Below are 123764 nucleotides of genomic sequence, written 5' to 3' on the forward strand. Positions count from 1 at the left end.
CACATGAAAAAAGTATCCTATCAGTGCCCGCCACATTATGGAGTAAAATTTAGGGAGTATGATTTCGGAGTCTATGTAGTATAACTCATTTTGGCATGACCATTTTTGGTCATCCATCAACAAAATCATTGAAATATCGTTAAATACAAGACCATTTCGATCATTTTTATACAAAGTGGGTTAACCCGTTATATTTTTATTTTTATTATTTGAAAAAAATTCATAATTAAAGACCTAAATGCTCTTGTATTTTACGAAATTTAAATGGTTTTATTAATGGAGGACCAAAAATGATCATGCCACAATAATACTAACACAAAAGAAGGATGATTTGACAAAAAAAAAAAAAAAAAAAAAAAAAAAAAAAAAGAAGAAGAACTAAGAGTGAAATATCAACTATAAATTTAGGACAAAATTAAAATAATAGGCTTATATCAATGTCACAAAAGTAAAATTTCCTCAAAATTAAATTAAAGCATCTACAGACGTACTATTTGTGTATGTACATCATTTAATAATATGCTTTTATAATTAAGGGAAGGGAAAAGTGTAAAAGGAGTAACTTTGTGAATCCTAATTAATTCACTGAAATGTGTATGGTCTACACTGACAAAAGCTACTCCAGAACTTTGTTACATTTACTAGGAAATTACCAATTCTATTCTCACATAATTTCAAAGGTAAGTAAATTTCTTCGTTTGATTGGAGAGAATTTCAATTTCGCAAAATTAAAATTCTGTCATTTTAATGGAATTATAACCCCATGCCCCCCTTGGTATTTTAATTCCATGTATTTTAGGAAAAAGAAAATAATAACTTTGAGATAAGATTAACCCTCTTTTAAAAAAAAAAAAAAAAAACCTAAAATTGATATTTGACATCTCTCTTTCAATTATATTGTGTCTTCTTCTTATACTCTTTACCCAAAACGTCAATCAGTAGGCCAACCTCAACTATATATGTTTTCTCCAAACTTCCTTATCTATTTTATTGCTTTCATTATGCAATTTTAGAGTTTATTTACACGTGTTACATAAATTTTAAAAAGTAAAATTTGAATTTGGTCATTTAGGATTTATAATAATAATAATAATAATAATAATAATAATAATAATAATAATAATAATAATAATAATAATAATAAAGTATGAGCATTTTAGACTTTGGCTCTGTTTGGTAGAGCTTATTTAGGAGCTTAAAGCTTATTTTAAACTAATAATAAGCTATACGCTCTGTTTGGTAATGTTCCCAAAGAGCTTATTTAGGAACGCTACCTTCGGTAGAGTTTCAAAATAAGTTCCTAGCTTCCTAACTTTTTTTCATCTTTACCCTTATTATTTTAAAGAAATAACATAATTTACCCTTCCCAATTAAACTCTTTTCTCTTCTCCTTTATCCGTAACTTTCATCGCAAATATTATTATTATTATTATTATTATTATTATTATTATTATTATTATTATTATTATTATTATTATTATTATTATTATTATTATTATTATTATTATTTTTATTTTTATTATTTTTATTATTTTTATTATTATTATTTTTATTATTAGATTTGCAACAATATTGCTACTTCATTATGAGATGCTAGATCATGATTATGCTAATAGTTTTATTTCAAAATGTTAAATTTTAATATGTAAACAAACTAATTTAAATTTTATTAAGATGTCATTTTTAGTCTTTTTACATTTATCAGCTTATCAAAAAGTTAATTTTACCAAACACTTTCAATCATAACAAGCTAGCTTAACAGTTTTTCAGTTTTCAGCTCCGAGCTTTTATCTTTTCAGCTTTCAACTCTTTTTCAGCTTTCAGCTCCTAGCTTATAGCTTTTCAGCTAGGTTTGCCAAGCAGAGCCTTTATACTACTTATTCCCTTTCAATTCCCATGTATACCAAACATTGGAATTGAAATTCCCAGTAATTCTAATCCTGCAAACCAAACACTGGAAATTAAATTACCACTTTATTCCCACATTATTCATCCCCCATGGAATTATAATTCTTTTCCCACGTAATTCCCTCCCTCCAACCAAATGCCCTGTTATTTATAAGTGATGGGGATATGGGACCCCGGGGGTCCATTTTGTTGGATGAGTCTTGGCCCAAGAAGGGTGGTGAAGGAAAGAGGTTGGCCCAAATCTTGTTGGGTTAGGGAAGGAAGGCATGCGATGGGGGTGCAAGGTAGAAGACAAGGCGGTGCAAGCCAAGGCATAGAAGGAGGGTAGTAAGATAAGGTAGGGAAGGAAAAGTGCAAGCAACCAGGGTTGTGCAAGGCAGGCTTGGTGGACACCAGTGCAACATGGATAATCCGACAGTGCAATAAGGGAGGCGACGACATGAGGTGAAGGGGAGGGAAGCCAGGGCACAGCCTGCGTGTTGGCTGCCCAAGGCCGAGGCGCCGGTCGCGCCCCAGCGGTGCGCCAAGTCACCCTGGGTGGCGACTGGTCATGCCGCCACCTGGGCGGCCTGAGCATGTGGGCGCGATAGTATACGCCCGCCTGGCGTGCGCGGGATGCGCCAGTGTGCTCCCGCCTAGCGCGACAGGCGCACCCGTCGCCCCATGTGTGCGTCCGTCTCGCGTCCGTGGGTGTGTTCTCCGTGTTCCTCTGGCGTGAGGCGTGATGGTAACTGGTTGGGTGGTTGAGGCAGTTGACAGAAAAAGAGTACATTAGACGCGTGTCTGGTTGGATTTGACAGGGCCTAGATGCCGTACACGTGGAGGGTGTAGGAGGATCCACTAGCAGTATAAAAGGGGGTGGTCTGGTCCATGTAAGGCATCTCTTAAACATGATCTGCACTCTTGGTCTAGTGGTTTGATCTTCTCCCTTCCTGTTAGTGTGCATGGGTTTAACTCCTGGTGGTAACATTATTAGGTTGTTTTATTCTGTTTATTTGTTAGTCCTTCAGTTATTTATTTATTAGTCCCTCATCTCTTTACATTATTATATTTATCCCTTAGTCCTTTGATTATTTAGTTATTTATTCTTTGGGCTCCCATTTTGGTCCGATGTTCTTGGGCTTTGTACATATTCCAATTGGGCCTCACGCCCCCAGTAATAAAAGTATCGTCCTTTTATTCCATTATATATTTCTTATACCCGGTTTATAGTGGACCCGGTCCTGATAAAACCATCAATGAGTTAATACCCAAAATGGTCCTCTACTATAGTGATTTTTCTCAATTTCATCCTAAACAACTTTGGTGACCTAATATAGTCCTAGACTTTTGTGATTTTGCTCAATGTATTTCTCCGTTTGTTATTCCGTCAAATTGGTGTTAAATAGATGGCCAATTCAGTAATTTCAATATTAGCATATATTTTAATTTATTTATAATGAATAAATTAACAAATCATCCCTCTTTTACGAATTGTCCCAGTAATCAATAAATATTGAAATTACTGGGCCAATCCATAATACGTAAAAGAGTTCTATTGAAATTACTGGGACAATTCATAAAAGATATTTTTTTTATCTGAAAAGGAGGGGGATACCCGAAAGGACAGATCAAACCACCCTATGGGCGTAAGTAGCCTGATGAACCCTACGTGTAGAGGTCGCCCCTATCTTGTCAAGATTTACTAGCTCCATGAGCTGAGGCGGAGGTATCTCAAAAAAACGCAGCCCAGCGTCACCCAAATCTCCCATCGCCGCAAGTTTATCGGCAACATGGTTTTGCTCTCTGAAGACATGCGTGTACCTTACTTCCAACAAGTTTGATGCTTCCCGCACAAAAAGCCTGCCAATATTGTGATTTTGGCTTCTCCACCCCTCCTCTGAACGTAGGCTTTCCATCAAAGATTTCGAGTCGCATTCGACTATAACCCGCATGGAACCGTAAGCTTTGGCCATCCGAAGTCCTTGCACCATGCCCCATGCCTCCGCAGCTTCAACCGAGCAACTACCGATCTTGAAAGAGAATCCCCGGCACCAATCTCCATGTGCATCGCGTAGAACCCCGCCACAGGTCGCTGAACCCGATCGTTTGCAGCTGCCGTCAACATTTAGTTTGAACCAACCTGCCGCCAGCTTCTTCCAAGAGATACAAGCATCAATAAAATTATTTCGGCCCTGCTGTGTCGCCTTCTTCTTTTCAAACGCCCCAAGAACTTCATGATCATATTGATGCAGCCAAGCTACCTTTTGGTCGACCCCAGTGTTGATCCCGCTGAAGACCTCTTCGTTTCGCCACCTCCAGATCCCCCAGAGTCTGATCCCAAACTTTTCAGGCCATCCATCCAGAAATCTGTCCTTCACGCTTCCTCGTATATTAGCTGCGAACCACTCCTCCCAGTGCAAGCTTCGAAGGCTCTCCCGTACACGCCAATGCAAAGAGCTTTCCCATATTGGTCGAGCAGCACCACAGTCTCTGAACAGGTGGCTCATGTTCTCCTTCTTTCCTGCACAACGAAAACAAACGTCATTAGTTGTAAGGTGGCATCTCGCCCGTTCAACATTTGTTAGAATCTTTCCGTGGCGCACAAGCCAGACGAACACGGTAATTTTGGCCGGCACCCGCATAATCCAAATGGTTTTCCACATTCGGTCAGTACCCTCAGTATGAGAGGGGTCAATCAACGCATAAGCTGATCTCACCGAAAACTGACCCCGAGGATCCGGTCCCCAGCCCCATTCATCCCAGGCGCCGGCTTCTGCTTGCTCAAAACCAGTGAGGTGGTTCAGTTCTTCCCGTGGCAGTAGCTGATCAAGCATCTCCCATTTCCAGCCTTTGGCTTGGTCCCAGTAACTCTCAACATTGGCGTACAACTCCGGGAGGCTCAAAGGGTGGAGCATTTTCTCATATAAAGTATATGTGGTCAACCACTTATCCATCCAGAATCTCGTCGAACTTCCATCTCTAACAATTCGCATGACACCTTTCTCCAGGATGTCGTTGGCGCCACACATACCACGCCAAACGTTTGAGATCTTGCGTCGACTCTTGATGTCCATTGTCGCGCCTACCCTGTGCTTGTACTTGGCAGCCAGAGTTTTAGCCCACAAGGCAGTAGGTTCCGATCGGTATCGCCAACAAAGCTTAACCATGCAAGCTGCGTTCATTTCATGCAATTTCCTCAGACCAAGCCCTCCATTAGTTTTCCCTGTAGTAGCCAATTCCCAGTTAACCAGGCTCATTTTACTTCCCCCTGTTTGATCATTGCAACCCCAGATGAACCGCCTGGTTCTTTTCTCAATTTCCGTGCAGACACCTTTCGGGAGTGCTGCCGTCTGCATGGTGTAAACCGGGATTGCATTTAAAACGGATTTCGCCAAAGTGATTCTCCCGGCTAGAGTCAGCGTTTTAGCTTTCCACCCTTCCAATCTGTTAGCAATCCGTTCCAAGAGGCCTGCATACGTGTTGCAAGTGATCCGCCCATGAAGGGAAGGTACACCTAAGTAGCGCCCCAAGTCCTTCGTTTCCTTAATACCTAGCTTGCTCGCAATCCTGGTTGCCAAATCAGTCGGTGTGTTTTTGGAAAAATGAACTTGCGATTTATTAAGGCTAATTTTCTGTCCTGACATTCTGCAAAAGGATTGCAGGCAGTTTTGTACAACCTCAACTTGTTCTTCAGAAGCCTCGGTAAAAAGTACCATATCGTCAGCGAAGCAAAGGTGTGATAAGATTGGTCCGTCTGGGGCCAGCTGGATTCCCTTCCAATTACGTTTGTCCACTTCTGCTAGGATTAGATGGCTCAGTCGTTCCATGCAAAGAACAAAAAGTGCTGGGGATATAGCGTCACCTTGCCTAATACCTCTCTCAGGTGTGAACTGGTCGAGGCATTCACCATTCCATAATACTGCAAGCTTAGAAGTAGAAACACATGTCATTATAATATTTAACCAACTGGAATTGAAACCTGCGTGTACCAGAGTATTCCGAATAAAGTCCCACGATAATCTGTCATAGGCTTTCTCCAAGTCTAATTTTATAGCCATGAACCCCTTTTTGCCCCGGGCTTCCCGCATTGAGTGCATAATTTCCTGGTACACAATAATGTTGTCTGAAATTTGCCTCCCTGGGACAAACGGAGGACTAAATTAAGTAAAAATACAAAAGTCTGAGACTATATTAAATCACCACTGTTGTTTAGGACAAAATTGAGAAAAACCACTATAGTCGATAATCATTTTGAGTATTAACTCCTTTATTTATCTTTTATGGAGTATTTTGAATTATTTTTCCCCTTTTTATGCATGCGCTTTTAAACATACCGTAACAAATTAAATTGTGTTTTGTTAACAACTTTCATATATTTTATGATGAATGAAAAGTAAAATATATCAAAATTAATAAGTGAAACTATATTAATTAAATTGTGTTTTATCAGGACTATGTGGTCCAATGGTATCCGGGTTGGACTTCTATTTAGAAGGTTGTGAGTTCGAGCCTCAGTGGAGGCATTATTAGCTCTTTGTGTTTCAGTAGGTTGATTAAGTATATGAACAGATACTACAATGTAATAGTAGAGCTAGTAACATTCAAAAAAAAAATAAGTGAAACTATATTAGTCAGATACATATTAGATTATAACTTTCCAACAAGTAGAAGTAAATTATTAATCAACAAAAAAAAAATTCAACAATATTTTTTCTAAAGTGACTAATAATTAATGTGTCAATGTTGATTTCATTGACACATTATATAGGGTACTTTTTTAGTTGGAGGGTGTAAAACTTATATTAAATGATTGAAACATGACGCATTGGTACTAATTAACCTCTGGAACGTTATACTATGGAAGCGTGCCCGGCATATTTTCAGATTCATAATTTCTATGTTGTAGATTTGTAATTTTTAAACTGTGGATTCATAATTTCTATATTGTAGATTTATAATTTAAATACAGTAGATTCATAATTTCTATACAGTAGATTCATAATTTTTATACTGCATATTCATAATATTTGTACTGTAGATTCATAATTTCTAAACTGTATAGTTATCAAATTATGAACATATGGTTCTGTGATTTGTGAATACAGAGTTCAACAATTGGGAATATCAAAAATTATGAACATATAGCTCTATAACTATGAATATATATTGATAAAATTATGAATATATAGCTCTATCACATGTTCACAAACCTAATACTATAGATTCATAATTTCTACACTATAGATTCATACTGAAGACAAAATAATGCGATTGCGAAGATAAAAACGCCGTTAATGACAAATGAAAAACAATTTTTTTTAATTAGAAAAATTATGAATCTACACTATATAAATTATGAATCTGGAATTGTACCCACCTTACAAGGTGTTCACGTTTCTACGTCATAATTTGCCTTAACCTCTTATTGTAATGAGGCATACAAATTTAGCATGAGTCACTGAGTCAGGTTATATTCATCTACTAACACTTTTACTTAACATGTATGCTATTATTAGGACTATATTATTCACATTAGACTAGGACTGTATTATTCGTGTTAGACTAGGATTCTATCTAGCATCTCTATATATTCGCTCCTTGTACTCTCAGACATTATTAATTGAATAAAACACAATTATATTCTCATCTAGTATCAGTTAGCTAGGGTTATTATGAGGGCTAAAATAACGTGAAGCACAGACCAAACTAATTTCTTGTAAAGACACGGCGTCACCTCGCTTCGTAGCAGTAGCCGATGGCATCGAACCAAGATACACTGTATGAGAAGCGGTCCAGTCAACGACGTGGCATTGATGATCCGTGTCAAATTTGTAAACGTTTTGGTCACACGGGAGCCAATTGTTTTTGGCGCTATGATGATCCTTGTCAAATTTGTAAACGTTTTGGTCACACGGGAGCCAACTGTTTCCGGCGTTATTCAGGGGCTCCAGGTTTTCAGGCTAATGTGGCCATCTCTGGTGATAATGGTGATTCCAACGTTCCTCATCAGTGGTTCCCTAACACTGGTGCTACAAATCATGCTACGCCTGATTTTTCTTTGATGACTTCTGTGACACGTTATGATGGCCCGGAGACTCTGCGAGTCGGCAGTGGTACAGGTTTGCCTATTGTTAATGTTGGTTCCGCTTCGTTAGCTACTGATTCTAGGTCTTTTAAGTTACACGATGTTTTACATGTCCTTGGTCTCTCTTCTTCTCTATTGTTTGTCCAGCATTTTGCAAAAGACAATAATGTTTTCTTTGAATTTTGCCCTCTTTGTTTCTATGTGAAGGACATTTTAATTTGACCAGGAAGGTTCTTTTTAAGGGACATGCGTCTGAGTGTCTCTACACATGGCCTGCGTCCTCCTCAGCTCCTGCTGCGTTTGTTGCTGCGCGATCCTCTTACGTTTGGCACATGCGGTTGGGGCATCCTCATTCTCGAGTCTTACGTAAAATTTTAACATCTTCGTCTATTGGTACATTTAATTCTAGTGATCTTCCCAATGTCTGTTCCTCTTGTCAATTGGGAAAATCCTCTCGTTTTCCTTTGACTCGTGTGTAAACTATTAGTACGCATCCTTTGGAATTAATTTATTCAGATATTTGGGGCCCGACGCCATTACTTTCTGCGTCTGGCTATAAATAGTTTGTGTTGTTTGTGGATGATTACACTCGTTATATATGGTATTATCCCATGCGTGCTAAATCTAATTTGTATGCTATACTTGATAAGTTTCGGTCACTCGTTGAACGTTCTTTTTCTCGCAAGATTATTTCCTTTCAATATGATTTAGGGGGAGAATATAAAAAGCTTGGTTCCACTCTTGCTTCGCTGGGTATTCACCACAGGCAATCCTGTGCGTATACTCACGAGCAAAATGGTCGAGTGGAACGCAGACATCGTCATGTTGTTGAGACATGGCTGTCTTTAATGGCTCAAGCATCTGTCCCGTCTCGTTTTTGGGACTATGCTTTTGAAACTGCTGTGTATCTAATTAATAAAATGCCTACTCGTGTTCTGTCTGATGAGTCCCCTCACTTCCGTTTACATCGATCTCCCCTGTCCTACTCTTACTTGCGAGTGTTTGGATATTTGTGCTTTCCTGTCCTACCCGTCCTTATAATCGCAATAAACTCTAGTTTCGTTCATTTCCTTGTGTCTTTCTAGGCTATCCTCCATCTTATCGTGGCTATCGTTGTTTAGACACTAACACTAATAAGGTTTTTATCTGTCACTACGTGCGATTTGATGAGACTGTGTTTCCCTTTGTTTCTCCTATTGCCTCGCAGGTTGCTACACCGCGTTCCGAACCGTGGGCTACTGCACCAATTATGACGGGCCAAGGAAGTGATGTCTCGACCATGGTTACTGATGGCGCTCGGCAGATTCACGAGCTCGTGGCGGCTTCTGGCGGTGATGTCGGTCACGGTCACGAGCAGTCTGCATCAAGTGAGCGGACTGTCTCGGACCAGCAGGTTGAGCAGCGCGGCATGCCGCACGGACGTCCTCGACGTGCTACTCCGCCTCCTTGGTCGCATAGCATGAACACTCGTAGCTCCGGCCCGCATCAACATGTTGCCTTAACCACTATTTCCACTATATTGCCTGAGCCTACCTGCTACTCTCAAGCGGTCAAGTTTCCTGAGTGGCGTGATGCAATGGACGCGGAGTTCAATGCCTTGGTCCCTAATCATACGTGGCGTCTCGTTCCATCTCAACTAGGTATGAACGTTGTTGGTTGCAAGTGGGTTTTCAAAACCAAACCGAAGGCCGATGGTTCAATAGACCGTCATAAAGCAAGGTTAGTAGCCAAGAGTTTTAATTAGGTTGCTGGAGAGGACTTTTTTGCGACCTTTAGTCCTGTGGTTAAACCCACTATGGTTCATCTTCTCTTATCTTTAGCTGTATCTCGTGGGTGGTCTATTCGCCAGTTGGATATTCACAACGCCTTTTTAAATGGCGAGCTAGCTGAAACTGTTTACATGCGACAATCACCTGGTTATGAGGACAAGTCGTTATCTAATCATGTATGTTTGCTTAAAAAATCTCTATACGTCTCAAACAGGCTCCACGTGCATGGTTCACAAGGCTACATGATTTTCTTGTCTATGTGGGCTTCTCGCTTTCTAAGACGGATGTGTCTCTTTTTATCTATTCTCGTGACAATATTCGTCTTTATTTCTTGGTGTATGTTGATGATATTTTAATTATGGGTTCTGACTCAGATCGTGTTACCGCTCTTATTGATAAATTAGCACTTGAATTTAAGGTTTGTGATATGGGTGTGCCTTCTTTCTTCTTGGGAATAGAAACAGTCCCATTATCTGGCAGTATGCTTTTATCCCAACAACGGTACATGAATGATATTCTCAAACGTGTTGACATGGTGGACTGCAAGCCAGTAATCACGTCTGTCTCTTCTGCGAAAATAACAAACGACGTGGCAGTTCCCTATGCCGATCCAACACAATACAGGAGTCTTGCTGGTGCTCTCCAGTATCTTACAGTAACTTGTCCGGATTTATCTTATGCTGTTAATCTATTGTGTCAACATATGCATGCTCCCACTACTACATACTAGGATTCTCTAAAGAGAGTCCTGCGGTATATCAAAGGCACCCTGAATCTTGGCCTGCGTATTTCTCGGTCTACATCTATGGATATTCACGCCTATTCTGACTCAGATTGGGCTGGCGATCCGACTGACCGCAAATCTACTAGTGGCTTTGCTGTGTTCTTGGGCAATAATCTTATATCTTGGGTTTGTCGAAAGAAACGGACTGTGGCACGTTCTTCAACTGAAGCAGAATACAAGGGACTCGCTGATGTATCTGTAGAAGTTACATGGCTCGTTTCTCTGTTACATGAAATCGGCATCCCGCCTGCGTCTCCTCCTCGACTATGGTGTGATAATTTGGGAGCTACTTATTTATGTGTTAATCCAGTGTTTCATGCCCGCACGAAGCACATTGAGATTGACTATCATTTTGTTCGCGATAAAGTAGCCAAAAAAGAGTTAGCTAGAAGTACACTTTATTTCAACCAAGGATCAACTAGCAGATATTTTCACAAAGTCTCTGTCGTCTCTTCGTTTTAACTCTCTCCATGACAAGCTCAATGTTTTGGCTAGCCAACCTTGTGCTTGAGGGGGAGTATTAGGACTATATTATTCATATTAGACTAGGACTATATTATTCGTGTTAGACTAGGATTCTATCTAGCATCTCTATATATTCGCTCCCTGTACTCTGAGACATTATTAATTGTGTACAACACAATTATATTCTCATCGCTATCACATAATTTTATCTTGTATTTAAATATTATGTAAGCTTTTTTTTTTTTTTTACAAATTATGGTAGAGTTAACGAATTCACGAACAATCAATGAAAATAAATTAATTTTTTTTTTTTAAATTTTCGAAACAAATTGATTTTTTTAAAAAAAAAAAAAACTCGTAATTATATTAAAAATGATTTTAATTAATAATGAAGAATAATGTTTTCCTTAGATAGTTAAAGGATGTAATACTTTGTCCATATCTAGAATTCTAGATAGACATTTTAGACTGCAAACCGGTTGGTATGCACTCACTAATCTTAATTCTGTTTTGGTACGTCACAATTTTTATTTTTATTTATTTATTTATTTATTTATTATTATTATTATTATTATTATTATTATTATTATTTACAATTTATTTGAATTTGATGTCTTCTCTAAGTATGATAAGCCTGCACGGATTTGTCAATGCATGTGAAATCTGAGTTTGTTGGGCAATCTCAACTATGTTGATTATATTAGGTAGTTAACTTGGTAATTATAAGATTTTAAATTTTGATTCTTTGCGGAAGTTGTTTATCGGTCTTCTGATTTTGAATTGATTATCTATGAGCAACTTATGTGAGTTTACCTCTTTGTAGTTATTTGTTGGTTAATTAGGGTTACAAGAAAAGCTTCAAGCAAAGGGCATCATCGAGTAGCGATTATGAACTTTCTCATAAATCAAAGAAATCTGAGTTTGTTTTAGTAGTTACCTAAAGAAGAAGAATAAAACTCTTTTAATTCATTAGTTATCGTGAATGGGTTAAAAAATGAGTACTCTACATTTTAATCCAATACAAAAAAGATAAATCAGAAGGAGAATGTAGCATCATTATATTCTAATCAAATATAAAAACATCTAATCTAATAGTGGCATACTTGAAAGTGTATATTTAGATATACTAGTTATAAATTTGGAAAGAAAATGTATTATTTCTCAATTAAATAATGGTGTCCAATAATATTAAACGAATTATTGAAATGGTTTGGGGTAGAGGTTAACATGAGTACATATTGAATTATAACGCCAAAGAACTCAAACAGCCCCAATGCATATATTGATATAAAACTTGCTATTAATTGAAAAATCCAACTACGACATTTCTTCTCCTCATATAATGCATGCCATCACATACAATAATATTTAATCAATGAATCTTACACATTACGTAATTAACTAATTAGTCTGATCTACACCATTATATCAAGCAAATTATTGTGTAGACCGTGATCTACATAGCTATGTGGACCATAGTAAAAAACAATGTCGTTTTGATTATAAAAACTATTTCTTGCTCCGTGCGCTTGTTAAAATAATGAACATTCTGTCGTATGATAACATATTTTATGAGTTAGAATAATGTACTTTATGTGTTAGAATAATGTACTATATATGTGTTAGAATAATGTACTATATATATATATATATATATATATATATATATATATATATATATATATATATATATATATATATATAGAATCGCATTCAGGTGAGAACGCCTCACCCAGGAGAGAAATCAGAACACATGACATCCGTCCATGTGTCCAGATCTAACGGATCAGAAACACTGATTTTAAAAAAAAAATGCAGTGGCATTTTCATAATAATTGAACATCGAAGTACAAGTAAATTGTGTTAACAATGCATGTAACAGTTTCATAGAGTGCACCTAAGTGCAAGTAAAATGTACACTGAGCATCAATATGAAGTGCACCTAACGTTATTATTAAGTGCACCTACGCGAAATACTTTATCATTAGGTGCACGAATGTTAACAATGTAAATTACTTGCACATGTAAGTGAAAATAGTTACACTTGTAAATGATTTTATTTGCACTCTTTACTTGCAAACTTGCACCAGTTACTTACACTTGTAACACATTTTACTTGCACCAAAGGTCGAGTTATTTAAGAAAATATCACTGTGTTATTTTTTTTAAAATTACATATGATTCGTTAATCTGGATACGTGGACAGTTGTGAGTGGTTCTTAATTATTTCTCTCTTCGGCGCCGTTCTCACCTGATCGTGCCACTATCCCTATATATATATATATATATATATATATATATATATATATATATATATATATATATATATATATATATATATATATATATATATATATATATATATATATATATATAGGGTTGAGTTCAAATGAGGACAACAATATATAGAGGACTGTGAGGACAAACAATGAGCACACAACAAATTACTATCAGGCACACAATTTAATACATAATGGCACACAAGAATATATGTAAGCATCAGGTTTCGAACCCAGGCTTTATTAATTAACAAATGTATGCACGCGACATACAAACTGTGGCACACGACTACATTCGGCCATACACACAACATACATGCTAATGGCACACACTACATCTGTCCTCACAGTCCTTTATAATATACTTGTCCTCATTTGAACGCAAGTCTATATATATATATATATATATGTTTAAGTTTTAGTGCTGGTGAATGCTTCCCGTGTGGTTGATTAATGTGCGTGAGTTTTGTACTTAATGTGCGTGAGTCTTGTGCCTAAGGTGCGTGAGTTGTGTGCTTAATGTGCATGAGTGTGTACTTAATGTGAGTTGTTGTTGAAACTTTAAAGTGCATGAGTTTTGTGTTTAAGGTGCGTGAGTCTTGTGCTTAAGGTGCGTGAGTTTTGTACTTAATGTGCGTGAGTGTGTACTTAACGAGAGTTGTTGTTAAAACTTAAGGTGCGTGTGTTTTTGTGCTTAAGGTGCGTGAGATTTGTGCTTAAAGTGCGTGCGGGTTGTGCTTAAGATGCGTGAGTTTTGTACTTAAAGTGGGTGAGTTTGTGTTCTGAATGTATTTTGTCTGTGTTTAATGTGTATTTGTTGTGTACTTAAAGTGCGCCAGTGTAATGCTTTATGTGAGTCCACTCGCAATACCGCACAGGAAGCACCACCCGCATCTGATCCCTTCCCACCCCCCCCCCCCCCACACACACACACACACACACACACACTCACACACACACACACACACACACACACACACACACACTCATATATATATATATATATATATATATATATATATATATATATATATATATATATATATATATATATAGGTTCCGGATCAGGTGATGACCTATCCTTAGGTGAGGACGTGAGGACAAATTCAGACCATCCATTTTGAGTGATCTAAAGGCTACGACAAAACAAAAACGCGCTGCCCAAAAAAGTGGGAATGCACAACAAACTAGGACAGAATGCACAACAAACTGGGACAGAATGCACAACAAACAAACACAGAATGCACTACAAACTGAGCATGAATGCACAACAAACTGATTACGAATGCACAACAAAATGAGTATGAAAAATTAAATTCATTGCATATAATTAAATCACAGCCGTTGGCTTAATTAAATGAAAGGATCAGATTAGTCCTCACGTCCTCACCTAAGGATAGACCATGATCCGGTATCATATATATATATATATATATATATATATATATATATATATATATATATATATATATATATATATATATATATATATCTGTGTGTGTGTGTTCGTTTTACGGCTTTGGGCAGCCAGATGGCTAGCCAACACTATCGTAAAGTACTAATAAAATATTAAGTAGAAAGTGAGAAAGAACTTTGGGAGAATAACGATGCTTTATTGATACGGGAACCCTTTACAATGTGAACCAAATGGGTATTTATACAAGAGATATGAGTCTTGAAAAAGTCAAGAAAGAAGAAATTAACTAATTTACACTTAAGAAAGCTTCTACAACTGCTGGAGTATCTTCATAATATGAAAAAGGAAAATAGTTTGTCACCCAAGGAAAGAATCTCTGCAAAATCTTAGTCTGCTCGCCCGACTAGGCCGACTGGCAGGCTGGACAAGGATCAAATGAGAGTTAATTCGCTGAGGTCCTTTCTCTTTATGCTTCTAAGTGTTTACACCACCTTCATCCGACTGCCTAGAGGCACACCTGACTAGGTACCAAACTAGGGGTATACATTCAACAGTCCCTCACTTTCTTGAGATCCAGCCAGGCGGCATCTCAAGAAAGTATAATTCGTTAAGTGTGGTACTCGGGGATCTTAGGGTTGACTGCAAACTGGATCCTACTTCGGCTGTCGATCTTGCAGTGTAGCTGAGTGTAAGGCCACAGTCATTCGGGCCAACGCCGAGTCCGTTCACATCACTATCCTCCCCCTTGTCCTGACTAGTTCTGTTTTTCCTAACCGGTTCCCCGAACGGTATGGTTACTGAGATGTAATAATTGCGTCTCCTCATTTTCTGCCGGTTATGTTCTTGATAAGGCGTCTCCTCGTAACCACGTCCGCCTGGCCGTCGTCCGATGACCGACACGTGTTGCAATCTCGGTAGACGACATTCCTTATAAATAGCCCACATGTTCCCTCCTCTTCTCCTCACTTTCACCTCCTCTCTTCTTCAATCCTCCTGGTGAACTTCCCTCATTCTCTCTTCCTGGCAACCCAGCGTCTCCCTCCTGCTGACATATCCATCCCAAGTCAGCTCCGTTCAGTTCTTCGGACATCTCCTCCACTTCTTTTAATGTTAACTATCATTTCTTCTCTCTCCCTTGCAATGTCGTCTTCCCAAACTGCAACTTCCTCTTCTTCTCGTCGTCAAGGCGTTACATCCAACTCGCCGGCCACCACATCCCGCTCGGCGAGGGCGTCATGCCCCACCTTGGTCGCCCTCACCGATCCGCCAGTCCAATGAGAACCAGGTCACTTTGAGGACTTGGACTAGTCGGTGGGCCGTTGTTCCACCATCTCTAGGAGCCGGGCGAAAGATTGGTAATCGACCTCCCGGAGGGCGATTTCGTTGGCCTGCACTACCAGTCGGTGCGCTGTGGCTTCTGCGTGCCAGTCTACCCCATTCTTTCTCTCCCTTGTGCTATTATGGCTTAGTGCCTGGTCAGCTCGTCACTAACTCTTTTCGCCTTCTTGTCTCCTTCCTCACTTATTGCCACAGCCTCGAGGTGAAGACCCCCCTCACTCTTTTTCACCAGTTTTTCCGACTGACCACGGTCGACTCTGCTGCCCCAGGCTATGTATAGATTCGAGCTCGGGATGGCCACCAATTCCAGGATAAGCTCGAGTCCTCCCACAAGGGCTGGAAGGAAGAATATTTTTCGTCCGGCTGGCCGTGCCTCATGCACATTTTGACTTTCCGATTGCCTGGCAGTCGTCATATTACCGCTTAGAGAAGAGGCCGTCATGCCCGAGCGACTTGGTAGATCTAGTCAAGAGGATCGTCGAGGGGGGCCTCATCTCGGCTAGGAGATTGTCCCGACGGCGCGCTATGCTAATGAGTAACGACCGACCTTTTGCCTGCTGGCGTGGCCAATATAGGTTCACATCCAACCTCCTTCCCGACTGACTGTTTTCGATCCTAGTGTGTTCATCTCTTCCAATTTTTTCAGGGAATGACGACATTGAGAAGTCATCCAAGGAGTCGGGTGAGGATGATGCAAAAATGATGACCTGTAGAATTAAATGCCCTTGCTACCGCAATCTTCATAGTTAGATGTTCATCCGTAATAATATAGTTCGAAGCATGTCCTATTGCCTTCTTGAAATCTTTCATCAACCAAACGTTAGAGTCTATAACTTCCTTTGTTAGCATGCCAGCAACAAATGTAACACATCTCGTGTGATTATCAACCCAGTGAACGAAACAAAAACCAAGTCATACATGCATACACTAATACAAATGGACACATTACACAGTACCGCATAAATGCACAAAACGGGTAGAAAGAAATGCACAAAATCGACAAAAACCATTCACATACCTATTTGTGCAATACGTAACATCAAAAGAGACAACATCTCCCAAAAAGTGAAATTTCTACGCTTCACAAGGTCAGCCCAAAAAATGGGACATAACTGGCCGTGCTCATCAACATCATATTCAAAAAAGAAAAAAAAAAAAAAAAAAAAAAAAAAGAGACAAACAAACCTCTTGTTTCTTAAAGGATTTATCCATAACCACCGCCGGCAATATACACTTGGAGATCGACGTTTGAAGTTTCAAAAATCAACACAGTTGATCTTATATTTGAATACCAACTTACCATCTCTTTGAACAACCTATATGACCTAATCGGTCCAATATTTTCTTTCACACAATAAGCCACGAATGTCTGATGCCTAATTTCAAGTTTACAGTTGACTTTTAAGAATTACCTAGACATCTCGAAACACAAACTATGGTTGGAGTAAATCTTGTTAAACTATAATTATTTCTTCCATGAAAATTAATTAAATAAACAAATAAGTGGAAGCATATTTAATTTATGACAGCCAATTGCTACTTCAGGCCACAACCACAATTGGCCTTTCAGATCAACACACAATCTTAAAAAAGGAAGTCCTTTAACGTTTTGTTAGCTTTCTTTCCAGTGATAAGATGCAAGGAGAATGTGGATAAAATATCGAATAACAATCATGTGTTTAGACCACAGATACACAATAAATCCTATCAAATATAGACCTTCCTACGTGTTATAAAAGTCATCTTGGCCACACCCAACATATTCAATTCTTATTGTGTGGATCACTAGTCTACTACATGCTATTTTTTGAAAAATCATTTTTTAATTTATTACCTAAATATAAATTTTTAATATATTAAAAATAAATTATCACTATGCTAAAAATGAACATTTATTAATATTTCATCTTAGAATGTAGACCATTGTGGCGTTGTCCACGGTATAATGTGCCCAACATGTTGCTTTAATTAACTCATTTATACGTACCAATTTTGATTTAAAATTGCACGCCCCCAAAATTAATTAGAAAATAACAAATTTGACAATCCATTGGACCCAGCCTTATAAGACTAAGTTTTAATAAGCTATTAGGCAATAGTTTCAGAATACGAAAAAAGTAAAAAACACATAATATCATTTGTAAAGACGTGTACCTTAATGTACCAAAAGTTTTGGTATGTTTCCACTCCATCTTATGGGACCATTAATTTTGAGAAAAGACAAAATCCCACTTGTAGTCTTTTAATTATTGCTTATTACAAAATTTAGTTCTTAATTGTTAATTTTAAGAAATTTTATTATTCAACTGTTTTAAAGGTTATCAATTCAGTCCTTTTGTGACGTTAATTTAATCCTTTAATTGTTTAACACTAAAATTAAAGAAAAATTGAGTTTACACCTTTAAAATAATTGAATGATTAAATTTCTTAAAATTAATAATTAAAGACAAAATTACATAACAAACTAACAATAATTGGTGGGCAGCAAAGTTTTTAGTTTTGAGTGGGTATCTTGGCCTCTCATTTTGCATATACAAATGGCAACAATTAATGCAACTTTGTGCAATTCAAGCCGGATGTTGCTTTCCTTAAGTATAGCAGACAGATAATCAATTGCATGTATGACCTGCAATACTATTAATTTTTAGTTAATTTTTACTAAAATAGCGCAATAATAGGACAGTACAGTTGGGGTGAAATTAGATCCATGTACAAGTTATTTGTAGTAGTGTTAGTATTTACACCAAAACGCTTCCAAAGTTCAAAGAATCTAGCTAGATACAATCATCAAGTATTCAAGTAACAGCTCCAAGTTGAAACGTTTCGTAACACTCATGCTTTTAGATTTGGACTTAAAGATTTTGAAATTGAAAGGGAATATATCCCGGATCTACCGACCCTTGCGTATTGAGCACTAGGCCGGATTTGACTCCGGGCGTATAGAGAGTCGTTTTCCGACCGGGGCTGACCTAATTGGATGAATCGCCCCACCCAATCCAGAGATAGAACTTCTTCTTAACTTAATGGGTCTATGCTCGAAGACTCTTAGGTTCAGTCCCGGCACGACCGCTCGGCTTGGACACCGCGGAAAGGTGCGTCATCCGCGACCGTTCTCCACTGAGAGCGGTCGCGGATTGTATTTTTTATTTTTTAAATATAAGAGTGATGATTATTGAGAAGTGATGAAATTGGACATTGGAATTGGTTAAACAATGCTTGGAAAGTTTGAAACTGATAACTTTTTTTTTTTTTTTGGAGTATTGTTGACCCTGTTACATATAGTATATGTTTATATAGATACTTTCTCAACCAACTGAAGCCCAACGAGTTAATACCGTTTTCACTGAGGTCCGAATCCATGACCTCCCACTTGGGAGAGACAAATTATGCCGTGGAAACGTGTCCACTATGCATGGTGGACACATTCCCAAAACGGCGTCGTTTTCGGGGAAAACAACTCCACTATGCATGGTGGACACATATATTTTTTGTTCGATGACCCAATTGTAATGTGGTGTGCAGTTGAGTAGCCTATTTAATCCTTATTCATATAAAATATAAAATGCAAATGTAAAATAATTAACATATTAAAACAGATACAAAATTGAAACTTAATATAAGGTATAAACAAAATATAACAAAGTAATTCTTTTTTTGAATGCTGCTGGCTTCTATTACAATGTAGTATCTGTTCATATAACACCTCCACTGAGGCTCAAACTCACAACCTTTCAAATGAAAGTCCAACCCGAGTACCATTAGTAATTCAAAATAAACATAAAACATTTTTTTTAAAACAATAAAAAAAATAGTTAAATAGAATAACAAATTTAAACATAGTAAAAATTATAAACAATATAACAAAATTAGAAAAAAATGGAAACATTTTCATCACCCCTAATACAATGATAGTTGGTAAGGATCAATAATATTATGGCTGGTCACTTTGAAAGTTGAGATACCATATATAAGTGATCTTGGATCGATTACAATTTGAAAATTAAAAGACCAAATCAATTTAAAAATTTAGAACTAAAAATGACAAAATCACTATACAATCCATATGGCATAAAAATCTCATGTCCTTCCTACCGCAGCTGCCAATGTTGCGATCAGGGACAAAGTAATCCTCGTCCATATGCTCTAAGAAGCATCCTCGTCTTCGACTTTGAGAGCTTTTTATTTTTATTTTTTTTTATATTAATTTTTTTTTTCACAACAACAACAGTAGGCATCCAAATTACCAAAATTCATTTACATTTCATGAAATAAATTAATTTGAACAATAAAGGACATTTTGACAACACCCAACATGTTGCTTCAATTAATTTATCCATACACACACCAATCTTGATTTAAAATTGCACCCGAAAATTACTTTAGAAAATTAAAAAAAGTAAGATCAAGCTTTTAATAACCTACTATGCAATAGTTTCAAATCAGAAAAAAAAAAAGTTATATCATTTGTAAACATTTGTACCTTAAACTAGCGACAGTGATGTGACTTCAAAAGTTTAAGAGTAAATATCTAAAATAATTCATCGACTATGTCATAATTTACAAATTAATCTCCGACTATCAATTTTACCAATTTCGACTATCGATTTTACCAATTAAGTCTTCAACTATTTAATTTTTACTCAATAATTCACAAATCAATTATTCGTTGAGAACCATGAGTAAGAATTGAATAGTTTAGAACTTTATTAAGTAAGAATTGAATAGTTGAGGATCATATTGAGTAAAATTGAATAGTTGAGGATTTAATTTGCTAAACTTAATAATCGAATATCAATTTGTAAATTTCGTTATAATCGAGGGACCACTTTCGGCATTAACTCAAATTTTAATTCCATTAAATTGAAATTGTAGCATTGGGATTATGATTGTGACTGTGCCAAAAGTTTTGGTACGTTTTCTTAGCATCTTATGGGGCCATCGATTTTGAGAAAATTAATATCCCACAACGTAACCAAGGACGAACATGTAAGATAATTTCTTGGCAGCAAACTTATGGCGGTGTTGAGTTTGTTTACGTGGCTATCTTCTCCTCTCATTTTGCGTATACAAATGGCAACAATTAATGCAACTTTATGCAATGCATTTTGCTTTCCTTGAGGATAGCAGACATATAATCATCAGCAATTATACTGACGAGTGCGGTCATCATAATCCAAATCAGCAGATATTATATTGTGTTTAAACTGACACTGTTTTACGCATTATTTTTATTATATTATCAAATAAAATTGCAATTGAATTGAAATGAAATTGTAGTTGTGTTGAAATTAAACTACAGCGTATACAAAATGAAAATGAAAATGAAAACAATTTCATATATTTGAGTATATATTTTCCAGCGAAATTATAGTTATATCAAAATAATATTGTAATTATAATTTAAACTGGAGCTAAGATTTGAAGATGACGATGATGAAGCAAATTTTAGCTTCAATTTTGAAGATTAACACTTTTTTGTCAACTCTAAAGTACTACATGAACATAATATTTTAGGTAAATAAAATAATATATGACCATGTAGGTGTTGAATAATATTAGCAATGTACTTTATATGTTAGAATAATGTACATTATACTTTAGAATAATATACGTTATGTTTTAGAATAATGTACATTATGAATTATATAAATGTATGTTTCAGTGGATCGCTTGAAAAAAAAAAAAAATTACACGAAACATTGTTTTTGAACCGTGGTCCGTACAACTGTGTGGACCACATTCCACGCAATAACTATGGCTATTTAATGTAATCTGGCATGCATGCTTTTAGATTTGAACTTTCGGCTACTTTGACCAAATTTGTCAATCTGTTGGATTGAGCCTGCTAGGCTAAACTACATACTCCTAATATTTCACAAGTCATGTTTAATTTAGTTATATATTAGGATTTGGACCAAGCATTATTAATAAGAAGATAATTCGGAAAATTAGGAATTGCTTAATTTGCAGTAATGCTGTGTTGGGAAAATTAAGGAATTTTGATAAAAGCTTGTAACTAAATGGTTTCAATTAGCTAGCTAGGCTTGAGAAAAGAAAATAAGAATTCCCAACCGGTAAACTGAAAAAAGGACAAAGAAAAATGAGGTTTTTAAACTTTAGGGTATATTTAACTCTCATTTTTATTCATGTTTATTAGGAATGTACCATATAGCAAATAATTATAATTATTGAATTTGATTGTATCTCATTATTCCTATTTGATTGTATCAAATAAATTTGATTGTTTTGATCACACAATGTTCAGTGTTATGCTACTAAAAAATGACAATAACGTATTCTTCAAGTTTAACCCTTCATTTTTCAGTTTTTCTTGTGAAAAATCGAATCATTAGCGAAGTCCGGCCTCCTCAAGCTAAGGGTATTAGTTCGGGGGGTCTATACAAGTTCCTATCATAGAATCCTGTTGCTCTTCTTTCAACTAAAGCATCCCTTCAAGTTTGACATTATCGTTTAGGTCATCCTCATCGTCGTGTTCTAGATCTTATTTTGCAAAGTGTCATGTAGTTTGTTCCTCCAAGTCTTTAGATTCCTTATGTACTTCGTGTCAGTTGGGGAAATCAGTCGGCCGATTCCCTCTGGCATGTGTTTTTTCTTCAAGTTATAAAATTTTAGATCTTATTCACACTAATATATGGGTCCTTCTCACTTCATCTCATCGGAAGGGTGGTGTTATTTATTATTATTTTTTTATATATTTAATTTGATGATGATGATTTATCTCATTGTATCTAGTTTTACCGTATGAAACAAAAATCTGATATACATTCTATCTTTACAAAGTCCAAAGCTCTTGTTGAAAGACAATTTTCAACCACTATCAAAGCCATCCAATCTAACATGTGGGGTGAATACCATAATTTAGATACTTTATTCTCTACTCTAGAGATAGTCCAATTCATAGATATATAATCTTGCCCACAAACCCACACTCAAAATGGTCCAGTGAAACGGCATCACCGTCACATTGTTGAGATAGGCTTGAGCTTGCTTGGCCATAGTTCTCTTCATCCCAAATACTAGCATTATGCATTTGAGACAGGTGTGCATCTAATCAATATGTTACTGACTCCTAGGAGTTTAAGTCTCCCTACTTTAAGACAAATTAAAGGATTCAATTAAGTTCAAGGTGAGGACTACATTGACACTTTCATTCCTCTTGTGAAGCCCACTACTATTCAGCTAATGATTGCTCTTGTTGTATCTCATGGTTGGTTAATTCGACAGTTGGATGTTCATAATGTCTTAGTCGGCAAAAACTTGTGTGAGACCATCTCGTTGATCTTTGTCTGTGACAGGGGTCGAGTGAAGATGAAAATGTAATACTTATACTGGTATGTGTAATACTAATCAAGAGTAAAGTGTTTGTTAGTTATTAGAGAAAAGTGTAATAATTTTAAGGAAAATTGTAATACTTTTATATTTGGATTTAAAAGTATTACATTTTTCCTGAAAAGCTTACATTTCCCTTATAGGTAACAAACACTTTATTTCTAATTAGTATTACATTTTTCATTTTATAAACATTGTAGTTTCATTTCAGTACAACTAAAGTTTCATTTTGTTTAAACTACAGTTTCATTTGACATTATACATACAATAGTCAGTGAGACCTCTTATTGAATATCATTTTATACACACTGTATTCTTATTACAACACCACTAAATTATACTCCGTAATTCTAATTCAATTACGGTTTCATTGGACAATATACACTCAAATATGCGAAACTGTTATTCAATTTCATTTTATATACAGTGTAGTTTCATTACACCACAACTAAAGTATCATTTTTTTAGTACACTAAAGTATCATTTTGATATAACTACAATTTAATTTGACAATATACACTCAATATGTGAGACATGTTACTCCGTTCCTTTTTATACATACTGTAGTTTCTTTTCAGCAAAACAAAGTGTCATTTCAATTCAACTACAGTTTTATTTGACAATATACACCCAATATGTGAGACATCTTATTCAGTTTAATTTTATACATACTGCAGTTTCATTTCAACACAACTAAAGTATCATTTTAATTAAATTACAATTTCATTTGATAATATAAACATAATATGCGGCTTTCAAAAAAAAAAAAAAACATAATATGCGAGACAAGTTATTCAGTTTCATTTTAGATATATTGTAGTTTCATTTTGTTTTGAACACACAAAAAATACAGAATTTGTTAAAATTTAACGGCTGTAATTTCTTTACTTAAAGAAACGGCGCCATTTGCGGACCATCGTCCACACAGCTGTGTTGACTATGGTCCACCGTATAACAACCGCGGTGGGCAAAACTATTGCTATTTAATGTAATCTCGCATGCATGCTTTTAGATATGAACTTTCGTGCTACTTAAACCAAATTTGTCAATCCGTTGGATTGAGCCCGCTAGGCTAAACTACACACTCCTAATATTTCACAAGTCATATTTAGTTATATATTAGGTTTTGGACCAAGTATTATTAATAAGAAGATTATTCAGAAAATTAGGAATTGCTTAATTTGCAATAATGTTGTGTTGGGAAAATTAAGGGATTTTGATAAAAGCTTATAACTAAACGGTTTCAATTAGCTAGCAGGCTTGAGAAAAGAAAATAAAAATTCCCAACCAGTAAACTAAGGGGGGTGTATTCAATCATGACTTTTGTAGAGTTTTAAAGACTTTTAAAATGATAGATTTTAATAAACTTTGATTGACTTTCATAGAGTCGTTCAAAACTTTTTAAAACTTTATAAGACTCTAAAAAAGTCTATATAAAAAACATTCATAGACTTTTATCAACTTCTTATTTTAAAAAGTCTACAAAAGTCATTGAAATTCTAAATTGAATACATCCTTACAAACTTTCAATGATTTTGATTCTTATCATTTATATATAATTTTCTTACAAAACATTTATAATATATAATAAAATTCTTCTTATTATATAGTTCTTCACCCATATCAACATTATTGATGGATATATTAGGAGAAGAGACTCGCGGCAAACCGACCCGAGAGATGCGGCGACATGCGAAGGGCCTGGGGACCCCAGCGGGGTCCCCGGCGAAGACCTTGGCTGAGGTCTACTACGAGGACCCCAGTGGGGGGACGACCACAGCGCCGGCGAAGGTCAGGGTCAACCTGGGCGTCGGCCACGTCCCCACGTGACTCGGCCAATCTCCGGCGTGGACCTCAGGCGAGGACTACCACTGGGGTCTCCCCGCGTGACTCGGTCAACCAAGATCCAACCGCACGCCCTATTCTCTTGGGGTCGGTTGGGAGGATTGCTTAGTATAAAAAGACATCTCCTTGTCTTTGTTAGGACATCTACATTTTATATCACTACTACACTCTTTGTAATTCCCCTACAAAAAGATCATTAATACAACGATTGTCCCCGTGACACACACATTCATTGTCTTTTCCTATTTATCATTTATTGGATTTAGTGATTCGGGTCTATCCCGGGTAATTAAATCCATCATTGGTGCTCTTGTTGAGAGTTGACGTACAAGCTCGAGCGTGCTCCATGTTCCACTAGTTATGGCAAGGTCGAGGTCCAACTCTCGCGGCTCCCGTAACACCCGTGCTTCCCCTACCGGGGGTGGCCTCAACGAGACCACCAGTCAGCAACGAACCCTTTCTTTGTGGTCGGCGGGTGACCTCAGAGATCACCTCACCCACCACCGTAATGCTGCGTTGGCCCCCCTCCTCCTCCAAATCTCGCTCTTTTCCGGGAGGGGGCGGCTGCCCCTGCAGTAGGCCTCAGTCACACCGGCCCGCCTCGCGGAGGGGCTCCAAGGAGGTACGCAGATCGGCCCGGAGGCCACCCTAAGGGTGCCGACCCCGCCTCCGCCTCCCTCGAGAGGGCGCAGCACCCAAGCACATGACCACTTCACGCGTTCGGCACCCCGGTCGAGGGCAGGCCAACTCTCCCCGACCCCTTATGCCGGGCCTCAACAGGGACATCATCACCCACAGGCTCGCCGTCGACCCCACAATCAAGCCGGTGCAACAATGCGAGAGGTACCTCTCCACAGAGAGGAAGGAGCTCAAGAGGAGCTCTTGACATTCCCTAACGGTAGTATCTGGGGGACGCCCCCGCTCCCTACTAGGGGACCTACTCAGCCCAACCCCTCAACCTTGGTCCCGAATAAATCTCCAACATTGCCCGGGTGGAGGACCTCAAGAAGTCCAATTCAGAGGCCTACCTGGTCCTCCCCGTGCAAGCTCGAGCTCCCTACTGGCTAGACCACCTAAGGAGTATAAGAAGACAGGCGTCCTCCCCAAGACGAGGTGGACCTACTTGGCTTGGCCCCTCAACCTCGGCCCTGAACACAACTCTAAGATAGCCCGGGTGGAGGACCTCAAGAAGTCTACTTCAGAGGCCTACCAGGTCCTCCCCGTGTAAGCTCGAGCTCCTTACCTACCTACTCCTCGAGGACACATTCCACGGAAGACCCTACAACGGCACCCTACTACACTACCTATACCCCAAGGAGGGTCACAAGTGAGACCCCATTCTCCTCGTCCTGCGACTTTGAAGCCCGAACCCCCTCTGAGGTAGCCGTACCTTCCCCCTGGACAGAAGAATACGACTCCAACCTAAACGAGGGCAACCACCGGACCTCCTCATCGAGAATTACCAATGCCAAGCTAAGGCCTACCACGACAGGCGTGGTACTTCCAATATTTATATCTTGTAAGGTGGTCTGCCCCCCCTTCAACTTCAATAAACGCAGTAAAACTTCGCCATGGACTCATTTTTCACTATTCCGGGAGGGGTGGAGGTACCCATCCAGCCTCTTCGGTTACCCTAAGGGGGTAGGAGGCCCGACCTCGTGTACTGTAGAAAACTAAAAAGGAAGAAGCTATGGACACTAACCTCGCTCCTTGTTTCTCTGTTTATTGTGTGTGTTCCTTGACAGCTTACAACCCAGATATATATACTATAACAATGGACAGTTTCACAGACTTTTCACCTCCTAGCCTATTATTTCTATGCCTTTCATCTTCTATAACTGCTTATTTCTAAGACTCCCCCTCAAGCTGGAGCATAGATATTAAGCATGCCCAGCTTGTTACAAATATATTCAACCCTGTCCCTACTGAGCCCTTTAGTGAACAAATCAGCTAGTTGATCGCCACTACGAACATGAGCCATAGAAATTAAGCCTTGTTGAATCTTTTCACGCACAAAATGACAATCTACCTCAATATGCTTGGTACACTCATGGAACACTGGATTATTTGAAATGTGTATAGCCGCTTGATTATCACACCATAAACGTATAGGCTTTACCACTTCCACACCAATCTCTTTCAACATATTGTGCACCCAAGTTATCTCACATGTGACATGAGCCATTGCCCTATACTCAGATTCCGCACTGGACCGAGCCACAACAGTTTGTTTCTTGCTTTTCCAAGAAACCAAATTACCTCCTACGAACACACAATATCCTGTTGTAGACTTCCTGTCGCTCAACGAACCTGCCCAATCAGCATCTGAAAAAAGCCTCAACTCTCATATGTCCATGATCAGCATATAGAATGCCTTTACCGGGAGCATTCTTGAGATACTTTACAATTCGAACTGCTGCTTCCCAATGAGCTCGTGTAGGTACTTGCATGAATTGACTTACCACACTGACTGGAAAAGCAATGTCCGGACGCGTAATGGTGAGATAGTTCAACTCTCCCACCAACTTCCTATATCTTTCTGGAGAGTCAAAAGCCTCCCCCTCACCAGCCACAAGTCTAACACCCTGCTCCATAGGGGTCTCGCATGGTTTTGATCCCAACAACCCAGTATCATCAAGCAAATCTAACACATATTTCCTTTGGGAAAGAAATATCCCTCTCCGAGAGCGAGCAACTTCAATCCCTAGAAAATACTTCAATACTCCCACATCTTTCGTGTGAAACTTTTCTTTGAGAAAAGATTTAAGAGCTTCAATTCCCACTGCATCACTACCTGTGATTACTATATCATCAACATAAACAATCAAGAGAATGCACCCAACATTAGTGTGCTTGAAAAAGACAGTATGATCACACATACTCCTTTGCATACAAACTCAATAATCACACTACTAAACCTCCCAAACCAAGCTCGTGGTGATTGCTTCAAGCCATATAGAGACTTCTTCAATTTACACACTCTCCCAGACTCCCCCTGAGCAACAAACCTAGGAGGTTGCTCCATGTAGACTTCCTCATCCAAATTACCATGCAAAAAGGCCTTTTTGACATCTAGCTGATACAAAGGCCAATGTTTAGACGCAGCTAAGGAAATAAAGATACGTACTGAAGCTATCTTAGCGACAGGGGAGAATGTTTATGTATAATCAACACCATAAGTCTGTGTATATCCCTTTGCTACTAAACGAGCTTTAAGTCTAGCCACAGACCCATCAGGATTCATTTTCACAACATAAACCCATTTGCAACCAACTGCCGTTTTACCGGCCGGGAGAGGTACTAAATCCCAAGTATGATTGTCTTCAAGAGCAACCATCTCTTCCTCCATTGCGTGTCTCCACCCATCATGAGCTATTGCTTGACTCAAAGTGTTTGGAACTGACACAGAATCTAAACGTGATACGAAGGTACGAGATGATAGTGGCAAATGATCATAAGAAACAAGAGAGGAAATAGGGTTTTGACAACGACGTTTACCTTTACGAAGGGCAATGGGAAGATCCAGGTCATTTGACGAAGATTCTGGTAAGGGGGGAGTATCCACTTGCGGTTCAAGCAGTGCCACTACATCTCTCGGCCGTCGAGTATAAACCTGTGTAATGGGGGGCCTAGAAACAGACTCGACTGGTATAGTAATAGTATATGTAAGGAAATCATTATCTGGAGTAGACCCATACCCAGACGATCCCACATCCCCAGAGAACACCATGTTTTCAAAGAAAGTAACATCAGCTGACACTAAATACCGCCCCAAGTTAGGTGAATAGCACCTATAACCCTTTTGAGTACGCGAGTACCCCAGGAATATACACTTATGTGATTTAGGATCAAGTTTCCTGCGTTGAGAACGAACATCCTGGACAAAACAAGTGCATCCAAATATTTTTGGTGGGAGATGAAAGAGAGGTTCTGTTAGATACACCAAAGAATAAGGAATTTGACCTTTAAGGACAGATGAAGGCATCCTGTTGATCAAAAAACACGCAGTATGAACAACATCAGACCAAAAAACCTTAGGCACCTTCATTTGAAACAAAAGTGCCCGAGCTACTTCTAACACATGACGGTTCTTTCTTTCTGCCACTCCATTTTGCTGAGGGGTATACGCACACGAGGACTGATGAACCATCCCATTTTGGCTCATATAAGTGGAAAAAGGTTTAGAGAAATACTCTTGTGCACTGTCACTTCGCACACACTTAATACTTTTATTAAACTGGGTTTTGATCTCAGCACAAAAATTACAAAAAATTGTAAACAACTCATCTCTAGATTTCATAAGATATAACCACGTACACCTAGAGAAGTCGTCTACAAATGTTACGAAATATCTAAACCCGTTCTTCCCTGTGACATGACAGGGACCCCAGACATCAGAATGAACAAGATCAAATATAGATTGTACTCTTTTATTGACACGAGGAGGATAGGAAACCCGACAATGCTTAGCAAACTCACACGACTCACACTGCAAAGTAGACAATGACTCTAAACCAGGAAACAACTTCTTTAGGATCGACAGTGATGGATAACCATACCGACAGTGTAGTTAAAGAGGAGAGGTATCACTCAACATGGCCTTGGACGGAGATACAGACTGTTCCAAAACATATAGTCCTCCGATTTCCTTCCCCTTACCAATAATCTTCTTCGTCAAAAGATCCTGAAATAAACAATAACCCGGGAAAAAGGAGACAAAACAATTCAAAGTCCGTGTGATTTGGCTAATGGAAAGCAAATTAAAGGGAAACTTTGGAAGATATAATATAGATGACAGAGGTAATGAGGAGGTTGCAACAGCACTGCCTCGACCTAAAACTGGAACAGATGACCCATCCGCCAGAGTAACCATGGCCCCAGGGTTTGATGGAGAATATGAGGAAAAAATTTTAGAATTACCTGTCATATGGTCACTAGCTCCGGAGTCAATGACCCATTGTGTAGATGAAGAAGACACACATGCAACAGGATTACATGTTTGGACAAAGGTGGCAGAAGAAGTCGGTTGATTGGATGGAAACTGGGGTGGAGACTGCATAAGAGAAGACCCCTTCAGTTGATTGAATGCTGCTAACTCTTCATTTGTCATAACCACCATATGTCCTTCAGGCCCAGAGGTTGTGTTAGCAAATCTTTGCTGTCTTGATGGTTTAGGACATTGATTCTTGAAATATCCTGGTTCTCCACAATTGAAACATACCCTTGGTCCTCCACGACCTCCTCCACGGACCCTTCCTCCACGTCCTCGATGGCGACCACCTCCACCGTGACTATTGTACCCTTCATTAGTGTACCTCCCATGCGACACAAACGTACTTCCTTCGATATTGCTGCCTTGTGATATAAAAACGTTTTTCTCGGGGGGGGGGGGGGGGGGGGGGGGGGGGGTTCACCAGTACTTACTGATGCATTCTGTATCTGGGAGAATACTTGATCCAATGATCATAACTCCTTATTATCTGGAGGGCAATCTGTATCTAAATGGTCACCTTTACCCATTCCATCCAAATTAATTTTGACCAAAAATTTCCATTCAGCAAAATTAGACCCATCAGCAGCCGGAACTACATCAATTAATTTAGATGGAGTAGACACAACAGTAATATTTTTGTTTTCTGCCATATTATATACGTGCCCAGAAAAAAAAAAAACACAGCAATACTCCAAGTTCAAGCTGGATATGAAATTATCGCAGTACTGAACCACAGTACTGAATTTCCAGTATCCAATATTCAACAACACTCCAGAAGGCACAAAAAAGACACACATTACTCCAAAAGGCAAAAACAAACAATATTACCGCACAGCAGGTTTGTCTTCTCTCTCGCGAAGGATATGAAGTTGCTTGAAACCTCTTTCTCTCCACTCATACGGACTCTACACTTCACGGCGAGCCCACCGGTGTATCCGCCGTCAAAGATGGTCGTCAAAAAACCCTTCACGCCCCGGCGCGTGAGTCGGGGAGCAGTCTGTGACGGTGGCGCGTGGCTGCTCCGGTGACGTCGCGACTCGAGCTCCAGCGTCGTCCTCCCGTTCCGAGCAAAGCCCACTACTTCACTCTCACCCGCTCTGATACCATGTAGAAAACTAAAAAGGAATAAGCTATGGACACTAACCTCGTTCCTTGTTTCTCTGTTTATTGTGTGTGTTCCTTGACTGCTTACAACCCAGATATATATACTACAATAATGGACAGTTTCACAGACTTTTCACCTCCTAGCCTATTTATTTCTATGCCTTTCATCTTCTATAACTGCTTATTTCTAACATGTACAAACCCCGACGGAAGAGCTCAACGGCCCAAGTCCGGTGACTTGGGGCCGACGGGCTTACCCTAAGGGGGCACGAGGCCCGACCTCGCGTACCAACCCCGACGAAAGAGCATACGGCCCAAGTCCGGTGACTTAGGGCCGACGGGCTTACCCTAAGGGGACACGAGGCCCGACCTCGCGTACCAACCCCGACGGAAGAGCTTAACGGCCCAAGTCCGATGACTTGGGGCCGACGGGCTTACCCTAAGGGGGCATGAGGCACGACCTCGCGTACCAACCCCGAAGGAAGAGCTTAACGGCCCAAGTCCGATGACTTGGGGCCGACGGCCTTACCCTAAGGGGGCACGAGGCCTGACCTCGCGTATCAACTCTGACGGAAGAGCTTAAATGCCCAAGTCCGGTGACTTGGGGCCTACGGGCTACCCTAAGTTGGCACGAGGCCCGACCTCATTCGCCACTTGACGAAAGAGTTCTTGGACCAAGGGGTACCCTTAACCAAGCAACTACAACTACCCAAAAAAAAAAGAAAAAAAAAACTACTAAAGCTAGTCCATGGCAAGAACCACTAAGTAGAGCCCAAACTACAGGTCTGGGCCGAGGCAATGAGGATATTCATCAACTGAAGTCAAACACGGCCAAGGAGGGCGCAGGGGGACTCGAGCTTAGCCCTCCCAAGGCAACCTTAGCTGGGATTGTCCCGCCTAGAGGTGACCTCGACTGGGGCAGCCTCGGCTAAGTGTGGCCTAGAGCCCGATTCTCTCTAACAAGGAGACTACCACATGAGCTCGCCAAAGAGAAGGACGGCTACCTAATGAGCTCGCCTAAGTGGAGGACGGCTACCTTATGAGCTCGCCCGAGAGGAGGACGCATCAAGGAGACTCATGATAGATGTATTAGGAGAAGGGACTCGGGGCAAACCGACCCGGGGGTCGCGGTGTGATGCGAAGGGCCTGGGAGACCCCAACTGGGTCCCCGGCATAGACCTCGGCTGAGGTCTACTACGTGGACCCCAGTTGGGGACAACCTCAGCGCCGGCCAAGGTTGGAGTCAACCTCGGCCGGGGTCGACCTCGTGGTCGCCCTGGTTGGCGTCGGCCTCGGCCAGCTAAGGTTAGGCAGACGCTCGCCCAAAAGTGAACGCATAAATCAAAGTCTCATACACAATGCCAAGGAGTCCAAGACTTGTTAGTGTTCTTGCAGAAGAGAAGAAATCCCGATCGCGATGGAATCACACCAAAGTCGGCCAAAGAGGAAGAAGGTGGGGTGGACGTCTTCCCGTGGGCTTGGGGTCGACCTTCGACTCGAGCTACTCTCTTTCGTTGACAAAGACTCGAAACTCAGAGAGTGGGGGACTCATGATGGATTTATTAGGAAAAGGGACTTGGGACAAACCGACCCGGAGGTCGCGGCGTGATGCGAAGAGCCTAGGGGACCCCAACGGGGTCCCCGGCGAAGACCTCGGCTGAGGTCTACTACGAGGACCCCAGTGGGGGGACGACCACAGCGCCGGCGAAGGTCAGGGTCAACCTGGGCATCGGCCTCGTCCCCACGTGACTCGGTCAATCTCCGGCGTGGACCTCGGGCGAGGACTACCATGGGGGACCCCAGGGCGAGGACTACCACTGGGGTCTCCCCGCGTGACTCGGTCAACCAAGATCCAACCGCCCACCCTATTCTCTTGGGGTCGGTTGGGAGGATTGCTTAGTATAAAAAGACATCTCCTTGTCTTTGTTAGGACATCTACATTTTATATCACTACTACACTCTTTGTAATTCCCCTACAAAAAGATCATTAATACAACGATTGTCCCCGTGACACACACATGCATTGTCTTTTCCTATTTATCATTTATTGGATTTAGTGATTCGGGTCTACCCTGGGTAATTAAATCCATCAATTCTCAACATTATTATTTTTATCCATAGTATGTTGAGACTTATATGCTAATTACTTATATATATTATTAATAAACATAAAAAAAACTATTTCATTAGAAATTCATGACAATATTGAACAATAAAAATTTATAATAAAAGAATTGATCAAATAAAATATTTAAAAATATAATTACATGTTTCATAAAAAATAAAAATGTAATATTAATATATATATATATATATATATATATATATATATATATATATATATATATATATATATATATATATATATATATATATATATATAATTATACTTGATATATTGCTAGGAATCATGCAAAGAACTATTATTTGCAATAGCAATTTGAGACTGCGAACAACAACAAGGTGCTACTGTTTGCAACTCCAAATTTTTGTTGCGAACAGTAGTCCGCTATTCATAGTAACCTGTTGTTAAAAAAAAAAGGAAAAATATATATTACGAATATAAACATAAAAAGAATATATAAAAATCAAAATATATAAGTATTTATATGAATATTATGAAACATATACTAAAATTTGCTTTGTTCATGTATTTAGGGAGAATAAGAGAAAGTTAGGGATAAAAAAAATTCATTAAAAAAATAAAAATAAATATAAACAAGCAATAATGAAGTAAAAATAATATTATTTTGAATTTTTAGAGGAAGATTGTAAAGTTTATTAGGAGGGAGAAAATTGGTAGAGTTTAGGTATGAGGAAAATATAGGATAATGAAGAAAAAAATAATTTTATTACATTTATATGGGTTTATAAAGTTTAAATAGAGAAAAGAAATAGAGTTTAAATAGAGAGAGAAAACATTCAAAGGTGTTAGAAAGAAAATTTTGAAATCTTGGGGTTGATGGTTGGATTTCAACTATTTATATTTGAGAAGGAAAAGTCTACAAAAGTCCTAAAATTAAAAAGTCAACAAAAGTTCATAACTTTTTGAATACCACATGACTTTTAAAGACTCTCTAAAAGTCTTAATCGAATACCACATGACTTTTAAAGACTCTTTAAAAATCATGATTGAATACCGCCTGACTTTTAAAGACTCTCTAAAAGTTTGAATTGAATATCTCCAAACTTTTAAAGTTCATAAAAGTCTTTAAAACTCTATGAAAGTCATGATTGAATACAACCCCCTAAACAAAAAAGGACAAAGAAAATTGAGGGTTTTAAAGTGTAGATATTTAAATCTTATAATAAGCACGCACTTCTAAAGTGAGACATATGTTTCCAAAGCATCTTTAATTAGAGGGTATTTGGTAAGCTTCAAGAAGAGTTTGGCCTATTTGGTAAATGGCTATTAGTTTATTGGATTAATTAGAGGGTATAACTAGTTGATATGACTAGCTGATTGCAGAAATGTGTTTGGTATGAGAGAGAGAGATTTTTATAGTTGTTCGGCTGTTAACAAATTACACCACCAAGTTTGTCTCCTTGATCACTAAGCTGGACAACAAACTTGCACGTAGGTTTTTCAACTTCTCCAAGTTTACAAGGTTGCCTCTATGCAGTTACAAGTTAACTTCATCTCTACCAAGGACGAAATAACTTATATTTTCACTAAAGATTTGGCCTCCTCACATTTCTGTGTGTTGCATCACAAGTTTCGTATTGCTTCTTGCCTTCCTTCAACTTGAGGGGAGTATTATGAGTACTATTTGTATTAAGAATGTACTATATGTCATTTCCTTAATAAGTTAATACCCATTTTGATCCCTCGACTATTAAGTATTGCTTAATTTAGTCCCAGACTTTGTAATTAAATTACCCAATTTATCAGGACTATGTGGTCTAATGGTACCCTGGTTGGACTTCCATTTAGAAGGTTGTGAGTTCGAGCCTCAGTGAAGGCGTTATTAGCTCTTTGTGTTTCAGTAGGTTGAGAAAGTATATGAACAGATACTAAATTGTAATAGAGCCAGTAGCATTCAAAAAAAAAAAAAAATACCCAATTTAATCCTCTAACTTGTAAAATCAACTCAATTTGGTCCTCCGTTACAAAAGGCATCCAATTACCATTACTTTGAGAGGCAAAAACGTCAATCACCGTTCTAAGAACCCTTCCTCAGGCCATCCCTCGCGTAAACACTCCCTTTTTTTCTTTTTTTTTTTTTTCTAATTTGATTACATAGCATTCTCAGCCCTAGATTTGCGCTACCATTCTCAGCCCCTGTAACACCCCACTTTCTTATCTCTTAATTACAACCCTAAACAGTCATTAACATAAACTAAGCAGCGGAAATAAACTAAAAAGATAACTAGTGGGAGTGTCATCGCCACAACCACCACTCCAAGGTGATTGCACAGACTAAGGGGTGAAACTAGAAATAAGATAAAAATCTGACATCCATAAAATACTGGAAACATAAGGGGGAAAAACGTCACCCCAAAAGTCTACAACATCCTCAAAACCATAATATCGAAATAAGTCTAAAATCCATAACAAGTCATCAATAACTAGAGTTTAGACATCTCTAACTACGACACTAATCTAACTCGATCTCTTCTCACTGCTGGGCCCACCTGAAAGGGGTTTTGCAAGCAACACATAGACAAATAGGAAAACACCCGTTAGCACGAAGCTAAGTATAACCACACTCAACCCTGCAAAGTATTCTAGCATTTACTTTGAAAACATTTGATTTCTTTATAGCAATAAGCTCATCTCAAATCATCTTTAGATTTATCACATTCTTTCTAGATGCTTGCACCCTATAATATCAGATGGCATGCTCATATATGTATAAGACTGTTCACGTAGATTCATCAACATATAGACTTCTCAAATAGCTTATCAAGCAATTCATGCTTACAGATATGTTCATGCTAAAAGACCATATAACAGGTGTTCACATGCTTTCACATTCTTATCACATACTTGATAAGTAGAGCTTCTAGTACGACAAGATAATCATGCTCAAAGGAATATCTTAAGTCAAACTTCTCGTTATAAAATCTCATACGATACTCTACTCGCATGCAATCAAGTATAACACTATAATCATACTTCTTATGCAATCTCATGCAATACTATATACATTGTCATATGCAATCTCGTGCAACTATATACTCATACTCATATGCAAACTCATGCAACAATATAATCATACTCTTATGCAATCTAGTGCAATAAATATACTCATGCTCATATGCAATCTCGTGCAACAATATACTCATGCTCATATGCAATCTCGTGCAACATTATAACCATACTCTTATGCAATCTAGTGCAATAATATACTCATGCTTATATGCAATCTCGTGCAACATTATAATCATACTCTTATGCAATCTAGTGCAATAATATACTCATGCTCATATGCAATCTCGTGCAACAATATATATATAAATACTCATACACTCTTTTATAAAATAGAGTACTTTCTGTGGAGGTCTCTTTGTTACTTTCTTGAGTCTTTCTTGACTCTCTTTCTTTCACTTGAGTCTCTTTTGACTCTCTTTCTTGAATCTCTATTGACTCTCTTTCTTGAGTCTCTGTTGACTCTCTTTCTTGAGTCTCTGTCGACTCTCTTTCTTTCTCTTATACTCGTAGACGGCTTAGGGTTTCACCGAAGGGTGAATTACCCCATCGGAAACGGCATAAATTCGACCCAATATCTCCTACCGTCTACGGAACCAATCTCGTGGTTCAAACTTTGTGGAATCAGGTATCGAACTATTAGTGTGCACACCCCCTAACCAGGATTCCAAGCCTGGCGGGCAGTTTCCAACCTCGTAACGTGGGAATACGCCGCGCTACATATACTGGGACCGCAATGTCCATAAATATCTCCCGAGAGGACATAGTCCAAACGGTATCCTCCAAAACCTCACCAATATAGATAATACATAAGTATATCTCTCATGCATCAATCCCATGCATGCAACAACTCTACTACTTCTCAATGCATCAAAGAATGATATACCACATGCTTATGGTTTTTGAAAGTAATACTTGGGCTCACGTTGGCCCTTTATGCACTTTTGAAATATGACATATGTGGGATGTCAAAATACTCTATAACATGCTTCTAAACCATGTATAAAATAACATGAAGTACTCAAGAATTCAATATCATGCTCGGTTTGCATCATAGCAAATTCTACACATTCCAGCAACAAAATATGCTACATTTCTCATTGATCAAATATCACAATCTAGTCATGCTTTCATAATAAATCATATTCTCAAAGGATCATGCTTGTATAATAAATCATACTCTCAAAGGATCATGCTTCTCTACTCAATAAAATAACATCAGATTTACAAAGCCAAGCATTCTTCATATACAGAGAACTAAGCAAATATGCACTGTGTGGAAATTCTTCAACAAATCCTTCACATCTTACTCATTTTTAATCCAAATTCAACGAAATCAAAGCCAAAACGTGCGTCGAGACGATCCCGAAGAGCCGAGCCACAAGGACCCGTAACACTCGGCCCGAAATGACACGTAGCTGAGCCACAAGGGCCTGGCCACTGCACAAATTCTCCTTAGAATCAAACTCAGGGACTTGGGGCGGGACTCCTCAAGAGCCGCCCCATGAGCCCCGTTACTCCAACGGGACTATGCGGAGGCCCTCCTCTAGGGCCGTGCCCTAGTCCCGTGTAGCTACGGTCCTAGCCGGCGGCCCTCCTGATGGGCCGTGGCTAGGGCGGCTGGTCTGAATCTGGTGCACCCTGTGTGTGCACCAGATGGCAATTTCATCTGCAAAACTCAACCAAACAAGTCCAAAACAATCTCAACAACTCACAAACAAATATTAGATCACTTTTAAGCATAAACACAACAAAATCTCATAGTTTCTACTCATTTCTACTCAATACTAAGGTTTCACAGAGCCAAATTTTAAAGAGGAATCCATGGGGTTATACCTCTTGTAGCTTCTTCTTCTTATGTGGTTCCCTATCCTTTCCTGCTCAGATGCTAACACCTTCACCACCTATTCCCTCACACAAACATAGGTATATGCTATGCTTAATACAACCTCAGAGATGGGGAGGCAAGGGTGGATGATTAAAGAGCAAAAGGAAATTGATAGAGGAGAATGAAAGTTAGAAACATACTGCTTTGCTTCTTCTTTGTTTACAGAAAGCTCAGGGATAGGAGAGGCAAAGAGATGGATCAGATGAAGGTAAGGTGAAATGATTCTATTTATATGGGTGCAAAACCCTAGGTAGATCACCAATGATTGGTGGAGGGCAAAGTGGTCTTTTGGCTTACATCTTTAAAATATCAGACATGGCCTTGTGGTTCACCTTGTATCATGGACCAAGGGCTAGAAATGCTAACTTTAAATACTTTGGGGTTGAAAATGAATTTTCTCAAAAAACTATTTAGATGAACTCTTGTTTAAAATCTTTTTGAATTCTCCTGGTCTCACTCAGATAAATTTCTCGATTTAAATCTTGGTACGCGAAGTACCCGAAAACTTAGGAATTTCGAATAGAATCAAATTTTGGTGTCGAATTAATTTAAAAAAATGTGACGAAAATAATTTATTCAAACATCAATTGATCCCAAAAATTTTTAATGGAGTGAAAATGGCTATTTTGGAATTTCTTAATACCGGATTTATAAAATAAAATTTTGGGTTGTTACAGCCCCAGCTTTGCGCCATTGCTATAAGTTCTCCACGAAGAATGAAGGGAAGAAGCAAAATAGGGAGATTTCTTCATCATCTTCTAGCTCAGTAAAGCAAAGACTACACTTTAGAGAAGTAATTCCAATTCTCCATTTTAATTATGGTAATGATTTAACCGTTCAAACCTCATGGAGTTCTTATAATCTTGGTCGAAGGTTTTGGAATTGTGTTGGTATCAATGTAAGCAATTAGCATTATTTTGAATTTTTTTATAGTTCCAATAGAATTGTGTTGGTATTTAAAGAATTTAAGCAATTGTGTTGGTTCTAAAGAAGTGTGAAATTTTTAAGTTTATTTCTAAGGGTTTAGGATTGTGTTGGCAACCATATTTGTATTTGTATTTTTATTGTGTTTCAAAGTTTCCAGTAGCATGGTCGACAGCCAGTAGTAGTATGTGTATTGGTGTTTCTTGTAAGGTTCCGTAGCTACTTTTTATTTATTTATTTTGAATTTTTAACAAACTTCTTATTCAGTACCTTGTTCATAAATTTCTAAAGGGCATGCACTCATGTGGGTTTTTTGATTGGTTTGATCCTCCAATATGTTCAAGGTCGAAGAAGATCATTCCCGGATTGTTGAAGAGCGTGAACTTATATGAGGAAGAAATTGAGAGGCTCAAAGCATTATTATGAAGTGCAAATGGTCCAAAGAAGCCTAGTTGTGAGAACGACAACAAGAAGTGGCAAGTGATAGTTATGTTGTTCTTGGTAGCAATAGGAGTAGCTATGATTAATATGATAGCAAAGGAATGTGGACAAGCTAGTCATGTTTATAGGTTGTCATGAAATTATGTAATTGCTCATTATTCCATATTTAAATTATTTAAGGTTTCTGACATTGATCAAATATAATGTAAGTTTCATTCCTTATGTAATGTTCATTCTTTATAAGAAGTAGTTACATTGATCGAAAAGTTCATAACTTATACACGAAATACCAGAAGTTGAGGCATGCTCATTGAAACTTGGCAGTTCTTCTATTGGAGGATTCCTCAAAACTTGAACCTCTTGATTATGTACCATCTCAACTGCTATTTGAACTTGTTACAAGATATGGATTAGTACATTAAGTTATTACAACCTCAAACATTAAAATAGACTGTCACAATAACCCAAGCTACAAGTACCTCATGCACTGAATTTTCTTGAACAGGTTAGGATTCTACTGGATTTTCTAGTGCAGTTGCTCAAACATGCTAGGGTTCTACTTTAGTTTAACGCTGTGATGATGGAGTTGGCTAATATGATCAAATGAAAAATTTAAGCAATTAGATAGTTAAAAATAATTAAAGTAGTAATAAACAAGAACAAAAAGTGAATACCACATTTAAAGGACACTTCCTACTATTATGGCCTTTTTGTCTACACTTGGTGCAATGCAAAGTCATATGCTTCCTTGATAAATGAACGCCATCTACTGTTAAGTCACTTGAACTTCTTGGTCTTTTTTGTTCCTCATATACTCCTCTCTTTCTCAATTTTTTAGGTCTTCCAGCTCTTGTAGTGTAAATAGGTGGTAGTGGTGCCATTCTTTGTGTTTTAGGCTATCCATTGGAACCAACCATAGGATTTATGAATCTTCCATACACTACCATTTTGTAACATGAATGAACATAATCAATGGGTTTTTCTTTCTTCATCCATATTAGCAACAACAGCATGTCTACAGGGAATTCCAGCGAGATCCCACTTCCTATATGAACAAATTCTTTTGCCCAAATCAACTTTTTCATGTTCATCTGTATGCATCCCATTCAACATCTGATCAAACTGTATAGACATATATCCTCCAGCAGATTTCTCAATCGCAACTAATTCTTAAAGATATTAGGGCAAATTGGGCCATTCCACTTTCTTGCTTCCTCCTTTTTCTCAAATAATCTTTTCAATAGAATCTCCCTCAAACACTCAAGACAATTTATTAGAGGATTTTCCCTTGCATCTAGTATCATTGCATTAAAACATTCAGATATATTATTCACCAAAATATCACACAAACCCTGTTCATTGAAGTGTGTTATAAACCATTCAATAGGGTGTTTGTTTGACAACCATTCAAGTGCATCTAAATCCAATTTTTTCATCCTTCTCATTGCTGCAGTAAAGTCATTTGTTGTTATAGCCCTAGCAGCACTTCACAATGTGTCCTTAATTGCTTTTCCTAGAAAACTAGTGTTGAATGGAGAACTCCATATTTTTCATATATCTCAAACTAAGGAATATACATATTTATACAAGTAACTATATACTAACTAAGGTAAGGATCAGAACCTAATTACTAAGAATATACACATTAATCCCTAATATCATGCTAAATATATTCCTACCGACGGTAAATATGTTACCGGAGAATATAATCGATTACTACAAGTTGTATTGCTTCAGTGTTTTAGTACCAGAATTAGAATGTGTCGCTGCTCAGCAAAGAATCCCGTACTTATATCAGTCTCCTAACGGTAAGTAACGGTTACATCATAATGAGGAGCCGAGCACTTTATTTCTCTTAAACCATGTCTTGAATGAGGGGTAGTAAATGACTCTGAAGTAAATGATTCTGCACGTTGGACTTCTTGAGGTGGTTCCGAGTCAAGTGCTTGTTGGTGGCCCGGGTTGGGTGCTTGTCCCATTATTCTGCCACCTACCATTTATAATGTCTAACACTCCCCCTCAAGTTGGAGCATAGATATTGATCATGCCCAACTTGTTGCATAAGTAATCTACTTGAGGTCCATTCATGACTTTTGTAAAAAGATCTTCTAACTGTTCTCCTGTCTTCACAAACCATGTAGAGATTAAGCCTCATTGTATTTTTTTTTTTATGAATGAAATGACAATCAACTTCAATATGATTGGTTCGTTCATGAAATATAGGATTGGCTGCAATGTGGAGAGCCGCCTGATTGTCACACCATAGCTTCGCAGGAATTAGAGCCTTGAGCCCTATTTGATTTCACAGGTTGCTTGTGTCATTTCTCTATACTCTGACTCTGCACTCAACTGTGATACAATATTTTGCTTCTTGCTTGTCCACGAGATCAAGTTCATACCAAAGAAGACACAAAATCCGGTAGTAGATCTTTGATTCTCCTTAGACCCTGCATAGTCTGCATCTGCAAAGCATTCAATCTTCATATGTCCATGGTTTTGATATACAATTCCACACCGTAGAGCCCCTTTCAAGTAGTTCAAGATTTGTTTTACAGCTCTCCAATGGTCAACAGTTGGAGATGCCACAAATTGACTTACAATACTGACTGAGTAAGCGATATCAGGACGGGCTACAATCTGGTAGTTTAGCTTACCAACCAATCTTCTATATCTTTTTGGATCATCAAATGGCTCCCCCTCTTATGTCAATTGTGAATTAGGGATCATTGGAGTATTGCACGACTTAGCTCCCAGTTTACCTATTTCTGTCAATAGATCAAGTACATATTTTCTTGTGGCGAGAAGTATACGTTTCTTACTTCGTATTATCTCGACACCTAAAAAAATACTTTAATGTACCAAGATCTTTAGTCTGGAACTGACTATGAAAAAAGGTCTTAAGGGATACAATACCAGCGGTGTCACTTCCAGTGATGACAATGTCATCCACATAGGCCACTAATAGGATAATACATGCTTTAGAGCGTTTATAAAAAACAGAATGATCATACTTTCCCTTCAACATGTCAAGCCTCTTCAATCACTTGACTGAATTTCCCAAACTACAGACGGGGGCTTTGCTTAAGGCCATATAGATATTTTCGAAGTCGACAAACCTTACCATATGAGATTGTGAGATCACACCCTAATCATTCATTGTTTTAATTCAAAGGTGAGATTACTTTTATTAGTTTTTGAGATTAGATGCTTAGTGTTAAAATGTAGGGGTTACAAATTAGTCTTTAAATTCAATCCTTACTATTAATTAAAATCAATTCGATGATTGATATGGGATCTCATGATATCATCTACAAGGGTGGTCTCACAAGATCCAACCCATATATATATATATATAGTTGCGGTTCAAGTGCAAGTGGCGCGCCCAAGACCGAAATGCGAATAATTCAGTGCGCTCCATGTATCTAGATCTAGGTGCACCTTTATTATAACTAGGTGCACCTATGTGAAAGTAGGTGCACCCAATCAATGAATGTTAACAAGTCAAAATTACATGCACTTGTAGTTGAAAGTAGAGGCAAAGTTACATGCACTTGTAGGTGAAAGTAGGTGCACTTGTAGGTGAAAGTATGTGCACCCGATCAATGAATGTTAACAAGGCAAAATTACATGCAAGTAAAATGTATTACAAGTGCATGTAAAATGTATTATAGGTGCAAGTAAAATTTACACTGAGTATCAATACTAAGTGCACCTGCCGTTATAACTAGGCACACGAATGTTAATAAGGTAAAATTACTTGCACTTGTAAGTGAAAATAGGTGCACTTGAAAGTGATTTTACTTGCACTTTTTTTTTTACAAAGATGCACCAGCTACTTGCACTTATAACACATTTACTTGCACCAAAGTTTGAGTTATTTACAAAAATGCCACCACGTCGTTTTTTTTTTAAATTACATCTGATTCGTTGATCTGGATACGTGGATGGCTAGCATGCATTCACATTTCTCTCCTGGGCGCCTATTCGCACAGGAGTGCGACCTTGTGTGTGTGTGTGTGTGTGTGTGTGAGTGAGATTAGCGTCAGTCTCTCAGGATGAAACGGATTATAGCTTAAAGTTTGAGCACTCAAACTAAAAGCTCATTGAATTATAACAAAGATCGAGCACATTGTACAATTTACGAAAGTGTTGGCAGAAATTTCTCATACGAAAAGAGTTGAGAGAGGAAGAGAGAAAAACGAAGATCTTGAGAGTTCAAACTGGATTATATATGTTACATATATATCTGAAATTATTTCAGAAGTTAATACCATGGTTTAATGCTATTTACTTCTCCATCTCTATTAAAAGTTTGGAGAACTTAAATTGGATTTTAAAATAGTTGTTACGACCGTTAATTCTTAAAAAATAAGTTAGATTAATTGGAAAGCAATCAATGCGCGCGAGAGAGAACATCTATGCTATACAATTGAAACTCATTCTAAAAAGCTCTTATATATATAGTGGTGCAAATTCACTCCCCAAAACAATGCGGGACAAGTACGTTTTACAAAGTCTTCTCACCTTAATTTCCAACTCAAATAGTTCTACTTTGAGAACCAATTTCTCATTCACTCACTATCCGTTTTAAGCGTACAATATATCAATTTCTTCGTCTCACTACGAAAAGTGCAAATTCACTTTTATCCGACCCAAATAAAAAATGGACTCCACATATGTTTATACCACAAAATAACCACTTACATGTCATTTTTAAGCTAAAATTCCAACAAAATCAATGCAAATGAACACAATTTCATTTTTCATAATAAAAGAAAAATTATCTACTCACTAAACACACTTTCAAAAAAAAAAAAAAAAAATCTACTCACTAAACACACTCTTTGTTTGTATTCAATTTATTGTTGATGGCGGTAATGATTGTTGATGTTATGATGACCGAATCAAAAAATGCTTAAGAAATTAAAGAAAATTAAACAGTTGATTGCAGATGTTGAGAGTAGATAAATTGTTGGAGACTGATTTTTTTTTCTCCGTTCCAATGATCCAATAGGGTAACTCCCTATTTTGGGATGAGGTTCAAAAATCAAAATCAGGAAGCTCATAGCTGCTGCATTGTAAATTGTTATGCATAGACCACTGGCCATCTTGCATTGTGGATTGTGATTCAAAAATTATTTATCTGTAATTGATATATTTTGTACATGTAGTTAACTATTTTTGTATCTTTTAAATAAATTGAAAGCACTTAACATATTAACTATAGACGCATAATTGCTACATTATAAATTGTTATATCATGGACCACTGTCCATCTTGCATTGTGAATCGTGGTTCAAAAATTATTTATTTGTAATTCACATATTTTGTACATGCAGTTAACCATTTTTGTACTTATAAACAAATTGAAAGCATATAACATATTAACTACAAACACATAATTCAAATACAAAAATGGTTAACTGTAGGCATAGAATATGCCAACTGTAAAACATATAATCTGAAAATTATTTTGGACCAGGGTCCACAGTGCAAGGTAGACCCTGGTCCATGGTATAATTTGGCTTGCATTAGAAAGCAATCATTATTTCATAGATCATGATCCACACAACTAGAATAATAAACAACACTCTTATACCAAACTAAAAGTTCAAACAGATAATGATTGTTATTTTATGCTCAACAATCTCAATCCAAATAAACATATTACAATACAATTCAATTCAATGCAAACAAACAATATTGACGCTCATTTGATTTTTAACTAATACAGTATGACTATGTAATTTAAATAAGCATAAATCTCCAGTTATCGCCTGCTCAGAACACCTCGTGGTTTGATAAAAAAATATAAATATTTAGTGAACCCACGAATGTACCTAGATAATTTGGGCTTTTTCTTTTGTTATTTAATAAGCCAAAAAATAATTCCACATGAAACTTGTCCCATGTTCTGGAGAACCAATAGATATTGTGTAGATCACGGTTCAAAAACGACGTAGTTTAAACTCACTGCAACATACATTTTTATAATTTATAATGTACATATTCTAAAGCATAATGTACATTATTCTAACTCATAAAATACATTATCATACCCCAGAAGTTTTATTATTATAAGACACACATAAAGTACACTATTCTAACTCAAAAAGCTCAACGTCATTGTGGATTGTGGTTCACACGGGCCACAACTGTGTGGAACACGGTCCAAAACAACGTCGTGAATATTATAAGTAAAAATAATATACATTATGTTTTAGAATAATGTATATTATGTTTTAAAATAATGTATATTATGTTTTAGAATAATGTATATTATGTTTTAAAATAATGTACATTACATGCTAAAATAATGAAACTCATATGTGGTAATATAATGTACATTATGTTTTAAAATAATGTACATTATACTTTAGAATAATGTACATTATCTTTAAAATAGCGTACATTATGTTTTAAAATCATGTATATTATGAATTATGAATTATAAAAATGTATATTGTAACTGGACGCTCAAAAAAATAAAATAAAGCAAAATAACATTGTGTGGACGACCAATCGTTATACCGTGCAGTCGTGCACCACGGCGCACATATCACTGTGCGCCCCGCGCCTCTCAAAACGACGTCGTTTTGTTAAGTTGTTAAAAAAAATTCTCTATTTCGAATGCACATAAACTCATAACTGAATACACATAAACTCATAACAGGATACATATAATCTAACATAATACATAATACACATAAATTCTTAACATAATACACATAAACTATAACATAATACACATAAACTCATAACATAATACAGACACATAAACTCTTGATAGAATACACATAAACTCTTAACTGATTACACAAACTCATAACACAATACTCATAAACTTTTAACTGAATACACATAATGAGATTTGGTCTGTTCAGACGAACAGAGTAACGTCAACAAGAAATGCGCGCAGTACACAGACGAACAGAGTAACGTCAGCAAGAAATGCGCGCATTTTGTACTGCACACACATTGCTAGTGGTGCACAATATAAATTGCCGTGACCACGATCTATGCAATTACTATTGGACGGATGGGGCTTGGGCCATGTGAGCAAAGACAAGAGTGGGATTTTTGTCCTTTTCAGCTCCATACAAAATGATGTATAACCGATCTACTTTTATGGTGTCTAGTCTAGTGACCACTGACGGGAAACAGTTGGTTTAATGCAATGCAGGATGACAACACAATAGTGAAGCGCAAACCAAATCGCAATTAATTAGCTCATTCATAGTTCCACATTGAAAATATAAAAGACAATATATGAATTTATAAAGTTATAGGTTAAAGTAAATAATTAATTAAGACAATATATGAATTTATAAAATTATAGGTTAAAGTAACTAATTAATTAGATTATGTCTTTTAGTGTAGCTTAGTCATATATATTATAATTCAGTTGAATGACATTGACATCCATACTTTGATTGTCCCCTTAAGATAAAATATTAACTAACTAATTAATTGAAGTCAATCTAGTCACCTTCACCGAATCTTAAATTATAATATGACTTATGAGTTATTATGAGCAGCATACAACAACAGTAACTCTAGATGGAGGGGGACCAAGCTTAAGAATCTCACCATGGGTTTCAGCCGTTTGCACCTAGGAAGGAATGGAATATATATATATATATATATATATATATATATATATATATATATATATATATAACTGCATCACCAAATTCAAGAAAAGCATACGCTAATTAATTAGGAGAATTTCAGCATCAACTCTGCAACTCCAACTAATTCAGAAACAACTTCCTTCAACATCTCTATTGCCAGGAAGAATAATAAGTGCATGCTTTATGTATTTGTGATTAGATCCACATCCAATGGCATAAACTGCCATTTATGGAACTATATCTAATAATCAGTGGGTGTGTTTTGTTCGCACATGGAAATCGGAATGAGAATGAAAATCAAATACTTGATAATGACAAATTATGCTGTGTAACCGTGTTCACCTTGCAAGGTGAACACAGTATTAAAACTGTTCATAATTATGAATATATAGTTCAAAAATTATGAACATATAGTTCTATAATTATGAACATAGAGTTGTGAACATAATTATGAACATATATTTATGTAATTATGAATATAGAGATATAGAGATTCAAAAATTGTGAATATGGAATTTAAAAATTATGAATATATAGCTTTATAATTATGAACATAGAGTTCTGTAATTGTGAATATAGAGTTCAATAATTATGAATATGAAATTAAAAAATTATGAATATATAGCTTTATAATTATGAACATAGAGTTCTGTAATTGTGAATATAGAGTTCAATAATTATGAATATGAAGTTCAAAAATTATGAATATATAGCTTTATAATTATGAACATATAGTTCAGTAATTATGAACAAAGAACCGTGTCCACCTTGCAAGGTGGACACAGTTCCACAGCATAACGATTGCTTGGTAATGGTATGGGTTTTAGTGAAAGTATTTTGCATGCTCGGTAGTATGGTGGAATTAGAATGATTACCAATATTAATGTTTGGTTATGTACGACCCTATAATGCGAATAAAAGCTTTAAAAATACAAAAACAAAAAATCAACACAATTGACATCCAAAGCACTAATATGAATAAAAAATCAAAACAAAAATTTAAAAGCACTAATCCAAACTTAAAAATCAAATTACCAATATAAGATGGAATGACACCCCTTGTTAATTAGGGAATGGGGTTCTTAATTGAATGAGTAATCAAATCCCATAATTGTGTCTTAAAAAGTTGTCAACCAAACAATAGCTATGATTTTGATTCACATTCCTAATAGAGTTCATTACCAAAATGGTCCCTCGACTATTACAAAATTATCAATTTGGCCCTCGATAATTTTTTTCCTACCCAATTAAGTCCTCGACTTTGAAAATGTTAACCATTTTGGTCCTCCGTTAGATCAGGGGTTAAACATCTGTTAAATTAGAGGGCATTGATGGAATTTCGCAAAATATCTACTTTGATGGTCTCTTGTTCCAGAAGTTGGCCATCCTTGCCTTTGTCGTCACTCCTCTGCGCAACGCCAACAACCGCCGCCTGCAATTCCAATCGCATCGCCGTCGTCGTCACCAAAAAAACCAGCATCGTCTAGCCTTAAGCCACAAATCCCTTTTGTCATCGACTCGAGCTTGAGGAGCAGCGACAACCGGAGTCCAATGCACCGGCGTAGACGATTCGGTTGTTTTGTGCCGGAAAAAATTAAATCCGACGAATAGCTCGTTAGGCAGTAGGTAATTTCTATAACAAACTAAAGTCTTGCTTATAGTTGAGAAAAGATTTCAACAGTCCAAGAAATTAATTCTGTGTTTAATGTTTAGTTGAACTCCAGAAGTTCAAAAAAAAAAAAAAAAAAAAACAACCACGATTAATTCTACCCGTATGAAAAATCAATTGGTGGTGGTAGTGACTCTCACTCCCAGGGAAGTGGTGGTACGCGCTTTGCTCGCTTTGCCTGGAAGATTTCGAGGCCAGGGAAGTGGTGACTCTCACTCCCAGCTTAGTAGCAGATTGACGACGAAGCAGCAAGATCCAGAGACCTTGAGTTCTGCTCCGGCGACTACATCAGTGAACTCCAGTAGCGGTGATGGTCTCCAGTGTTGCAGTAGCAGATCGGCCAGATCCAACGAGGCTCAGCAGCTCTTCTTGGCTTCTTGAGGCAGAACCAACGGCGATGGCAGCAGCTGATCGTCTCCCCACATCATCAACCACCAAGCATGAAGAATAAGGATTCTCTACTCCCTTGAGATCTCCTATGCAGAACACTGAGTGAGAATCTTTGAGATCTCCTATGGAAAAATGGAAAAGGAAAAACAGAGAAATGAAGTAAACGCCCCCTAAGGTTTCTGCAACTATGTAACAGTGGTGAATCAAAGGATGTTGTCTAGTTTGAACAATTGAAAAGAAGAAGGGAGTTGGGCTCAAAGGGGGAAAGGAATCCGGCGGGTAAGTGATCGGGAGATAAACTGGGAAGAAGTGGAGCAAGAAGAGTGGGAAAGAGTTAAGAGCTTGGAATTGTAATCAATGGCGAAAACCTGGAAAAGCCCGATTGTTGTTGTTATGTAAAGAGTGTTGGATTTGCAGAGGAGTAGCTTGTTCAAGAAAGATGAGTGTGTTGAGTTGAGAGGATGAGGCTCAAGAAAGGGTGCTTGGATTCTTGTTTTTCCACAGTAACTCACCACTGGATCTCCCCATCTTTCGGAACTGAACCTTTTTCACTTCCTAAACTGTAATCAAACTCTCTCATCCTCAACTTCTTGAGCTTTGATGAGTGAAGAATGGAAGACAAGAACCAAGCAGAGAAAAGCAAGGATGATGGGACTGTTCATCTTCATTCAGGAAATGAAAATGGTGGAGCTTAAGATGGGCTGATAAACATAATTCACATTTGTTTTAATATGGTATGGACTATGGAGTATTTCATTTTAATAAAAGCTTTAATAAATAAAATATGTAAAATTACCTTTTCGTCCTTAAATCTAACAGCTTATGGATGGAATTTTAACGGAGGACTAAAATGGTTAACATTTTCAAAGTCAAGGACTTAATTGGGTAAAAAATATTGTCGAGGACCAAATTGGTAATTTCACAATAGGCGAGGGACCATTTCGGTAATAAACTCTTCCTAGTATGTAAACCCATGAACCAAACACACCCGGTGTGTATTCCTGAAGCCTGATGTGAAATACTAATACCTGCCAGGGTATGGATCATCATTTCATTTCATTTTTAATAAGCAAATACCAAACCCTTCATTAGTAGACTGCAGTCATTAAATACCAAGTTTAAATAATAATAATAGCCTATAAAAATAGGAGTGAAGTAAATTCAGAGACAAATTGTTTTCAGAGATGGGAAGCTTGACATTGTTTTTGTTAAATGGCATTCTGGTTAGTAAAACCTTTCCTCCAAAATAAAGAAAAAGGTCATATGTACAACTTTTGAAAGGTCATATGTACAACTTCCAAAAGGTCTGGACAGGAGACATCATGTCTATTTATTGAAATGAATTTACAGGTGAAATGGGTTTGATCCCCAATCAGGTAAGTTGATTAAGAACTACATGAAATGGATATGTACAAGGAAATAGTTTCTGAGCAGAGGATGTGCACCTTACAGTCTCTTGCTTGCTTTCATTTTTTTTTTTTTTTTGGGGCAATATTCATTCACTGATGTCGAAGTACTTTGGATCAGATGGATACTGATATTCCACATGTAACTGCAATGCAATGCCAAAATAAGACATCCAACTAAGGTGCATAATAAAGGGCATATGATTTCCACATAATTTGCTACCTTATCCATAATCCATCAAAATGCAATCCAGATGATTAGTTTTTTTTATGGATTAACAGATCTTTTATTTGGGTTTGTCTCATCTAGCTAGGCCTCTGCTTCTTTTCTAGAAAGTTTCTTTAATGAAAATGGATATATAAACGATAATCAAAATGAAATTTTGAATTTTGTACCAAAACAATTGAGAATGAAAGAACATAACGCAGTATTTCTAAAAATAAGTGCATTGAGCCATTGATTAGTTTGATTTTACCATGAATATAATAGAGTTTCATGCATTATTTCTAGTGCAAGGATGAACTAATCAATACAAGATTAAATCCGTAGTATTAGTGAATTTCAGATCTGATCTAGTTCCTAAATAGAGGTTGAAGAATAGAAGCAAATAATTAGAAACTCATTTTGCTCTTGTTAACAGCCTATACAAACTGCAAAGCTGATCAAGGCATTCATCCTAACTCATGACTCATGAGTGCATTTAACGGCAAAAACTCCTATTACTAATCCTTGTACACATGCATATTTACAAATGCTTCAATCAAAAGCAATATTGATAAGACAATGCAAAACGTTATGATACATACCTTGCCTTCATCAGCATCTGAATGACGTTGAGGAAACACGACTCTCATGTCATTGTACAAGTAGAAGCGTCGCTCCCCTTCGATATCCATGCCATTTTTTGTGGGTACAGATGAAGGGTCAGATTTGCACCTCAGAACTGTTTTTGAGTTTCTCTTAGAGTAAGGGCACAAAAACCGGATATGGAGAGCATAGCGCAGAACACCTGTACCAGCTGCATTCTCATTTATCTTTGAAGGGCAATCTACAGATTTGCTGCCAGTTCCACCAAAAGGCCAACCAATGCCCTCTACAACACCGCTACTACAGTCATTTGATTTCCTACAATCTGAAAGTACCTCACTAGATTGCAAAGAATCCTCAGCCTTTGTAACTGGAGGTTGCCTTCCATCACTTTTCCCCTTAGCATCCTTATGGCCGCCTTTGTCCGTGTCCAAAGTTATCTTTTGCCGCAGAAATGTCTATAAATAAAATAGATTTCACAGAGAGACATTCCTTATTAGATGACACACAACATAAATGTGCATTCAGACTTATGAATAGTAGTAACATCCAGAAATCAAAAGTAGACAGTAGACTGAAAAAACTGAACTATGGCCTTCAACAGCTGGATATACAACAAGGATTCAACAGTTAGAAAAATTTGCATCTTTTTAGTTTATATGCATAATGGGCATCCTTATGCTTAAACTATTTTAGTAAGCTTGCAATGAACTACTCTGTATGTCTGGCAACCTTGAATAGGCTTAAATGCTTAATCATAGATAGCATGCACTAAGTACTACTCCATACTTTCCAATTGGAAAAATCATGGCCAACATAAAGACTAGTTAGTACCAACTCAAATAGTTAAATGCCCAACAATTAAGCCAAGAAAGTGAAATTTTACCCCAAATGGGAAAAGGGAAAAAAAAAAAAAAGAATAATTAGAGTAACACAGCAAATGCTGAAATGCATGATACTGGCTTGCCAAATTAAAATGAATGAATTGAGTAATATAGGTGAAATATCTAAATTAATTAGTGTGGTCACTTTTTGATAACTGATTTATTCAATAACACCAGCTCATTCAATCTGATTGTCAGAAGTTCTCATCCTAAAGAAGTATGTTCACTCATAATGAAACTTGTGTAGAGCTTTAGTTCATCTTGCAAACACAAAATGTTTTTATTTAGTTAGTCAATCAACCCACGTAGGCATTAATCTCAAATCTTATTGGAAGTTAGCTACATCAATTCCATTTATCCCATGTAATAATTTTAATAAGTGTTAGTCCATCATAAACCCTTGAGTTAGCATATGTTTCTTTGCAATTAAAATCCATGAAAGTTACATTAGACCTCTTCCTGCCCTCTCCTGTTACCACACGATAAAACTCTTCCTAAATAAAGCCCCATCACCCAAAATTTGACATGCCCAAATCAGATTCACAGAATCCCTCTTAATTTTTCCTCAATAAGGGCACTTTTCCTTTTTTCAAAGTCATTTTTAACATGATCCTTCATTGTATTGCCTCCATTGTTATCACAGTCATCTTGTAAAGAGATACTTCACCATTCAACACTTTCTGCAACAATGTATTGTTGTCCCAGTCATTACTTCATGACCTCATCTGATCAATCCCTTTCCAGTGTCCTTGGAAGGCTGAAGAAATTGAATATATCCACCAATTTATGCATCAAAACTGTATAGAAAGAATGTGAAATTTGTTGAAAACTAAAGAGTTAGGTTTATCTATAGGGTTGTGTCTGTTTATGAATAGGTGTCAGTTATGGGTAGTTATGGGTAGTTACTTACAGTTATGTATTTGTGTATATATATGTACTGTGTTTCTGTATTAGAAACAGAGAGAATACCAATATAATTTCAGTTTTATATTCATTTCCTAGTCTTGATTCTTCATATTGCTTCCGCCTAACTGGCGGGTGGTATTATTCTCCACCCGCCAGGCCATTCCATCTTCCAAATTCAACATGGTATCAGAGCCTACTTTCCTAGGGTATTTCAAACATCAAAATTGTATTTTTCCTTGTGATGTATTCTCCGGTGAAAATTCCAGATTGTTGTTTTGCCCTTGGACCTTTTGGTGAAGTTTGAAGGCTTTTTGGGTTGGTTGCCAAACCTCTTTCCGGGGTGTTTTTGGTATAACCGTATTTGTTTCTTTATATTCGGTATACCATACTTAGTCCCTAGGGTTTTCATGTTTGGCACCTTGTTTATTTCCGGAAGCTTCTTTTGTTATTCACTTATCCTATAAGAGGTATAAACAACAATCATGTGGTTTTCTCGGTATTCATACAACAATCTATGGGCTCTACTACATCCCCTTTGCTGCTCATGATTTGGTTGCTCTGCCGTTCTTGATGGAGATTGTTGATTGGCAAATCCTAGAATGCTTATGTTGCTGTGAGGGTGTTCGTGTTAATCTTCGCCCTTGGTGACTTCATTCCCAAGGTTATTTGTGACAAGCTTCGCCCTGGTGCCTTCATTCCCAAGGGTTGTTTATAGCATTGTTCCTCCGAAGCCATCCAACACTGTTATTCTCTAGCTGCTTTTAATCTTCATTTGTAATGTAGAGTGTATGTTTTAATCCAAGCTTGGAACTTCTAGATGTTCCAGCTTGAGGGGGAGTGTTGAAAACTAAAGAGTTAGGTTTATCTATAGGGTTGTGTCTGTTTATGAATAGGTGTCAGTTATGGGTAGTTATGGGTAGTTACTTACAGTTATGTATTTGTGTATATATATGTACTGTGTTTCTGTATTAGAAACAGAGAGAATACCAATATAATTTCAGTTTTATATTCATTTCCTAGTCTTGATTCTTCATATTGCTTCCGCCTAACTGGCGGGTGGTATTATTCTCCACCCGCCAGGCCATTCCATCTTCCAAATTCAACAAAATTATCCATGTAGTCATTGAGTCTGTCTTGGATGATTTTTGTCATGTTTAGGGTAACCTGCTAATCATGTACAGGGAAGAGAAGTCCGCCAACAATGCAAACATTTTCAACAAGTTACATGCAAAGGGAAGAGGGAAAGGGGGAGGGGAGACCAGTTGATGACTAGACGCATTGTATCAAGACCAAACTAGAATACATTTTGACCTACCTTGGTCCCAGCAGGCATGTCAGTCAAATCATAGTTACAGAAAAATGTATGAATGGGAGTCCTTTCTGGATTGCTGAGAACCTGTCAAATATTTCAGTTATTAATGTAAAACTCATCTTCAACGCAAAAACAGAGCAAAATTATTTAGTAAAAAACAAATAAAAAATAAAAATAAAAATCAATGAATGAAATGCATAGAAGTATAAGACAGGTAAATGTTTAGCGCAGCTGCAGGGCAATCAAAGATCAACTACTGCCAAAAGTTAAAATTATGTTTCTGCACTCTACTTCAGCATGTTTAGGAACAGTCTTCATGCTCTCCAGTTACATTCTCTTAACATATTAAAGACAGTAGAAAAATTATTACAAACTGAAAAATAAATAAATAACAATAACACTATAAGATGAGTGAATTAGTGCCACTTTTGGCCCCTCAAGTATAGTGACATTTCCACTTTTACGCCTTGTTTGGCAACCAATGGTTAGCAGATTGGTTAGCGTAGCGGATTGTATGGGTTTGTAAAAAGATGTTTGGTAAAATTAGTTGTTTGCTATTAGCAGTTAATATGTAAAAAAAGGACCTATAAGGGCATTGCTACAACTACAACTACAACAACAACAATAATAATAAGATTTTAAAAAAAAAAAATCTTAAAAAATAAAAACAATACAAAGGGGAGCTTGAGCGTACAGGCTCCCCTTTGTAATTTTGTTCCCACATCGGTGGGAAATGAAATGAGGGGCATAAGAGGAGCTTCAATGGCCCCCATTGTGTTACTTCCCATCCAATGTTGTCCCACATCGGATGGTAAGTTAAACGGTGCCTCAAGTCTCCTCAATAAATGAGACTTGAGGCCAAAACAATCAGTTTAATTTTTGGGGAAAGAGCTCTCTTTCCCCAAAATGCCAAATCCAAATGCTGCTAAAAGCAGCGTTTGGGGTTTCAGCAGTTTGGAGAAAAACCGCTACTCCAAACCACTGATTACCAAACACCAATATGGCCAAATCTGCCAAATTTTGGCAGAACCGCCATTTACCAAGCAAGGCCTTAGTCTTCAACTATCAATTTGACAAAATTTTGCCCCTTGACTTTTTCAAATCAACCAAATTTAGTCCAAAACAACCAAATGCCCTTACTTTGTGGATATTCCATCATCACCCTTCTGCATTTGAGGATGTTTAAGACATTTTGGATTGAATTTTGTTGATTAAAAAATGTCAAGGTACTACATTTGGTCAAATTGATACTCAAATACTAAAAATAGAAACGCCACTACAGTTTATGGAACAAAAGAAAAATTAACTTAGGATCAGACTTTGATTCAATCTCCAAATTCATATTTCAAATTGCGAGTATAAATTATAATCATAGAGAGGTTATTTAAAAGGTTTGTTACACTTTTTAAATAGAGAGGTTGAAGAGAAGCAAAAATTACTTTCAAAATTATCATTCCCAAATCCCAAGTTATTAAAAAAAGTGGAACCAAGAAGACGAGAGTAAACACTTAAAATAATCTTCATTTTAATGTTTGTGCTCTAGTGTCCAACCTATTTAACTGCAGAAGTGAAATAACTCATTGATGCAAAAACTTTCATCATCAAATTAACACTTAGATTCTAAGAAACTTGAAATCAAAATAAGTGTTTGGCCAAGATCTTCTAGTTACATCATATATTACTTTTTACAAGCATATTGCGAATAATCCAACCGGCTTATTTGTTGGATACTCTCTCCTGCACATTTTATATGTTACATCTCATTTTATAAACAGCACCATTCCTTCCCTAACCACTCACCCACAGCCCTAACCAAAAAGACTTCATGTGCTGCTATCATGAATTTGAAACCATTGGCAGTTCATGCGAATGGAAAGGATGAGACACCAGTATTTAATAAGAATATAAGATCTTCGAACTCAGGAGTGGACACATTTAAGTATCAACCTATAAGTACAAAGGGTCACCAATGTGTCAGACCATACTCAACAAAAGAAACAAAAAAAAAAAAAAAACAAAAAACAAAAAACAAAACAAAACAAAAAAACAAAAAAACAAAAAAAAACAAAAACAAAAACAAAAAAACAAAATACTGGCAAGACAAAAAATCTTGCTATCATATCTTCTAGTTTCCTTTGCATCTAAAGTGTCTTAATGTCTGGCTTGTCTAATTTATGCTTCTACCAGTAAGTTACTTTACATTATTATTTCCATTAAATAAGATTAGTCTTATTCTACTTTCAAAGAGTTAGTATCAAAGGATGGACAGAGGGATAGAGTACCAGTTGGATACGCCCTTTCATAGGTATACGCAGCCGACCATTTGTCTGGGAGTCATTAATGCTAAGGCTTCTCTTCATTTTAGAGCCTTTACACTCATTAGTTAAGAAATGTCCTCCAAGATCTATGGATGAGTAATACACCAAACAGTTGCCACCATCCACACTCGTTACTGCAAATGGAAGTTTCTTTGGATGTGGAGAGAAATTCCCTCCAGAAATACTAAGGACAGCAAGAAAACCTTCAATTTTCTGCAGGATTAAATTTAAAGATTTATAAGCACCTTGACAATAAGCTCTTTATCCTGTGAAAAGAGAGAATATATTGTGTAAATACTAAACCTAAGAAACTAAGCACCACAATTATTAAGGCAACCACCTGGCTAACAGTTCCTGATGCCAAACGACCGGAAAATAGTGACTCCTCGAATGAGCCAACTAATGACCTTCTTACTGTAAGTCCACTGAGGGATCTACCTAATCTTGTACGCAGACTTGTTTGGATTGAATTCTGTGCCCATTGTCCTCTCACTTCATTCACACTGTCGAGAGTGAATTGTTCAAAGTTCATAGGAAAATCTTCAACATCTAAGTTAGATTTGATTTCCATTCTGGAATCATCTTCTTTTTCAGAGGACAAAACATCTAATAGATTCCCATCAAGTGACCGTTTGACATCATATTCCTCCCAATCATCCCTATGCCATTTAGAATCTCTTATCCTCCTACAACAATTAGGCCCAAGAGGAGAGAGAGAAAGTGGTGGAGAGTATGCATTTCTATCCACTATGTCTATCCCTCCATTTTGGAAAAGCATTTCAGTTACTTTTCCATGAAAGTTTAGCTCAGAGGAAGTAGGGGTAAAAAGACTCCGAGAGAGAGTCTCCTCGTCCTCAAACAAGGGGCCATCTGTAATAATGAAGGAGTTCATCTTAAAATTTTCATCTGGAGAACAGCTCTTTACCGAGGCATATTGAGTGGACCAAGCTTCAAAATTGCTTGAGCTTCTTATATTTGCTTTCTTGTGTTCTTGTGAGGAAATGTTATGGGTGCCATTCCTTAAATAGGAAGTACTCCTAAAACTAGTGCTACCACCAATATCTAAATATTCACCAGAAAATTGATCAGAAAGAACCGTGCCATTCAAAGGTGACAATAACCGTTTCCTAACCACAGAGCCACTGGTCTCTGGTGTCTTGTCAGTAATGCTAATTGCAGCAGATGGATGAATACCATCCAAAGGGTTTTGTTCGAACAAATTGGCTGGCCTATTAGATGCTTTTGACTCAAAACCCACAATCCTTGAAGCAGGATTATGAGCTTCCCTTCCAACATTGCAAGCAAAGAAGCCACTCTTTTCAGAAGAATCAATTCTCAATTTATGCATGCTGGTTATACCATCTTTATGAATACTGAGAATATCTGGGTCCTTCAAGACATCCCTCGATGAAGTGCAAGCAAAATCTGTGGTTGTTCTACTGCTTACTTGACCAATGTGCACCCCAGTCATATCACAGTTGCTTGCAGCTACAAACCTAGCTGGAGTTTGTGCAAATGTGCTCAAGGATGTAGCAACTTCCTCAGCATAATTATTAGTTGCTACTTGAGGCACACCCATGTCTGCACTAGATTTTTCCTCAAATTATTTTCCTAAGAACCTTACCCTATCCACTAGAATAGCTACTCTTTAGCACTTATCTTATAATATTTTCATTGTCCCATGTAAAATCTGAGTTGCTCCAACCTATCACTAACAGAAATGAAGGATCCAACTAGCTACAGCTCAATCTGCATCAACTAGAGGCGCTCATACAGAAGTGTAATATGCCTAACTGGCCTTCATTTCTATCAGTATTTCGCACCAGTATCTACCTGCAAAATGTGTCACAGTTTGAAAATCAGATTCAATAGACAATCAACCAGCAAGATTATAATACATTGTGAAATCAAGTAAACAGTTTTAAAACCTCTGCCTTTGTAACAAGAAATCATAAATCATTCCACAAGATGAAGTGAAATCCTGAAAAGATTGTCAAAATCAAAGTCATCTCTTTGTTGACTGATACTGATCATTAATGAAGAAATTATTGGAAGTGCAACACCCAATTAGACCAAATATCACTCCTCAGTCATATGAGAAGACAATCCAAAGTTTTTGAAGATTACAGAACACCCAAAAAAAAAAAAAAAACCAAGGTATTAAAAAAATAGAGAGTTTGTGCAAGATCACATTTGGAAATTTCAGTTTCCCCCAGTCAGTCCTTTCAGAAAAAATCGAAATCCTTGGCTATGAAACAAATCGTCTTAACCTTAACCAAGAGCTCCTCCATAAAGGATCAATACCCAAAAAAACAAACAAAAATTTTAGAAATTTTAAAATTAAAATTAAAATTAAAAAACCCTTCGGTGTCAAAAGATTCGCAATTTCTAACAATCATCACCAGTAAATAACCGATGAGACAAATCAAAAGCTCTAGATTTCATCTATTTTTACAATTACAAGTAAAGAGGTGAGAATTCTTTAAGAAATGAGAAAAAAAGAACACAATGTTCTATCCAAATTGATGCCGTAAATCGATACCAGTAAATCTTCTCCGGATCAACATCTTCTACAACAACAGTCTACGGCAAATTGAAGCAATAATAACAATTATCAGATGCATATATATGTATATAATATATGCACAGAAACAGAAATTTCTACGGACTACGAAAAGAAAATATAAATAAATTACGGAGTATATTATCAATCAAATATTTCCTCTATCTCTCTTCTATGGTTATTTGTTTATCTTTTGGGGTTTAATAATATTTTTGCAGAAAGGAGGATATGGATTGGGTATGGTGCCACGATGGTACCAGAACAATACGCCACCCCGCGTGTTTTTTTTTTTTTTTTCCTTTTTATTGCTGCGCTCCTTGTTTTTCTTTTTCTATTTTCATGTTTTTTTTTTTTGAGAAATTTTTCTATTTTCATATTTCAACTTGATTTCACTCAACTTAAATTATTAATTGTGTTGTAAATAATAATACATGAATATTACTAGAGGAATTATATTATGATAATATCTCTTCATCATTGATAATTTTATAATAATATTAAAATTCTGTATATCTTGTATATATTAAATTGAAGAAAATTTACATCACTTCCTAACCTAATATTCTCTGTGCAAGGATTTTCCCCCATCCTCCATTGATCGGCCGCCGCCTACGCTCGTTTCGCGGAGGTGGCGCCGGTCTCCTCCTAATGCCCGGAAATGATCTTCATCAAAAATACAGTCAGCGTACCTCGCAGTAAACTGATCTCCTGTCATGGGCTCTAGGTATTTAATGATGGAGGGATTCATAACCAACATATATACGTAGTTTTCGCTACGGGCCCATGAAGGTACGGTCTGTAGGTGGTATGGGGGTATAGAATGCACATTCAAATACATGCAGATGGGAAATGTTAGGTTCTGCACCACGTAGTAGTTGCAAGGGGAAAAAAATCATGATATGCAGTGGGTCAGATTTGTATTAAAGTTGCAGCATGTAATACTGCATGTCCCCAACATGAAATCAGTAAACCAGACTTCTGTAATAATGGTCTAGCGATTAATTTAATACGCTTAATCTGAGATTCAGCCAGACCATTCTGAGTATGGACATAAGGTACATGATGTTCCACTGTGACACCCCAGAAATTCACTCTTTAAACCCGAATTAATTTCTTAATTAATTCTTTCTTGCTTTACAATTTCTTTCTTGATTTCCCTTTGGAATTAGTTAAGGGACCTAGTTTGACCAATTCCTTAGTCTTTTAATTTGGTCATTAGGTGGACCTTGTGCTTTATTTATTGTACTCTAGACTTTAAGTTCCTTCTAGTCTTTATGTGGAAAGAAGGGCCCTTTTGGTCTTTTCACAAATTTCTAACTTTAACCCTACCCTAACCTAGACACCCCAAGTCATTTTCAGGATTTCTCCTTCTCTCTACACCCTCATTTCTTACTCTACAATCCTCCTTCTCTCCAAGAAAACTCCTAGAGTTCATCTTCACATTTCTTCCAGAAATGCAAGCCAAGATTCCAACTTTCTAGTACTCCAAGACAAGAAGTGGTAAGATCTATCTTCCTACACCTTTTCCATACAAGATTCCTTCATCTTTCCCTAAATCTTTCTTTTATCGTGTTGGGTTTTGGGAGTTTGTAAAAGATCTAGCGGTGGGTGAGTTGCTAGGTTGATCTAAAGGAGTTTTTGGTCTTGCTTTGAGGTTGAAGAAGGTGTTCTTAGGCTACAAGAGGTAACCCATGCTTTACAAAACCTATTTTGAACTTGCTATGATGATTCTTGATATTCTCTTTGATGTTCTTGATGTTCTTGTGATATTTGATGCATAATCTTGTGTTTATGCATGTTAGAGCTTGTATCTAGGGTTCTTAAATGCTATCTTTTGAGATATTCATGTGTTCAAGTCATTTTCTTGTTGAATGTGAGGTTTTGGGTGTTTTGGACTTGGACTTGAAATTGTTAATTTTTTCCCCGAAGGTAAATTTGTGGGTATAGGGTTGCACCCACGGGCGGAACAACGGGTGGCTGTCCACCCGCCGTTCCACCCGCGGGTGGAAGGTGATGGACCAGCGGGCAGGGCCGCGGGTGGAGGCCCACCCATGGTTCCACTCGCTGGTACGTGTAAAAGGCGGTCGATGGGTGGTTGTCCACCCACCGTTCCGTCCACTGGTAAGTCGTTCTTTGACCTCCACTTTGTTGAATCCTTACGCAATTGTGTGTCTCCTTTGATGTTTCGTAAGTCTAGAACGTTGTCCTAAGTATCCGTGATAGGATTATGATTCTTGAATCATGCTTATGGTCCAACCTTGTGATTCGTTGGATTAATGTGAAGTCGTTGATGTTCGATTGAACCATTATGTTTATCCTTTTGATGTACATCTTTGGATTAAAGTCTATCATGGTAATCTTTGGATTAAAGTCTATTGTTGTTATATCGTTATATTGATTGTTGATTCATGTCTTTCATTGAAATCTATCGATTGAATCCCTTGATATGATCTTATACAAATGGTGTACCTTATCATGATTATTCCTTGATTAAGCTATTGTTGAGCTTATCTCTTGATGTACACACTTCGTGTGGAATCTATGCTTTGTTGTATCTCTAGATTCCGTGTGTATTGACTCTTGTTGAGATGTGGAATTGTTGTGATGGATTGGATAAGGTGGAACAGTGGACAGTGTGGGGACTTATGTGATATTGATATGTGTGGCGAGCCTCTGGCTCTGTTTGCAATGGGTCATGTTGGTGTGGGAAGCCCTTGACAGGTCGGTGGTGTGGAAAGCCCCGATCAACCATTGTGAACTGATCCGGTAGTGAGGAAAGCTCCGGGTTGCTGTTTGGATATTTATTGATTTGTGGGCAACTTGGGAAACTTATTCAAGTTGCTAGAGAAGGTAACTAACCCGTTGGGCTTGGAATCCCAATAGGGGTGTATACACTTAAAGTTGCTAGATCTGTTTCCATTGGGCTGCAGTCCGAGCCGTTGCGATGACTCTATGGTATGTGATTGATGATTTGGAGCCCTCCACACTGATCCACTATGATTCGGGTCGTTGCGATGACTCCACGATGAATAACTTGGTTTGGCTATGTCCTGCGTGGACTTGGAACGTATCATTGAATGTGATCCTTGACTTTCTATTGCTTATGAGCATGATTAATGTTATTCCTTGATTGATTATCGTATGATGTATCTTGTTGATGAGTATGTTGATTATGTCATTCTTATCGATCTGTCGAGTAATCGTTTGTTGTGGGTCTTTGATTGAGAGTGATTCCATGATGAGTCTTGTGATGTCTCTATTCCTCGTTTTAAAGACTATATATATGTACTTCCAGTCTCAAATGGTTTTTATTATATCTATATTATATGGTACTCAACGCGTATTGGTGGGTTACCAGCTTTATTCGTTGAAGGGTGTTATCCAGGTGTTGAATAGATCCAGGAGAGTGCGTTAGTGGAAGAGTTAGATAGCATAGCCCATCCTTGGTAGTTTTAGACTTGTGGCCTGTGAGCCTAGTTTATGATTCGATAACTGTTGTTTTGGATTTGACCTTAGATTCTAGCATGTGCATCTATAGTTAGATAGATGTGGCATAACATCTCCTGGTTTGTTTAGTTAGTTTCCGCTTTACTTAATCTTAATGTTTAGACTTTATCTCTTTTTCTAAGCTTTAAATGGCTTAAATTATGCTTAAAATCAGGGGCGTTACATCCACTTTGATGCCCAAGGCCATACAATAATCATTGAAAGCCGTCGACGTGAATTCTCCAGCATTATCCATTCTTATTGATTTAATAAGATAATCCAGGAATTGTGCATTCAACTCAATAATTTTCGCAACAAATTTAGCGAAAGCTTTGTTCCTCGTGGACAGTAGACTAACATGAGTCCAATAGGTGGAAGCATCAATTAGGACCATAAAATATCTAAATGGTCCAGAAGATGGACTAATTGGTCTACAAGTGTCGCCCTGCAATCTCTGCAGAAATATAGGCGATTCATGTCCAACCTTAGTACGCAACGTGCGTACAATATATTTACCTTTCGCACAAGCAACAAGTGTTATATTCTGCCAAGGATGACCCAGATGGGCATGCCACAATTGAAAAGAATGTGGATTTTTGAGTTTCATGATTAGTGCAACACATGAATTATTGGGTTGTATGTAGGTATAATATAACCCAGAAGATAAGGAGGCAAGTTCCTCAACCTCCTGTTTTTTACCAGTGATTAACTAAGTCATGATTAAGAACTCCTCATTGTTCTTAGTCTTGGTTCAATATGGAAACCATTTGATCGAATATCCTTGAAACTCAGCAAGGTTCGCTTAGATTGAGGGTACAACAAAGCATTTTCAATTTGTAGCTTTGTACTCTTAGGGAGGATGATGGATGCTCTTTCGAAGCCCACTATTTGTACATCATCATTAGAAATGGTAGTAATATTACTACTTGATTTGTTCAAGGTAAGGAAAACCTCATATCCGTAAGGATAGTATGTGTGGTTGCACTATCCACCAATCACAATGTTGGTTCATGCTCCATTGTGCGGACAACAATTTTGCAATGTTATAAGATCTGATACGTAAAAACCAAAAGGAAAAGATCAAATAAGTGATAAGGAATAACTCTTTTCGTAAAAAATAAAATAAATTCCTTCTAGGAAGTAAAACTCAAGAAGTAAAGAAATTCCTTATGGGAAGTTTGGTGCCCTTGGAAGGTAAAGGGCCCTCAGAAGGTGAAGATCCTTCGAAAGGTAAAAAAAAAAAAAACTTCGAAAGGTAAGATGCCTTCGGAAAGTAAGCAAATCAAAAGGTACCCTCGGAAGGTAACCTACATTAGCCTCGGAAGTTTACTAACTTTTACCTTCGGGGTTACTTCGTTGTTCATTACTAACTAACCATTGTCTTGGCACAAAAACAGCATGGACATTAAGTCATAAAACGATATGAAAACACAGGTTCATAAACCAAAAACATAAAACAGATCATTCTTAATCACCAAACTCTTCGAGCTCATATTTTAAAAGGTGATCATCATCATCATTCATCACTGCATTTGCTTCAGGAAAATCAGTATTAGTGTGATGAGATTCCTTTCTTGACGGTTGCTTATCATTTTTCCTGTGCATCATTTTGTAAGCTTCAACGAGATGCTTTGGTGTGCAACACGTACGAGACCAATGTCCCGTACACCCACACCGATAACAGGTTTGTGATCTTGATGAACCTTAATCACTCTGTTTCTTATCTTGGACCCAGGAGTCATTGTTTCCTTTGCCTCTACCACTTCAATTCTTTCGACCGTGACCTCTACCACGACCCTTTCCTCGGCCCCTTCTAGAATTGCTTCCCTGGGCAATATGATGTGCTTCAGGCACAGGGGAAGACCCCGCCGGTCGTGCATTATGATTTTTCATCAACAACTGGTTGTGCTTCTCGGCCACAAGAAGTGCAGATATTAGATCAGAATGCTTTTCATAATTCTTTGCCCTATACTGATGCTGGAGTACAAGGTTACTCACATGAAAAGTAGACAGGGTCTTTTCAATCAAGTTTTTCTTTGAAACTTCTTGTTTGCAGAGCTTTAGTTGCGAGACTATTTTATGAAGGGCCGAGTTGTAGTCAATAAGTGATTTATAGTCCTGAAACCTCAGGTGAAGCCAATCAAATTGGGCTTAAGGGAGTACAATTGATGACTGCTGGTCAAAACAGTCCTTCAGGGACTTTTATAATGCAAAAAGGGTCTTTTTCAGTCAAGTATTCATTTTCCAGATTGTGGTTCAAGTGGTGATGTAAGAAAATTAGAGCCTGCGCCTTCTGGGTGTCAGTACACTGTGACTTGGCAACAGTGGTTTGACTTAGTTCTTTAGACGCGAGATGAATCTCGATGTCTAGAGCCTAAGTCAAATAGTTGTTTCCGTCAAGTGCAAGCTCATTAAATTCCCTTTTGGTGATAGAAGACATAATCTACAAAACATATATCATATGTTCTCATATACATTCATAACATCGCCGATAGCAAAATAAGGAATTCGACATCTTCTAGATGCAAATCAAACTTTCAGAGATGAAGTCGAAATGTAAAGTCTGAAAGGACAAGTTAACCTTTCGGACACACATAAGAAAACATAAAAATGACCTTTCGAGTATTCAACCTTTTGGCAAAAAAAAAAACAAAAAACAAAATAACCTTTTGAATAACATGCTAATATTGCAACAATAAATTACAAAATAGCCATAATCAACGTAATTTAGCAACATCTATGCAATTTCATTTGGATGTTCTTATGTGCAGCATATATTATCTGCATACATTAAATCATCAAAATTCATGCGTACAAAGCAAAAAAAATGAATTTTTAATAAGAATGAATAAGAAAAGTAAATTCTTAGAGATAAAAAAAATAATAATAAAAGACAATACGTATAGTAATCTATTCTTTATTATACAATGTGCAATCAAGAGGGACCAGGCAAGAATTTTTTTTTTTTTTTAATATATGAACTGTGCACACAATACATCCACACACAGAAGCAAAATCACAATTTTTCGCAAAAACAAAATAAATTAGAAATCCATATTCAATAATTTACAACATATATACAAACCATACGTACATATGTAATATCATTCTTATCTAGACAATATAATATAATATATTAGGAAGACAACCGAGCATACCGTTTACCGGGGAGTATGTTGGCGATTCTTGCTAATAACGTCTTGTAATTTGGCCCATCAACTCATTAGTTCTCGCGTGATGTTTGCACGGTAATTGCCCAGATATATGCGTGTGTAGAGTAAAAGAACTAGAGATGAAGAACACAAGATATAGAGATCAACAATGTATCTCCATTTCATTAGCCTTCACTCACTTATATAATACTCCGTACAACCTTTCATATAAACAACATATATAATGGATTAAGGCTAAAGCAAATGAAAGGTCTCATGATTTAATGGCCATCAATATAAAATATTTATAACACTAGAGAATTAAATTTGAAACAAAATTGATAGTTCAGGGGACTAATTATGAATGAATTGAAAATTAAAGATAAACATTTTAAATTCTCAATAGTCGAGTAAATGCTTCTGAAATTAACTCTGAACTAAATGGTGCAAAATTTAATATAAATAACATTACTCACTTTAAAAATATAAGAATGTGAATTGATTTATCAACATTCCACTTAGCATTTTAATGAAAGCTTCTACAAATTTTATGAGCTCATAAATAATTGCTTTTTAATCCAACAAGAAAGAAATTGTTTTAATAGCAATTTTAGAGTAAAGGTAAAAAAAAGATAAAGTTTTATGAGTAATAATTAAGAAATGAATTAATTACCAAAATGGTCCCTTGACTATGACGAAATTACCAATTTGGTCTTCGATTATTTTTTTACCTGATGAAGTCCTAAACTTTGTAAATGTTAACCAATATGGTCCTCTATTAGGTTTGGAGTCTAACGTCTGTTAAAGTCGAGGGTAATAAAGGAATTTCAAGTTGCTCCTCAGGTAGCCTGTGCTGCCCACGTATTAACTTAATTCCCAATTTCTAATAGCCCTAATTCTAAATTCCCAAATCTGATGCGAGAGTCAACCGAGACCCTAACAGAGTCTTGATCGTGGCGATTCACCAAAGAACTCAATGGTTATGGAGAAAACCCGGCCATCTTGAACTGCGACTTCCACTTCCCCGAAAGTTCATGCCTCTCCACCCTTTCTGTTCCCTCGCATGCTATTATGTTGACAACATCTCTTGCCAAGAAATGTTGCTCGACATTTATGCGTTGTTTGTGCTCCCAGGGAAGATTGACATCTATTGACTCAAACATTTCAATGTAGTAGTCTAAGGTTTCATGGATGCAGCGTGGAATTCGAATGGCACGTTGAAGGACTCAGCGAGCTTAGATAGCTTCTTCCCCACGATGTTCAGTCCTCCCCTGCGTGCATAAGTTGAAGTGGAGTTATTCAAATATGGGGTGACCCTCCTGGCCTACCAGCAAAAGCTTGTATTAGAGTCACCCACTGGCTGCCTTGACGACCAATCTGGAAATCAATTATATGAACTCTATTTTCGCCTTTCATTGCTTCTGCAATGGCGTCGTTAGCTGACATGTACCCGAATTTGAAGAAGGAGCAAGCCTCGTAAAGGATGTGTATATCAAAAATAGCTCGCACCTCTTGGGTTCCTTGCATCTCAAGGATTTGTAGATGGAACTCCCTGATGCATCCAATCGTGCAACAAGCCTTTCGAGCACATATGGAGCCTTTGAATTGGTTCGCTAGACACAGATACCATATGTCGTAGCTGAGACATCAAGCATTCTGCTTTTGGTAAATCGTTGATGGATATGTAATGAGCACCTGTTTCAAATCCCCAACGGGTATGGCTTCCATCATTTGTCTCCAGCTATCCAATTCTGGCGAGGCGATACTGCTTGGCAAGGTTAGCACTCAAGGACATCTGAATCAAGTCCAAGCATTACACTTTCGAGTTCCTTTAACTTGTGCCTGAAATCACTCATGTCATCCGTAATGGAAGACACAATGATTGGAGAACTATACTTGGTTCTGGAGATTGGTGTAGGTCCAACGGGTACGATTGAAATTCTTGTTGCAACATGGGACTTCCATACGGTGAGAAACTAATGGTTGATGATGAGTTGCAACAAACACGATTGCCATTCTTTGAGAACAACTCCCGAGTGCAACAATGATCAGAATAAGCTTGGATTGAGTAGTTGCCTTCGTTGTCACTGCTACTGTGGCTCAGTTGATCTAAAATTTGAAACTCAGGCAGACAATAGGCCTCTGCCTTTTGCTAAAAGCACAGCGTATTGAGTTTGTTGTTGAAGTCATGCATTTCTCTACTATGGCGATTCATTGAATGAAGAAATGCAAAAAATGGAAGAACATTGCGTGAAGCTAGGGTTATTTTAGTTAAATAAGAGGAGAAAAGGAGCAATCAAAGTGAAATTCCATTATTATCCTCGACTTAAACAAAAATTTGACGCCTGGCCGGACGGAGGACCATATTGATTAACATTTACAAAGTTGAAGATTTCATCAAGTAAAAAATATAGTCGAGAACCAAATTGGTAATTTCACCATAGTCAAAGGACCATTTTGTTAATTAACTCTTAAGAAATTGAAGAGAAAGTATATCTGATTTGGGGTGAGATTTACTAGGGATTCTCTTGATATTTCATTAGCATTCTTAATAGCAATGATGACATATATATCCTATTCATATTGCAACTTTTTTAATATTATTATTTTTCAAAATTACATTGAAAAAGTGAAAATTGTTACTTTTTTTTTTTTTTGAAACAATTACTCCATTAATTAAGATGAGAAAATTATAATAATATCTATGTTTTACACATGAAAAGGATTATAATATGAAAAAGTTCTCCTATATCTTCAATTTTAAATTATATTTTTATTTTTATATTATATTACACTTTTTTTTATTATTTAAGTATAATGTTGACTCTTTTTTTAATAACATTTTGTATATGATTAAGTTGTAATATGGATAGTTTGTTAAATCTTGATATGATCAACTAATTTATGAGTAATTAATGAATATAAAAAGATATTTTTAAAAAATATAAATAATGGCTCATTAAGATGAGATAAATATTGAAAGTAATTGTACAAAAAATAAAAACATATTTCAACAATAAAATATGACTCAAAAAATTTACATATCATCCTTATACTATTATCTCTAACATGGATGGTCTTAATTGACTATCACTTTTGAGTCTAACTTCGCTTTCACATTTTGAAATTTCTCCTCCTTAGATAGTTTGAGACTTTATCAAAAGACCCTTTATCTCTACTATGAAACTATTGTTGTTCCAAAAGATCGAAAAAAACGCAATAATAATCTTACGAAAAGGATTATTATATTCCTGAAAATTTCAGGGATAAACAACCACAAGGACGAAAGGGATTTTTGGATAGGTTTTTAGTACAAGTCGAGTTACACTCTCTCCTTAAAACCTTATTTGTTGTCTCCGAAATGTGTTAGGAGCGTTGCAGCCTAGGTTTTTCAGGATAAAACGTACTACGATTCTAAGTTTTGACCACTCAAACTTAGAATCCCGCAAACAAGAGAGTGGGAAGAACACAAGAGGTTGAAGAGAAGGAATAACAGGGTTTCGAGAGGTAAAACGTGTGATTTTGTTGCTTGTGAAAACCACCTGCTCAACCACAACTTATATAGGAGTTGTAGGATTAAATAGCATTTAATTCATGGCATTAATCTCTGATTTAAAAACCCAAATTGCACTACTGGAAATTATAGAATTTCCGACCACCTGAAAGTAATCTTAAATCAAGTCGAAAGCAAAAAGTGGTCGGAAATAGCAACAAAGGTTTTTCTGGATACCAAAAGTGGTCGGAACAAGGCTTCCGACTTGATTTAAGATCATTTTCTGGTTTCGGAAATTCCATAATTTTCAGTAGTGTTGTAACCTTCGAAACTGATAACCATTAACCTGGAGATTAATTATGAAATTTAAAATTGGAATTAATATGAAATTAATTCCGTAACATAAGAATTAATACTCCAAAAATGGTAACTTGAACGATACATTTGAGTTGTGCCCGAATGGTAATTCGAAAGATTACAACTAAGGGGTTAGCCATTTGGTTAAACGTCTTTGACCGAATGGTAGTTCTCCAATCGAGTGGTGACTACAACCGAGCTAGTACGAGGGCAACCATTCCTCTAACCGAGTTGGTACGAGTGGACAACCATTTGGTCAAACCTGAGTTGACCGAGTGGTAACTTATACGAAAATTTGGAATAACTTAGCCCTCAAGGCCAGCCAATTTTCCGGATGACATTCGTGCCTGCAGGTGCCGACGTACACAAGTCAAGCCTTTCCAAGCTCAATTTGGAATTTGATTTACACATGTAGTTAATTAAAATAGTTGGTAAAGTATAGAATATATACTACCTTGTAAAGAATTATGAGTGTTTAAAAAATAGATATAGGAAATTATATACCTTTAGTTAATTAAAAGTTAAGAATTTTTAATTATAAGTATAATAATTTAGAAAGTAATATATTTTACAAATATAATAATTTAGAAAGTAATATATATTGAATAAAATAGATATAAAGTATCAATGTATAGTGTGAATAATGCTTCTGGTTGAGAATATAATGTTAATCAATTCATTCATTGTACTAGAAATAATGCTTATAGTAGATAATTTTTGTTATATGAATGAACCATTTAAATTATTATATAAGTAATAAATATGTTTATAAAATTGGATAGGTAATAACTAATAAATATGTTTAAGCAATTAAATGGATTTTGGAAAAAAAAATGGATTTTGGAAGAGTGGTATTGTAACAACCTAAAATTTCATTTTATAAATCCAGTATTAAGAAATTCCAAAGTAACTTTTTCACTCCATTAAAAATTTTTGTGAGCAATCGGTGTTTGGATAAAATAATTTTTGTTCCATTTCAAAGTTAATTCAACACCAAAGAAATGAATTTCATTCGAAAATTCTAAAGTTTTCGGGTACTTTGCGTACCAAGATTTAAATCAAGAATTTTACCCGAGTGAGACCGGGAGAATTAAAAAGGAGATTTTGAACAAGTGTTAATCTATTTAGCTTTTGGGAAAATTCACTTTCCACCCCAAAGTAATAAAGAAATATCATTTTTAGTCTATGGTTCATGATACATGATGGACCACAAGACATCCAAAAATCCCTTACAAAGTCATCTTTTAGCTTGGGAAAATTACCCCTTTGCCCTCAACCAATCATTGTGTATCATCCTAGGGTTTTGAACCCTATATAAACCCTTCATTCCATCACATTTTCCTGATCTCATTTTCATTGAATCTTCCTCACATTTGTCTGCCAACATCCAAGGAGAAAAGCTTCAACCTAGTAAGCTTATTCATCCTCCTTTCTAGCATCATTTCCCTTCTAGTTTTCTTTAGTCTTTAAGAATATAGGCAAAGGATAAAAGGTGTGTTGGGAAGTGTAGGTGTTGAAGGAGGCTCAAGCTAGGCCAAGAGGAAGAAGAGATCCAAACAAGAAGACTAGACTACAAGAGGTATAACCCCATGGATTCCTCTTTAGATTTGGCTCTGTGAAGCTTAGTTTTGAGTAGAAATGAGTAGAAATTATGAACTTTTAATGTGTTCATGCTTAGAAATGCTTTGGTATGTGTTTATGATTTGTTGAGTTTGTTTTGGACATGTTTGGATAAGTTTTTGCAGGTGAAAAGCTATCTGGTGCACAACACAGTGTGCACCAGACCAGAGTGGCGGCTCTAGCCGCGGCCCATCAGAAGGGTCGCCGGCTAGAGCCGTGCCACCACGGGACTAGGGCACGGCCCTAGAAGAGGGTCGTAGCCTAGCCCCGGCGTAGTAACGGGACTATAGGGGCGGACCATGAAGAGTCCCGCACCAAGTCCCTGAGTATTGTTCTGATGAGATCTTGTGCAGTGGTCGGGCCCTTGTGGCTCAGCTACGTGTCGTTTCGAATCGAGTTTTACGGGCCCTTGTGGCTCCGCTCTTTGGGATCGTCTTGACGCACGTCTTGGCTTTGATTTGGTTGAATTTGGATTAAAAACGAGTATGCTATGAATGATTTTGTGAAGAAATGTTTCATAAAGTATATTTTGCTAAGTTCTGTGTTTGAGAAATTGATGATTTTGTGATCAAATAATTTTCTGATTGAGTAAAGAAGCATGATCCTTTTGAGAATAGGATTTATTATGAAAGCATGATTAATATGTATTATTTGATCCATGAAAATAGAAGCATACTTGTTGAGTGAAATGTATAGAAATTGCTATTTTTACAAATCGAGCATGATGATATATCCTTGAATAATTCATGTTAATGTATACATGATTTAGAAGCATGTTATAGAGCATTTGACATTTCACATGAGTCATATTTCAAAAATGCATAAAGGGCCAACATGAGTCCAAGAATACTTTCAAAAACCATACGCATGTGGTATATCATTCTTTGATGCATTGAGAAGTAGTAGAATTGTTGCATGCATGAGATTGATGCATGAGAGATATATTTATGTAATATTTATATCGGTGAGGTTTTGGAGGATACCATTTGGACTATGTTACTCTCGAGAGATATTTATGGACATTGCGGTCCCAGAGTATGTAACGCGACGTATTCCAACGTTACGAGGTTGGAAACTTTCCACCGGGCTTGGAATCCTGGTTAGGGAGTGTGCACACTAATAGTTCGATACCTGATGCCAAAGAGTTTGAACCACAAGATTGGTTCCGTAGACGGTAGGAGATATTGGGTCGGAATTATGCCGTTCATGATGGGGTAAGTCACACTTCTGTGAGACCCTAAGCCGTCTACGAGTATCATAGAAAGAAAGAGAGTCAACAGACACTCAAGAAATAGAGTCAACAGAGAATCAACTATGAGAGTCAATATAGACTCGATAGAAAGAAAGAGAGTCAAGAGAGACTCGAGAAAGTAACAAAGAAACCTCCATAGAAAGTACTCTATTTTATATATGAGTGTATGATTATATTGTTGCACCAGATTGCATAAGAATAGTATATTGTTGTAACACCCCCCAAACAAGACCTATATAAAAGCCTTAACACATGCAGATTAAACAACAAAACTAGCACAGCGGAAAATAAAACGAAAACTGGATAAAAGAAATCCGAACGGGGTGTCACGCCACGTCTACCAAACACGGTAAACGTTACGGCAAACAATCTGCAAGTGTATACATCTATTCCAAAAACATCAGTCTAGAACTACATTGGCGCACAGGCCACAAAACAAGGATCAAGGTACTAAGCAACCAGGCACTAGACATCGCGCTCGTCTAAACATCACCTGAAAGATACAAAGATAAACATTGGGACGACGCCCGGTCAGCGATAATGTTGGTAACCCACCAATACCGTTAAGTATCATACATAGATAGATATAAGTTGTAAAACCATTTTCAAAACGGAATACATAAGTATATAAGTCAAAAGCCAAGATCAACAGTCAACACAAGACTCATCACTCACAAAGATAACACGGGAACACATCCCAAACCGCAAAGGTTAACCACAACACAAAGGAATAAGACAAGACCGATGGCAACACATGCCAAAGCAACACAGGCCTCCGTGACTACACACGTCATGAGAGAAGAACACACAACACCGGCTACACAAGCCCTCGCAACATCACCCATCACGAGTTGATATGCCTTCCTTATGCCCTGTTCCAACCTTATGGCTACCCCCGACCTTGTACCTTCATGCCAACCATTACCTCCAGGACCCCTGTACTTCTTAGTCCAACCGTTTCCCTCCTGGGATCGTTGTCCCCCACCAACAAACCACCAACAAGACCACCAATTTATAGTACACAAGGTACCGTACACGGCAACACATGCCCGGATAACACATGTTATCCCCCAATCATGTGAACCTTACACAAAGGCCACAGCTCCATAATCACGTCACGGCCACCACGAGGACCGCTGCAATACCTTGGTGACTAGTGTCCCATACAACTAATCGTGCAATCCAGGTAAAGCCACACACGCATCACACCACAACAAGAATCAATTAACGGATTACAACGAAGGTATGAAACATACTCAGTCAAGGAACGAGTCACAACCCAACAACATCAACGATGAATAACGCAAGTTATCATCAACCAAACAGAAGGTACAAACCACACACACACTAGCATTAAGACAATAAACTAGCATGCTTAACAACGGAGAAACTCAAGATAGTTTCGAGGAACACACAAGACACCTCACGGTCCAACGAAACACAATGTTGAACACTTAGCACGATTGAAGACACCAAAGTCCTACATGGATTCCTACCATATAGTTCTAGACATATGAAACATCAAGAAGACACACAAATAGTTCTACAAAAGAACATCGGGAAGTCAAAAGATCAAATACCGAGTCAAACGGATCACGGAGAACAAATCCCGAACAAACACCACCGTGTTCCCCGCGGGTGGACCCACGGGTAGGCCCCTACTCGTGGTTCCGCCCGCGGGTACACTACCCACAAGCCTATGTACCTGCGGGTGGGCGGCGAGTAGGGCTCTCCCCGCCGTTCCGCCCGCGGGTACATACTCCTGTGCAAAAAGATCCCTTCGGGGATTTTCTTCTCCAAACACAAATTCAAGTCCAAAATATGTCAAATCTCACCCAACACAACAAAATGACTTGAATCATGGAAAATGCCAAGCAATGGCACAAAGGAACCCTAAACACAAGCTCTAGATATGCAATATCACAAGACAAATGCATAAACCCTCACATTTCATAGCAAAGCACAAGTAGAATCCAAGAAATCACATATAGGTAAGCAAAATAGGTTTTGTAGAGCATGGGTTACCTCTTGTAGACCAAAAGACTTCACTTTACACCACAACAAGATCCCCACAAGACTTACTTTCCAAACCCACTTCAAGATTAAACCAAAAGATCATAAAGATCCTACCTTTAAGAAAAAGACAACTAAGATGGAAAAAACACAAGATGAACTTAGATCTTACCCTCATAGATGCCCAAATAGGTGAAAGGTTGAATCTTGGTAGCAAATCTTGGAATCTTGACAAGGGTCTCAACTTGGCTTGGAGAATAAGCTACACTTCTTTTCTAGAGAGAAGGTAGAGCTAATTTCTAGGAATTGTAAGGAATGAAATGAAGAAGTCTTCTAGGTTAGGTTACGATACTAACTCTTGGTGAAAGGACAAGAATACCCTTACTAACCTTTAGAAAGTGTAAGGAACAAGGGAACTCCCCTCAAAGCTCAAGGTACAACACAACTTTAAGGTTGACTAGTCAAATACTAGTCCTTGAGTATTAAAAATCAGGATTTTAAGAATTAGTTCTCCAAATAAAATAGGATTAATTATTCAATTAACCCATGGATTGAATGTGGACTTTTGGGGTGTCACATCCTCTCCCCCTTCAAAGAAGCTTCGTCCCCGAAGCTTGGGTACGACGAATTAAAAGCAAACAGTGAAAGGAAACGACATTGTGACAAGAAGTTCAAGAATAACTCTTTTGGTTAAAGACTCTAAAAGAACTCACAAGGATTTTAAAGCAAAGAAGTATTCCAAAGCAAGAAAGAAGGCATTTCAAATTCAAGGATTGGCAAGAGTTTAACAAACGGATAGATTGAGCATCAAGAACTCTAGCCTCAACACAAACACCGACTTCTAGACAACAACCAAGAACTAGACTACTAACTCCAAACACCAACTATCAAGTTAGCTAAACAACAAGGCAACAAGCGAAAAAAAACAAGCACACAAAACAACCAACAACCTATCACCAAGCTAACAACGGCTAAGAAGGAAACAACGAGGAAAAAGGCGAACGGGAATACCACAACACAAGCTAGAACTCCTCACTCTCCGACTCCTCGGCCTCCTCAGACTCTTCTTCGTCTTCGTCTCTGCGGCTAGAACTGGCTTCAATCTGGTCCAACCTCTGATGCACTGCGACGAACTGCGCCTTCATAAACGCGAAGCATTCGGCGATCATGCTGTTCTGCAGACGAAGCAAGGTGACAACGCGCTCCTCATGCGCCATGACGTCATGCTCCCTCTTCGTGCGAGCTTCCTTCCTCATTCGGTTTTCCTCATTGTCCAAATCACTTTCTTCAGCTTCGATGGCCTCCGGTGCTCCCACTTCCTCTTCTTGGTCTGCTTCCTCCTCAACTTCTTCGTCACCGCCCAAACTCTGGACTGCGAGGCTCAACTTCCCGGCATGGATTCCAAGCTCAGCTGCTAACTCCGCCCAATCATCAGGTGCTTTCCTTGCAACCTCCTCAAGCGTGATGTACTCACCATCATCCAACTGAAACAGATTACAACTCCGGAGATTGGTGGCATCCAACACCATCTTTCCCATGGCCTTCGGAAGACAACCGTCCACACTAACACCCTTCCTAACCAAGATCCAACTCAACACCATCCCATAAGGTAAGCTCTTCCGATTGTGATCCCGGCAAAACACCATGTGTTGCATCAACAAAGCAGGCAGGTTGAACTTAACCATGTTCTTGAGGCAAAAGGCAAAGGTGCACTCCAACTTACCCAGCAAACTGCTTTTGTTGTTATTAGGCAACAAACAATCCGACACCGACATAACCAAAATCCTTTGCTCCGCAGACAACCACTTCTTCTCCGGCCTAGAGGCTTGAGTGAAACCACTCGTACGGCCAAACAGATAGCTCAAATAGTCACGGTACCCCATGGTATCCGTACTAATCCAAGAATGACCACTGTACTGAGCCACTCCGGTAGCAGACAAACTCAACAACTGAGCCAACTTTTTTCCAGATAACACAACCTTCACACCTCTCACCTTAGAGGTGATCTCCAACTTATCACCCTCCTTTGTCACAACCATGTGACGATAGAACTCTTTCACCAAACTCGGGTAAGTCTCGGCCCTTATGGCGAGAAACCCATCCAACAAACCTTGATACCTAAGCATATCCAACAAAGAACTAGGAAAAGATCACGGATCAAAAGCTTTACCTTCAAGGACGAGGTAATGGGTATCCACCCATTCCGCTTTTCTTGCCAAACTTGACATTCTAGGCATGATTGAAGATGATCCAAAGCTCAACAAAAGGACCCAAGGCTTCTCCTCTTTCTCTTCTCTCTCTCGCTGCTCTCTCTCTCGCTCTCTTGCTCGGCTTCCCTCTCTTGGCGGCAGCGACACGACGGGGCTCTGGCTGCTGCGACGGCGAACGGCGGTGGCTCGGCGACGGGTAGGTGGTGGTGGCGGGTTGCAGGTGAAGCTACGGGGGGTGGGGTTCGGCTACACACACGGGTGGGGAGGGAAGAAAGGGGAAAGGGAATTTGGAGATTTTAGGGATTTGGAAGAAATTGGGGAAAAAGATGATTTAATTTGGGGATTTGGGTAAGGTGGGAATTTGTGGTTTAAATGGAATTAAAATTGGTTAAGTTCCAAGAAAGGTAATTGGCTCAAGTGGTTTAAAGGTTGGGTTAACAAAGATTAGGCTCGGGTTTGAAACTCAAAGGTTATAATTAAACATTAGGCCTAGCTTTTAAGCTACACAAGGAAAGGTTTTTGGTATAAATTTTGCTATTTCCAAATTCAAAGAATGAGTTAATACCCAAAATTGTCATCGACTATAGTGGTTTTTCTCAATTTCGTCCTAAACGACTTTGGTGACCTAATATCGTCCCAGACTTTTGTGTTTCGCTCAATTTAGTCCCAGAATTTTGTGTTTTTGCTCAATTTAGTCCCTCAATTGTTATTCTGTCCATTTGGTGTTAAATAAATAGACAATTCAGTAATTTTAATAATGGCATCTCTTTACTCATAGACATGTGAACTGCGAAATCCCTTTTTTTTTTTACGAATTACTCCCAGAATTACTCCTAAAACTGCGAATATAAAATATGATTTGTAGGTCCGGGAGTAATTCTGGGTGTAATTCGTACAAGAAAGAGGAATTTCGCACTTCACAAGTTGAAAGTAAAGAGAGATCAATATTGATGTTACTGAATTGTCCCTTTATTTAACACCAATTTGACGGAATAACAAATGGAGAACTAAATTGAGCGAAACACAAAAGTCCGGGACGATATTAGGTCACCAAAGTCGTTTAGGACGAAATTGAAAAAAACCACTATAGTCGAGGACGATTTTGGGTATTAACTCTTCAAAGAATACTTGGAAATTTTAGGGAGTGCACAAGGAATTGTTGTAAGAACAACCAAGTATAAAGATTGTAGAATTGACCCAAATTGCAAAACATGACAAGGATGGATTGCTAACTTCACAACGAAGCTTATATACCAAACTAAAGGAATCACTTAGCAAGAAGAGTCTACACTAAGCCTCAAAAGAATTGCTATCAAGAGAAAGCATACCAAAGATTGCCAAGTAAAAGACAACTAAGAGGCACAAGGTAACAATCAATACACAACGAACACGATGATTTTGGAAAAAGAAACAAGGATAGGCTAGAAGAAAGGGGTTACCTGCCACTTCATCCTCCATCAAGCCCTCCAACTCAGCCTGTGAACGCGCCATCACGAAGACCCTTCCAGGTGGCCTAGCTCCGACTGCTTCGCGACCCGAACTCCCTCCCGATGCTCCTCCGGCTCTCGGGGGTGGCGGCAACGCTCTCTGACCGGCAAGCTGGGGACACTCCGTGACTTTGTGACCACGATCCCCGCATCGGAAACACCTAAACGCCTGGCCATGGCAACCATGGCCTACATGCACCTTCCCACATCTTCGACAAACAACCGACTTAGCTTGATCCCGATGCTCCACCCTGATAAGTCCTTGAGAAGAAGATGACACGGCCTTGACTTGAAAACTCGGTCGGGGCTTCTTGAAGGTGGAAGAACCTCCGTTCTCAACCCTCTTCCTAGCTAGCTCATACGATCCTTTCTGAAGCTGCTGAACACGAAACAGATCCGCGGCACTCAGATACGCATCCTTAAGGGAACTTGGCCTACTCACCGTCAACGCTTTTCGTGCCTCATAATTCAGACCGGCAACGAAACGCTCAACCTTAGCAAGCTCCGTAGGCACAAGCATCCTCGCAAAGCGTGCCAACTCCAAGAACTTCTTGTGGTACTCGACCACAGATAAGGATCCTTGCTGCAGATGAAGGAACTCATCAAACATGGCGGCTCGCACATGCGCTGGGTAGAACCTCTCGCGCATTCGGTCCTTGAGCGCGGTCCAATCAAACCCAGGCTCTTCAAGGAAGGTCGGACCTTCGTGGACCCACCACAGATCAGCTTCTTGGCAGAAGTAGAACGTTGCCAGTTCTACTCTTCTCTCCTCGGGGCAACCCACAACGGTGAATATCTTATCAAACACCCGTCGCCACTCTTCCAAAACTACCGGGTCTTCTTCACCGGCGAAGGTTGGCGATCGATGTCCCAACACTAAACGACCTACATCTCCGTGCCCAGCAGGGAGAGGAGGCGGCACAGCTTGATTGTTGTTCAGCAAGGCTTCACTGAGCGACTGCATTGTCTGCGTCAGCTGATGGAGATTCTGAGCGAGCTGCTCGTTGGTCGGGGTCTCCGGGGTGCGAGCGCGAGGACGAGGAGGCATCGCAAACTTCCACAACAACGAGGTTACCAAAAGAGAGCAAACAAGCAAAACAGAAAGCAACACACAGCTCACCGCGCAACCTAGAGTCCTAAGCCTAACAATTAGCTTCTTAAGGTCGCATAGAGGTATCAAAACACACTTAACCACTTAGAAAGTCTAGACTTAACCCTGCCTAGGCTCAAAACCAAGGCTCTGATACCAACTATAACACCCCCCAAACAAGACCTATATAAAAGCCTTAACACATGCAGATTAAACAACAAAACTAGCACAGCGGAAGATAAAACGAAAACTGGATAAAAGAAATCCGAACGGGGTGTCACGCCACGTCTACCAAACACGGTAAACGCTACGGCAAACAATCTGCAAGTGTATACATCTATTCCAAAAACATCAGTCTAGAACTACATTGGCGCACAGGCCACAAAACAAGGATCAAGGTACTAAGCTACCAAGCACTAGACATCGCCCTCGTCTAAACATCACCTGAAAGATACAAAGATAAACATTGGGACGACGCCTGGTCAGCGATAATGTTGGTAACCCACCAATACCGTTAAGTATCATACATAGATAGATATAAGTTGTAAAACCATTTTCGAAACGGAATACATAAGTATATAAGTCAAAAGCCAAGATCAACAGTCAACACAAGACTCATCACTCACAAAGATAACACGGGAACACATCCCAAACCGCAAAGGTTAACCACAACATAAAGGAATAAGACAGGACCGATGGCAACACATGCCAAAGCAACACAGGCCTCCGTGACTACACACGTCACGAGAGAAGAACACACAACACCGGCTACACAAGCCCTCGCAACATCACCCATCACGAGTTGATATGCTTTCCTTATGCCCTGTTCCAACCTTATGGCTACCCCCGACCTTGTACCTTCATGCCAACCATTACCTCCAGGACCCCTGTACTTCTTAGTCCAACCTTTTCCCTCCTGGGATCGTCGTCCCCCACCAACAAACCACCAACAAGACCACCAATTCATAGTACACAAGGTACCGTACACGGCAACACATGCCCGGATAACACATGTTATCCCCCAATCATGTGAACCTTACACAAAGGCCACAGCTCCATAATCACGTCACGGCCACCACGAGGACCGCTGCAATACCTTGGTGACTAATGTCCCATACCACTAATCGTGTAATCCAGGTAAAGCCACACACGCATCACACCACAACAGGAATCAATCAACGGATTACAACGAAGGTATGAAACATACTCAGTCAAGGAACGGGTCACAACCCAACAACATCAACGATGAATAACACAAGTTATCATCAACTAAACGAAAGGTACAAACGACACACACGCTAGCATTAAGACAATAAACTAGCATGCTTAACAACAGAAAAACTCAAGATAGTTCCAAGGAACACACAAGACACATCACGGTCCAACGAAACACAATGTTGAACACTTAGCACGATTAAAGACACCAAAGTCCTACATGGATTCCTACCATATAGTTCTAGACATACGAAACATCAAGAAGACACTCAAATAGTTCTACAAAAGAACATCGGGAAGTCAAAAGACCAAATACCGAGTCAAACGGATCACGGGGAACAAATCCCGAACAAACACCACCGTGTTCCCCGCGGGTGAACCCACGGGTAGGCCCCTACCCGTGGTTCCGCCCGCGGGTACACTACCCACAAGCCTATGTACCTGCGGGTGGGCGGCGAGTAGGGCTCTCCCCGCCGTTCTGCCCGCGGGTACATACTCCTGTGCAAAAAGATCCCTTCGGGGATTTTCTTCTCCATACACAAATTCAAGTCCAAAACATGCCAAATCTCACCCAACATAACAAAATGACTTGAATCATGGAAAATGCCAAGCAATGGCACAAAGGAACCCTAAACACAAGCTCTAGATATGCAATATCACAAGACAAATGCATAAACCCTCACATTTCATAGCAAAGCACAAGTAGAATCCAAGAAATCACATATAGGTAAGCAAAATAGGTTTTGTAGAGCATGGGTTACCTCTTGTAGACCAAAAGACTTCACTTTACACCACAACAAGCTCCCCACAAGGCTTACTTTCCAAACCCACTTCAAGATTAAACCAAAAGATCATAAAGATCCTACCTTTAAGAAAAAGACAACTAAGATGGAACCTAAAACACAAGATGAACTTAGATCTTACCCTCCTAGATGCCCAAATAGGTGAAAGGTTGAATCTTGGTAGCAAATCTTGGAATCTTGACAAGGGTCTCAACTTGGCTTGGAGAATAAGCTACACTTCTTTTCTAGAGAGAAGGTAGAGCTAATTTCTAGGAATTATAAGGAATGAAATGAAGAAGTCTTCTAGGTTAGGTTACAATACTAACTCTTGGTGAAAGGACAAGAATACCCTTACTAACCTTTAGAAAGTGTAAGGAACAAGGGAACTCCCCTCAAAGCTCAAGGTACAACACAACTTTAAGGTTGACTAGTCAAATACTAGTCCTTGAGTATTAAAAATCAGGATTTTAGGAATTAGTTCTCCAAATAAAATAGGATTAATTATTCAATTAACCCATGGATTGAATGTGGATTTTTGGGGTGTCACAATTGTTGCATGAGATTGCATAAGAATATGAGTATATTGTTGCACTAGATTGCATAAGAGTATGATTATATTGTTGCGCTAGATTGCATAAGACTATGATTATGTTGTTGTACGAGATTGCATAAGAGCAGGAGTATATTGTTGCACGAGATTGCATAAGAATATGAGTATATTGTTGCATGAGATTGCATAAGAGCATGAGTATATTGTTGCACTAGATTGCATAAGAGTATGACTATATTGTTGCACTAGATTGCGTGAGAAGCATGATCATAATGTTATACATGGTTGTATGCGAATAGAGTATCGTAAAAGATTGTTTAATGAGAAAACTAACTGGAGATATTCTCTTGAGCACGATTATTTTGATGTAGTAGAAGTTCTACTTAATAAGTTATGTGATAAGAGCGTGATCGCATGTGAACACCTATTATATGATCTTTAAACATGATCCTATCTGTAAGCATGAATTGCTTGATAAGCTATTTGAGAAATCTACATGTTGATGAATATACGTGATTAGTCTTATACACATATAAGCTTGTCAGTTGTTATTATAGGGTGCAAGCATCTAGAAAAAATACGATAATCTAAAGATGGTTTGAGATTAATTTATTGATATAATGATATCAAATGTTTCCAAGTACATGCTAGAATGCTTTACAGGGTTGAGTGTGGTTATACTTAGCTTCGTGCTAACGGGTGTTTTCCTGTTTGTCTATGTGTTGCTTGCAAAACCCCTTTCAGGTGCGCCCATCAGTTAGAGAAGATCGAGTTAGATTAGTCTCTTAGTTTGATCTGTCTAAACTCTAGTTCTATTTATGATGTCTTTATGGATTTAGACTTATGACCCTATACTTTATGATGATGTTTGTAGACTGTTTTGGGGTGACGTATTTCCCCTTTACTTTTCTGTGTTTACTTTAGTACCCAGACTTTATCGTATGTTATAGTTTTACCCCTTTTAGCCTATGTAATCACCAAGAGTGGTGGTTGTGGCGGTGACACCCTCACTACTTTTATCTAGTTTTCCGCTGCTTAGTTTATGTTAAAGTATGCTTAGAGAGATAATTAAGAGTTAGAAAAGTGGGGTGTTGCAGGTATATGGACGACTAACTGGGTAGAAGAGAGGCTGGATTGGTGGTGGCGAATGGTGGCTGGCGGGAGTTGCATGAGGGGGCTAGGGTATATAACCTGGAGACTCTAACTTCTGACCATTCGGCTTTGTTTCTTGATATTTATGAGCCACAAGTGAGGATGGGGCGGAAACGGTTCAGATTTGAGAATGTATGGCTTCTTAATGAAGGGTGTGGTGGGGTGGTGAGGGAGGCGTGGGGTGAAATAGAGAATATGGGGCTACAAGGATGTTTGGCTTGGTGTGGGGTTCGATTGGTTAGTTGGGGTGGTGATAAATGGCACATGTTTGGTAGGCGTATTGAGGCGATTCAGAAGGAGCTACGATTGTTACAGGGGTGTAACGGTGAGGGGAATTTAGTTGTGTTTAACCGTTTGAATGGTGAGTTGCAGCAATTGGTGATGCAGGAGGATGTTTTCTGGAAGCAGAGAGCAAAACAACACTGGTTTGGGGGGGGGGGGTTATGTTAACACGAGTTATTTTCATCACTCGGCCTATGCTATGCGGAGAAAGAATCGGGTTGTTAAGCTCAGGAAGGAATGGGATGTTTGGGTGGAGGGTGAGGGGTTGAGGGCTTTAGTAGTGAATTATTTTGAGGGTACTTTTCATATGAGGGGTTGTTAGGGGGAGGAGTTCTTTAATTGTTTGTAGCCATGGATTACTGAGGAAATGAATGTTGAGCTACTGAGACCTTTTCGGGCTGAGGAGGTAAGGGATTCAGTTGTTGCTATGTTCCCTAGTAAGGAACCTAGGCCTGATGGCATAAACCCGGGATCCTACCAGGGTTTCTAGGAGGTGGTAGGGCCTAACATGACGAGGTTTGTGCTTGAGTGTCTTGAGACTCGTCAATTCCCAGCTGAGTTAAATGATGTTAATGTGGTTCTTGTGCCAAAGAAAAAAGTCCCTGAGATGGTTACGGACCTTATACTCATTTCTCTTTGTAATGTTTTCTATAAAGGTCATGGTGAAGATGATTGAAAATAGGATGAAGGGTTTGTGTGAGGGTGGTGGCTTTGGAGTCTTAGAGTGATTTTCTTCCGGGTAGGCTCATAACGGATAGCATTTTGGTGGCCGCGGAGGTGGGACATTATTTGATGTGAGCCAAATTGTGCATATTTCTTGAATTAGTTTGATCATGTTTGTTGGGTTCAATTCCATGAAAATGGTCATTTAATGGCATAATCCCTTGTTTTGTCGTTTAGATATGCTTCACACTTGTTTTGAATGTTTTATGGTGTTTGTTAGTATTTTGGAACCATTGTAGGTCAATTCCATGAGCAAAGGGAGTTCTAGGACAAGTTTGGAGCCAAAATGGACGAGTTGAAGCCCAGAAGGCTCGACGCGTCGAAAACACACGGATTGCACTTTCGACGCCTTATTTCGACGCGTCAAGACAATCGGTTCGACGCATCGAAAAAAAGTAGAATGCCTTGTTAATTAAATTATTGCGCATCGAGCGGCGTTTATTTGCAAATCGAAGGAGCGGCGCTGAATTAACAAAACTGCATTAATTCTCCAAATTGTATGGCGCTAGTTCTAAGAAAAAGGTGGGCTGCAATATATTTCCAAATCATTAGGGCAATAATTTCCAAAAAAAAAAAAAGAAATAGGAGAAATCCAATTTCGCCCCATTTTGACTCCTGCTATAAAATCTCGTTTTGGTTCAACCCTAGAGGATTCATGCTCAGTTTTGGAGACAAGAAAGAGGAGAATTGAGAGCTACAAAGTGTCTTGGGAAGCAAGGAGAAAGCCAAAGAGATTTGGGAGAATCGCTTGGTCAATTCTTATACTCTTTAGATTATCTTGTACTCTTAATTATTGATATGTATTGCATCTTAGCCATGTGTGGCTAAGTTTTCTTTAGAGATTCTTGGGTAAAAGTATTTATGAACCTATGTGCCTAGTTCTTTAATGCTTTAATATATTGTTATTTGGGTTTATTACTTGTGTTGCAATTCTGAATTGTATTGTTGTTGCTAGTAGTTTAGGGCCCAAATTACTTGCTTCATAGCTTTGTTTGTGTCACAACGGGAGTTGGACATAATTTAGGGCACACATAATTGCACCTAACTATTACTCCTTGGGAGAGGGTAATTTTGTTAGGGAGTTTAATTCTTGATTATTGGACATCAGAAAATGGTAGTAGTTAGGAATTTATTTTGATGCATGATCTTGGTTTATTGGGTGATTATACCACGGGAGTGGATATTCATTAGTGTTAGGGACTACGGGTGTAACACCCCGTGTTACGGCCTTTAATCCCGGATTAATTATTTAATTAATTCCGTTAATAATAATTAAATTGGATTTAATTTGGTTAGGATTTCCTCTAATTAATTAATGTGGTCCACCATGGACCGTGGATCCTTGTCTGAACTATAGTCTTAAGCCTATTAGGAATAAAGAGAATAGACCTTTTACTAGTCAGATTCTAATTAGGAATCCTAAACCTATATATCTATTAGGGATAAAGAAAGTAGGCCTTTACTATTCAGATTCTTATTAGGATTCATGGTTCTATAAATAAGGGGTTAGAAAGCAATTAGAACCCTTACCACCCATAGTTATATTACACGAAATTATTCCCAAGAGATTCCCCACCACCAAGCCTAGGGAGATCAATCGGATGGAAATCTTAGGGAAGAACCTTAATAGCCAAGGGATGATTAATTAAGGCTAAGAGGTAACCCATGTCTCAACAAAACCTATTTTCCTCGCTATATCTTATTCATTGACTCCTTTGATATATGATTCTGTGCTCGAGTCTTGATAAAGCTTTTCCTAAGATTTATATGGTGTTCGTGAGATAATCTTGATGATTATGTGTTAATCTTGATGCTTATGTGATAATCTTGATGTTCTTGATACCATGATAAGCTATATGAATGATCTTGTATTTTGATTATGACTAGAGCCCTAGGGTACTAAACGTGGATTTCGTATTATGTGGTTTTGGTATGTTCGGGTGGGATTTTGCATGTTCGGGTGTTGAGTCTTGGCATGTCTAGGAGTTGTGTTAGGATGTATTTGGTGTGATTCTTGGTTCAACTCCGTTACTTGAATACGTGGTGTCGTCGTTTGTGTTTGAATGTGTCTGGACAGGGTTTCGGGTTCCACGGAGGATTCTGGGACCAAAATATTACATAGGAGTCAGTGGGGGGTAGGTGGGGGCAAGGGTGCCCGCCACATACCCGCTGCCCCGTGCCCTCTTCCCAGCGGGCAGCCGGCGGGCAGGCGACTGCCCGCCGGGCACCCGCTGGTTTGTGCTCCGCCGCCGGCGGGTGGCCCTCCACCCGCCGGGCACCCGCTGGAATGTTGGTGCAAACCATGGTGGTTTTTCCCGTTTGATGTTTCCCCGTGTCTCATTGTACCCCGTTTGTCGTATGTGAGTCTAGTTTGATGTATCGGGTACCGTTCTTAGGATAAAAGAGTCTTGTGTATTGCATGCTAGTTGAATTGGTATCCCGTTGGCCTAGGAGAAAGGTGTATGATCCCTTAGAAGTGTCATGAGTGGCTTAATGCGGTGAGTTACGTAAGGGTTATATTAGGATAAGTGTTCCCCGATGATTCCCCCTCGTTATGTGTTAATGTGGGTTGCATGTTGTTTGGCTTCTATGTTATTTGTGCATGATAGCCCAATTGGTTGCGATCAATTGGCTATAATGACTATCTGATGGGTTGAGAACCATCAGGTATTAACCCGACCGGTTGCGATCGATCGGCTATACAGGCAGTTGGATGGGTTGAGAACCATCGGCTGTTATATATATATATATATATATATATATATATATATATATATATATATATATATATATATATATATATATATATATATGGCTGCGGTCTATAATCTGGTTGCGATCAGATATACATGATAATAGGGTTGCAGTCCACCGTTTGGTTGCGATCAAACGTTATGATATAAATGAGCTGCGGTTCATTGATTGGTTGCGATCAATCCCCTTGTGATGCGGTACAAGTAAGGTGCTGCGGGGCCATGTCAGAGCTATATGCACTGACCTTCGTGTATGGGCACGTGAAGGGTCCTGCGGCACCACCATATGTGCATACATGTCTTATTGTTGATTGTGACTGAAATAGTAATTGGACACTGATATGATTGATATTGGATAGTCTTGTGACCTTAGGATGTGTGTTGGAATCTCTATGTGCATGATTAATTATATTGAATGTGTCTGTTATTGCTTGATTGAGTCTACTCTCGATTTTAAATTAGAGTTTCATAAGTATATACGTATTCCGGCTTCAAAATGATTTTCCCTTATATCTACCTATATTGCACTTAACGGGTTGGAGTGGGTTACCAGCATTATTCGCTGAACAGATATTATTTGGCTTTCAGGTATAGACGAATAGCTTCGGAGCGCGCTAGTTGGATTCGTGGACTTAGTTTAGGTAGTTCTAGCCTGGATGAGATGGCCTGCGTGCCTTGATTTGTATTTGGGTATTAGTTATGGCTTATGCTTTGTTAGTTAGTTTAGCCTGTGCATCTGAGTTCTCCAACTCGGATGTGGCATAGCACCCCGACCATTATGTCTAGTTTATACTCTGTTTGGGAATTAATAATAGAATTGCCTTTATTCCATAAGCTTTAAAAATTTTAAAAATTAGGGGTGTTACAACAGGAGTAGCTCTATACCACTTTGTATCCTCACACTCGTATTATCCCAGATTTGATATTGTCCTTAAGTTTGGCACTAGGTGATTAAATACTTGAATCCCATGAATCTCATCATCTCTCTATTGATTTCAAAACCTGAATCTTGCTTTTACATTTGTTTTATTTTTAATCAATCATCCATCTCTTTCGTTAGGATTAGCTTCTCGTGAATAAATTATTAGCTAGTGCTTAATACCCCACTTTCCCGTGGATCGATAACTTGGTACTCTAGGTATTATTTGTTTAAGAAATATACTGCACACCAAATTAGCGACGTTGCCGGGGAAGTGGCGTTTCAGTATTAACATTAGTGAAAGTTCTATTCTTGAAGTCTAATCCATTTTTATTTTTGTTGTTTTATTTTATTTTAGCTAACCTATAACAAGTTTCTGTTGTTGAGTTGTGTTCACTTGATCTGAGAACGTAGCTTTGTATGTGTACACGATCTTCAGGTATAGAGGTATTATTACCTTTGAACCTAGAGATTGAAAAGAGAGCCAAGTTTCTTAGAAAACAAACCAGGATGGCACAGGTACAAGGAATCCAAGCCGAAGAAAGATCCATGTCTGACTACCTTGCTCTGGATATTGAGGAGCATGGTAGCATCAATATTCCAGGAGTGGAGGCCAACAACTTTGAGATCAAGCCGGCCATACTAAATATGGTTGCTTCGGATCAATTTGGAGGGTCACCCACGGAGGATCCGAATGCTCATGTCACAAAGTTCCTACGAATTTGTGGCACCTTCAAAATGAATGGGGTCACGCATGAAGCTATCGGGCTTAGGCTTTTCCCTTTCTCACTAAAGGACAAGGCTGATGATTGGCTTTCCTCACTTCCATATAATCATTTTGACACTTGGGTAAAATTACATGGATAATTTTTGAAGAAGTTCTATCCAATCTCAAAGATTCAAAGGATGAGAAGGGCAATTCAAAACTTTAAGCAACAGGAAACTGAGTTCCTAACTGAATCTTAGGAGAGGTTTAAAGAGATGAGGAGGCAGTGTCAACACCATGGGATTAAAAGTTGGGATTTGATGATGGCTTTTTAGGAAGGATTGCTTGATAATTCTAGGATTTTGGTGGATGCTTCTTCGGGTGGTTCATTCACAGTTTTGGAGCCAACTCAAGCCGAGGAACTATTGGAGAAAATTGCTATGAATGGGTCTACTTGGTATTCGGATAGGTCTTCACAAAAGCTTGTGGGAGGAATTCATAAGGTGGAGCAATTTTCCACTTTGTCAGCCAAGGTTGATAATGTGACTTCCATGGTCCAAAAGCTTGCTCAAATCACCCTATAAAAGCAAAATGTGAGTTATGTTTCTACCCCTTCTTCTTTTGGTCAAGTTTTGATGTGTGATCTTTGTAGTGGTGGGCATAATTCGGGGGAATGTCTCAATGAATTAAGTTCTCAAACCACTACGGAGCATATAAATTTAGTGGGGTACAATAGGCCTCCACAACAATCCTTCCAATCTCAAGGGGCCTATAATCAAAACACTGAAAGGAACCACCCTGGTTTTTCATGGAGTAACCCAATGGGGGCTGCCAATCCCCAACACTTTGCTAATAGGGACCCCCCAGGTTTTCAATCTCAATTACCCGCATTGGAGGCTCCACCACAAGCAAACTTGGAGGCCATGATGAGCATGTTATTGAAATCTCAAATGCAAAGTGATGAGAGGATCAAACAAATGAATGAGAGATTGGAACAATTGAGCACCCATAACAAGATACTAAAAAATCAACTTGCCAATCAAGCTTCTACATCTAGCACGAGAGTCACTGGGAAGTTGCCAGCTAGTACTGAAAATTCAAGGGAGCATGTTAATGCAATTGTCACAAGAAGCAGCAAGATACTTGAAGAACCACCCCTTCCAACCAAAAACTCAAGTAACACTATTGAAGAGGAGATTGAAAAGATACTTGATGAGGAAGAAGTTGAACCAGCTGTTGTGAAGAATAATCCACAAGTTCATGAGGAGGTAGAGAAGCCCGTGAGAAGGTATGAACCACCATTGCCCTTTCCTAAAAAATTACAAAAGCGAGCAAAAGAGAGTAGAGAAAAAGTTTTTGGAGATAGTTGAGAGTTTGAAAGTTTCAATTCCCTTACTTGATTTTCTTTCACAAGTTCCATCTTATGAAAAAATTTTTAGGGACATTCTCGCCAAGAAGAAGAAATTTGGTGATCATGAGATGGTGGCTATTGCACAAGAGTATAGGGCTTTGACACGTAGTGAAAGTAGGAGCATATTGAAGCATAGAGATCCGGGAAGATTCGCAATTCATGTTTTATTGGAGGTCGTATGATAAAAAGTTCCCTTTGTGATCTTGGAGCTAGTGTTAATGTTATGCCCTATCATTTTGTAAGAAGTTGAATTTGGGATAGCCTAAACCTGTCCAATTTACATTGACATTTGCTTATCAGTTTACTACTAGTCCAATTGGAATTCTTGAGGATGTTCAAGTCTATGTTGACAAATATTTTGTGCCTTGTGACTTCATTGTGATAGATGCCCCAGAGAACCCCGATACTCCCATCATCTTAGGGAGACCTTTCTTGGTCACAACTGGAGCAATAATTGATGCAAGAAAGGGGTCCATGATTTTTGACTTTGGAGAGGAAAAAGTTGAATTTAATGTTATTAATGAGCCAAAGACCACTGGTGTTAAAGATTGCTCTATGATTCATAGCAAGCCCCTTGACATGACATTGGAGCATGCAAAGTGGAACAGCTTTTTTGGGTATGGATTCACTCTCGAAGATCTACCAGATTGAGCACTCCATAACGACGTTACGTCGAGCTAACGACGTTAAACTTAGTGCTTCATGGGAGGCACCCCATTTTATCTTTTCTTTTGCAGTATTTATTGCTTTCTAGTTTCGTTTTATTTAATTTTATTGCTTTCTAGTTTAGTTTTATTTAGTTTTATTGTTTTTTAGTTCGTGTTATTTTTGCTTTCTCTTTTCTTTTGTTTTGCATCAGGGACGATGCAAATTTTTAAGTGTGGGAGAGGAGTCATTAATTTGGGGATATTTTTTTAAAAAATTACTTTTGCTTGGATGACTCATATGCTATTTTTGGTGAATAAGTTACTTGTCTCAGCATGCAATTGCAATTACTCTCTCTTGTTGGTTTGTGGTTTGTTTTAGTGGTACTTGTTGCAATTCAATTTGTGATTGATGATTTGAGGTGTAACACATAATTGATCTATTCCCTTACCAATAGCTTTGTTAACCACTTAATAATTGGATTAATTCTTGATCTTGTGTTATGCATTGCTAGTGAAGGCTTATGAGAGATTCCGGTCATGGGTGTTTTGCTAGAACTTGCCTCATTACTCCCTAAGTGAAGTCTAAAGTATTGCATATTTTGAAGTGATTTAGGCCATTTTTGTTTAGCCATAGCCTTTAAACATGTCCCTACATATGTTTTTATCCTTTGTGTCCCCATTGTGCATCTCGTTTCTTTAAATAAGTGCTAAGCACTTATCCCCTCATTGTGATTGTTTTTCTTTGTGTTACCCCCATTATTAAACCTTAGCTCTTAGCCAAATGTTTTCCTTCCATCTTTTGAGAGAATGAAACTTTTATCTTTATTATTCCTGTAAGAAGAGTTTTTATGGAGCTTGTGTCTAAAAAGTAATTTTTGTACAAAAGTTCAAGTGTGGGGGTCTTGATTGTTGGTTTAAAGATTACTCCTTGAGAAATTGATGTATTCCAAAGAAAAGAATAAAAAGAGAAATCATGAAAAGAGTAAAGAAAAGAAAAGAAGGTTGAATGAAGATTGAAAGTTTGATTGTTTAGACCCCCACTTATTTAGAAGATTGATTTGTTCTTGAGTTGAAATTCTACTCCTTTAGTTGTTATTGTCTTATATCTTATAAGGTTTTGAAAAGAAAGATAATTATGAAGTTCTCTCCTTTGTGTATTTATCCATACTACTTCTTTGTTAGTCATACACCCTTAGCCCCATTACAAGCTTAACAAAGACCTATTTGATCTTATCATGCATTCTTAGAGTTGAACGAATGAGAGTATGAAGGGCAAGCCTATGAGATCTCATTCATGACCCGTGTTTTGCATAATCTCAACTTAGTATTTGTGCAGATTTGATCCTCACACACTTTAATAATTCTTGGTACTTGGTTATTGGCTTGAGAATGGGTCTTATGTGTCAAACAGATTTGATTCTTGAAGCTTGTTGTTTTGTAGCAAGTTGCTTGGTGGTTTGAAAGGTTGTGCAAGAGAGAGTAGGAGTAATTTGTATGCTTGACTTGTGATTTATTTCATGGTTTTGCGGGAGTTTGATGTGAGCCAAATTATGCATATTTCTTGTATTAGTTTGATCAGGTTTGTTGGGTTCAATTCTGTGAAAATAGTAATTTAATGGCATAATCCCTTGTTTTGTCATTTAGATATGGTTCACACTAGTTTTGAATGTTTTACGGTGTTTGTTAGTATTTTGGAACCATGGTACGTCAATTCCATGAGTAAGGGAAGTTCTAGGACAAGTTTGGAGCCAAAATGAACGAGTTGAAGCACAGAAGACTCGACGCGTCGAAAACACGCGGATTGCACAGATTTTCCGACGCCTTATTTCGACGCGTCGAACCAAGCGGTTCGACGCATTGAAAAAAGGCAGAATGCTTTGTTAATTAAATTGTTGCGCGTTCGACGCGTCGAGCGGCGTTTAATTGCAAATTGAAGGAGCGGCGTTGAATTAACAAAACTGCATTAATTTTCCAAATTGTATGGCGCTAGTTCCAAGAAAAAGGTGGGCTGCAATATATTTCCAAATCATTAGGGCAGTAATTTCCAACAAAAAAAAAAAAAAAGAAATAGGAGAATTCCAATTTCCAAGAATCTCATCCTCTCTTTATTGATTTCAAAACCTGAATCTTGCTTTTACATTTGTTTTATTTTTAATCAATCATCCATGTGTTAGGATTAGTTTCTTGTGAATAAATTAGTAGCTAGTGCTTAATACCCCACTTCCCTATGGATCGATAACATGGTACTCCAGGTATTATTTGTTTGAAAAATATACTGCACACTATTATTTGCGGAGGAAAACTTGTGGGAAGGTGAGTTGGACGGCCCTGAAGTTAGATATAGCGAAGGCTTACGACAGGAAGGAGTGAGGTTTTTTTAGGAGGATGTTGTTGGGTCTCGGGTTTGTAGAGAAGTAGGTGGAGTTGGTTATGACTTGTGTTGCCACTGTTAAATATAACATAATGGTTAATGGGGAGGTGGCTGGTTCAGTTGTTCCTACTCGGGGTGTTAGGCAGGGGATCTATTATCGCCTTATTTTTTCATTATTTGTGCAGAAGGCCTGTCTTTACTATTGTAGCAGGCTCAGGGGAATGGTAGTATCCATGGTTGTAGGGTTGCTCGGGGAGCCCCACAGTTTCGCATCTTTTTTTCGCAGATAACAACCTTTTCTATTTTTTTTTTTTAAGGCTAAGGCTAACAAGGCATTGGTAGTAAAACAGTGTTTAGAAGTTTATGATGGCTTGTCAGGGCAGTTGGTTAATTTTTACAAGTCTAGTATCTGTTTTAGTAGGAACACGAGGGAGGAGGATAAGGAGGAGCTGGCGAGTATTTTGGGAGTGGTGCAGGCGGAGGATTATGGGAAGTATTTGCGTTTGCCTTCGGTGCTGAGAAGGAATAGGAAAGCAATTTTTGCCTACATTGAAGAAAAACTGGGTAATTGTATAAGTGCCTAGAACAATAGATTACTGTCTCGAGCTGGTAAGGAGGTTTTACTAAAAAGTGTTGTTCAGGCTATGCCTACTTTTGCTATGGGTGTGTTCTTGTTGCAATCTTTTTGTGAGGGGTTGGAGAGAAAAATGAACAAGTTCTTGTTGGGAGATGTGGTGCAGCTAGGGGTCGAATACATTGGTTAGCTTGTGACAGGTTATGTGTGCTTAAGAAATTTGGAGGGCTTGATTTTAGGCGCCTCCATGCTTTTAATCTAGCCCTGTTGGCAAAGCAGGGTTGGAGACTTTTGACTAACCCAAATTTCCTAGTCTCTCGTATTTTTCAGGCTAGCTATTTCCCTCGTGGTTGTTATTTGGATGCGTGTTTGGGGAACAATCCCAGTTTATGTTAGAGAAGCATTTTTTTAAGGTAAGTCTATGGTTTTTAGAGGTGTCAGACGCAAAATTGACAATGGTCGTACCACGTCGATTTGAGAACACCCTTGGCTCACTGGTTCTGAGGGAGGAAGGATTCTGACTCCACAGCATCAGTAATTAGAGAATATTACGGTGGATAATTTAATTGATGGCCATACAGGTAATTCGAATATGAGTTTGTTGAGGAATATTTTCAGTGAGGCTGATGTAGAGACTATTTCTAGTATCCCTATTAATTTAAACTATGAAGATTTTTGGTATTGGTATGGGGATATTAGGGGTAATTATTATGTGCGGGCTGGTTATAGAGCTTTGATGGGAGATTTTGTGCAACATGGTAACAATTTTACTGCATGGATGGAATAAAATTTAGAAGTTGAGTGTTCCCCCTAAATGTAGAAATTTTGTTTGGAGAGCCGCTTGGGAAGTTCTCCCTACTATATTGTGCTTGAGACAAAGAAGGGTGAATGTTGAAGTTAATTTCCTTATTTGTAGACAGGAGATTGAGACCTTGTTTTTATTTTTTATTTTTATTTTTTTTTGTCATTGTATTTTTGCAAGGAAAGTGTCGCAAAGGATGCATTTGCAACCGGCAGATCAGTTAGTGGAGTGGGGTGAGTGGTTGAGTTATGCGCTTGACATGCAAGGGCAGGATCATGTAGAGTTGATGGTGACAACAATGCATGTTGTGTGGCAGGAGAGGAATGCTGCTGTTTTTTATTGGTTTGTGCGGACTCCATGGCCTGTGTGTGAGGTAGTGTTACAAAAAAGGGATTAGAGGACTGGCATCTTGCATAGAAGGCAAGAGGTGTCTTCTGCTGTTGGCCTGGGTATACAGGGAAATTGGTGGAGTGTTTTGTAGATGCAGCCTTCAACCATAATTCATGCAATGCATATGGTTTTTGGCTGCAAGCTGTTGACGGCTCCATGGTGGCAGCGGCCGGCGTGTGGGTTGTTATTCGGGGCGGAGGATGCGCACATGGCGGAGGTATTAGCTTGCAAGGAGACTCTCTCTTGTTTAAAAAAAAAACAATGAGTATTCCTGTGTTCTCGTCCACTCAGATTGTCAGGTTTTATGTTCGAATTTGGTTAATCGTTTTACTATTAATTCTTATCTTGGTTATGTTTATGATAGTTGTTTAGCTTTGCTTGGATCTTTAGATTCACGTTAGATTAGATTTGTGAATCGGTCTGCGAACCGGGTAGTTCATGCTTTTGCAGCAAATGTGAACTCTCCATTTGTTTCTAGGGTCTGGGTTGATACCGCTCATGAGTGTGTTGCTCATTTGTTTCATGATTAATGATATTCTTTGGTTTACTTTCAAAAAAAAAAAAAAAAAAAAAAAAAAAAAAAAAAAAAAAACAAACAAACAAAAAGAAAAGAAGAAAGAAAGAAAGGGTTTCCTAATAAATTAAATAATAATTTAGAAAGTAATAAATTTTTGCAAGAAAGGACACGATCAATATTAGTCATTTTTTTTAATGACATGATACTTCTCCTTCACCGACGGTGTATAGCATTTATATACAATTATTATTGCGTGGAATGTGGTCCACACAATTGTGTGGACAACGGTCCAAAAACACATAAAGTACATTATTCAAACTCATTTTTAATACATTATTGTAATACATAAATTACATTATTCTAATTCATAGAATACATTATCTTACCCCAAAAATTTCATTATTCTAACGCATAAAGTACATTATACATTATTCTAACCCATAAAATGCATTATTCTAACACATAAAGTATATTATTCTAACTCAAAATACATTATCTTACCTTAAAAATTTCATTATTATAACATATAAAGTATATTATTCTAAGTTTTTAACATATAAAATATATTATCTTATCTTCAAACGTTTATTATTCTAACATCATGCAGAACAAGAAATTTTTTTAACATCAAATCAATATAGTTTTAGAACTTGGTCGATGCAGCCGCAATAATTTGCCATGAATAGATTCGCCAAGTGGGTAGGTTAGACTTGGAAATGGGCAAATGGCGATTTTCTAAAAGAAGTGGCAAGTGGGTGAGGAAAATAGTACATCAACTTGTTTAAACTCAAATGCCGTAAACGGAAATTAAAATGAGGGAAAATACATTTTCCATTCTTTTATTTTTTTCAACAACGCCTCGATTGACTTCCCACATGAGAGTGATTATTACATGTCATTTGAGTACAAGGTATTAGGCTACATTTTCCATTTTTAAGTTATTAAAAATGTGAATATAATCTCTCATTTTTTGTCCAAATAATATTTTTAGTTCCGCTTAACAAAAATTATTAAATGATTAATAGTAAAAGATTAATATTTGATGCACCGTCGATGTATAGATGACAAATTATTGTGTGGATCATTGTCCACACGGCTGTGTGGACTACGGTCCAAAATGACATTGTGTTTATGTTAAATAATAATAATAATAATAATAATAATAATAATAATAATAATAATAAAAAGAATTCCTTATTCCGCGCATGCGGTAGAATAATAAACATTTTGGGGTAAGATAATATGTTTTATTAAGTTAGAATAATGTACTTTATGTGTTAGAATAATGTAGTTTATATGTGTTAGAATAATGAAATTTATGAGATAATATAATGTATTTTATGTGTTAGAATAATGTACTTTATATGTGTTAGAATAATCAAATTTATGGGGTAAAATAATGTATTTTATGAGTTAGAATAATGTACTTTATGTCTTAGAATAATGTACTTTATATGTGTTAGATTAATGAAATTTATGGTGTAAGATAATGTATTTTATGAGTTAGAAATGTACTTTATGATTAGAATAATGTACTTTACATGTGTTAGAATAATGAAATTTATGAGGTAAGATAATGTATTTTATGATTTAGAATAATGTTTATGTGTTAGAATAATGTACTTTATATGTGTTAGAATAATGAAATTTATGGGGTAAGATAATGTATTTTATGAGTTAGAATAATGTATTTTATGAGTTAGAATAATGATTGTACTATTACTATAGATAAAATGAGTAGTGACATTTTTAATAAAATAATATTTTTTTATAAAAATGTTACCACTCATATTTAAAATAATAAATACATTATATTCTTGTATTTGGTAGTTGGTATAATCATGTATGTAACTATGTAATGTAAGTATAATATAATTGTACTGAGTATATTACCACCAGTGCTAACAATACTCTTTTTCTCCCAATGCCAACAATACTCGATAGAATTAAATATATGTACATATATAACTATATGTGGTACAATTTCGTCACCAATATTAATTAATACCTTAAGAAAATCATAATCCTTAGTCCTTACTTTACACGGACGTTGGCCATCACAAACAATTTAAACAAAAAAAAAAAAAAACTAAAAAAAAAACTAAAAAAAAAAACTAAAAAAAAAAAAAACTAAAAAAAAAAAAAAAAAAAAAAAACTAAAATTTATGTACGAATAGATTAAATAAACTTTATTGTGAACATAAATAAGTTAAGCCTAACATTGTTGGATTTCAACTTGTCTCATAAATGAAAGATAACCTCTTGTACGAAATTATTTAGTTTAAAAGGACAAATAATAAATGTTCAAATTCATGTTGGAGAATAAGTCTGATAAATATGAAAAATTAAATAAAACTGATTATGATTTAAAATGAGTCATGCTTTTTAAGATCATTATTTTGGGTCTTGCACCAGAAAGAGCTTTTATGTTATATAATTCAAATTTTTTTTAAAAAAATGAGATATTTATATTAGTGTAAACTTACTTCACTTTTTCAATGTGGGATAAAAACTTTTTCTAAGATTTACATTTCCATTTTTTCCAACTCAAATAGATATAATTTGAAATTGAATTTATCATTCACCATTTATTTATTTTGAGTGTACAATATATTGATTACTTTGTCTCACTTAGGAGAACTCGAATCTAATTGACCCAACCCAAATAAAATGTGAGTCCCACTAATATTTTTACAGCAAAATAACCACTTAAAATGCTATTTTTGCTAAAATTTTCAACAGTTTAATCGAAGTAATCTCGTATAAAATTAATTGCAATTATAATAGTAAGAAAATTGAGTTAATACCATCTGAGGTCCTCCAAGTATAGTGGTTTTGCCACGTTCAGTCCTAAACTTTCAAATTAACCATCTGTGGTCCTTCGACTTTCAAATTTAACCATTTGTGGTCCAAGTTAACCACTTGTGGTCCTTCAACTATTAAATTTTAACCAACCATGGTCCTTTCAAGAGGACCACAACTGGTTAAATTTCAAAACTTGAAGGACTATGAGTGGTTAACATGGACCACGAATGGTTAAACTTGAAAGTCGAAGGACTACAAATGGTCAATTTGAAAGTTTAGGACTAAACGTGGCAAAACCATTATACTCGGAGGACTTCAAATGGTATTAACTCTAAGAAAATTCTACAATGCTGAAAAGGGCAATTTATATCGTGCACCACGGCGCACATAGCAATGTGCGCCCAGGCACAAAACGCACGTGTTTCTTGCTGACGTAACTCCGTTCGTCCGAACAGACCAAACCCCATTATGTGTATTCAGTTAAAAGTTTATGTGTATTGTGTTATGAGTTTATGTGTATTCGGTTAAGAGTTTATGTGTATTATGTTAACCAAACCCCATTATGTGTATTCAGTTAAAAGTTTATATGTATTGTGTTATGAGTTTATGTGTATTCAGTTAAGAGTTTGTGTATTATGTTAACCAAACCCCATTATGTGTATTCAGTTAAAAGTTTATGTGTATTATGTATTATGTATTATGTGTATTCTATTATGAGTTTATGTATATTCTGTTATGAGTTTATGTGCATTCGAAACAGAGAGTTTTTTTTAAATAACTTAACAAAACGACGTCGTTTCGGGAGGCGCGGGGCGCACAGTGCTATGTGCGCCGTGGTGCACGGTATAACATATCGTACTCCGTTTGTAATACTATAGATATAAATAAGTAGTAACATTTTTTAAATAGAATAATAATTATTTATAAAAGTGCAATCGTTATATCGTGGATCGCGGTGCACGTGCACCACGGTCAAAACGGCATCGTTTCATTAAGTAAAGAAACAATGCGCCGTTAGTTTTAACGGAGCGCACATTTTTTGTATGTTAATTACCAACTGACACTACAGTATATATCTAAACCAACACTGCCTCACATATTATTTTTATATTATCAAATGAAACTGCAGTTATATCAAAATGATATTGTAGTTGTGGTGAAATGAAACTGCAGTGTATATAAAATAAAACTAAATAACATTTCACATATTTGAGTGTATATTGTACAATGAAGCTGTAATTATATCAAAATGATCATGTAGTTGTGTTTTAATAAACTATAATGTATATAAAATAAAATTAAATAACATTTTCACATATTTAAGTCTATAAATATCGGATAATGAAAATATAGTTATATTGAACTGAAACTGTAGTTGTGTTGAACTGAAACTGCAGTGTATACAAAATGAAACTGAATAACAGAGCTACTTTTTGCGGAAGGGTGCGAAACGGCGAGAAACGGATGCCGTTTCTTTTCATTAAATAAAACGAGGTCGTTTTGATGCGCGGTGCATAATAGATTATGCACCGCGGTGGACGATATAATTTGCCATAAAAGTGTTACCCTTCATTTCTATTTATGATAATAAATATATATAACAAGGACATTTGGTCCATAGCTTTTAAACCTTTTTATCGGATTCAAATCACCTTATTTGTTTTATTAATTTTTTAAATTTAGGAATCAGACTAAATCACGAGGAGTTTTTTTTTTTTTTTTTTTTTAATATTTCCGTGCAAATTTCCTCTTTTATTTGTTGGAATGGAAAATGAAGGAAAAAGAATTGTGTTCCCATTTTTCACGTCTCACACACACATTTCAATTGTCGTGTATTTGGTTCCGAATCTAAATGTGATTTCGATACTCCAACCAAATGTTGTAATATTTTCTGATTGTTGTAAAATTTTCCTATAATTGTATAAAGAAAATATTGGAGTCACGGGGTGATCATAAACCTGAGCAAGAAAAGGAAAAGAGAAAAGAAAAGGGTGAGAGGTAGGACAAACTAAAGGATGAGGTTCCTTGTGGGTAAGGGGAGACAGAGTTTTTTATTATCCGTTGGGGCCATCTCTTTAATTTATGGGCCTTTGTTTTGGTTTTGGATTAGAGATTTCTTGTGTTGATTGATGTCTTTCTCACAAAACGGCAAATTATGCCCTGGACCCGTGTCCACATTGAATTGTGGACACGGGCCCAAAACGACGTCGTTTTTTTAAAAAAATGCGTCATTTAGTTAAAAAAAAAAAATAATTCGCGCACGTTTTGCCGTTAACGGTGTTATTTTTTTTTTTTGGATTATGAATGTACAGTTATGCCGTTATGAATGTACAGTTATGCCGTTATGAATATACAGTTATGCAATTATGAAATTATGAACACAGAGCTCTAACATTATGAACTTACAATTATGAACATATATAGTGATAAAATTATGACCATGGAGCTTTAAAATTGTGAATATAGAGCTTCGAAGATTATGAATGTACAGTTATGGAGTTATGAATGTACAGTTATAGAGTTATGAATCTACAGTTATGGAGTTATGAATCTACAGTTATGAGATTATGAATCTACGGTATGGAATTATGAATGTACAGTTATTGATCAAATTATGAACAAAGAGCTCTAACATTATGAACTTACAATTATGAACATATAGTGATAAAATTATGAACATAGAGCTCTAAAATTGTGAACATAGAGCTTCGAAAATTATGAATGTACAATTATGGAGTTATGAATGTACAGTTATGGAGTTATGAATGTACAGTTATGGAGTTATGAATGTATAGTTATTAACATATAGTAATAAAATTATGAACATATATTCTGACAATGAAGCGGTCTGAAATTTAAAAAAAAAAAAAAAAAAAAAAAAAAAAAGAGATAACAGTGCCTAACGACACTGTTACCCGTGTCCAGCAAGCATGCTGGACACGGGTCCAACGCATAACGATTGTCACAAAACTCATCCATCATCTCCCCTACATTAATGCCAAAGGCCTTCTGATCGAGCGGCATAGCTGTGGACCCTCATAAGAAGTTTTAAGTTCGAATTTCAGTGTGAGGGCATTGACTCTTTATGTTTCAGTTGGTTGAGAAAGTATGTTTGACATTGACTCTTTGTGCTTCAGTTAGTTAAGAAAGTATGTTTGAACATATACTATATTCTAATAGAGTTAATAATATTGAACAAAAAAAAAAAAATCTATCTTACATTAAATAGCCAATTATTCCTTTTTTTTTTTTAATAACCCGAAGTTCTCCCATACTATATCATGACCCATAAATTCTCTTCAAGTTCATGAAGAAATAAATTAAGTCAATTAGATACGAGATACTACATACACTCTAATAGCATTAATAATATTCAAAAAAAAAAAACAAAAAAAAAAAAAAAAAAAAAAAAAAAAAAACAAACAAACAAAAAAACAAAACAAAACAAAAACAAAACTTCCTTACATTAAATAACCAACTTGGCACCAATTATTCTTTTTTTTTAATCATCCAATATATCATGACCCATAAATTCATCTTCAAGTTCATGATGAAGAGGTAAATTGAGTCAATATAATTTAGACTAAAGACTTAACACCAAACTATACACTTCTGCGTACAAGGATTAATCAAATTCAAATCTAAACTCTCAATGTTGGAAACAGAAATTAAACCTCATTATATTGTTGGAAGCTAGTCTTTACTCTTGAGTAAGACTTCTATCTACTAGACCAATATTCAAATACAACAATATATTATTCATTGTATTGTATGATTAAAATTATAAATTTTTATTTTGAAGATCAATATATATTATATATATTATATAAATCATACAAATTGTTCTAGAAATATATATAATAATTGATTAATAACTTGAGACAAATTAAACATAAAATTAAATTATTTAATAAAATACTCCGCGTATTAGACAAATTTAATTAGGTAGGTAGGAAAGATGGTGAATACAAATTGTGCACGTAAATGGAGTTACAAATTAAAGTTAGATGGAAGGTAGTAAAACATGCATAGGGATGTTGAGGTTTGAAACATTTATTATTAGCCGTCAAGTTTCTAGACTTGCCCGCATTAGTACCTTAATTAATTCCTTGGTTTGACAACTGACATATATATACAAAATATATAGTGGAGTAATAAACTTCCACGTAGGCTGTGCAATTGGTCTCAGTTGTCACTCTCGGAAAGGCCATTTTTAGGTTGTGTTTGATGTGAGCTTATCTACATTGGACCATCCATTTTGCCTCTTTAGATCATTTCTCGCTTCAATTCTTATATATGATCGATCTTGTCATCTTGATGGGTGGGTATATATGCATATTGCATGCATGGTCTGCATTGCATCCACCCATGCACCTGCTTCATTGGCCTCTAGTTTTTGATAGTGTGTTTTCTTTTCATCATATCATATCATTTTTGCTCTTTTGTTTTCTTCTTTACTAATTTGACTTTCATGCATATATTATTGCATCATAGCTTTATTAGCTTCATTCGCTATAGGTACTGTTTGGTAACATAATTAGCTTATTAGTCCTGTTTGGTAACATAGTTAATTTATCAGTTAATTTTGACTTGTTTGATCACTATTATCTGACTTGGTTAAAAAGTCAATATGAGTGATTGATTAATTAGCTTTTTGTAATAACTTATTGCTCCAAAATCCAAAAATTAAAATTAAAAAAAAAAAAAAAAAAAAAAAAAAAAACTACTCAAAGCAGCTTTTTTTTATCAGCGTTTTGAAAAATTCATTTTGCATGTAATCAACTATCAGCTAACAGCTAATTAATTTACCAAACATCTTTCTACAATCAGCTAATGTTATCAACTAGTCAAACTCACTAACTTAATCAACTAACATCTATTTACCAAACACCCCCATAATTCAGGAGTGACATTTATAATTGACATATTTGTGAGGGACATAAATTAAAATTTTTCCTTTATTTTATTTCTTACTCAGCTCCCTGATGTGTATTTTAATTATTAGTTTTTGAAGGTGATTTTCTTCTTCTTCTTCTTCTTCTTCGGGAGTGTATTTTAGGAAGATAAAATTCACTTTTGGTCGTGATGTGGTAAATACGATGGTTCCCACAAATATGTACAAGTGATGAGGTAGAATCGATGATAGATCCTTCTCTAGTCTGTTTGTTGGTTTAAGTTTTAAGCTTGGGTGATGACATGAGGCCAGATGGTTCCAAGCTAAATCAGGCTAAATAGAAGCATCCAAAAGTCCCCCCTCCCCTCATTTATTGCGGTATTTATAGGAGGTGTGAGGGAACACATGTCAGTCTCTCGGCATGTGTGGCACGTGGAACGCATGCACAAGGGAAGGTCGGAGGTTTCACTGGTCCCTCCAAGTGCCTAAAGATTCTTGACTCTCTCGGACCCACTGCTACTAGGTTTGGGCGAATGAGCATAATTCAAGGCGCTAAGTAGTGTAGGTCGGGTGGTCGATCCCAACCTAATATGGTTAGGGTGAAATAATAAACCAGGCATTGCTGGTAAGTAAACCTTTACTCGGTTCTGCGAACCGGGTCGGGTCAATGTGCTTCTAGGCCGGTAATGCTCGACGACAGCTTTACTCGGTGGGACGCTCTAATACCGAGCATGTATACAGTATGATATGGTTAGGGATACCCCTACCAGGTCTACTGACTATTATACATGAATCACATTTGATCCTTGACTATTACAATTTTCTAATTAAGTGCATGACTGATACGGATAAATGAAACGTATTTGGAAGATATATTGATATAGAAACGAATACAAAGGGTTCAAGGAGGTTCGATCGTGAAAGATGACCGGGAACCTCTCTAGCCTAGCTTGTACAAATATCCAAAATTCCCTCACACTAGCATTTAATGCAGTATTTATAAGGGTCACGGGGAATCGCGTCCGGTCTTCCGGCATGTCGGCCGCGTGGCGCACATGCACCGGGCGGAGAGGCGGCAGACATGCAGCCGTACACGTGTCGCGAGGCTTCTGCTACTGATAGAGCTTCCCTCTTACCGGTCCCACGCCCCGGTCTCCAGTCTCCCGTCCCAGGGCCCTCTGCATGGCGCCTGGATAAGAGTACGACCAGGTGACCGGGCGAGACTTCTGGTCGCTCTTTGACCGGGCCACCTGGTCGGGTGGTCAGGTCGGTAGGGCGCTCCGTATGTCCGGTGTATATTCCCCATCATATAGCCCCCCAGCCCGTGGCCCGACGACGCCCGCCGGAGGGGCTCGGGCTTGAGTTCCTTCGAGGCGCACTGGGTGATCGGGTAGTGCAGGGCCAGCTATAGTGGGGCGTGCGTGTAGGCTGTAGCCCTCCACGTGTCGGCCATTCATTGGCCTGGGGATGCGGGCCTGGCGTGTTGTGGAAGCTTCCTCCTTCCCGCCTTTTTTGCTTCTATAAGTAAGAGCCCGAGGCCCCCCATTGACACTTTTCGCACCTTCAGCTGACTTCAGAGCTTCCCGGCCGTGCCTGTTTTTCTACTTGGAACTACGAGCGGTTGTCCTCACCACGGTCCTTCGAACGGTAAGCCTCATCTTCACTTTATTTTGCTTGTAGTTTCATAACCCTTTAGACGTAGGTTAAGACCCGAACCGGGAGCCCATACTGAGACAACCCCCCCCCCCCCCCCCCCCTCATTTTCTCTTTAAGGGAGAAGATGTCTAGCTCGGATAGCCAGAACGTGTCCGGTCGGGACTATGCGGCCGAGGACGAATCCCACACAGCAACGGGGTCTTCCAGGGCGACCACCAGCACGAGCGAGTTCATCGACCGATATACCGCGCCCGGCTCTCCGCAAGCCCCCGGTGGTCGAGCCAACTCGAACGGGTCTGAAGGGCGAAGCGGCTTCCTGGCCGAGGGTCTCGGCAGTGAAGGCGAGGAGGGCGAGTCCAGCGAGGTTCAGGTGCTGAGCCCCCCGTTGGTCGGGTCATCGCGCCCGGGGAAGTCACCCCGGGTGATCTTTAGTAACGCCTCGGGTTCGGGGAAGTCCCCCCGGACTGTGGTCGGAGCTCTGCGTCCCGACCTATCCCCTTCATCGCGCGACCGGCTAGCGTACAGCTTTAGGGATCCGACTTCAGCGGCGACTTCTGCTCCAACCGCGTCCACCTCCGGGCGGAAACTGGTTTTCCTCAACAGCGAGTCCGTCCGGGAACAGATGAGCGTTCTTAGCCGGGCCGAGGCCAAAGAGATTAGGTCGCTCATAGGCGGAACGGTAGTCGTTGATACTGCCCGCGCACTCGGGAACATTGTCGACCGGACAACCCGGGAGTGGCTCGGGCTCCACTTTGATTCCCTAAAGGCCCCGCTGACCTTTCCGTTCAGCCCGTTCTTGCTGACGTTTCTCAAACACTACGGGGTCCTCCCCGGACAGGTCACTCTGAACGCCCACCGCATCATCGCGTGCTTCCCGCAGATCTGCGCCCGGCACAGGGTCGAGTGCACGATGGAGCTGTTTGATTACCTTTACTCGGTGCGACCCTTGGCCCCCCGGTATGGATCCGGGTTTCTCCAAGCTCAATCACACGGGCACCGGTGCAAACTACTTCGCCTCCCGGACAACAACCGCGGGTGGAAGGAGAGACTATTCTCCGTCAAGTACACCTGGGAGCTTCCGGTTCCTCGGGAATGGCCTAGCCATTACCTTGAGCAGATCACTCCGGACGAAACTCGCGAGCTCGCTGACGCCGCGGTGAAGATTTCGTCGGAGTTCTACGACTATCGCACTTATAGGACTCCCGAGGCGTTCGAAGCGGCCCAGCTCGAGCCCCCCCGATACGACCTCCCGGAGAAATATGAGCCCCAGCGGATTCAGATCACCATCGCCCGGCCACCTCCCGGCTCTTCGGCCGCGCCCGGAGGTTTTATATTTATCCTCATGCAATTCCTCCGTTCGGCCCCGCTCGACCGCTAACTTAACTCTTTTGCTTCTTTTTCAGGTATGGGTTTCGACAAAGCTTTCATCGCCGCACCAGCACCTCCGTCAGGGCCCCGACCGAAGATTGCCCTCGGGGGGAGGAAGAACGTTGCTGCCGACCTGTCTACGGCGGACCCGTCCGTTCCCACCGGTCTCCCACTCGGCATTACTTCGACCCATCCGGCTGAATCCGATCCGGACGTGCTGGTCGTCAGATCTCACGCCCGGAAGGGGAAGGAGCGGGAAATAGATGACGCGGAGGATGTCCCCCTTCTGAAGCGCAGCAGACGGGCCAGCCCGCCCGCGGATACTCCCGTCATCAGTGTCCTACTGAGCGGGGAGCATCCAGCGGCTAAGCTCAACCGGCTGGTGGACATCATCCCGGCGGGCGACGACGGGAGAGGGAAGACGCTGAACGAGATCGGGGAGCAGGGGGCGGCCGACGTCGTGCAGGTACGGGTCTTTTCCTTTATCCTCTGATTTTTTCATCGGGACCGGTCGCTAACCTTTATTGTTCCTTTGTTGCAGATGACGCGCACCCTGGTAACTCTGTTTCGTCGGGCCAAGGCGACGGAAGATGCTGAGGCCCTTCAGAAGGCCGCCGATCGCCACGAGAGGGACGCCAAGGACGCACGGAAGAAACTCCGGGTTGCCAACGACCGGCTGGCTAAGGCGGAGAACCGGGCGGCGGAGGCTCAAAAGCTGCTGGATAGCCCGGAAGGACTCGCGACTCGGGTGTGCCGCGATCGGGCCGAAGGGGAGGCGTTCTTTCGCCAGTTTTTGAAGAACCCGGTCGGTGAGGAGCTGGCCTGGACACTGGCCAAATGGGCCTTCAGCTCCGGGCAACGCCGGGCCCAGAAGGAGGACCGGGACGCCCTAGCCCAGTCGCTCGATGATGACGACCTGGCCTTGGTCCTAGGGGTCTTACCCGCTGAAGTACCCGACCCAGGTCCTGAGCCGTTTGACAGCCCCCCAGCCGCCGTTCAGCCTCCTTCCGACGAGCTGCTCTCACAGGTTCCTCCCGAGGCGTAGACTTCTAGAACGGGAGCCCGGCCCCGTACTTGTGCCGGGCCGAAAGATTTTTTTTTTTTTTTTTTTTTTTTTAACCGGCGGTTCGCCTTAAGGGAGCCCGACCCCTTTGTGTCGGGCAAACACTTTCTCAAATTAATGATTTTTGCGTTAACGGTTTTTCTGCTTCACTCGCTTCCCTGCCCCTAGTGTTACCCCCAACTCGTAGAGGCCGGGACGGACCCGGGCTCGGGCAAGGGTCTCAGGGAGGCCAGGACGGATCCGGGCTCGAACGAGGGTTTCGACGGAGACTTTCGAGTGTACCGCCAACTCATCGAGGCCGGGACGGACCCGGGCTCGACCAACAGCGTCAACGGACACTTTCGGGTGTACCGCCAACTCATCGAGGCCGGGGCGGACCCGGGCGCGACTAAAAGCGTCGACGGATACTTTCGAGTGTACCGCCAACTCATCGAGGCCGAGACGGACCCGGGCTCGACCAAAAACGTCAACGGACACTTTCGAGTGTACCGCCAACTCATCGAGGCCGGGACGGACCCGGGCTCGACTAAAAGCGTCGACGGATACTTTCGAGTGTACCGCCAACTCATCGAGGCCGGGACGGACCCGGGCTCGACTAAAAGCGTCGACAGATACTTTCGAGTGTACCGCCAACTCATCGAGGCCGGGACGGACCCGGGCTCGACCAAAAGCGTCGACGGACACTTTCGAGTGTACCGCCAACTCATCGAGGCCGGGACGGACCCGGGCTCGACTAAAAGCGTCGACGGATACTTTCGAGTGTACCGCCAACTCATCGAGGCCGGGACGGACCCGGGCTCGACTAAAAGCGTCGACAGATACTTTCGAGTGTACCGCCAACTCATCGAGGCCGGGACAGACCCGGGCTCGACCAAAAGCGTCGACGAACACTTTCGAGTGTACCGCCAACTCATCGAGGCCGGGACGGACCCGGGCTCGACCAAAAGCGTCGACAGATACTTTCGAGTGTACCGCCAACTCATCGAGGCCGGGACGGACCCGGGCTCGACCAAAAGCGTCGACGGACACTTTCGAGTGTACCGCCAACTCATCGAGGCCTGGACGGACCCGGGCTCGACCAAAAGCGTCGACGGACACTTTCGAGTGTACCGCCAACTCATCGTGGCCGGGACGGACCCGGGCTCGACCAAAAGCGTCGACGGACACTTTCGAGTGTACCGCCAACTCATCGAGGCCGGGACGGACCCGGGCTCGACTAAAAGCGTCGACGGATACTTTCGAGTGTACCGCCAACTCATCGAGGCCGGGACGGACCCGGGCTCGACTAAAAGCGTCGACAGATACTTTCGAGTGTACCGCCAACTCATCGAGGCCGGGACGGACCCGGGCTCGACCAAAAGCGTCGACGGACACTTTCGAGTGTACCGCCAACTCATCGGATAGCCAGAACGTGTCCGGTCGGGACTATGCGGCCGAGGACGAATCCCCACAGACGGCGCCAAATGATACGGATAAATGAAACGTATTTGGAAGATATATTGATATAGAAACGAATACAAAGGGTTCAAGGAGGTTCGATCGTGAAAGATGACCGGGAACCTCTCTAGCCTAGCTTGTACAAATATCCAAAAGTCCCTCACACTAGCATTTAATGCAGTATTTATAAGGGTCACGGGGAATCGCATCCGGTCTTCCGGCATGTCGGCCGCGTGGCGCACATGCACCGGGCGGAGAGGCGGCAGACATGCAGCCGTACACGTGTCGCGAGGCTTCTGCTACTGATAGAGCTTCCCTCTTACCGGTCCCACGCCCCAGTCTCCGGTCTCCCGTCCCAGGGCCCTCTGCATGGCGCCTGGATAAGAGTACGACCGGGTGACCGGGCGAGACTTCTGGTCGCTCTTTGACCGGGCCACCTGGTCGGGTGGTCAGGTCGGTAGGGCGCTCCGTATGTCCGGTGTATATCCCCATCAATGACTATATAATTTGTATCACATTTAGTCATGCTGTTCAATTCCTCAGTCAACTATTGTTGAAAGTGCTCCTTCCGGAAGGAGCACTACATTTGCTTCTATTGCGCTCCTTCCTAAAGGAGCACTGCATTTGCTTCTTTTGATAATAGTTGGCCGAAAAATTAGACTGCATGATCAAATGTGATACAAATTACATATGTATGCACTTAATTAAAAAAAATTAATAGTCAAAAATCAAATGTGATTTATGTATAATAGTTGGAAACTAAAAGTAAAATTTATTCTTTTAGAATTTTGAGTTTGTTATCAAAGCTTTGTACAAGTGGTGAGGGAAAGGCTAAAGTCAAAAGATGAGATAGAGGGGAGGATGTCCATACTCCACACACCCATGCCAGTTGGCCCCTATCTACCAATTCAATTCAATTGAAGATAGATGGCGCAACTATACTTAATTAGTAGTGCTACCAGCTGCCACCCAATTCATAGCCACCACCTATTTGGCTGAAATTGAAGTTAATTAGTAGTGCTACCAGCTGCCACCCAATTCATAGCCACCACCTATTTGGCTGAAATTGAAGGAAAATATTATGTGTATTTTTATTTTTTACTTTTATATAAAAAAAAATTAATGAAGATATTTGTATTGAGATTCACAATAAAAAAGTAATTATTAATGCCCACTACATTTAGGGTGTGTTTGGAAACCCAGAAAATCATTTTCCGGGTTTTTAGTGTTTGGCTAGGCATGGAAAATGGAAGTCAAAGAAAAATCACTAGTGGGTCAATGGAAAATCACTCCATTCTTCCGGAAAATGACTTCCCCTTTTTTTTTGGAGGAAGTCATTTTCCAAGTTCTAAACCCTGACCTCACGCCTCTTCTCTGTCCTCTCCTTAGTCCTCATGCCTCTTCTCTCTACCTCTTCTCTCTGCCATCTCCTCACGCGTATTCTCTCTGCCCTCTCCTCACGTCGTCGGCGAACTGCGTTGCAGTGAAGAGAAGACCTCATCAACCCCTCGTTCCACTTGAGAATGTAAGGAGAAATCCCCCCCCCCCCCCACCCCCCAGACTTCCCCACGAATTTGCAGTGAAGAGAAGAAAACGAGGAATCGTCGTCGTCGGATTCGCCAGTCAATTTGTTGGATTCGCCAGTCAAGCATGAGTCTTTGGATATTGATGCAAATTTGTTGGTGAAAGAGTTTGTTTTCTATTGGGAAATCAAATCTGGGGAAAGAATTTGTTTTCTTGAGTGTTTTTAAATGGGAGCATAGAAATTGTTCTGTTGATTAATCCATGGGCGGTGGGCAGTGGCGGAAACGAAGAAGAAGACTGAGAAAGGCGAAATTTGAAGTGAGACTAAATTATAATTAAATTAAATAACTAAATTTTAATTAAACAAATAATTAAAATATTTAATTATACAATTCAAGTCATTTTTTGGAAAATGAACCAAACACATAAAGACAGTTTTCTGTTATGCAGCCAAACACTAGAAAGGAAAATATTTTCCGAAAAATGACTAATTTTCCAAAAAACATTTTCCAAAAGTCATTTTCCTGCTTTCCAAACGGACCCTTAGAAAGTAAGATTTGAAAGTTTATGTAGTAGAACTCCAAATTCAAAGTGCACATGTCATGTCTACCATTAACGATTACTTATAAACTTTTATTTCACATGATTTATGCTTGGCATGCCTAGCTGAAAAGTTAGTAGATAATTAATAAACTAATTAATTGAAATTATTAAAATTAATTGTTCAATTAATTGATAAGTGTAAAAAGACAATAAATTAAACTATTAGAATTTTGATAAATGAAGGATATATGATGTCATTTTTGTAAATTAATAAATATATTTAAAAAAACAAGAGCTTATTTTGAAACGCTATTTTGGATATCATTTCCAAATAAGTTATTATTTTTTAAAAAAAATTGAAATTTATGCCCATCACAAATATGTCAATTATCAATGTCACCCTTGAGTTATCAGTGGTGCAAATTTTGCCCCTCAATTTTCAAAATGTGACATATATTGTCCATTCCCTGAATTATTAGTGATATAAATGTGGTTACCCGTCATTTTCCCTATTCGAAGACCGCGTTTTTTTCCTTCATTTTTCTTTCTTCGTTTGTTCTCCTTCCGTCGATAACAATGTTTCTCCCTCTTCCTATTAAGGGATGAACAATATATGTCACGTTTTAAAAATTGAGGTACAACATTTACACTACTAATAATTAAGAAGTGATATTGATAATTAGCATATTTGTGAGGGGCATAAATTATAATTTTTTCTTATTTAAACTCCCTATATTTTACCAATAGTTTATTTATAGTTTGAAATAAGTTATAAGCTCAATCAAATAGAGTTTTAATAATTAATTAATAATTATATATAATTTAAAGGTACCAGGACTATGTGGTCTAATGGTATCCGAGTTGGACTTCCAATTGGAAGATTATGAGTTCAAGCCTCAGTGGAGGCGTTATTGGTTCTTCGTGTTTCAGTAGGTTGAGAAAGTATATGAACAGATACTACAATGTAATAGAACTAGTAGCTTTCAAAATATATATATATATATATATATATATAATTTAAAGTTAATTTTTAATTAACTCCTTATTTATTTAAATTTGTTCTCCGAAGAAGTGACCAAATGATTAAGTAAAATATAATTTTTGTATATAGATATTCATGAGTTCGATATTTCAATTCTCTTCATGTTTTTAGACTTTCTTAGTAAATGAAGAATTATATACAATTATCTCTAAATTTTTCTAATCTTTTACCCTTTACTTCTTAATATAATTTATTACTCCGTATTAATTCTTAATTTCTTTCCCTTTAAGCAATAAATAACATGACAACATGTGGAGAGAATATTATTCACAAAAAGGATTTTTTACATTTTCTTTAAGAGCATCAATTACATATTTTGAAAATAGAGTGAAGTCGTGAAGAGAGCCTAGCTTGCACACTCAACTGCCAAAAAAAATGTAGAATGAGATTCCAAAAATGTGTCAGCATTAGTGTTGATATTGCGGAAGAAAAGAAAAGAAAAAAATTCAGCAATTTTTTTTAACCACACATTGTGGTCCAAATCTTTCTTTGTCCGTTTAATAATTCAGGTCCACTGAGCTCATTTGCCACTTGAGCTATCTTGTTGGGTTAAAAAATTCACCAATTAATGTTTACTATAGGACGAAAATAGTAAAATAGTTAGCCTATCAGTTAATTTTGGCTTGTTTGATCATTATTAGTTGTTTGATTTGGTTAAACAACTAATAAGAATGTTTGATTAATTTGTTTTTTATAACATCTTATTGTTCCAAAATACTACGAAGTAAAATTTTAAAAGCGGCTTTTCCGATCAGCATTTTGAGAAAGTTATTTTGTATATAATCAGCCATCAGCTAATTTACCAAGCATCTTTTTACAATCAGCTAATGTTATCAACTAGTCAAACCCACTAACCTAATCAGCTAATTTACCAAACTCTCTCTACAATCAGCTAATGCTATCAGCTAGTCAAACCTACTAACCCAATCAGCTAATTTACCAAACATCGTTCTACAATCAGCTAATGCTATCAACTAGTCAAACCCACTAAACCCGATCAGCTAACATCTACTCCCTCTGTTCCATTTTATGTGTTGGGTTCGGTCAACCAGGCTTGACTGAAGTTATTTACAATTTAATTTTTTATAATATTAATTTTAGAATTAGTAGGTAAAATTTATATATTTAGAAACTATATCAAAAGTACTATTAGACACAAAAAAAATCAAATTTAAAAATTATAAGAAAATGTTAAGGGCATCCTCAATAGTGTAAGATTTTGAGGAGATTTTACAGGTGTGATTAGAAAAGAGAAAATGGGAAGGGAGGAAAAAAAAAACTAAAATTTCAAAATAAAAACAAAAATATATATATTTACGCGCCCAAGCGGGCGCGTGCACTGCACGCGCCAGCCTGGGCATGAGAGTTGCGCCTCACGCATCGTGAGGCGCAACTCTCCACTTTGTTGGGGAACCCACCCCACTACCAAAGTCCCTTTTTTTTGTAGGAAGAAAATTTTCACAAAATCTTGCTTTTCCATTTGTCCTTATTTAATTCAAAGGAATTTTACTGTTCCAAAATGTGATGCCCTAATAGAAATAAACAAAGAAAAAAGAGTTGATTTGATCAATGAATAATGAGTAAGATAAAATGGGACATAGGAAGTATTTACCAAACACCCCATAGTATTGTTTTTCTAGATACTTGTTGTGGATGATAGTATGTAAAACATTATAACAAGAACATGTGTTGATTGTACCTTGTAGGTATAGAAAGAGGCATTTTAGTTGTTATATAATTATTCCTTTTAACCGCTGAATTAAAGGGTTCAACCCGCCAACAGTTCGAAGTTTTGTGTTAGGATCAGCTCAACCAAAAAATTAAAAAATAAATCCATTAGTTAGAATCGATAAGTTTGATAAAATTAATTTGAAACCAAACGGACTAACCTAATTGACATCCCTATATGTAACTCACCATCAAATTTGTAGAAAAAATAACCTTCCTCAGCTCGGGGCACAACGGTGGTGGAAGGTTGAATAAAAGGATGATGGCCATACTTTCTAACCGGCCTCTCCACATCTATACCTTCAACATTACATAATAGGGAAAATATGACACTGGATATTATTTCTTTCTCAGTACGATTATACCACCATAAAATACACCAATCGTTATACCGTGCACTACAGCGTACATAACAATATGCGCCTCGTCCTCCTAAAATGACGTTGTTTTGTTAAGTTGGGAGTTGACGCGACAAAGTGTATATGTATTATGTTATATACTTATATAATTATGTACATTCTGTTATACAATTATGTATATTCTTTTATACAATTATGTACATTCTTGAGTTAATACCCATTTTGGTCCTCTGACTATTACGTAATACTTGATTTAGTCCCAAACTATTAAAAGTACACAATTTAGTCCTCTAACTTTTAAAGCAGTTCCCAATTTAGTCTTCCGTTACAATTGCCATCAATTTACAGTTATTTTGTGGGACAAAAACGTCCTTTCATATTCGTCCTGAATATTCTTCACCTTCACCCTCTTTAATTACCAGCCTGGGACTTCTTGTCATCAGATAAACCCATTGGAGCTGAAGTACCATCCATCTTCTCTTGCTTGACAACCTCCTCGCGCTGGTCTTTTGTGAGGTTCAGTCCTTGCTTTATCATCCATGGAGGCAAAACTTTAATTTCATGGGCGAAGATGAACTAACCCTCAGATTAAGTATTGTCTCCTTTTTATTCATGACCAGAGAAAGCAACTTCAACCTTGGTCTCTTTCCTCCCCTTCTTTGCAAGTATGCTGGCCATCAACAGCAACAGCATGCAGCATTATATACTTTTGCACCTTTTGATGACTCTTTCCTATTATCCGGCGTGATAAGTTTTTCTTCTTCAAAAAATCCGATCCTAGTGTTCTTCCAAGTTGTTTTGTACGCCCGCAGCTTCAACTCTTTTTCCCTCACCCATGCGCACCTTGTGAGGGCATCTAGAATCACAACAGCAATTCCTCGATTATCGCTTCCAAGAATTGGGCTGATCATCTTTCGTCGCAAAATCGTCATAGAATGCTCTCGCCGTAAGTTTAACCAATCGGCTCGATGCTCATGGCGGGTGGCTCATGTTTACTGAGTTTCTACGATTCGACTGGCGGGGATATCAGCGAGACGCGTGCGGAAGATGGGACCACTACTAGCCGGAGGGATGCCTTAGAAATTTTGGGGATTTTTAATGCCACTAACGGGCTATGTCCTCAAAATGACTTCTTTGCACTCAAAATAATCGTGGATAGATGACAATTATAACAGATGACTTAATTGGGCAATCATTATTGCATAGACCATGGTCATATAATTGTGTGGACCATAAATAAAAAGTACATTTTTAATATACTAAAAGTACATTATTTTATATATACTATCAAATAATGTACTTTTTTTTTATTATTATTATTATAAAAAAGGGGACTTTCAAATAATGTACCTTTTTTTTTATTATTATAAAAATGGAGATATCCTATATACACACTACTTATCCTAAGTGAGGTTCAAACATTTCACCTCACATTTAGGGGAACAACCGGGTACCAGTGAACCATAAGCCACTTGGTTCAAATAATGTACCTTCAGTACACAAATAATATACCTTTAATATATTAAAAATGTACCCTATATTCATGTTCCACACAAGTTGTGTGGACCATGGTCCATACAATAATTAGCCCTAATTGGGTGGATACTTTTAATAGTCTGGGATTAAATCAAGTATTAAGTAATACTCTGAGGACTAAAATGGGTATTAACTCTATATTCTTTTACACAATTATGAACATTCGAAACATGAGATTTTTTTAAGAGTTCAAAATTTATGTTTATTATGTTAAGAATTTATGTGTATTATCTTTTCAAAAAAGAGTATGTGTATTTTATTATACAATTATGTATATTCTATTATTATACAATTATGTACATTCGAAACATGAGATTTTTTTTAAGAAGTTAACAGCAAACACAAAAATAAAATTTCCAAAAAAAAAAGTATAAAACGACGTCGTTTTACTTTTGCACCAGAACACACAATGCAATGTATGCCCTGGTGTACAATATAAATTGCCAAAATACAATGTTCACCCTAGTGCACGATATAAATTGCCAAAATACACCACCATCAAATGTTCATTTACAATTTATATTTCAAAGTAACCAATTACAGTACTTGCAACAAAATCATCTTATTGAGACTGAACGGATTCTAGAAAGGTTTGAAACCCTCCCCGAGTGATAGGACCTTGGCCTCAACATCTTTGCCACTAAAAATGACCCCAACGCTAAAACTATAGGTAGGGTGAAATATTAAAATAAAAAAAAAATAAAAAAAGGCTGAAAATATTGGGCATATTCACTATAGGAGAAAAGACTAGTGAGCAACCTTAATTCTGATCGAGCAGTTTCTTCAATTATGATATTGATGAAGACATGGAATCATCAGCCTACTCCGACAGATCAACACCAGTTGACTAAAAACACCAAAAAGTTAAAAACTAAATTACAATATTCAAGTTTTTTTTTTTTTTTTTGTTACTTATCAATTTCATAGATGATCGATTGGATGGATCATATTCGGGGCATCCCAGGAAAGCATAGAATCATCATCATCACCCTCGTCAAAAACAAATGTTGCAGCTGGCACTAGGCGGAGGAGCAAAGCCTTTCAAGAGCAGCATTTTCATCCCAGCCAACAAGTTCCAGTGTACTCCTCACCTGCGCTTCAGGGAAACCCATCTCCACAAGTTTCTGTACCTGTCAAAATCAACCAACCACTTCAACTCTGTTTCCTCCAATTGTTATACAATTATTTCCACTTCAGAATCATCATACACTTATTTTCTCCCCAAAAGCATCAGGTGTTCAAGCTGGTATAGTTCTGAATTCGAAATATGACACATTTCAGCTGGTTTCTACCAAATATATTTGGTCAAAAGGACTAAATATGCCCCCGGAAGATGCCATTCACTAAATATGGAAAAAATAATACTTGCCACCCAAATGAATTGAAGCATGTATTTCATCTCAATTAAAAATCTAAACTGATAGTTGGATTGCACATTTATATTTATATCTGGTTAGTTGAGTACATAGCTGGAGAAATATAGAAGAGGAATATATGCTCAACACACCCCCTCACGTGTGCGAGCGGGTTATTTTGGATGGGTTCCAAGCAACACGTGGACCAAACCCATTACCTTCGACATGGGGTTGGCTCCGATTCTAAATTGGGGCATATGCTCCATCTCAACTAAAAGACTAAACTGATAGTTGGATTGCGAATTTATATTTATTTATATATTATATATGCTCAACGAAATGTGGAAGTGATGTAGTAGTTATGGGAAAAATAAAAAAATTCATATGTATAAAATCCCAGTGATGTAGTAGTATGGGAAAAATAAAAAAATTCATATGGATAAAATCCCAGTGGTCTTTCTGAGAAGTGTACAAAAATTATATACTCAATATATAACGATAACGATAAGGGTATATAAAAACATCAGGCAAGAATGGTGAATAATCACCCCACACTTACCTTTTCATCAACACCGAGAGATGGTTTGGCAAAAGCTTCTGTCCAGTACCGAGCTGTGCCAAGAAAGGTCTGGTACTCTCTGAGATACTGCACATGCACAAGACCAAGGATCAGCAGCTAACAAAGGAGATATTTTGTAGATGATAACTGCAATATCAATAAAATATAATTCTACTTTCTAGAAAGTAACCAACTATAATAAAAATCAGCCTCTATATAATGAAATAAACAAGGTATACAACTGGCTCTATTAGTCACCTGTTGTGCTACCACTGCATCTTGTGGATCATCTGGTTCAGGAGCAGAGAGCAGTGCTTGTATAGAAAGGAGAGCTGTCTTCAGAGTAAGTGCTGGGCTCCACTGGTCTTTCAGGATATCGAGGCATATCGCACCACTTTGACTGCTTATATTAGGGTGCCTTCAAATGGCAATCAATGCATAATTGCACAGAAACATTCATAGAATAAATTACTTCTGAAAAGTCACTTGTGGAGAACATCTTCACTATCATATGTTAAGATGAAATAAAAAATAATAATTTGCCATGAACCCGAATAACTTAATAGCAAGCAACTATATTTTATTCAGTAATACATGAATAACCAAGAAGAAAATACGTTTGAGTTAGAAACAGAGATGCTGTCAAATACATTTGACGTCTGTTGCTTGTCAGTCCCTGTTTTCCATACCAAAAACAAAGCGCGCACGGCAAAGTTGACTATTTTATGTCAATAGATTATTAACACCAAAAGTGTTTCTTGACTTGAGGTCCATAAAGGTAGAGCAGAGACACATTAAGACAGGAGATTATAAATATGACAAGGGAAAGAAATTAGACATGACTGTACAGGCAGCTCCCATCGGCTCAACAGATGAAGTCCAGACCCCCTTAAACCTTTTTGATCAAACCTTTAGAGTTCAATCAAAAAGAAAATTGCAGAAACAATGAGTCCTGTTTGAACAGAGAGCGGCAAGACCTCAACTCGCAGGCCACAAAATCAAATTTACTCTCTTCATGTTTCCAACATGGAAACAAACTGATAACATGAAAATATGAAACAGTAGAGTTGTCATTGCGACAATACAGAGGAACCACAAAATCAACACTTAATTTTTTAAAGTAGAATAATTTAGTAAACACCAAAAGAAAAAAGTACAATAAGAGGACATGCAGCCAAGCCTTCCCATGACTGGGTGAGGTGTGGAGAAACCAAAACCTTACTTTGAGGAATACTAAAATCATGAACAGATGCCCAAATTAGATGAAGATTGGAGAATTAAGGGACACAAATGTTATAATCATTTTTTCCATTTGAGACTATGGCAATCAAATGACTAAAGTGCATATAGTAGTCCTTCAAAAGCTTAATTGCCAACCTCCATAAATTGAGGCCAAAATATCAAATACTATTAAGCTAATAGGACCAAATAGTAGAATTAGAACTTCAGCTGATAGGCCGAGAAAGGTAATACATGGTTTTAGAATTAACACAGGTTTTAGACTCACAACAGAAGCTTATATCATAATATCATATATCAAGACTAAAGCAATGCCCAATTGTCAAGATGAATCAGTATGACCATAAGAACAAAGCAGCAGGAACTACCAATTAAAATCTCAGGCAAGAAATGCATATTGTCATTTCTCAGGGCCAAGATGTCACTTCTAATTCAGAACAGCGTCAAGGAAATTATAAATTTCTTTACTCCAGCTGGAAGCTTTACATTGGATTCATTCATTATTCCTTAGGCATCGCCTCTAACCAGTGTAAGAATAGTAAAAGTACACAAATCAATATAGCAATAGCATTGTTCAAGTATCATGAGTGCTTGTAGAGCATGGTATATGTACAAACTACTTCAGTGTAAATACACTATACACACACCATTTATAAACAGAACTAATTGTATTTTGACTTTTTTGCTGATAGGCTCAAACAAACAGATCCTTCTAGCAGAACTGACTATTTTAGTGCTATTGAGAAACAACCTATTTGAATGTTTCATTAAATTCCATGAGCATCACTAATAAATAAAGATGCCTCATTAAATTGTCATGAAGGCTAGCTAAAGCTATCACAAAGTCATCATCTTGGCAACATTAGATGCCAAATATAACTCAGCTCAGGAAAAGGAATAGAGAGTTGAATTTTTAGCTCATCTCTAAGATCAAATTGAACGTTTTTCCTAAGTTCAAGATTCAGAGATCACGAGTATCCAACATAATTTGATATGATGTGATTTTGCAACAAAATAGGAAGGTGCAAATTAAATGACAATAAAGCAAAAGAAATTTCATCATACCAAACTTTTGTGGCAAATTTCATTTTTGGTGGCTCAAATGGGTATCCATCTGTAAACAAAATTTAAAAGAAAATTAGAAATAGACAACAGAACACTCAAGCACATTTACTTTTTGAAAACACCCATTTAATTTCCATCCATATTTTAAAAAGTTCTACATTTTCAGGCATCCATAAATCCAAGTTACATAACCCTCTAAGTCAAATCCTCTAGGAGAAATTAGAAAAACATCAAGAAGCACTGCCATCACTAAAGATAAATGTAGACGAATCCTTATCAGCAAAGCTTCACAATTAACTGGTACTTTTATTATTATTTTTTTAATTCCAAGATTTAGTTGTTTCATGGAATAACAAAGGCAAAAAAAAACACACATGATCGGGCAGTCAGAAGTGGAGGAACAAGCCCACATGAGGGTAATTTAACATATAAGTCGGATAATTACAAATAAACAAAATTATCATCATGCACTCAATCACGTGCCCAACTGAATAGTTTTCACTACTAGACATGGAAACACATAATTATATGAACATATAAGTTCAGAATCATAAACCCTAGAACAAGAAGTCAAACTTCAATCACGAAGAAAACAGTGTCGTCTTCCGATTGTATAATTTCTATCAGAGAAAAAAAAAAACAGAATGGATACAGAAAGGTTAAGATACCAGGGAGAGTTATGTCGATCTTGAAAGTGCCGCCTTCGTAGGGTGTACCGATAGGGCCAGGGATGGTGCCGCTCAAATGGGTCAAACTGTCGCCTCTCGGGCTGACCTTTATTCCCGAAACCTGCACGTCTCTGTTGCACTCTTGCAGCTCCTTCTGCACCCGACCCAAGTCCACCATTTTTCCGTCCTTCCTTCTGGTTTCTCCTCAATTCGATTCTACTATACCCTAACCCTCCGCACAGGAGTACTGCTCCGCCTCTCTCGCGCTCTCTCGAGTGTCCCTATCGCCCTCCGCTGGGTTTGCCTTTACCTTTGGAAAGAGAGATAGAGAGAATCGTGAGCTGCACCGCACCGCAGAGAATTAAAAAAACAAAACAAAATGAATTAAAGGACTTTCTACTCCATTAGGAAACTGGAAGGCCCATTTCAGCCAGGCTATAGGTAGTCTTTAGATTACGAATCTAATTCTGAATCATGTAATGTATGATAATTAATGAAAGCTGAAGCGTGTTACGCCAAATGTCACATACTCAATTTTTATTTATTTTACATATAAAATATATACTGAGTAATATATTTTAATCTATAGTGATATATTACGACTAGATTTGTCGGAATCACTTGAGTTAGAGCATCCTTATCAGTTGGGGTTATTAGGGGGAGAATGTAAGAGTGAGTAGGAAAGAGAATAATGTGGGAGGGGAGGGAAAAAAAAAATCAAAACTGATTTTATAAAAAAATATATATAAAAAATAAGCATGTCATTTCTCTATTGGTTCTTTATCCTTCATTATTAATTATTTTTCTTGGGCAGAGTAATATCCCAACATTTGCAGATGCTCCCCACCCCTTCTCTCTCTTGATTCTCTCTCTGCCACCATGGCATTTTGACCTCAAAAGTAGTGAATTCTCCCTTATTTCTCCTCTGATGTAGATGCTGAGTGATGTATGCGATTTTAAATCAATATAAACATACTGTTGTAATTAATATTTTATTATAATAAATAACGATAGCACATGATAGTATTTGGTTTAAGAGTAAAGACAAAGTCGTTGATAAATTCATTCTCTATAAAGGCATCTTCAATGGAGGAAAAAGAAAGGGAGAAATAGAAAAAAAATGATTGGAATAGAGAGGAGATACATCCTCCGGAGGGACTATTCTCTCCAGAGCATATGTGCTAGAGTGCGTAGCGTGTGGAGAAGGCGCGTGTTGTCACACGCCTTTTTCAGTCGTAAAGTTGTTCCCCACCCTCTGCTATATTAATTTAAAAGAAAAGGAACAACAACCGCTGCTCCTGTTGATTTTTAAATTTTGACCTCAACGATCATTTGACCGTTGAGGTCAACAATTTATTTTAATTTTTAAATTTATTTTTTTTAATTCAAAAATATTTTATTTCATTATTTAAATTTATTTTATTAAAATTAAAAATTGAAATTATAATTATAAAATTAAATTTATTAATGGTATAAAGTAAATAAAATAATAAATGATACGTAGAAGTGTGAAGAAGTAGGACACAACAAAATGAAAAGAAAAGAGGGAAGGATTAAAGAAAAAATATGAGGAAAAATTATATGGTGATGTGGAAGAGTTGGGTCCACAAATTGGGGAGATAAGGAGAGAACCACTGTGGATACTCTAAGAATAAAATGGAAAACAAACTTAATTGAAAAATTAAAGCAGTGTTAGAAGTGCTTGATGTGATGAGTATCAAATACTAATTTGTGATTATTGCACACAAAATGGTATTATACGTGAGCGTATGGCACCATATTTACCCCAATCAAATGGTTGTTGAACATAAAAGTTGCACATTGAAAGAGATGATGAATGCGATATTTATAAGTACAAGTTTGCTCCAAAAACATGTGGGATTAGGTTATTTTGTCAACTAATTACCTTTTAAATAAGGTAACCTCTACGAAACTTGATAAGACCCATTACAAATTGTAAAAATGTAGGAGACTTTCTGAACAATAATTGAAAGTGTGGGTGTCTTTCAAAAATAGTGGTGCCAACAAAGAAGAAAACAAAAATAAATTCTACAACGGTGGACTATATTTTTATTTGCTATGCACATAACAATAGTGGTTATTGGTTCTTAGTGTACAATTCCCATAATGCAGATAAATATAAGAAAACGATAATTGAATCAAGAAATGCATCATTCTTTGAAGATGTATTTCGATATAGGTCCAATGAGATACCTAGTATGTCGAAACAAGCATTTGACGAGGCTATGGATAATGAGAGTGGAGGGTTTGAAAATGACCTCGAACTCGAGTCTAGACGCATCAAATGAGTTAGGATTGAGAAATCATTTGGTCTATATTTTTTAAGATGAGTTAATTCCACCAATGGTCCTACGACTATTGCGATTTTCAAAAATTGGTCCTCGTCTTTTAATTTGGACGAAATAGACCATTGACTATCAGATTTGTTCCAGCATTGGTCCTTCCATTAAGCATCAGTTTGTTAGGCATTAAGTATAGGGGTACAAGGGTCATTTTCTCTTATTGCTTTCTTCTTCCTGATGTTGGTGGCACTTTCACCCTCTGCAACTTCAAGAACACATCTTTCTGTGACACTGAAGTGTATAGTAGTATTTCTGATGCACCCACTGCTCCAATTTCCATTGCCCCATTCCATTTCATCCTTGGGTCTATAGCCCTTCAAACAACTACAACTTTTTGAAGTCAAAGGATCACAGATTCCAAACGCCCCACACTTACCATACATATCACATTGACTGCTTGCAACACTATCCCATGTCACCACCTATTGGCTCTTCTCTTGAAGTCTTGATCCCAATACTTCTCTATGTAAGAACCAGTAGAGGTCATGACATAGTGCAATTCAGTGGACTCCTTCATGTTCTTAAAGGTGTCATAGGTGATGTCCCATTCATCATCATTAATGATTTGACTTCTATAGTCATACACAAAATTCATGTTCAGCACTGATGAAGTGATGCGAGCTGAATATGGTGAAGTGGTGCATCATGCTATGTGGACACAAGCTGCAACAACACAAGCTTTCCAGAGGAGGGCTTTTTAGTCTTTTCCCCTTCCTTAGTTAGTTATAACCGTTTTTGGCTCCCTTTTATAGTGCTTGCTTGTCTTCTTCTTCTTATGTAATAACACACACAGAACTCTCCATTCTTCCAGTTCCTATCTCAATCGATGCTTCTTCTTTTCTTCTTCTCCCTGTTGTTCGTATGATCCAAGGTAGTTCATCATGGTATCAGAGCTCCGCAGAAGCTACGCCAGAGCTGTAATAGTTGGAGCAGACGGCAATGGAAATGGATCGGAACACGCAGGAGCAGGAGTCTCCTCAGCTTCAACCAAT

At 38.1% G+C, this 123764-nt stretch overlaps 4 protein-coding genes, 2 long non-coding RNA genes and 1 pseudogene across 9 annotated transcripts; 3 read left to right on the plus strand and 4 right to left on the minus strand.

Annotated features, from left to right (window-relative positions):
* Window positions 1-37745: 37745 nt before the first annotated feature.
* On the minus strand, window positions 37746-59597 carry LOC109183847. Its single transcript, XR_002054643.1, has 3 exons — window positions 59243-59597; window positions 45833-45840; window positions 37746-37756 (listed from the first exon to the last, which is right to left on the minus strand). It is a non-coding gene; the product is annotated as an uncharacterized LOC109183847 (long non-coding RNA).
* LOC109183845 lies at window positions 50593-59694 on the minus strand. Of its 4 annotated transcripts, XM_019333900.1 has the most exons (7): window positions 59594-59694; window positions 58980-59032; window positions 57392-58884; window positions 57016-57264; window positions 54737-54817; window positions 51631-52089; window positions 50665-50969 (listed from the first exon to the last, which is right to left on the minus strand). In XM_019333900.1, the coding sequence occupies exons 3-7, from the start codon at window positions 58628-58630 to the stop codon at window positions 50913-50915; spliced, it is 2085 nt and encodes a 694-aa protein (XP_019189445.1). In that variant the 5' UTR covers window positions 58631-58884; window positions 58980-59032; window positions 59594-59694; the 3' UTR covers window positions 50665-50912. The 4 variants fall into 4 exon arrangements, with proteins under 4 accessions (XP_019189444.1, XP_019189446.1, XP_019189445.1 ...); XM_019333899.1 differs by lacking the exon at window positions 59594-59694 and having other exon boundaries at window positions 50593-50969; window positions 58980-59238; XM_019333902.1 differs by lacking the exon at window positions 58980-59032 and having other exon boundaries at window positions 59594-59680.
* LOC109183848 lies at window positions 52092-66231 on the plus strand. Its single transcript, XR_002054644.1, has 3 exons — window positions 52092-52173; window positions 61544-61551; window positions 66219-66231. It is a non-coding gene; the product is annotated as an uncharacterized LOC109183848 (long non-coding RNA).
* A 1198-nt stretch (window positions 66232-67429) lies between these two features.
* On the minus strand, window positions 67430-88701 carry LOC109183806 (annotated as a pseudogene).
* LOC109183807 lies at window positions 88700-89440 on the plus strand. The gene is made up of 2 exons (XM_019333869.1): window positions 88700-88999; window positions 89192-89440. Exons 1-2 carry the CDS (start codon window positions 88700-88702, stop codon window positions 89438-89440), a joined length of 549 nt encoding a protein of 182 aa, XP_019189414.1.
* A 237-nt stretch (window positions 89441-89677) lies between these two features.
* On the plus strand, window positions 89678-90918 carry LOC109183808. Its single transcript, XM_019333870.1, has 3 exons — window positions 89678-90144; window positions 90296-90443; window positions 90568-90918. Exons 1-3 carry the CDS (start codon window positions 89678-89680, stop codon window positions 90916-90918), a joined length of 966 nt encoding a protein of 321 aa, XP_019189415.1.
* Window positions 90919-116011: 25093 nt separating this feature from the next.
* LOC109183851 (ubiquitin-conjugating enzyme E2 27) lies at window positions 116012-120867 on the minus strand. Its single transcript, XM_019333906.1, has 5 exons — window positions 120410-120867; window positions 119742-119790; window positions 117696-117855; window positions 117438-117524; window positions 116012-116653 (listed from the first exon to the last, which is right to left on the minus strand). The coding sequence occupies exons 1-5, from the start codon at window positions 120585-120587 to the stop codon at window positions 116543-116545; spliced, it is 585 nt and encodes a 194-aa protein (XP_019189451.1). The 5' UTR covers window positions 120588-120867; the 3' UTR covers window positions 116012-116542.
* Between the last annotated feature and the right edge of the window lie 2897 nt (window positions 120868-123764).

The sequence above is a fragment of the Ipomoea nil genome, unplaced genomic scaffold (assembly GCF_001879475.1).
Source record: "Ipomoea nil cultivar Tokyo-kokei standard unplaced genomic scaffold, Asagao_1.1 scaffold1179, whole genome shotgun sequence".
Lineage (NCBI taxonomy): Eukaryota > Viridiplantae > Streptophyta > Magnoliopsida > Solanales > Convolvulaceae > Ipomoea > Ipomoea nil.

What these genes read in the sequence shown, in the direction of transcription:
- LOC109183845 (XM_019333899.1), bottom strand. Translation starts at nt 58,630, where the DNA reads ATGGGTGTGCCTCAAGTAGCAACTAATAATTATGCTGAGGAAGTTGCT. An exon ending in CATCAGGAACTGTTAGCCAG is followed by an intron (nt 57,265 to 57,391) that starts GTGGTTGCCTTA and finishes TTAATCCTGCAG; the next exon opens with AAAATTGAAGGTTTTCTTGC. An exon ending in TGAAAGGGCGTATCCAACTG is followed by an intron (nt 54,818 to 57,015) that starts GTACTCTATCCC and finishes AATATTTGACAG; the next exon opens with GTTCTCAGCAATCCAGAAAG.
- LOC109183807 (XM_019333869.1), top strand. Translation starts at nt 88,700, where the DNA reads ATGTCTGACTACCTTGCTCTGGATATTGAGGAGCATGGTAGCATCAAT. An exon ending in ATAATCATTTTGACACTTGG is followed by an intron (nt 89,000 to 89,191) that starts GTAAAATTACAT and finishes ATGGCTTTTTAG; the next exon opens with GAAGGATTGCTTGATAATTC.
- LOC109183808 (XM_019333870.1), top strand. Translation starts at nt 89,678, where the DNA reads ATGGGGGCTGCCAATCCCCAACACTTTGCTAATAGGGACCCCCCAGGT. An exon ending in GTAGAGAAGCCCGTGAGAAG is followed by an intron (nt 90,145 to 90,295) that starts GTATGAACCACC and finishes AAAAATTTTTAG; the next exon opens with GGACATTCTCGCCAAGAAGA. An exon ending in TTCATGTTTTATTGGAGGTC is followed by an intron (nt 90,444 to 90,567) that starts GTATGATAAAAA and finishes TTTGCTTATCAG; the next exon opens with TTTACTACTAGTCCAATTGG.
- LOC109183851 (XM_019333906.1), bottom strand. Translation starts at nt 120,587, where the DNA reads ATGGTGGACTTGGGTCGGGTGCAGAAGGAGCTGCAAGAGTGCAACAGA. An exon ending in GATCGACATAACTCTCCCTG is followed by an intron (nt 119,791 to 120,409) that starts GTATCTTAACCT and finishes TTTTGTTTACAG; the next exon opens with ATGGATACCCATTTGAGCCA. An exon ending in ATGCAGTGGTAGCACAACAG is followed by an intron (nt 117,525 to 117,695) that starts GTGACTAATAGA and finishes GTGCATGTGCAG; the next exon opens with TATCTCAGAGAGTACCAGAC.